This window comes from Sceloporus occidentalis, unplaced genomic scaffold (assembly GCF_023333645.1).
Source record: "Sceloporus occidentalis isolate IW3139 unplaced genomic scaffold, rSceOcc1.0.p SCAF_2, whole genome shotgun sequence".
Lineage (NCBI taxonomy): Eukaryota > Metazoa > Chordata > Lepidosauria > Squamata > Phrynosomatidae > Sceloporus > Sceloporus occidentalis.
In genome coordinates this window covers 183,195,719-183,305,731 of record NW_028316982.1, presented here as the reverse complement: position 1 = coordinate 183,305,731, position 110,013 = coordinate 183,195,719, and the positions used below count along the sequence as shown (strand labels likewise).

The 110,013-nt window shown below is 39.1% G+C and overlaps 1 protein-coding gene across 1 annotated transcript; it reads right to left on the bottom strand.

Annotated features, from left to right (window-relative positions):
• Positions 1–10,337: 10,337 nt before the first annotated feature.
• Positions 10,338–104,992, bottom strand: REPS2 (RALBP1 associated Eps domain containing 2). The gene is made up of 20 exons (XM_089508420.1): positions 104,747–104,992; positions 81,973–82,096; positions 79,975–80,123; positions 78,036–78,162; positions 73,073–73,170; positions 70,247–70,385; positions 67,300–67,363; positions 63,908–64,050; positions 62,634–62,725; positions 59,659–59,730; positions 56,589–56,658; positions 54,259–54,333; positions 48,921–48,963; positions 43,229–43,365; positions 31,855–31,919; positions 28,114–28,191; positions 19,336–19,419; positions 15,911–16,056; positions 12,892–12,997; positions 10,338–10,628 (listed from the first exon to the last, which is right to left on the bottom strand). The coding sequence occupies exons 1-20, from the start codon at positions 104,990–104,992 to the stop codon at positions 10,560–10,562; spliced, it is 2,127 nt and encodes a 708-aa protein (XP_089364546.1). The 3' UTR covers positions 10,338–10,559.
• Positions 104,993–110,013: the final 5,021 nt, after the last annotated feature.

Sequence of the window (110,013 nt, the reverse complement as noted above, 5' to 3'; positions counted from 1 at the left end):
TCATGATATGGTTGCTCTAGTGTCACCATGTGAAGGTACACAATAGGATAGGGCTGTTGCTGTTTTTGAAGCTAAGCACAGAAGGAAAACTATTTATGAAAGAGAACTAGGGGAGTATTGAATGGTTATTTTTCTTACTCTATTGGAGTCCTCCAAAATAGACATGCTTACTGAACATGTGTCAAAAATCTAACTCAGAAGCCAAATAGTATAGATTGGTTCAAAGCTTACATGGGCTACCATACTTCTTACAATTGTTGTTGTTGTTGTTGTTGTTGTGCTTTCAAGTTGTTTCCAATTTATGGCCATCTTAAGGCAACTCTATCATGAGGTTTCCTTGGCAAAATTTGTTCAGATGTGATTTGCCATTGCCTTTCCCCTGTGGCTGAGAGAGTGTGACTTGCCCAAGGTCACCAGTGGGTTTCATGGCCTAGTGGCATTACTCTCCATGAAACTTTAGAAGCATCTAGAAACATGCATGCTTTTCTCTCACTTATAACCATGTTACAGTTTTGTAAAAGTGAGCAGAGGATATTGGTGAGGCTGTAGAAGGTTACCAGTAAGCCACCCTGCTATTATTGCCATGCTGTAGAGAAAGAGAGCAGCACCAGATTATCACAAGGAGGTTTGTTTTGAACAATAAATGTGAGGTGGCTTGAACAATCATATATATTCAGTCCCATCTCATGCCATACATGATTAGTCAGGATTGTCATGTTTATCTGTTGATAATCCCCATTACATTTCTAGCAGCAAAAGCGTGTTTTTTGCATACCTGTCAATCAAAAGCAGACAGGAGGAATCCCAGTGAGATGGTGAGAAAGAGGCAGAGGAGACCAAATGAGGAGAATGAGCAACAGATGTGGGGTAGTCAGGTCTACCCCAGCATCAAACCATTGACTACATTTTCCTTGAACACATGCACAACTCAGAAAGTCTCAGTGCTGCTTATGGGGTCTGTACAGGTGGCTGAGATGAAAAGGAGGATCCTGACAAATAGCAGTGGAAATGACAGCAACGAAAAAAGAATGCAAATGACTGTTAGTACTGCATGATATACACATTGTGAGATGGGAGCACTATAGCCTCTACAGCACATGTGGTCTCCAAAGGCTATTTTTGTGGCTTGCATGATCCAATGCCATCCCCATCTCATGCCAAGGGGGTGGAATTAATTAAAACATGGGTTATTCTCCATCTGGATTCATCCAGGAATAGCATTTTTAATATAAAACATCACATCCTGCCCCTGCCCACAAAATCCATACTAGAAGCAGAATCTGGCACTGGCATTTCCGATACTTATACTTCCACACATAATATTTTAGGAGGAGATAGAAAGGTGCCTAAATAGACCATACAGAAGCATCATTATTTTTGGAAAACAAGATCACTTATAGCAGGGTGCCCAAGCTGTGGCCTCCTCAGCCTATAAGTATGCTCCCAATGAGTGCCTACAACCCCATCTCCCACCTCTTCCATATGGTCCACTCTTTCTCCACTGCTGCTAGCCTTTAGGAAAGAGCCATCTGTATCATAAACACTGTTATGGTGGTCATGCTGTGTACGTATGTGTGTGTTTTCTTGCTTTCCTCTTCTGGTTCTCTTTCTTCCATTCTCCCCATCACTAGCCAGGCTGGCCAGAGAATTCTGGGAGATGGAGTCCAAAAAGTGGTCCTCCTTCCCAGTTCTGCAGATCATTCCATATTTACATCAAGTGAGGAGAGAGGAAATCCATGTGTCCATGTGCCTTAGCCCCTGAGCCAACATCAGATGAAACTTCAGGGCTGAAAGGAAAGGAAGAAGATTCTAAAGCAACTAATGAAACTGCAAACTACTAAGGGACTGGGCTCCTGAGGTGAAGCAGAGATAGGACAGAAGACAACAGTCAGAATCCTGTATCACAGTTACAAATGCTTAACTTGGAGTTACACACTCATGGCTATTACGTATTCATAGTCCTTACATAGCCCCTAGTTAGGGTCTTTGTGAAAATACCCCATACCCACTTACTGGCAGCAGCTGCTGTGATTGATGTGGTCTGTTCCCCTCTTGCTCAGGAAGACGTTGATCTCCCATGCAAGGGGGAATTGACACAGGGACCCTGTTGCTGCATATCACACTAGACATCACTCACAAGAAGAGGTGAAAATGGCAACCAGCTGTTTCCCGAATGACTGAATAGACTCCCTGCTGCTTGGTAAGTGGGGATTAATCTGTGTGCATGTGCAAAATTCAGTGCCTAGCACTATATGTTGTTATACATATGTAAAGACCATACAGGATTCTGGCCAATCTGTGCATGTTTTTATCATAAAAAGTGGGTGGGCAAAGGTAGATTTATAGCACACAATAGCATCTTAGTAACAGACAGGGTGGGAGCATTGTCAAGTAACTATCTGTGGCAAACAAAAAGAAATGACCAATTGTTTAAATGATGATCGGAAAATTAGATTGCTGGCCTCTCTGTAAATCTCACAGCTGTAAGAAAAAAAAATTAAGGAGGGAAAAAGCCCGTTTTGTTTGACATTGCTGAAGGAGAGAAGGAGAGCATTGTTGGCCACTCTATCTGTGAAATATGAGTACCATGGCTTACCGTTTTGCTGCTTTCTTTGATTCTCTCTTAAGGTAGAGAATTGCATTTTCACCTGTAACCTATATGTTGTGAGATAGCCATTTTATACTTTAGTTTGATATTACAAGTATTTTCAGACTGCTTTCATCTTGTTTTAGATAAAATTACTGTATTCCACATTGTTCTTTGTCCATTTTGCATTTTGTGGAGTACTGACATAATCTATGCATGATAATCTATGGATTGTGGGCAAGGGTACCCCTGGATTTATTTCCAGGGACATTTTAGCTTTTAGATGCTGGGAGTCTGAAGCCAGCATCCAAGTCACTGTCCAGATTCTTCCAGATGGAAGAAATCAGTTAATGTGCAGCCACTGGTCTTGGGATTCTGTGCCTTGTTTAGATATCTCACAAAGCAATGTTCAGCTTTGGCTACTGAACACACAACCTGACGTCTCTTGGGGAAGACTGCCTCTCCACAACTTTTTAGTGGTTTGCCCCCAAACATTATCCCATTCATTCAAGGCCACTTTTTCCTTGAGATGGTGTTAATTACTCAGTATAGATAAGGGCCTTATTTGTCAAACCCCGTAATTATACATCCCGTTGCCTGTGACAAATTTTGTGTCAGGCTTCCTAGAAGTGACATTTTAATTCATTAGAAACACTGGATCTCTTTTCCTTTCATATCATCTTGAAATTGATTATGCACTTTGGAGATGCTACATTGGTTCCCCCCCCCCCATCCTTTTTTTTTTTCCATTGCAAAACTGTGAAAGACTCCAAGTACAGTGAAGAGAGGTACCTTTATTTCCTTTGTTACTACAGAGAAAAGCAATAGTCTTTCTGCTTGATTCTTGTGGCATTGCTCCTTTCCCTGTTAGGTTGCACAATCCTTGCAGGATCTTGGTTCCAAAACTTAAAGATGGAAATAAAATATTGCCACCTTATATATTACTGTAGTGCTATGTACTTAGTGTTGGCTGTGTCTTACAGCTAGGGATGAAAAGAATATTCAAGATTTTGAAAAAAAAGATCAAAAGGGGTTTCTTGAAAGTTGGGAAACTCTGAGAAGCACAATCCTATGGACTGACAAGAAATCTACGTAGTTCAGAACTTATTCTGTTCAAAATATGCACATGTTTTTTTACACAGAAAATAACATTTTCTGCACAGAAAATAATAAAATAGACAAAGCTGTTTCCTGCACACACACACACACACACACACACACATGTGAATTTTGTGCAGAATAAATCCTAAACTCTACGTAGTTTTCAAAACTTGCAGTTTTTAAAACACTTTTTCACAGCAGGGCAAATATTGTTAAAATTATTAATTATTTCCCCCAGAGAACAATTTATCTTATTTATTTCAAAGATTTATGTCCAGCCTTTCTCTCACAATAGGATTCAAATAAAATTAGTGAAAAATTGCATCTCTACTGTGAATATGGTTTCAATACAGAAGCTAAAAGGGGGCGAGGAGTTCACTATGTCAGCCGCCTTCAACCTAGTGATTCCAAATGTGTTGGACTACAAGCCCCATCATTCCAAATTGATAGCTATTGGTCATGCTGGTGTTGGATGCTGCTGCTTATAGTTCACATTTGGGCAGAGCAGGTAAGGGAAGGCTGCCATAGGTCAGGAAAACTGTATTTACAATTGGATAAGGTGGTCACTTACATATTGGCAGATAGGATGAAATGCATCACCAAAAAAGATGGCAAGGGGCAACACAGATGTGCACAAAATAAGATACTGGATATGCATGGTTGCAAAATTAGAAACAGTTACTTTAATTGAAATGAAAATGCAATGCATCTCATCATAGTGGGGAAGACTGGGATTGTGGCTGAGATCCTATATCATGTTAATGGAGTATGCAAAACATCTCAGCCTGCTTGAGAGCTACTGACTGTGGTTCCATCTCCTCAGCCACTGGTTGGCTTTGTGTGTGTGCATGGAATGGGGGGAGATGTTCAGGGCTCAGGCTCATCCTGGCTACTTTTGAGCACTGAGCAAAGAGGGAGCAGCCTGTGTGTAAGGTCTTTCCTTTGGTACTCAAAAGCAGTCAGAACAAGCTGATCAGTAGCCAGCGACATGGAACTGTGCCCAGCAGACCCCCTAGCTGCTGTTGCATGCTGAGGTGGGGGCCTTGTGGAAAGAGGGAAGTACACTCATCCCTCCACATTTGCGTCTTTAACTTTTGCGGATTTGATTATTCATCGATTTTATGAATAGGTTATCTCTAGGAAAATCAGGTCTTCCAGTGCAACTAGGCATTTGTGGCTCCTCCAGTGCAATTATGTCGTGTCTTTTTAGATTGTAAGCCTGAGGGCAGGGAACCGTCTAATTAAAAAGATTGTATGTACAGCGCTGTGTAAATTTACAGTGCTTTATAAATAAAGGTTAATAATAATAATAATAATAATAATAATAATAATAATATGGTCAATGTCTGGGAGATGTTGACCACAGAGTTGCACTGGAGGGCCTAGACTTCCCAGAGAGGTGTTCTCTTAGGTAAAAACAGTGTTTTTGTTACTTGTAGTTTTTCCACATTCATGGGGGATCCTGTGCCCCTAACCCTAATGAATGTGGAGGGACAAGTGTATTGAATACCTCTTTCCATAATATCCAAAATAACATAAATGCAGTTACACTTGCATATCTCGCCAGCATGATATCTGTGTGCCTGCTCATTCTATTGTGCACACGCTAACCACTGATAGGCATCTTCACAGGTCCTACTTTCCCTTACAATTTTTAATCTTTAAACTGTACTTGAACTGGGCACATCTCTTCAGACAGAAACCTTCCTGTGTAAAGTATGGCCAACCATACTATTTGGAAATTCATAATAATAAAATACACTCAGTTCAAAACTCTAGATCAGCAGATTGATAACCATCCATGGAAATAATGAGACCAGACATTGGTTAAGCAAGGGCCACCTTATTTGACCTAACCTGTTTATGATGTGTCAGCTTGGAAATGAAGCAAGAGCTAGGAGCAACTGAGGCCAGGTGTCAATCCCTTGACAACCTCCCCTGCCTTTCCTTTGGTGAAATGCTTCAGCCCTGTGGGCAATCCCAATACCTGGGTTGCTCTTCTACTGGCCATAAACCACTACTCCCCCTCCCAATTAATTAATAACAGCAGCATGAGACAAAAGACCTCATCCTGCTCCTTTCAGTTAATGAAACTGGCCTATTGATTACCCTGTGATATAATGTCATTGACTCATGTGCTCTGAAAATCCAAAAAAGCATGCAAGGAGGCAATTGGATCATAAACAGCCTCTCTCTCCATCTCCTTCACGTGCAGCATTTTGGCACCTTGGGCCAGATGCCAAGCACCCTGGTCTCTACTACCATGGAGTGTATCAAAGTTCTACCTTCTCCCGCAGTGTTGTTCACCATGTTGAGTCCAGGTATTTTATATGCATAGTATATACTTGTATATATCTAGCTCGTACCTGTGTCACATTTATGCAGTTGCAAAAACAACATATTCTTGAATGAGCATATGGTTAGAAAGCTGACATACTGCAATTGAGGAAAACAGAATTATGTTTCTGGGAGTGCTTTGTCAAAAAGTAGAGAAGCAAAAAATAATCACTTAATTTTATTCGCACAGCATCATCAAAATAACATAAGGAAAACTTCAAATATAGAATTTCTTCTCCTCTTAAGACATTAAGGGCAACCATGTTCTAACAAAATAAATTCTCTTATTTCATAGAATAGTCAAACCTACAATCTGTCTTCCCTAATTGCATTTTTATCACACAAAATATTTATTTCTACATTGGTGTGCTAAGGACTATAGATTTGGCAGTGTTGCTCCCATCCTGAGGCTATTCAGGAATGGAGGGTTTTAGTTTCCCACCCAAAATCCTACTTGTCAGAAGTAAAATCAATGCCCAATAAAACCTATTTACATACTAGATCCATGTGATTCAAACTGACTCTACAGCAGCATGACATAGAAATCATACATTTCCAGACAGAATAATGCAAATGTAGTTCACAACAAACAACCAAGAGCATCCCTTTAAAACTGTCAAAATCCTATACTGCCTGAATCATATGTACAGTTGTGAATATTGTCTTCCTGAATAGTTAAGATCAGAATGAGCAGTTGCCAGAGGTTAAGGTGTCACATTGACACCCCACCACCACCATGGGACTCTGGAGGACTGCACTTCTTTGTCATCCTTCTGCATCTCCTCCCTACAAATTGGCCTACAGAAGCCTTTCTTCAAAACAGAAGGGACCAGAGAAGAAAATCTGATTACCCCTAGGTTTGGGGGAAAAACAAACAAAGAAAAAGACCAAAGGGAAGCCTCTAAGAGCTTAAAATGTAGATGACACTAAGGATGGGGTGGGGTGCTATTGACCATTTGGGATACAATTTTTTTTTTTTTTTTTGCTCCACCAATTTGTACTCCTTTGGGAGTACAAAATAGCCTGGGGGGCCACAAGTGTCCTACTGATTGCACTTTGCTCTCTCTGGAATAAGACCATTAAGGAATGTAAAACTGCATTTTGCTATTTTTAGCTTTTTGCTGATGTGACAGGGAAACCTCCAGCCCTGGATGGAAAAGACGGGTCCAGAGCATCCTGAGCTGCGAAAGAACTTACTGTAGCCATGTGTGCCTGCCAACAACAAGAAAATTAAAAAGCACTTGTATCCCGTACTGAACATGTGAGAACAACAAAACAAGAGAGAAAAGGGAAGAGCAGACAAGCCATGTTAAAAAGTTATAGATTTATATTTTGTCACCAAAGTGGAAATCACAAAAAACACTGAGGGTGGTCAAAGGAAAAGTCACCCAGGATGTGTTTTGGAAGAAACCTTCAAGTGGTCTCTAAAAGGTTCAGAACGCTTCTGTTTACTTATAAGGCTTACCTGACTTGGCTATTTAATTTCAAATGTGCATATTTTAAATTTCAAATTAAAAAAAATCTGAAACATATTGAACACCTTGTCTTGTGTGTGTATGTGTGTGTGGTGTAGTAATCTATGTTATTTCTACATTACTTCTACCTCTGGTACAAAGTTTTCTGTCAAACAGATAATTCCTAGGAATACATCTACTTTTTTTAACTGAGGCATACCTGTACATTTTAGGAAATTAACCCAAATCATTGTTTACATTTGTGAATTGCAGGTAAGAATTTAAAATATTGATTGCTTGATTATCTTAGACAGTTTTGTATTATTATACATAATATTTCCAAATCCCTGTTTCAAATAAATGTTTTATAAATGCTAGCCAACACATTCTGTTTCTTGTCATCTTAAAATGTATTTGCATTGATGATGTTCATACTATCCAGCTATGTAAAGGTTTACAAAAAGTACAAATTAATTACAGACCTTTAATATTTACACATACAAGGAAATCCCTTCAGCCCAATTTATCAGAGTTATAAGTGCTGCATATATTTAATAATCAAAATAAAATAATGCCATATAAAATTCAGATGCAGCATGAACATTTCTATGAATTATCTTGCTTGAATTTCTAAGAATGTGTTTATTGTACACACGAATAGTGTATTCCTGGAACACTCACACTAAGATCACAGTTCTCTAACTCAGTACCATCTACACTGACTGGCAGTGCCACTCTGGGTTTGCTGAGAGGTGTATTTCTGCCTAGAGATGGTGGGGAATGAATCATGGACAGTCTGCATGTAAAGCTTTACCACTGACTCTATGGCTAACAGTCCTAAAAGAAGATTTAAGAGGTTTTTTATTGTATTGAAAATGGCAGCAAGTTTTCCTGACAACATAAACTTGTTGGTCTAGAAGAAAGTAGTAGGGTATTCTACTGTTTGTCACTATGTTTACAGGAACAGCACATAATATTTTAAATGGGACAAGTTATAAGAATGCACGAAGAATCCTGGTGAGTTAGACTAAAAGGCCACCTAATCCCATATTCTGTTTCTAACTGAAGCCAGGTCATGATTCTGGGATGCACACAAAAAGACATTAAAGTATTAGCCTTCTTCTGCTCTGCGCTCTCACCCAAATGGTAAGATGGGTTTTCTGTGACACAAACAATACTCTCTGAACATGGAGGCTCCATGTGGTTATCATGGTTAGTTATAGCTTGAAAAAATTACTTTTTTAAACTACAGTTTGCAGAATCCCTCTAGACAGCTTAATCCAAAAAACTTCTCCAGGATCTGTGGTTAGTTGCTGTTGATAGGTCTAAGGTCATGAATCTGTCTAGTCCTTTTTCAAAGTGAAAAGAGGATATCACCATATCTGGATGCAACATGTATATTATATTTTGAAAGATGATCAAGAAATATGAAAACATACATGGGGGGGGGGGGAACAAGTTATATAAATGTTATCAGTAGTAAAACTCTTTGTCCACCTGCCACTTTTCCCACAGTCACTGCAGTCACAGAATTCAAGTCAAGAGTACTACATATTTGGATGCAATCTAGACAAAAATTAGGCATGCTTATATTTATGTTCTCCAAAGTAGATTTATTGGGCTCAACAGAACTCTTTTGGAATTAAGGGTGTGACCAAAAAAGCTGTTGTCACATTAATGAAACAATGTCAATCCAAAACAAAGAGGAGGAAAAAAATCCGTGGATTTCTGCGATAGCTTGAAGACAGACCAAAGTATAACTCTCTATATAAAGCAAGTCAGTCATATTTCACCAAAGTCCATGCAGTGATTGTTGATGCGCCTGACTGATAGCATGTTCTGCTGATTATATTTTAATAAATAAGCAACTTAAAATATATAATTATCAAAAGCAACAAGTATCTAAATTTTGGGTTTAATTATTATAATCACTTGATAGCATTTAAGCATTACAACACCACTGAGTTTAGGAACAATCCACAACCCCTGGTGCAGACAAACTTTGCATTAGTACTCCTGGGGGTTGCATAGATTAACAGCTGTGGGTGAGATTGTCTTGTTGCAACTGTGGAACATTCCCTACATTTGGCGACCCCAAGATATATTTGTTTCATGGCACTACTGTAGCAGTAGCAGTAAAACAGTCATACTGGTGTCAGGACATTTACCTGTCAGTGCCCAATTGGAGCCCAGAAATTGAGCTTCTGGCCTGTACCACTTCATGGCCTGAGGGCAGTACAACTGCCGCCAAGGCTGCAGTAATGGGCTGCACCTGTTAAGATACTTTCAGACAAGAAGAGCAGACACATTGTTCTCCATTCTGTCCAACAGTAACTCAACAGAGGAGCCTGAGGACACAAGCAGGGAATCAGTATCCAGCAGTAGCAAGGGTTGAGAATATGTGACCCTCCAGATATTATTGAACTGTAACATTCCTCACTATGATCAATGATAGCTAGGGTGGCTAGGAGTCACAATCAACCCTCTGAAGAGCCACATGTTCCCTGCAGGGCAAGTACTGTGCATGCCATGCCCCAGTACAGCAACAATTATGCATTATATCCAGAGATTACCAGTAATCATAAAGAGGATGGAGAGAGGTAATGCCATATACAAAATTGTGTAGATAACTCCTTTAATTTATTCTAAAACTAACAAGACCTGGAAAACCACAAATAACTAAAAAAAAACCTGATGATCTACTATGAAATTAAATATATTTTTTTATGGAAGTATATACTTTATATCAAAATGCCACCACCCACCCAGCATACAAATAAAAAATTACGAGGATTAAAGAAAATTATGAGGATTAAAGAAAATCTTAATAGCAAGAGATGGAATTTGACTAAGGCATTTTTGGAGAAGGAAGGGGAACAGTTTTGATTTTTCTAGGCATAAGACTTTACATTCAGATTGTATACTTCTTCATCAGCAAGGTAAACTGGTGCAAGAAATGCAAAAGAAATATGGCATTCACTTTTTCCAAGTGTTGTTGCCCTAGTGAAAAATTATTATGTCAATACATTGTGCGGATAAAGTCTTGAAGTTTTGGAAATCAAATGTTCCATTGCAGAATGTCATAAAACAGTTACAGGCCGGAGCTGCTCCAACTGACTTTCCAGTGTAGTTCGTTCTTTGTGAACTTCCTAGACAATACAAATGACACAAAACAGTGAGTGTATAAGCTCTTCAAGGCATAAACATATAAAACAGCCTGTCTTAAAATAAAATCAACTTTTACAATCATTTCATGATTGATGTTTACAGGGTGCTATAAGATTATAACAAAACACAAAAACACACATATTGGTTGATAGGATGCATTATGATTGCCTTGTTGTTCCACTATTCTGCTCCCCTGAATGTAAAGCATAGGTTTCTTGGCGTCTCCAGATGATTCAGAAAATAAACATTAGAGTGTATTAATGCAGGGACAGGCAAAATGTAAATTGGAATCTTCTAGTAGAGCTTTAGGTGGCTTGCAGTAAACCTCCATGGTTTTGACAAAATAACAAAACCCCTCTATTATGGCTGGTCTTCTGCCAGAGGCTGGAGGGGGGGGGGAGGGCATTCCTCCAGAAATAAGAATTCTGCCACTCTAAAATCTATTCAACATCTTTATCAGTGACTTGGATGAAGGAATAGAAGGCATGCTTATCAAATTTGCAGATTACACCAAATTAGGAGCAGCAGTAATACTCCAGAGGACATGATCAAAATTCAAGAAGATTTGAATAGATTACAAAATTGGACCAAAGCTACCAAAATGGATTTCAACACAGAGAAATGTAAGGTACTACACTTAGGGTGGAAAAATGGAATGCATAGATAAAGGATGGGCGACACCTGGCTGAACGAGACTACGTGTCCTAGTAGACCACAAGTTGAATATAAGTCAACAGCTGATGCAGCAGCTAAAAAAGCCAAGAGAGTGTGACTTGGCTAAAGTCACCTAGTGGTGTCATGGCCGAGCCAGGAATCGAACCCTGGTCTCCTGAGAATTGCAATTTTTTAAGTAGTGATATGTTAGAATCCCTAATCTATGATAACTCAAACATATTTATAGATATTTCAATATATGCCTCATATCTGACAGTGCTTCTCGAACTATAGTTTTATGTCTAGTTCAAGCTGATAAGACCTCAGCATTGGGGGGGGGGGAGTTCATGCCACCTGAAGTTTGCCCAACTCTGCATTAAAGGGCATTTTATATATTTTGTAAACATTAGGATATATCTCTTACACTGATTCATCTTGCCCTGTTCAGAATGGTATTTTAATTGATTGGCTATAACAAACAGTAAGGGACCTACATAAAATCTTTTAGGGCAGTAGATATGAAAAACATCAAAGCATTAAATCAACCAGTTCCATCAATCGCTTGACTCGGAGGCAGCAATGACATGCAGCAGAAAATGCATAGTCACAATACCACTGTTAGCATTTCCCATTTAAAAGCTACATTGTGGATGCAGAAATCCCACATTTTCATTTGGGTGATTTAGGGGCAATTACTTTGCCAGCTTGATTGTTGTACACAGATTTTACATAACTATGTGCAATTAAGACAAAAAGAGGAAATGTCCAATGAGAATGATACTTTTCTTCACTGTTTTTCTAATGCATATTATAATGCATAAATTAAACCCCAGAGACAAAGGGACTTGTTGTGGAATTTTACTTTATTGTATTTTTTAATTGTTGCTGGCTGCCTGAAATATACATAAGCACCAGAAAGGTGAACCGGTCCCGCCCTCCTTATATCTATTTCTAGGAAAATCACAGTGGGGTATATCTCTATCACAGTTAGGTACACCTCTGTCTAGGAGAAAAGTGCCCTGCCCTATGAGGTTCACTGAAATTTACTTTAATTTTTTCTTTGATCCCAACTCACAAACTGGGCTATGTCAATCAAAGTTGTTAACTGACATTATTAATCTCACTACATGATAGGGAAGCTATGTTTTCTGTTCTGAGACAAGCCATCCCTCTACCGCTTCACACACACAACACAAGGTTGTGCCCAAACTTTCACTCACAAAATAGATGTTTTGTGGCCTTGATTCCCTTTCTCTCAAATTGCTTGGAAGACCCTGTTGTTGTTTGTTGCTATTTCCCATCAAGTCAGCTTTGACATATCCAGAAATTGACCAAAATCAACTACCTCCCCTATCTGTTACTGGGAGCCTTTTCTGGGTTCAAGATCCTTCCTATTCATGGAAGGGCACCTTGGATCCACTCAACGCTACCTGGTACTCTCATATTTCAAGAATGAAGGAAAGGAAGCTTTCTGTTCCCATTGGTACACAGTTTTAGGTTTCCTTCTGCAAAAGAGGGCAGGCAAAGGCATGCAGCATAGGTTTTAGAGAAGTTCAATATATGTTTAACTTGTTTATGCATGCTTTTTACCTTTAGCTGTTGCTGGAGTTCACTATTCAACCGAGCTAGCACAGCATTGGCTTCTTTGTTTTTCCGAATAGCAGTCTGTATAGCTTTCTTCTGTTTTGATGACTGTCTGCCAGAGAGTAAAAAACAACAACAACAACAACTATTTTCAGGCAATACAACCTTCCATGTGACTGATAAAAAGGGAGTGTGATGCTTTTATTAAAAATCAAAGCAAAGAGGGTATTGGGTGAGAGTTCAGTTGCACATTTATAAAAGGCAAGTTGCTGCAGAGAAACAAGTATTTTTAGAATATATTACTTAATAAATTGTCCACAAAATAAAAAGAAGAAATTTGTTGGCATATTTCAGACCTCCTGTGCTAGCATTTTAAAATCCATGCCTCTAAGCTTCCTAATCATGACTTTTGAAAAGGCAGCTTCCCAAGACACCAATAACTGGGCTCAAGATCAATCCATATGAAGGGTTTTCCACTGCAATTCAGGTTAACTGTTCCCCTGCTACTTCACAATCAGACTTAGGCTGCTGTCACAGTGCAGAAATAAAGCAGTTTGACACTACTTTAACTTCCATGGCTCAGTGCTATGGAATTCTGCAATTTGTAGTTTGGTGGAGCACTAGAGCTGTCGACAGGGAAGGCTAAATGTCTCACAAAACTACAAATCCCAGAATTCCATTGCATGGAGTCATGGCAGTTAAAAGGATGTCAAACTGCTTTATTTCTGCAGTGTGGCAGCAGCCTCCATCTATGATATCATAGTTTTCTGCATCAAGCAGCCATAGCTAAAGTAGCAGGGGAAGCTCATTTTGTTATGGTAACCACACAGTTGTTCTCTACTGACTACAGGGAAACTCAATTTGACAGGATTCAAGGCGCACCAACATTTGGCTTTAAGCACAAATGGGGCCACCACCTGCTCCCCACCAATATGGCTAATTTAAATTTTAAGAAGCATATTGAAAAGCAATACTTTTTTTACTGACATGCATAAATAACTGTTCTCTATGCTCTCGAGTTAGTATTTTCTCATGGAAAAGTTTTTTTAAAAAAAGAACATTTGCATCCAGAGATTTGCAACTGTTGTTTCCCATCTGAACTGGTAACAGAGATTTGCAACTGTTGCATCCAGAGATTTGCAACTGTTCTCTATGCTCTCGAGTTAGTATCTTCTCATGGAAAAGTTTAAAACAAAAAAAGAACATTTGCATCCAGAGATTTGCAACTGTTGTTTAATTTTCATCCAGTTAAAGGTTGATTATGACGAAGCAGGAGCAAAAGCATCAGCATTGCTCTGTTACATTTTTGCTTTCCCTGCTTCTTTGGAAAATACAGATCAGCCTCATATGGCAAGTTAAATGTCTAACAGACAATCCTTTTGACTGTGTCAATTTTGCTGTTCTCCAGCTTTAAAAAATGAATGAGCTCGCAATTTTCAACTTTAAAAAGAGTGAGGGAAAATGGGGAAAATACAGACTAGATAAGCAGAATTATTTCTAAGGGAGGCCTTTCATAGTTCTCTGTGAGGTGTTAGCAGCCTTAAATGACAATGTGATCCAAGACAGATACATTATGTTAAAAACTGCAAAGAGTTCCTGTGAAAAAGTGCTGTTAGCTTTTCTCTTTGAAGCAGAGTTGACAATTTGATCTTTAGAACTGAATCCCATGTTTCTCTTGAAAAATTCTTCCCCTATTCTTTATTGCCCTTCCCCTACCTCTCTAAACCCTCTAGCTAAAAAACAAAACAAAAATATGTTAGGTAATCCACAATAAATTTTGGATGCTTTCTCTCATTAAAACAGTTCTCTTCTTCACTCAGGTATTTCCGACAAACTGTGTGGCCCAGTTTGAGAACAATATTTTCAGCCTCCTGATTCAAAACATTTTAATTAACAGTTATCCAGTGTTCATATTTTGATGTTATTTTGGCTCTTTTGAAATGTTCAATTTGTTTTGTGCATACCACTTCATTATTTGTTTTTCCAGATATGGTAAGCAGTACATCAACTGATTAACCTTTTTTAAAAAAAAGGATTACAGGTTGAATCTCCCTTCTCCAAAATGCTTGGGACCAAGGATTTTTTGGAGTTTGGAATTTTTGGGGATTTTGGAATACCTGTATTTATATATACATGCACAATATGATATCTTACAGATGGGACCAAGTATAAATACAAAATTCATTTATATTTCACATTTACCTTATACACATACCCTGAAGGCAATTTTATACAATACTTTAAAATAATTTCGTGTACACTGAACAATCAGAAAACAAAGGTGTCACTATCTCAGCCTCCCATGAAACAAGTTTTGGCTTTTGGAATAGTTTGGATTTTGGAATTCCAGATAAGAGAGACTTGACCTGTTTTTGTTATATTGTCTAAAAATAAATCTATTTGGAAAGATGAAATTAGACTCCCAAATGCTGTTATTTGCAAAACCCTAAAATACCCCCAGGGAAACTTTTAACCTTCCACATTGTTTCCCAGAAAAGGCATACCTCAGAAGGTTGTGACTTATCCCACCCCCTTTTAGGCTTCTACATAGATAGGAGGATTTTTTAATCCCCCCGACTCCTTTCTGGGTGTAACAAAAGGGCCAGGAAGTTATTTTTGATTGTACTCATACTAAAGCACTTTTAATAGTCCAGAAAAAAATTAAGTTCAATGTCATGCCATACATAAAGAGCTTCCACCCACCTCTCCACCATGAATTAACTACAAATAATAAACTATCCCTCCACGTAATGCAGAAAACAGTATTTCAGCAGTCTAGCTATATTTCCACTAAGTCAGTGGGGTTCACATGTTCTAAAATTCAAAAAAAGAATGAGTTGCACAAGTCATCCCTGCATCTTGTGCTTGTTCATTGCCTACACAAAATTATTTCTGAACTTTAGATATGTTAAAGGAAGCACAACACACTCTCTGTTTTAGAATGTCTGAAGCCTCTCTATGTTGGCACAAAGCCCAAACCATTCCCAGTTTCTCATGATGGAACTTAAGGCAGCCTTTTTTTTACCTTGGAATTGAATGGTGGGACTTGATGGCAGGCAAGGAAGAGGGTACACCTTTCGTGGGAGAAACTTCCTGATTCTCCAGCATCTGGCTTTCAGGCCGAAATTTCCTGCGAATCGGTTTTGATGGTGGTTGAGTGAGCAAAACTTCCTGTGATGGAAAAAGAAAGCTTAAAATTACTTTTCATTATCATTCAGGAAATCAACAACAAAATATGCTATGTACTATTCATATTTACAAACTTTTGCTGAGTCTAAAGCAGGGCTGGCAAAGCATGGCTTTTGGGTCATATGGTGCCCTGGAGTGAGGGTCTATCTTGTGGCCTCTGAAGTCTCTTGGAAATCCTCCAAGCCCCCATTCATCCAGTTGTTGTTGTTTTTTTTAAAAAAAAGCAACCAAAAACCCAACACAAACACTCCAACTTCTACATAAATGTATTTGTATTTTCTTCCTCACTTCCCAAACCTGGGAACTGGCAATATTTTAATTAATTTCCAGAAATCTAACATTGTATAACTTCCAGTCAGGTTGCAAGTGTCTATGCAGCCCACATGGAGGAGGGGAATGGCCCCTGCTTTCTCCACATTGGCCCTCCCATTTTTTTCTTAAAATAAACAGACTATTTTCATTCCTTAGAGACCAAAGGCATCATTCTTTAGGGGAATCCAAGGAAAATCTCCAGAACTGGAATCCACAAATGAGACTTAAAGTTGTAGAATAGGATACACAAGGTCTTGCTGTTGTTATATACTTTCAATCAACCCTGGTCTTATCAGGGTGTTTTCTTATGGCAACTCTAGCCTAAAGTTTTCTTGGCAAGATTTCTTTAGCATCAGTTTGACACTGCCTTCCTTGAGGCTGAGAGAGGGGTACTTGCTCAAGGTTGAACAAAGATTTGAACCATGGTCTCCCAGAGTTTTAGTCCAGTACTCAAATCTCTACATCATGCTGGTTCAAAATATTTCATGAAATAAATATAATCCATTTATTTCAATAAGCCTTAAAATTAGCATCGCAAAGACCTTCTGTAACAAAGCTTGTTTGGATTCAGATAATATCTAAAACACTAGTTTAAAAAATAGATTACAAGTAGCACTAAGAAATTTGTTCAGAGAAACAAACATACAGAGAAAATAGAAAGAATGGGTTTCCCATCTGAACTGGTAACAGAATGCATTTCAACAGAAACACACACTCATCAGTTTTTTAGAACTCGTTTTGTGGGCTGGATGATTTGAACCATGTTCCAGAAGAGTCTATAATTAAGGCTTGCAGCCTTTGTATCGGTAACTTTAATAGACTTAGACTTGGAAGAGAAACAATGCACCATCTAGTATAACAGAGTGTACTCTAGGCCATCCAGCTGATTTGGTTTTTGATGGTCATTCTGCAGTTGTTGCCAATTTGCAGTCCAGATGTCTTGTTCTGTGACAGAAAAACCAGATTTTTCCAGCACTGCCTGCACTTTGGTGTATCTTGTAAAAACAAGATTCTTTTCTGGGATAACTCATCTACTGCAGTTGTCACATGGAAAGTGTTTACAGTACTGTCTCAGGTACCTGCAGGATATTGCTTCTAATGTACATAGTCACATTAAACAACAATTCTCCCTCCTCCTCCTCACACATTCCTAATACTACTGTGTGAACTCAGAACTACTTAATCCTTGATAAGCTTTCTTTCCAAAATAGTCCAATAAGAATAGGAACTATTTAAGAAGGCACTAATGTGAAGAAGAAAGTAAAGTTTTGTTCCTCCCACTCCACCTTTCGTCCATGATGGCAAAAACTTGAGAATAGTTTGGTATTGTACAGTTGCCAGCTTTACTGGGCTATGTGACTACCGTTGCCATTTTAGATTGATCATTTAGATTAGCCTGAAGAAGAAGAGCCCTCCCTCCGGTCCATCTGCCTTGGTCCAGGCCTCAGAGGGAGAGAAGAATGCTGGACCTGATTCCCTCCCCCCTCACCATTCCCTTCTCCTTTTGTGTCGTGTCTTTTAGATTGTAAGCCTGTGGGCAGGGAACTGTCTGTTATCCCCTCTATTGTAAACCGCTCGGATTCCCAGTGATTGGGCGGTATATAAATAAAACCTATTATTATTATTATTATTATTATTATTATTATTATGGACTGTCTGAGATGATAGTGTTATACTACTAATATTCTGTCTTCATTGTGAATGTGAATCTTATGAAAATTGTTTAAAAAAACATTTAAAATATAAATGATTACTAAAACATGAAATGCTGTTACTTGATATTTGTGGTGAAAACCATAAAGGACAGTGCAAAAGTTATCTGCCAGAGATGAGGCAAGTCTCATCTTGTATTGCCCCAATTTACAACACTTCAAATGTACATTTCTGCAGAAATAAATACATGAAAGTCTTCCCCACAAGGCATAGTTCTCCTAGGAGATTATCGTACGGAGGCTTACTGTCGCAAAAACGTGGCTAAATCATCCGAAAACCACAATGGTGTGAACGCTAGTCATGCTGTTTTCCCATGATTAAATCATCAGGAAGGTGTCGCGCTCCTTTCCTGTCATCAAAGCATTCATGCAGCAGCCATTTCTCCAATAACGTTCCCGTGATTGGAGAAATGGCTGCTGCGCAAAATGACAGGAGAGGAGCGGGATGCCTCCCTGATCATGGGAAACAAGTGCGACTGCTTATTACACTTTCACAGTTTTAGGATGATTTAGCCACATTTTAGCCATCTAAGTCTCCATGTGATAATCTCCCTAGTGTTATGTGCAAGGTGTGGTAAGCGAGTGAGGGTGTTTACAGTATTTGGTGTGGTTTTGAGAGTTAAGAAAGATGACTGGATTGGTTTTCTTTATTCTTGGGGGAATAGAAATGGGGAAGCAGTTGCAGAGTTGGTACTGCTGGGAGGAAAGGGTTTCCTTTCCCTGCTTAGAATGGGAAGAATGAGAGGAAGAAAGACACTTGAATCTTGGAGTTTTGATGCGGCTGAAAGGGGTTTCCTCAGCTTGTTGGTGGAGAAAGCAACGAGAGTATATTTTTTCACCAGGGCTGCATCTACACTGCAGAAATCTGCAATGCTCTGAATAGGAACTGTCATCTAATGGTAGGCCAGCTGATCCCAGCCAAGCCCCATGGAATCACCGGACTTCTGGTCCCTCTGGAGAGCATCTGCATTTTTGTCTCACCTAGAAAAAGTAAGCTTTGATGTTTTATACTTTGAATCTTTTAAAAATTTACAGTAGGTTGAGTAAAATCACTAACTGTAGCTACTTCAGCTCTGTTTTAACACATATACATGGTCCCCAGTAGTTCCCTATGGCACTGGCTTCCTCTATTTACATCAGACTCAATTACCCTGTGACTCTTTGAACCCTAACCTGACATGAAACTGCCTGTATACAATTATACGACTTTTATGGATATGATATGAGTAACTCTTACCTTTTTTATTGGACTACTTTCTTCTGCCTGTGAGGAGGTTCTGCTCAGAGACAAATGTACTTCAGTCTCAGGCTCTTGTTCCATCTGTAACAATATGCAAGTTACTGTTAACACACAAATTACTAGCAGTCCACCCATCTATAGCTAGTTTTAAATATTACCATCACATTCTACTGTGCCAAAAAACAGCAGGGTTGATTTTCAAAGGCTAAAATACAGGTTTATTTCCTGCTCCAGTAAGATTTTTGATTTTTGCTTTTAGATAATTTTTATTAAAACCAAAAATCTTACTGGAGCAGGAAATAAACCTGTTTTTCAGCCTTTGAAAATCAAGCTTCAGATATCTGAACACAAAATAAGAAAAGAAAAACAAACAGAAAAGGCAAGATATAAACAGAAATATGAAAAGATAAAAAAGTTACTTTCAATCTTCTTTTTAGCGGTTATCAGTCAATTTTTTTTTTATTACGATCCAGAGACCCAGTAAAATCAAATTCACAACATATAAAATAAATTAAAAGCACAGGGAACAACTAGATTTTTGGTAGTTATACATACATGTATCTACCGACTGCAGTAAAAAAAATTGTTGTTGTTGTTTTCTAATTACATTTTTATTGAGTTTTTACAATAAAATACATAAAGTCTGTAGAATAATGACAACAACAACAACAACAACAATTAACTACAAGGGCCAATGGTATGTATCTGATGAATAGTTATTCTGCAGCAAAATCAAAAAATTACTTCTCAGGAAGAGCCAGAGAGTCTGGCTTGTGAAGGTGTAGAGTGTCCATCCAAAGATCCATCTGTGAAGTAGGAGATTTTTGAATGGATTTTTCCCCAGTCCAAATGAATGAGTGTGATTCACTCAAATGGGAAAAACATCAGGCCTATACTTGTCGTCACTATTACTGTATAGTGAGAACAAAACCTGATCTCTAACCCTGATAATAGTGACCCATTTGCAGTACACAGTTATAGCACTATGATTCCACTTTAACCGCTATGGCAACATCCTATGGAATTCTGGCACCAGGGGCCCCTTCACACTTCATTATAGCACTATGATTCCACTTTAACTAACATGGCAACTGCCTGTGGGGGTCTGTCAGCAGCAAAGTAATAGAGTGCTTCAGCTAAGGATTGTAAGTGTCCCCCTTTAAACTGAAAATCCCAAGATTCCCTAGTATAGAACCATGATATTGGTACCATGTTATATGTTATTCTCATGTTATGGTATCATAGCTTTGTGTAGCATGAAATGGCCCCTGGTTACTTAATTCCCAATAGCAAGGTTTTAAACTGCCCATGTCATGACTCCACACATTAAACAGCTCTTCCCCCCCACCCACAGTGACCACACCATCATGGTGACAGGCATTGTATGATGAAGACAGTCCAAACACAGTGCTGTTTCACAACCTCCAGCCATTTTGAGCATGTAAACCTATACTTGTACAGACAATAGGGTTTGTGCAACAGTAGTACTAAGTGAAAACAAATATTGAGTTGGAAGTTGCTATAGCAATTCTAAATACACTATTATGTAAGATCACATCTGTTTTTTCCCTTAATCTTAACAAAAGAAAAAAACTTTCCTCACTTCCAGTAACAATAGTTTGAATTTTTGACATGTGGTCTCCATTGGCTATATGGAAGACAGCTCCAATAACCCTGATGATGTTTTAGAGTTGCAACACTAACATATGGCAAATATTACAGTGTGTGTGTGTGTGTGTGTGTGTGTGTGTGTGTATTCATTATATCAAGAAGAGGGTTGGACTAGATGACTAGACACTTCCAACTAGAAGACTGTAAGACAGGAGGAAACTTACAAGAAAACAACAATGGTAAATTGCTTATATTAAAGCAAGTATACTGCCAGATATTCATTACATTGTGTGAAAAGGAAGATGTCATTGTATAAAAAGCAAATTAAAATATATAGAAAATGTATAAAAATGAAAATACAAAGAACTAGCAAATCTGTAGGAAGCCTTCTCTTTCTCCCATCTAAACAATATAGAGCAATAGTTAATGAAGACTGACTATACTTAGAAAAGCTTATGAGTGTACATAAGCACTGCAATATAGTCTTGTATGTATATTTCAAATATTAATGATGTATACTTCTACTTCTGTGAGAGTAAAGGTCTTGGTTAATTATACTGCATGTTGCTAGATTATCATATATCCAACTGTAAACCAGTGGAGGTAACAGAAGTCAGGTTGCTGGCACACAATGAGAGAACTATATACAATAACTGATTGTTCCACATTGAAAAAAAGTTGGAGAAGGGGAGAAGTCTTCCAGGGATGATGATCACTAAGATAAACAATAAAGCTAGATCTGTCATATGATGTCATAAATAATTTCATAATGTCTATAGGGGTGGTGGGGAGGAATATAATGACTAAGCTGTTCTCCTACATATCCTTTTTGGCTGTTTACAAACATATTGACATGCTACTGCTGTAATCTTCCTGTGCTCCCAAAACTGAAGCATCTGCCAAACAAGTAGAAGATATCTTTTCCCTGGGACGTTTCAACAGCAAGAGCAGGAAATCAGCCATGGAGTCTGGAGTGTTTGTGAAAAGTGCACTGAATGTTGAAGTCCTCCAAGTGTATGTGGACTATGACAACCAGACAAAGGGGGAAATTTCTTTGGACCCTTTAATAAAACACCTGATGTGAAAGAACAACATGGAATTTAACCATTCGGCACCCAACACACATCAGGCACCTTGGTGGTACCTATTTGTCATGCAGCTCTGTATGTGTAAAAAAGTTGTTCATTAACTGTTGAATAGCACATGCAGAATGCATATTATGGATGAGGAGCAGTACAGATACAACCTAAGATATTTATACTTAGTTGTATGTTAGATCTGCAAGCTTCTTCAGCCCAACAGTGAAGAATTTAGCTGATTAACAGAGGAACTACTGATGACGGTCCCAGTGCATGCCATGTGGAGGTATACTGTTTGGCTCAAAACCAAGGTCAAAAGAGTTGTTGGAAAGAGAGGGAGGGAGGGAGGGGAGGGAGAGATTGCGAGGTGAAAGAGGGAGAAAGACTGACAGAGGATATGGATCTCAGTGAAACGGGAAGTGAGGGGAATTGGATAAATGGCTCTAAAAAGTGAGATTCCCCAGAGTTGTGTTTGTTTCTGACTTCAGATTCTGGCCAAGTTTAACAAGCTAACACATTACAGCTGCACATCTTGCACTCTTCCTCCTCCTTCTCCTATCTGTCCATCTTGTTTGCTCTCAGCTAGTTCTTCACCTCAGTGGGATTTCTAAAAAGTTCTCGGCACTTACGTAATGCCGTTTCCTGAAAGCAACACAGTGGGATATGTAATTTAAAAAGGATGTCGGCAAGTGTCACTGCACACGCCTTACATAAAAATGAATAAGCTGCTGAATGGAGGATTATAACTTTGCTTCTTAGTTGAAAGTATTATTTGAGTCATTATTATACAACCATTATTTGAGTGATTGCACAATGTAAATAGCATGTGTGACATTAGTATATTCCATCTATTTTTTAAAAAAACAAACCAGCAGAACTGTTATCCAGCTCATTTCTCAAAAAATACTCAACTTCTGAGCTTAACCAAAATTCTACGTTTTCTTCCCCCCTCCCCAGTCCTATAATTTATGTGAAATCTCAATTGGGCCATGGGATTTGAAGATGCCTTTATCAGTTGGTTTCATCCTTGCTGGCACTGCATACAATAACTCTCCTAAAGCCAGTGCCCTCTGTCTAGATGGGTTGGACTACAACTCCCAGAATCTCACTCTTAGTATATTCTGTCAGCTGGTACAAAACTTAAGGGACACACTGGGAGTGGGGACTATTATTCTGCATTGAACGATAACACTTCTGACACAGGAGCATTCCTAATTGTTTCCTGGTTTGTATATTTTTCTTCTTCTTTTGAGTTACTACATTGCTGCTTTCAGAGAATCCTATGATGGGAAGGTGTCAAGAGAAGACTGATGCTGAGTCTGATGGCAGGATATCCTCCATACATTAAACCACATCCATGAGAAAGACTGGAGGTCTCTCATTCATAGGGTCACCATAAGTTGAAGTCAACTTGATAGCAATTAACAACAACAACAAATGAGAAACATTTATGCCCATACCCAAACTCTTACAGATTAATTCTCCTGATCCTGATTACAAAGTGTCCCCTTCTAGAAATGTCTGCTTAAATCTGAAGGAACAGCTAGGGAAAAAAGCAGTTGTTTAGAGTATGACAAGAAGTCTTGGCTAGGCAGCAGACTGTTCAGCCTTCTGGCAGTGTTTTTGTGAGGAAATGTTCTCCACTGTGGATTGCACAGCTCAAAATCTACATTGGTCTTAACTGCACTAATAACTCTTACACAATATATATTAATATTATTTTTAAATATGAAAACAGATCAGAAATGGACATAAGGAACACAGACTTACTGATTGTCATATCCTTAAAGTGCCACCTAGTGGTAACTGTCACAAAATTTATAATTAGAATGAAACATGTATATAATATGCAAAGGTATTTGTCTGGCTAAAACTACCTGTTCTAAAGGTATGAAGATAACATGCATAAATTTAGCCAATTTTAGAGGACAGTGAGCCCTTGGTATCATCTGCTGGGGTTTGATCCCAGGACCTCCAGTGGATATCAAATTCTGCGGATGCTCAATTCCCACTGTATACAGTGGCATAGTAAAATGGTGCCCTTTATATAAAATGGCAAAATCAAGATTTGCTTTTTGGAATTTATATCTTTTTGAAATATTTTAAAGCTGTGCATGGTTGAATCTGTGGCTAAAGAATAAGTGGATAAGGAGGGCCAACTGTATATGTGTGACAAGGAACTGACCTGGATGAGTTATAGTTACTCTGACCCCTTATTGTCACCAATTCATCTGCCTTTGCCACTAAATGGCAGATGAAACTAGAATAAGTAGATACATCTGTGTTGTGTTAGAGTGAAAAAAATGGGCTTACTGCAAAATAGATGTTCATGTGCAAAGGAACTTACATTTTGAGAAAGATAATCTTATACATATGTACTCAGAAGTAAGCCCCACTGAAGTCAATGAGGCTTGCACCCCAGTAAGTGTTTACAGGTTTGCAGGCAAATATTTTTTAATTTTCCACTGCCACTGATCATTCATGCATTCACCAAATCTATATACACAGTCTAATCACCATGAAAACCCATAGCTTCCTAGTGTATATCCAGCTTAAATCACTACTTCTATGTCCACTCAGAAGCTGCAAGAAAACCACAATGAACTCAGATATAGCAAGACATGTGGGACATACAACCCTAAAGAAGGATTCAGGCAAATTGCCAAAAAAACATCATGTGATAATCTTATCACACATATATGCTTTGTTTCCATAGATTTAATTCTCAAAATATCTGCTTATATATTTTTCCTATATAAGTATTATAAGTACCATAGTGCATGGTGCAAATGTATGATGTTGTCATTAAAATGTTTTGAAAGGGGCAGGTGAAAAAGAGGTGGAAAGAGCCATTAAAAACATCTGACAAGTGTGTGTGTTTTTTTGTCACCCACTACATTCAGAAGGGTTTCCTTCACAATGTTGCTGATTCTGATGCTTCAGATCTATTTTTCTTGCAAGACATTTCCCCTAAACAAGTTAAACCTTGTTGTGAGCTGAGTATCCGGCATAGTGAACCATCAATTTCTTTTTATAGAGTGTTATACAAGCTGTAAGTGATAGCTCCAAATGAAAACCTACAGGGATGCAAATGCAACAAGCTGCCAAGATCTTGCTGGGCTGACTGCTTTTGCAGCACTCTGCAATCCTCATATTTCGATAAGCTTTTTCTCTTTTGCTTTCTAAAGTACCGTCTGAGAATCAGTGATAAGGTTTTGGAGGAAAGCACTAACACACACACACACACACACACACACACACATATATATATATATATGGTAAGAGTGCTTAGTGCTTTTAGAAGTAATGAATAGCCCCTTGATAGAAATTCTACCAATCTGTTTTCATACTCTACTTTCACAAAACCAGATTAAAGTAGAAGAGAAGGAACACATGTTACTTCTTCTACATCTATATTAATGGGATCCACACTTTCTGAAGTATTATATTTTTAAAAATTAAAGGTACTTTTGCCAGAATTCCTTAGGAAAAAAAATATTTATCTAGCTCAGTACTAAACAGAATCACTACTATGCCTCAATCCATTGTATTGTGCTATTATGCATTTATTTTATGGAACAAATAAAAGGTCAATATAGCCATCTGAACCATAAAATTCATGTAAACTGTACTTGAGTAATTAACCTGGTTGTATAACTAAGAGTATGCACCAATTTCTCACATTTTATTATTATTTAAGACTTATCTCAAATAGTTACATGATCTTAAGGAAAAATTACTTGTTGGGGTACAGTTCCCAGAATCCTCCAGTTAAAAATTCACCATTTTATGTCATAGTCAAATCCCTGTTCTCCTACAGGTATCAGTTCAAATCAAACATTTGTTTCTGTCTCACACCAAAGCCCAATGGCTGCTTTCTCTGTTTCTGAAAAGTCCTGGCCATTGGAAGCACTTAGAGGGGGGGGGGGGGGGAGTCAGAGAGTGGATGAGTGGGACAAGCAGTTCCCAACCAAACATCACACCAAAAAGAAGGAGCTTGTTCTGCAAGCACAAATATTAATTTAATTAAAGATTCAGAGTGTAAGAAGAAATGCTTGTATCAGTAGACATTTAAAGTGCTTTTGCTTATTCACTGGGGCACTAAGGAAAGGTAGAGGATTGGGCAGAGAAGGCATCCAATAAGAGTGTAAAGTGGGTGGTAAGGCTGACAGAAAAACAAGAAAGGCTATTGGGTGATAGGGTTGGGCATTCTGGGAAGAAAAACGTACATGGGAAGAAACACTCATTTGTATCAACTTGAATTCACCTAGGGGAATGTGCGGCTATCATTATAATTTCAGAGTTTTCCTAGTTATTGGTGAAATCTGGGCAAAATACCGGATCTGGATAATTTTGTTGGTGTGGATTCTGTCACCATTTCTCTCATGAAAGGCCAATTCCTTCTGGGGTACAGCCTATGATCTTCTACAGTAGGAAAATCCTGAGGACTCTAAGAATCCCCAGTCCACAAAGGCATAGGCCATTAGGTTTTAAAGTGTCCTGAAATTCTCTGTTAATTTTTCTGTAACAGAATAACATAGGCACAGTACAGACTGCCAAGAAATTGTGGCCTGCCGGTGCCCATTTTTACTCCGGAGGGACAGCGCAGCCCCCAAACCGCATGCTGTCACTCCAAAGTAAAAAGAACCCAGTATTTCTGGGTTCTTTTTGTAGTGCCAGAGTGACATCATGAGTGCGCCAGTGGCGCACTTGTGATGTAAGCAATGTGCGGCGACGTGCAGACCCCATGCATTGCTTATGTCAAAATGGCAGCGCCCGTATGGACTTGATGCCACCATTATTGCGCCACCGCACCGTACTAGGGTTAGGGACCGTGCGGTTGGTGCATGGTCCCTAACTAAAATTGGTGTGAGCACAGCACTTCATGCCCGTTTGAAAACAGCTCACAGAAGTATAAGTGGTCTAATATCCATGAAATTTATTGATGGTAGATGCAACAGCTGTTTTTCTAAGTAGGAATATTAGGCGACTATGGAGAATTATTTCTCAATGCCTTTCAAATGTCCAGGCAAAACTAAAAGCCTCACAATAAATGTGTTGCTTAACTAATTGTGCATATAAATATTGTATACTAGAGACATGTGACCAGTAACATCTACAAGGAAAGACTCTGTCTTCTTCCTCAGTCTGTCCAGAGAACCAATAACAATAAAAATCCACACTGATGTGTGATGCTAGAATATAATCACCCATTGTGGGCCACATCCCTTAGTGATGCTACTGTCTTTTACCCTTGCTAGCGGGGGGACAATGAGCTTCTATCTCTTATGTTTATTTATGGCTTCACATGGATCAGGCAGGCAGGTAGGTAAGGACTCAGGAGAGAGTGATCTTTTTGTTAGAAGCAAGTTCTGTTCTAGCAAATTTGACATACTTCAAATTGTTCTCATAGGCGCGTTACAGATGCGCCGAAGGGGCGTGCTAGGGTTAGGAAGGGGTGTATTAGGGTTGAGAAGGGGCGTCCCTTCCTGACGCCCCTCAACCCTAGTAAGGACTGAGTCCGTACAAAATGGTGGCGCCCATCCACACGGGGGCTGCCAGTTTGACGTCGCGGACGCATAGCGTCCGGACATCGCACGGCGGAAGTGACGCCACGAGTGCACAACTAGTGCCCCATGGTGCCACTTCCGGGGCACAGAAAGAAGTGCCATTTCGGCACTTCTTTCTTGCTGCGTCCGGGAACTGCACGGTTTGGCTGCCGCGGTTCCCAGACGCAGCAACCGGCGGCGGTGGCAGACCGCCGCTTTTAGGCGGTCTGTAATGGGCCTTAGTTTTTGTATATCCAAACAACTTTGAACAGTAATTCCATGCATACTTCTATGGAAGCAAACCCTTGTGAAATCAATGATACTTCCCTTCACAGTAAACATGTTGCTAAGATTGGGCTGCTAGACTGCTTAATTTCAGAGCTGGGTTTGTTTGTTTGTTTACTGATTCAGGGTAGCATTTCTGGCTTCATATAAAATAGCTTACTGACAGTCAATGGCTAGTCAAACAAACTGTGTGTCTGAGCAAGAAAAAACAAATATACCTCAGACCTCCAATTTACAATTTGAAGTTGTACCTGTTCTTGAAGTCTGAAGTCTACGTAGCTTGAATTGAGCTGACCATTTGATTCAGTATTTGTGATAGGGTGAGAAGCCTGTAGAATAAAAGTAGATTCCATCTTTGTAGATAGTTTTATCAGAAGGCATCATCATAAAGATGGGGGAGGGATCTGTCAAGTTAAGAGTGAACTGCAATTTTAATTTGCAGAAAATAACGATTGGTTTTCTTCTCTGCGAAGCAGTAAGTTTTTCAAATATAAAAGGAATTCAGGAAGAAATGGAATGATAAATAATTGTGGCAATGTAGTATACAGGATGAAAATCTTTAGACTAAAAAGAACAAGAGAGTCAGTCTGTAGAGGAGGAAAGGTAAAATAAGAATTGCACAGCTGTACAATGCAGAAGATGTGTAAAAAGAAGTCTGTGAAGGAGACAAGTGACCTTAGGACAGTGTGTGATTGGATTTTAGTTCTCGAAATGAGTTAAACAAAACAAGGAAGTGTTAGGTATAGATAGAGGAGAAAGTGTTAGTTGTGATATAGTAAGTGGCAAACTCTTACAGGGAACATTTATTGAATGTATGACCCAGTATGGAACTAACATGACCAGCACTGACTTTCAGGGTGGTCTTAAAACATCCACACAGATCAGATTCTGTAACAATTTGTCTTATTTTTAAAAACAGTTTGTATAAGCAAGCACTTTAGCTGGAAAGTTACAATTAGAACTGCTGACACAATGAATGGTAGCCTATTTATTTATTTAACAAATTGTGTTTCTTAGTCTCCTTTCAAGATCATAGACCTTCTAAGGCAGTTACAATATAAAATGCTGATAGCTTGATATTAAATCAAAATGAACCTTTAAATCAAATAATTTTAAAATAAAAGAGTTTGCCATAAAACTTTTACAAATACTGTAAAGCTTTTATGAATAAAGGCCAAAGAGAACAAGTATGTATGTATGTATGTGTGTGCGCGTGCGTGTGTATGTGTGTGTATACACACACACACACATATACACATAAACATACATACATACCACAAATGAAACTCTGTGAGCTCTCAAGGGTTAATTACATAGGACTGTGGGTTCTACTGAGCAAACCTCCACTCCCCATTCCCATACCAACAAAACATTCTGACCTTAGAGCTGGACCAGTAAGTAGGGCCTCCAAAATTACTTTATACTTACGCAGGTAAGTGTGCATAGTCAATCTTCCTAATAAGCACTGTTACATTCTCTTTGTCCATCTGATTCTAAAGGCTCTTTGTCTATGTTTTTTTAATGTACAATGTGAGAAGACTGAGATTTCACAGCTCTATTGAGTCTGACTCCAGGTCCCACATTCCTTGCTGTTCACCATTTGTTGTCTACTTGTCCCTTCTATCTCTTCTTCACACACATTATTGTAACTTTGGCAATTAGACTGAGTTACAGATGTTGCACTTTATTTGAGCAGTTTCCCTTTTTGCAAATAACGATTGAACTTGTTCTTAATGGGGTGGCAATGTTTTCTAACAATAACACTGTAACATCAGCCAGCTGATTTGAACCAGAAATGAGTTAATGCTACAAGCCTAAACACAATGACAAATCAGTAAATACCAATGAGCAGAGGGAGAATAACTTTTGAGTGAATATGTATAGGACTGCATAATATGAAAACAACAACAGCAACAACAAACAGCATATGGGTTGTCAGAGTAGACCTGCACAGTCAGAATTTGTAGGTGCTGTATTCCTTTAAGTTGACTCTGACTTATGGAATTCATGTCTTTGGCCGGTTACACACCGGCAGTTGGGACGTCCGCAGTTGGGACGCCCCTGGGTCTAATACGGACTGTGTCCATACAATATGGCGCCAGCCCTTCTACATGGCCGGAGCCATATTGACGTATCGGATGCTGAGCGTCCGAACGTCGCGTGGCGCTAATGACGTCAAGAATGCGCCCTTGGCGCTTCGCGACATCATCAGTGCACCGCGGAAAGAAGCTCCATTTTGGAGCTTCTTTTTTGCTCCGCGCGGGAGCCGCGCGGTGTGAGTGCTACAGCTCCCGCATGGAGCAGGCGGCGGCGGCGGCAAACCGCCGCAAAGCGGCGGTCTGTAGCCTGCCATAGTTTTCTTGGCAAAATTTATTCAAAGGAGATTTGTCCTTGCCTCACCTTAAGCTAACAGAGCATAACTTGCCCAAGGGCACCCAGTCCTAGTCCAGTGCTCAAACCGTTACACCACACTGGCTCTTAAGAGTCAGAACAGATCCACCAAAATAAAAAAGGATTTAGTTCCATTTATTTCACTGGGTTAGTTGTATATAGTCAGCCCTCCATATCCATGGATTCCTTACCCACAGATTCAACCATCCACAGCTTTAAAATGTTAAAAAAAGATATAAATCCCAAAAATCAAACACTGATTTTACCACTTTATAAAAGGGACACCATTTTACTATGGCATTGTATTTAATGGGACTTGAGCTCTGGTGGTGCAGTGGTTAAATGCCAGTACTGCAGCCAGAAGGTTGTGAGTTCAATTTCAGACTGGGCTCCAAGGTCCACTCAATCTTCCATCTTTTTGTAGGTCAGTAAAATGAGTACCCAGCTTGTTGGGGGCAATTGGCCGACACATTGTAAACCACTTGGGGGTGCTAGTTCACTGATAAGTGGTATATAAGTGTACTTTCTATTGCTATATTGAGTATCTACAGATTTTGGTATCCACCCAGGCTCCTCGAAGAAAACCCTACCAAGGGCCCACTATATATGACTAAGTCTGGATGTAACTTAATATTTATGATTTTTTTGTTGTTGTTGTTAAAAAGACCAAAGCTTTGAGTAATCTAAAATTGCCCTCAGCCACATAGTTCAGTTTCTAATACACAAGGATTGAATGTTGATCTGATTAGACCATTATTACTTTGTATCATGGCTTGCTACAAAGTGAAAACTGTGTGAAATTTAGTTTCATTGGTATGTCAAATATGTCTGTGCACAGAAACATAATTTTACAATTATAAAATTATAAAATGTATAATTTCAGTAAGGTGATAACAGTAATTGTAAATATTAGAAATAAAAAAGCTGAGTTTGCAAAAATGATGGCTGAGAATTGTTTATGCAATGATATCAGTTAATACGCCAAGATATTGATACAACAGTATGCTTCAACAGGTAAATTTAAAAACAAAACTATTCTGCATAACAAGAAGGGGATATCTAAAGATAAATATACTGGTAGTAACTTCAGAAAGCTGTGATGAAATATGAAGCAGAACTCTAAATGCTTTTGACACTTCAAGCTGCATCAGCAAAGTTGTAATATTAAGAAAAAAGAGCAAAATACTCAAGTGTGTGTGTACGAGGGATGCACTTTCAAAAAAAATATTCTGCTTACTCCAGTTATATGGCAAACTGAAGCACAGATTCTGCTTAAGAGAAAGTATCTTATGTCATCTTCATCAACCTCACCACCATTTAAGCAGCTTGCTAACATAGCAGAATTATTCATTTTACTTTAAATTATCTATTATTTGGACCTCTTGATTCTCCCTTTGTATTGAAATGCTGTTAATTTTCAAGTATTCATCCGGTGAAACTTTTGGTCTTCTTAACTACACTTTAAAGGAACTCTTTAGTTAACATTCCCTCTGATATGAATACACTGTTGGGTCAGGAAAAACAGCTTATCTGGAAACTCTCCCAATGCCTTCAGTTTCTAAAAGAGACATAAAGATCTTATGCTGAAGTTCTATACATACCTGTGATACAAAAGGTCTAGGGGGTAGAGCAGGTGGTGGTGGTGGTAGCCAGCCTGCCCTAAGTGCTGAAACAAAAGGATAAACAGGAAGAGAGAAAAAATAGATGAGAATCTATCACAATCATTTATTTTGGGGATGGAGAATTGTGGGTTTCCAGCAAGTCTAGCCAGCATAATCAACATCATGGAAGTTGTAGCCCAAAAATATATTGAGTACAACAACTGCCTGCTCTCACTCTATGCCCTTCTTAGAATAGTACATAATGTTCAGTAAAAGTGTAACAAACACAGGTAAGGCAGGTTCACTTCAACAAATTGCAATGAAAGGCAGGAATGCTGTACTAGGAGCCAAGCAACCCTTGAGCTTTCTGTTCTTTGTCACCAACACTCTTGTCTTTTTTAAAAAAAAAAACGAAGCAATAATCTAATGTGGACTTTAAAAGAGCATTCAAAACAAAATGGGATGATGTGAAAAAGTACAGTTGTACAGAAAACATCTGTGAGTGGAATTAGATGTACTGGCAACTGGAGGAGCTAGTTGCAGCTTTTAAATATTTTTGGCAGGAGTTACAGAAAGAAGAGACCAAATAACAGTCAGTTTAGGGCTTTATGGTAACGTAATAGAAATCAGTTTTCTTTTCTGAGCCAGCACTCTGGGATGCTAACACCCATGATGGGACCATCTATTATACTTCCCAATCTGGCTTCAGTTAAATCCATAAACCTTTAGAGGCCAAAACAGCAAGAAGATGAGGCTTTGTGAAGCAATTATAATGGCACATAGATTATATGTACATATGAAGCATGACTGAGGAATCTCTTGATAGTTAACCTCATAGCAGCCCCTTATAACTACAGATCCTTTTCAGAAAACACAATAAAATATAATATTTAGCAACCCCCTTTGTATTGTTATTTGACTGTTTAAATTCAAGCACTGAAGTCACGCCATGAGAATGCTAAAGAGATAAATGTGTTCTAGGCCACAAATCTTATTGCACATTCATTTATTAGAGCGTATGAGGTCTTTAAAAACAAACTTACCATGTTTTTGTTTTTAAACTTTTCAGGGTAGAGATATTTACAAAACATTTAGGAATAACAGTGATTTATGCATTTAAAAAAATTATGGGTAAAATATTGAATACTGTCCAGGAGTATGTGAAAGAAAGAAAGAAAGAAAGAAAGAAAGAAAGAGGCAGAACAAAGTACACTGACAGTTGTTTTGTAAATGGCCAATACCAATTTGCCAAGCACAATTCTGAGCCAAAACTGTGAATTTTTGATTAAAAAGGTTAAATCACAGTTGTCAAAAAATAAGAAAAAGTTTAAATTATTGTACTAACATAATACCATATTTAGTTATTTTTCTAAAATAGGAGTGGGAAACAAATGGGCCTCCCTATGTTGGACTGCATTACCTATCAGGCTTAGCTAGCATGGCCAATATTTAGAGGTGACTGAAGCTTCAGACTGACAGTATCAAGAGGGCCACTCATTCTCTGTTCTTGATCTCACCTCCTCACATGGTATATCCAAGACAAACCAAGTTTTTTAGTACAAAAAATGTGTTTTTATCCCTTGCCTTCTATTTCAGCTTACTGAAAGTGATGGCTCAAAGCATTTTCTCTGCTTTAGACTTCAAGGCTATACAGACCAGCATAAAGAGCCAGTGTCAGGGTGGAGCAGTGGCATGGCGACTGCATGTTGCCCATCCTGACTCCACCCTCAAGCCGCTGTCACGCCACCTGCCTGACCATGCTGTTTCTGTGGCATAGTGTTTAGACATGCTGCACCGAAGAATGGGGAAAAGCCGCTGGCTTTCTGCTGCTTCTTTTGGAGCTGGCAAATCACTGAATTGGGCCTGTAGTGTGCGGTTGCTGCAGCCCCAATCTGGTGCACAAAGGGGCGGCATGACACCGCCCTTTTAGGGGCCATCTGTTTAGGCCCTTAGAGACTAAATGTATTTCAAATTTTATTGTAGAAATAATTTTATTGTAGATAATTTTATTGTCCCCAGCTTGTTGAGGGCAATGAGCGTACACACTCTAAACTGCTTAGAGAATGCTGAATTCACTATGAAGCAGTATAGAAATGTAAATGCTATTGCTATGTTCTGTTGTGCTTCTCACAGTATAGGTCTATCAAATATAGATGGCCAAAGAAGACTTGAAGCCATTAGGGCAATCAGCAATTGCTTTTATAAAGGGACTATCATGTGTATATATACATGGTGCAAGTCAAGACGTTTGTGTGTTTGTGTGTGTGTATATATACAGAAAGGTTTTAATCTGTTGTGCCTCAGTGTAGTCCTGACTGTATCCCCCATTTCTGATTTTCCAATAACTTCCAATGCAAATGTTAGGGATGCAGAGACTGAGTTCCAGATTGCCAACTCTTCAGTAAGAATCCAGTCGAGATCAGACTGTAACACACACACACCCTCCAGATGCTACTTAGTTTGCAAAATCTGACATTTCTAGTTGTATGAATAGTGGCATGCCTATATAACCCACAGTTATACAAAGCCAAGAGTCTTCGTTAATCTCTGGTATTATGGGTGTGTTTACAAGGTGTACACAGACACAAAGATGACACAGAACCTGAAGCAGTTTTCACTGCAGGAATATGCTGTAAACTCCTCCTCCTCCTCCCCCCTCAACTATACGACACAGCTGTAATAAAGATTGTTTAACTGTTTCTTAGATGTTAGTTTCATGCATGCCATTTAAAGCATTTCCGGTCCCTGGTTGGTAAGCATACATGAAAGAGAAATACAGTTTTAAATATGATTTATCAGATTTCTAAATTAAAATAATAATAATAATAATAATAATAATAATAATAATAATAATAAATAAAATTTATTTATATCCTGCCTCTCTACAAAATGCAATCAGGGCGGCTAAATTTCTAAATTAACTGAAGCTATGGAGGGAAGTGGATTTACTACTGCCCTTGAACATCCTGCATTTTTGTATTGACTGAAGTCTATTTTCAGACCTCCTTTAAGTAATTTCTTACAAGTGAGTTATACAGTACACATTTTTAAATATAAAAAAAATCAAAAATAGCCATGATGGTTCATGGGAGAAAAAATCCAAACTCAAACTCTGTAGTTAAGATAGGCAAGGGCATACCAGAGGTGATGTTGCTCTATACAGTACATCAAAAAAAGTGAAGTGTCAAGGGGTGAAATCTAATTAGTGTTGGTTTGTGGATAGATAGTTTATGTCAGAATAAGGACAATTTCTTTGCCCCACTCCATGAAACATGTCATCATCTTTAGACAAAAATGCTTAAGGTTAGCTTGAAATGGAGCACGAAATCTTGGCGCCATCCATAGCAGAAAGTATTACAGTACAGATTGAGTATCCTTTAACTGAAATGCTCAGGAACAAAAGTGTTTCAGAGTTGGGATTTTTTTTTCCAGATTTTGGAATACACAAATAGCATAGTACATAGTCCAGCCACATGTCTTTTTGCCACCAGCTGCCCACTTCTGCTTTTGAAGCAGCAGTTGCTCTCCTGCTCTTTTGTTTCTCTCCAGCCTTGTGTATTCTTCATTCACTACTTGTGTTGTGTATGAGATGGAAAGCTGGAGGGAGACTGAGGATCTGAGAGATGAATGAGCAGGAGTGCCACAGCTGCTACCTCAAAGGCTGAAGCAGGGGGCTGGCAGCAAAATTTTCAGGTTTTGGAGGTTTTCACGTTTCCAGGTTAGGGTGGTTCAGCCTGTAATAGCTTGCTCCAATTACTTGCAGGTAGACTGCATGTTCTGTCCACAATAAATACGTATATTTTCTAGATACTCAAATGAATGTATTACTAGGACTGTTCATGAAACTGACCACTGAAAAGGCAACCCTGGACTTAATCTGAAGTGATGCTCAGGATTAGTGAGCAATGTGTGGTCTTCAGCTGTCTGAAAACAGTGACTGCAGTGCTACAAAATGTACTGTATTTAAGTGGAAAACAGCTAATGAAGTCCAACCTAGGATTTTATCATATGGGGAAAATTGGGGATTTAAACAACAATTATCCCATGAAAATCATGCAATTGCGATTAACTTTTTCACAAGACATTGCAATTAAAGTGCCATTATCCCGGGAATAAACAGGCAATAAAACAGCAACAAATCATTCATGGCCAAATCCTGTGAATAATTTGTTGCTGTTTATTGTCTGTTTATTCCTGGGATAATGGCTCTTTAATCGCGATGTGTGTGAAAATGTTAATCACAATTGCATAGTTTTCACAGGATAATCACTGTTTAACCCACTCATCCACCCTGATTTTTCCCATATGATAAAATCCCTAACTGCATCTGCAAGTAAAGAAAGGTACTACCAAGTGTAAGTGGTATCAAAACGTTTATACAAAGAAGCTCTCAGGGAAATAAATTATTTTACTGAGAAAATGGAAATGTTGCCATAAAAAGCAGAACAAAAAGGAACACAAACTTACACACACACACACACACACTCTCTCTCTCTAACAACATGCAAGTAGACAAAATGGATTCAACAATTGTGAAAATGGCCACTAATCTTTTAGATAAAGGTGCTGCCCTGATCAGAGGTGTAGAAATATAGAGATAGATCCCAGTACAAGAATTTAATTTTTTATAAAGGCTACACCAATATTTTCTTGCAAGTTTTATATCAGAGGTAGGATTTATACTTGAAATTCCACTGCCCCCTCCCAAGCACTAGCCCCCAGAAAAATCTAACCAAGAAAACATTTCAATGATTCAACCCCACACTCCATAATATGCAGGATGTTATATGCTGTTGGGACAGGGGGTTCCATTCCCCAAAAATGCCATATACCCCATGGCCTGAAGGGAACGGGAAGTGATGCACTGTTACTTCTTGTTGCTTAAAATGGCTGCTGCAACAACTTGTTGCAATTGCCTGGAGGAGGTGAAAATGGGGCAATGTGGCCCTCAGCATGGCTTCTGAGTGTGCTTACTGATTTATATCCTGAACAATAACTCTTCATTTTTGTGGTCAGTTTGACCCCGCTCTCCCTGCCGCCAAAGAAGGCTGATTAATACTAAAAAAGACAAATGAGCTGGGACTTCATCCAAGTTCTGATTTCATATGTAGTTATTTTGTAGCACTGCCAACATTACAGAATGTACTACTACAGAACATTCCCTCTTTAAAACTGCTTTGTTCTTAACAGGCTACACAAATAAATAAATAAATGCTACAACATGTGCAGCTGTGGAGGAAAAAAAACCTGTTGTATCTAAGCATTCAGCACTCTGGGCAAGCAAAATGCTCAAGAGCAGGCATATTTGACCCAGTTTCCTGCTTTCTTAATCCTAAAATTCTAAACTTAAGCTATTCATGAAATATTCATAAAATCCTGCTGTTTCAGAATATCTTTGACCTGTTTGAAAGCAGTCACGCTTATGTGAGCACTATTCCCAGGCACACTCCAAAGCTCTTCCTACAAAGTATCAGCAGAAACAGCTTCCAAAGGGGGACACTGTTATATTTGTGTGTGCATCTATATATAAAGTACTATATAGAAGAGACAAAGGTAGGCAGTGCAGAACTGTGGTGGATTTGTCATTGTACTATGCTAAAGACACCAGTGGGCTGAGTGTGTACATTTTGGAGCTTAAACAACTGCAAAATATTCATTGCAGAAGTTATGACTTTGGGATTTTATAGTAATGCAAAAATGCAAAATATATAGAAACCTTTATTGTTGGGGTTTTTAAGGAGCAAAGTACTGGAAATACTGTTCCTTTCTGCTTATCTTGGCCCATTGACATGTAAATGACAGGCACAAATGTAAAGTTATGTGCTTTAAAGTGTGTGAGATGCTACAGCAACTAAGCATTTCTGTTTCTAAGGAAAGGAAAGGAATATGTGCGACATTGCTGTGGAAGCTGGTGGGCATTTTCTGGAAGTATAATAAATCTCTGGAAATGGATGATACATTTGTATGTATCTTTACCCATCTGTATTCTAATGCATATACCTAAATGCTTATACTTAAAATTTGAGATAATTATACAGTATATTCCTTCAGTCCAAAGGGTGTTATGCAAAACCACTAAAATAGAAAGAGCAAAGGAGATGAAATGCCTTAAGCTGCTTTTAGGAAGCAGCAACTAAATACTAACACCAGACTGAAGCCCATCTTTCTCTTTCATCTTACATAAAACATTGGCACATAGTAACTAACATTTGCATTTTAGTATTCCACAAAAATGCACAGCATGCCAATAAATCCATTATTTTATCTTTTCTCATTTTAGTGTGACTATGGACATATTAATATTTGCCTAAATAGTTTTTGTCTACTGTCCCCTAGAACATCAAATGCTGGGATCAAAAGCTTATATTATAAGAAACAGCAGTGTCAGCACAGAAACAATGTTTTAAATATTAAATTAAGGATTAAAACAACTACTGTATTAACATTTATGAACAATTAGGTTACAATAATGCATTGCGGATATGTTTCTATTGATAAATACTACCCAGGAAAAAGTATTTTACTTCTTTCTCATCTATACTTTTCCATAACTAAGTTCTAGTATTCTATTAATTTCTGGTTTAGTTTCCTGCTTTAGAATCTGAAATCATTCTTCAGATACTTGACTTTGTGGTGGTATTTAAGGGTAACAAGAGATAGCAGTACATGTGCATTTATTTAGGACTTGTACAAGTCTTGCTGAGGGGGGCTGTTACATTTTATCAGCAGCCTTCTCCCATAAAGCAAACTAGACAAACCAGCACATTCAGCCCTCCTATTTACATTTTCCAGGTGGGACCTATGTCTCACTCTCCTCTGCTATTATAGAAGGCTAATGGAAAACCCCAGGTGCATATTCAATTCCTATTTCATGTGTATTCATATGCTTGATGAATATTATCTCTGTATTTAAAAAAGGATTCCTGCATTGGTAGATGGTGAAAACCGCAGCTGAATGACTAGATTTTGTTCACTCTTTTCATACTCAACTGTTAATTTATGTGATATCAACATAACTCCAAATTTATACTTAGCAGTAGATATATTTCACTTTGGCATTCTCTTTTTATTCTCCATGGTTAAAATCATGCAGTCTTCCAGAAGACCCATTCTGTATCATCCCAGATGAGCTACAAGTACTCACCTTTATTTGTCTTTTTAGCAGTTTATGGAAGTCACAGAAATTTTCTCCAACACTACATCTCAAATGACCTGATTTTCTTCCTATTAGCTTTCTTCACTTTCCAGCTATTGCAATCATGTAAAGAAACAGGAAACACAATGGCATGGACAATCCTAACTTTATTATTCAATGATGTGTCTTAACACTTCAGCATCCTGTCTAGTTCTTTCATAGCTTCCCTTTCAAGTCCTAGCCTTCTTCAGATTTCTTTACAGCAGTCTCCATTTTGATCAATGGCTGAGCTAAAGTATGGAATATCTTCAACTATTGCAGTGTCTTTGTTTTCTATTTTAAATTTATGGTGGTGCAGTGGTTAAATGCCTACTGCAGCCACTCACAAACCATAAGGTTGTCAGTTCAATATCAACCAGGGCCTCTGGGTCGACTCAGCCTGGCATCCTCCCGTAGGTCGCTAAAATGAGTACCCAGCTTGTTGGGGGCAATTAGCTTACACTTAGTAAACCGCTTAGTACATTGGTAAGCGGTACAGAAATGTACTTGCTATGCTAATTGTGGTAATGATTTTTTCTTTCTTTCCACTTCCTTTACTTTCTTCAGCAATCATGCTAAGTATTTGCTTTTTTCTGCTAATAGTATGGTGCCATCTGCATGTCTTAAATTGCACATATGATACTTCAGTGTACAAATTAAATGCACAGAGTGATAAAATGCAGCCTTGCCTGATGCCCTTACCAACTGGAAACCATTTTATTTCTCTGTATTCTGTCTTAAGAATAGCCACTCTTCCTGAGTACAGGGTATGCATCAGGGCAATCAAATGTTGTGGTACAATTTTATTAAGAATGATCCATAGTTTTTGTCATCTATGCAGTCAAAGCCTCTGCTATAATCTATAAAGAATCACCGGCTGATTTTCTTTCGAAATTCTTGGTGTACTCCATTATCCCATTATCCAATGTATGTTTGCAATATGATGCCTAGTGCCTCTTCCTTTCCTGAACCCAGCAGGATCATCTGGGTTTGTTTTGTTTGTTTGTTTGTTTTGTTCCATATCTGGTAAAAGTCTTTGTTGTATTTTGAACATCAATTTGCTTGCAGGGAAATTAATTCAATGGCCCTCTGGTTATAAAATCTCTTGTGTCCTCTTTCTTGGGGATTGGTATGTATATTGAGAGTTTTTCATATTTGTTGACAGATTATTATTAGGACTAGAATAGGTATTGTCTCTGTTGTTTGAAACAGCTCTATTGCTATGCCATCTGTTCCTGGTGATTTATTTCTCCCAGGATTATATCCTGTATCTTAATTTAAACAAATATTTTTACGTATACTGTGAATTATTTTTGCTGCTTTTATCCAGCCATCTAAAATTTGAAAGACTAGTCTGGGCTGCTACTTTTCTTAATTTAATATACTGATCAATCAGTCTATTAAAACACAGCATGAGTAAAAGGGACTTAGCACAGGAATACTGCATGAGGCAAATTGCTGGCATGCACCAGCTTTTCATTTCAAGAAATTAAACAGCTGTTTGCACAGTTTGCAAAAGAAGAAGAAGACTGGTCAGGTGGAAAGAGTGCTGAAACTAGAAAACATTCCCTTTTGGTATGCAAAGGAGAAGAGCACAGAAAGGAACATGGGCAAATTTGTTCATCAGTGCTTTTTTTGGTTCACTGCATACCAGTGAACCAGTGCAGCACTCTCTACTATACAGATGTACAGAAGATAGATGGACAATCTCATACCATGGCAGGCTCTTTTTTTCTCTTGGAAACCCTAAAGTACTCCAGATTATAGCCACTGTGGTACAGTGGACAGATGATTGACTTTGTTGATGTGTGAAAATGTTTAAACAGACAGTTTGAGAATAAGGTTTTACTTTATTACCATTCACAGGTAATAATCTGTGAAGTGAAAAATTATTTTGAATACTTAGATGGAGGATAGGATGTGGAAGATAGCTCCTGGAATTGCAATCATAAATCAAATTATTATTTTTTCTTAATTGTACCTGAGGAAACCAAATTCATAGAGACTTGCTGACACACTGAACTCAGTTCAGATATCCTGAACAGGGAATCTTCATCACAAGTACCTCTTCTTCCAAAAGATATTGCCCTTATTTCTCCATTTGATGGTCTAAGACAGTGGTTCCCAACCTTCCTAATGCCTCGACCCTTTAATACAGTTCCTCATGTTGTGGTGACCCAAACCCATGAAATTATTTTCATTGCTACTTCATAACTGTAATTAAATAGGTGTTTTCCAATGGCCTTAGGCGACCCCCATGAAAGGGTCATTCGATCCCCAAAGGGGTCCCGACCCACAGGTTGGGAACCACTGGTCTAAGATAACCACAGTTCATGACATCTAGTTTAAGCAAACCATAGTTGCCATTAACCAATCTAATTCCAAACCAAAGACTGAAACTGTTTTGAAATATGCTCTTGTTTGGAGGCAAACAATGGTCAGTGGTGATAATGGTTTGCCAAAATCAGACATAACAACAAACTTCAATTATCTCAAAGGAGGAAACAGAGGAAGAAGGAGATGATGATAAAAGGAACCTAGTCTTCTTTTCATCATCTTCCTAAATATACTTCAGAAGTTTAAACAGTAAGCTCTTTACCAATGAGATTGGAAAAGCAAAACTATTTCTGTCTTTAAAAAAGGACAAACCTCTGATGGAGATATGGGTTACTCTGAGATTTTTACAAGGGAAAAAAAATCAAAGATTTAACAGAAATAACAACACTCCTCTCATTTGACAGAGATATCACCAATTGCAATATACATTTACAGCAGGGCTGGGAAAATGTAGTCCATGTCTACACATGATTCTCTCATTTGGGGGGGGGGGGGCTTCCAGACCCCAGAATCACCAATATGGTTTTTGCTCCCACACCACATTTTCAGCCTCCCCAGGAGTGTTTTAACCTCAAGTTTTTTATACAAAGGAATTGATCCAGATTACATGTGAATTTGGAGGGGGGGAGGGGTCATTTTCTAGCAAATAAAATGTTATGGTAGAGGTAGTGCAGTCCTCCAAGGTTGATAGGAGACAATGCAGGCCCTTTCCCTATGCCTAGCTAGTGCCCACCCCCAATCTAGGGATGTAAATCCTCTCTTAGTTCATTTTCCTGTGGAAGGATGAATAATTATTGTAGCCTTTTCTGCACAGCATGAGAAAGTTCTCTCTCTCTCTCTCTCATTCTTTTTTGGCACAGTATTCTTTCTGTATTCAAAATTGTCAAAATGATATTTTCTGTGCAGAAAACACACACACATACACCATTTTCCACCTCTCCCTTCCAAATGCCTACACAAAAAACACTGCTTCTTGCACAGTAAGGAAAAAGTGCTGTTGCATGAAACCCCTCCCCAGAACACTTCAGGACATTTGAATAGCGGAGAAAACACAATCAAGGAGAAATCCCAAGTGAACTCAATAAAGTTCCAAAGTGAAAATGATTGTGACTGAGAGAATTCTGAAAGGTCATGTATATGCAAATAACAAATGATCAAAGTTTTTTTGCCTTTCAGCCTTGTAGGTTATCAAGTCACAGGTTACTATTTCTAATTACTGTCTGGGACTCCAGGCCTGTGGATACAGATATGGCCCATGAGTGTCTGGGTTTTCCCTGGCTCAGACTCAGTGCCATTCTACCTTGATGGCCAGTTTTGCCTTTAGTGAGATGTAGGAGGCTGGTTAAGCAGAACAGTCTCGTTGGACAGAATCTCAGAAACCTGACCTTAAAGGTTCTTACCACTCTCTGACAGTCCAGAAACTGATAATTTGACAAGCCTATCTGTTCAAGCAATGGAAGCCTGATTTGAATGTTAAGTAATTCCTTTTGGGATGCACACAGAGGGATACATAATTCCACAATACACTAATATACATAAAAAACTAACACATACATGACTTGATTTTTAGTTTCCTCATGACTCCACTGAAAAGCAATGAGAACCTGAATCAATAGTGGGTTTTATGGAAGACCTGGAATGACTTCCTTTATTATTCATATTCTCATCTGATGCTGCAGGCATTAACAGATGAAGATGCATGTGAACCAGTTCTTAGTACCTGAACAAACAGCTGGGAAGATATACAGCATACAGATACTTTTGTTCTTTTTAAGCTGAAGAATAAACTCATTATTGAACTGAAGTTTAAACTGATCATTAAAATCCTGGAGAAGTATAATTTAAAGGATTATGCAACTTTACCTTGAGTGTTTTGCTGGAAGATTTTATTTAGATCTAAGGAGGATGCTCTGGAATGTGATTTCTGTGGCCTTGGTGGGGGAGTTGGTGGTTCTCCCCCTTTTTTCACTGCATCCTCAATAGATGTGCTAGAGTAAGACCTTGGAGAAAAGAAGACAATATTAAAAAGAGAAATGTTAGTGGTGCTTTTATGCATACTGCAAAGACTGTAGTAAACAAGCACCAGAGGAATTTAACAGGGCAATAGCTTGGCTCATTTGGAAACAACACATCCCCAGGTTGTCTGCTTACAGTCTATGATTGTTGTTGTTGTGTGTCTTCAAATCACTTCCAACTTATGGCAACCGTAAGGTGAACCTACCATTGGATTTTCTGGGGCTGAGAGTATATGACTTGCTCAAAGTTACCCAGTGGGCTTCCACAGCCAAGCAGGGAATCAAACCCTGATTTTCAGAGGTATAGTCCAGTGCTCAAACCATTTCACCATGCTTGCTCTCATTTGTATGATACATCCCTCAAAGTCTATTTTCTACTGGCAGTTTGCCAATTTAATCTCTATCCTTGCCCCTCTTCCAATGCATGTCTTGCTCGGATTCAGATGTTACAGCTTTAGTGAAAAATTCACAATTACTGACTATTTCTGTACACCACACAATTATAGCACTTTGATACTACTTTAATTACCATGGTTATGACTTGTAGAATTCTATGATATGTAGTTTCATGAGCTATTTAGAATTTGTCCTGAGAGCTATAGTCCCTTCACCAAAGCACAAATCCCAGTATTCAGTAGGATGTGGCCCAAATGGGTCTCCAAACTTTATTAACTTTCCATTTGAGGCTTGTGAATTGAGGTCTCTCAAGGGCATAGTGTTGTAGTGGATATTAGAGAAATTAAGGTAAAGTATGGTGCTGTACAAGAGTCATTGTAGCACAGTGGTTTGATCACTGAACAACAATTCTGGAGAACAGGGTTCAAATCTCTGTTCAGCCATGGAAACCCACTGGGAGAAGGGGACACATCACACTTCCTAGGCCTCAAAGGAAGGCAAAGACAAATACTCTCTGAACAAATCTTGCCAAGAAACCCCCGGGGTAGGGTCACCATAAGTTGGAAAAGACTTGAAGGCACACAACAATGGTGCTGTATGTTATATTTTGAATGAAGGAACTGGTAGAGCCACCTCTGAGTATTCCTTGCCTAAGAAAATTCTATGAAAGTTATGGGGTCATCATTAAGTTCACAGGCAACTTGAAGGCACATACATATTCAACACACACAAACACAATATGTATGTGATGTGTACTAAATGTAATAAGCTAAGTGATTTGTTGGGAGGGGCATGAGTATGTGGCATGTTGGAAATGACTGGTGATTAGCAGAATGATTGAAAATGTTTAAAAGGTTAAGTAGATGTCAGCCAGTGAGTAAAACATATGAATATCCAAATTAATCAATTAGGATGTAGATGTGTTAAATAAGTAATCTTTAACTATATGTTGAACCTCTTTTTAAGAAATTACTTTTTGTATTCTACATTTGAGAATGCTACAGTCATGTTATTGGCATGATTGAATTCATTCACACAGGGTTAGGGTTCACATACGTCTTGGAAAACCAAGAATATCCCAGATTGGAGGGTCTAAAAAAATGTCCCAGCTAGCTGGGCATGTTTGAAGCAGATCCCAGATTCCTCCTTTGTTCCAGGCTGCATTTTGTCAGAGACCTCAGTCTCCACTCTTTGCACTGAAACTCCCCTCCTCTCCTTTTATTCTTTTCTGCAGGTGATGATAGCCCTATTAACACTAGAAGCCTACTCTTGGTAGCGATTATATCATCATCATCATCATCATCATCATCATCATCATCATCATCATCACCCCCATCATCATACCGCCCTTTCCACAAGACTGGGACTTAGAGTGGCTTATAGAGCGGCAACAGTAACAGTACTGGCTCAGAGGGGAAAAGGGAGCCCATGGGTCATGGCTTTAAATTCTGAATGGGCAGTAAGGCTGACTGTCTCTCTCTTTTGTCTTCTCTCCCTCTTTCCTGTTGGACTCCCCTTCTGCCTCAGAGAGAGAGAGAACTTGTTAAAACATAAGTAAAGGCCCATTTCATTTTGAGTTGAGCTCAGCTGAGACAGAATGATTAAGAGGACAAGGGAGGAAGGCGGGGAAAAGTAGCAGAAGAAAAAAGGGGTGAAAGTACAAAATATTCACTTCTCTACACAGTATAGGTAAATATATCATGTTGTCTCCTATTCAGATGGCTTAATTTAAGGGATGGTGGTTTGGATTTTGGATGAGAAATAACAGCTATAGATGGGGAGCGGGACTGGCAAGCCTTAAGGAGAGGGGGATAGAGTCAAAAATGGGGGAGATGCTTCAGGATCTGGTCTGTCACCTGGGTTTTCACACTGCCTGCTTCCCTCCAGATTGAACAAATGAATAAATACACCACAGTCCTAAACAGAACTACTCAGAAGCAAAATTCATTGGGTTTATTATGACTAGCCTCAGAGAATGGTAATGGCACCCCTCCCACTGAAAAAAAACATGCCACAAATTAAATGTTGATCTATACAGCACTTTAAATGTCGATCTATACTGTTTCTGTCAGATGAGTCCTAACTTTTAAAATAGTACAAAGCTTAAACATAGTGGAAGACAAAATGTAACCACTAATGTGCTTAATTTGCCTAAGTAGAATGTAAATTTGAGTGGTTTGTATAAATAGAATATTTTCATAATATGTAAATTAGGTGTCCAAATTTTAATATGGCAACCCTATAGGGTCTGTGGTGGCATCAGTGGTTCAAAGATGGTGGTGCCTACTGGTGGGATTATACAAATGAAGTCTCTCACACAGAGACCATGGACATCTAGAAAGTCCTTGCATTTGGTGCTATAGCAGTGGCAATAGCAATTCAAGGATATTTGTGCCCAGTGGTGGAATTATACAAATAAAATCTCACACAGGAACCATGGCGGGTTACAAACCGCCACTTGGGACGTCTGCAGGACGTCCCATTTTAAAAAAGGGGCTTCTCTTCTAGACGCCCCTGGCTCTAATACGGACTCTGTCTGTACAATATGGTGCCGGCCGTTCCCCACGGCCGGCGCCATCTTTACGTATCGGACGCTGTGCGTCCGAACGTGTCGCGGCATCTGTGACGTCGCAAATGCGCCCCTGGCGCCTCGTGACATCACAGAGGCGCTGCTTAAAGAAGCTCCATTTTGGAGCTTCTTTTTCGGTCCGTGCGGGAGCCGCGCGGTGTGGCTGCTGCAGCTCCTGCACAGAGCAAACGGCGGCGGCGGCAGACCACCTCAAAGCGGTGGTTTATAACCTGCCCATGAGAGCATACTGAAGGTCCCAGCATTTGGTGCCATAGCTGTGGGACAGTTGGAGGCCCTTACATTTGGTATCAGAGGTAAGAAAGGTAAATGAGCTTTACAAGGATGCCCCAAACAGCTTTTCCAGAAACATGGCTAGCTGAAATAGGATGAAGGAAATCCTTGATGAAAGCCCAGAACACCATGTCTTTAAATGTGATGTGTCAACTGGTCTTAGCACCTACTAGAATACTGTTGACTCATGTTTCTATTTTTAGTAAGAATTAAATGTTGATAATAAAATATATATCACTAGAAATGGTTCACAAGACTTGCCTAAATATTAATCCCAGAGTATGATTCTTCACCTAGTTAATTCTATTTATATCGTTGTTGCACACCTAAATACCTTTTCATATTATCTATATCTTTTCTCTCCAGTTGTCTCCTTGAAGCAAGCATGTTCTCTATTACACATTTTCTAATGGTTCTTCCCATTCACTTGGTTTGTACCACTTAGATCGTTCTCAAAACCTATGCAGCCGGTTTCCATCTAAGGTGCTATTTGGCAGATAGAAGCACTAGATGTTGCTTGGGATTCTCCTTGAGATTCTCAGTTTGTCCTGAATGGACAGCTGGCGAGTAATCTATAACAGGTGAGCTTCCATGATATTTATTATGCTTTTTTTGAAACAAAACAGTGCTAGATCTTATCTGTGATTCTTGGGGGCTATTCAGACTACATTTTACCCTGGATCAGGAACCGAATTATGCATGTGAAGTTCATATTCATCCCGAATCTCCCACAAGTGAATCTAAGGATTTCACAACTGTTTTGGGGCAAATTCCCCTTAGCGCGGGTCATATGGAATCAGGGCAAAAGCTGTATCTTTTGGGGGAAAATCAGGTTCGGTGAATATGCACTTGTCCCCGATCATGACTGGGGCAAGTTCAGGGGAGGGATTTAGGTCAGAGGGAGGGCAGAGGGCAGAAGTGGAGAAAGGGTGGCAAGAGTGATGGAGGAGGAGGAGGATGAAGGAGCCAGGGGGGGAGAAGGGGGCCACAAAGGGTAATGGGGCAGGGGCAGGAGGAGAAGGAAGGAGCCAAAGGGTGCCAAGAGAATCGGTGACGGAGGAGGAGGAGGAGGAGGAGGAGGAGGAAGGAGCCGGGGGAAAGAAGGGGGCCATTGAGGACAATCTCGGAGGAGGAGGAGAAGGAAGGAGCAGGACGAAAGGTCAATTCAGGGGAGGGAATTAGGTCAGAGGGAGGGCACAGAATGGAACAAGCTTCCCTCTCGCACCAGGCAGCTTTCTCTCTTTTTTTTAAATTATTTTTTACAGACTATGCGCATGTTTTTTGCTACAGGTAGATAGATATATAGAAAGAATGTGGCTGCCTGCCTGTTCACTTTCTCTTTCATTTCCTTGCTTCCAGTAGCAAGGCACTTTGCAGTAGGCTTTTTATTATTATTATTATTTTGAAAAACAAATATCAAAGAAGACAAACATATGTACATTTACAAAAACATTAAAAACATGTTTACAAAAACATACATACATAGAGTAGACTATGAGTAAAAAAAGGAGGCTTTTCTTTCTATGTGAATGCTACAATGCGAATGTTACAAACGTTTCTCTTTCCAATTTGGCAAATTGATACAGAATGCTTTTACTACTGTCTGTAAGGAATTCAGGGGTAGCTGAGGGAAAGCAAAGGATGCAGAGATGGCATTCCGAGGTGAGGAATTAATTAATTAATTAATTATTACATGTGTATGAGGCACTCTGGGGTGGCAAGGAGGGAGGATGCAGGATGCAGGGATGGCATTAGATTGCATTTTGGGGTTGAAAATGGGGCCAAGAGAAGATCCATAACCTGCAGTGACCCAAATACCCACAACACACACACAGGTGGTTTTTAAATTTGACAAAATCTGTGCATACTGGCGCCTGGTTTTTTTTAAAAAAAAAAAAGGGAGGGGGGAAGCACACTTCCGATTGCCCAATGGGTGCAGGAAACATCACCTATGACAAAAACGAAACTAAGTTTGATTGACAGCAAAGGCGCCTTCATTTTAAACCGATTTCTCCAAGAGCATTCAGGGTTAAAATACCCTGATTGAGGTGGTGGGCACTTGCTTCTGGAGGGATTCGGGGGGGGGGGGAATCTTCCCAGTTCCTTCCAGCGCAAAAAGGTCAGTATGAATGGGGCCTTGGGCAAGCAATTTTTGTATCTAAATGTATAAAGTGAAAAGATAAAACCTCACTGCTTCCAAATAATTTGTTCAAAGAATATTGTGAGGATAGTAGCAAGCAAGAGCAGTGAACACTGCTAAGAAATGAGAAACTCACTTCCTTACCTAGACCGTGGTCTTGCTTTGATTGTGTTTGATTCCTGAGCAACTGCAACACAAAGATCATTTATTAAGATTTATTTCCCCTGGAAAACAAACCTCTTATCATTACCACTGATCCACCAAGATAAATTACAGTAAATATGCCATGTTATGTAGAAGACAGAGTGAGCTCATTTTCTGCTGCTCCAGAGACTAGAAAGATTTTCATACCAGCACTTACCATGGGATAAGCACTGGTAAAAAGCTGGTAAAATGTCAGGGAAGCACATGTGCATGAAAGCCTGATGTGCTTCCCAAACAGCAGGGAATCGTCCCCTCGCCTCCAGTGTCCCTCAATCATTCGAGAAGCAGCAATTTCCTATGAATGCCAAGTTTCCATTCATAGGAAATTGCTGCTCCCCAAATGACTCAGGGATGCTGGAAGTGAGGGGACAATTCCCTGCCATTTGGGAAACGTGTCAGGCTTTCATACACCTGCGCTTCCCTGACATTTTACCGGCTTTTTACCAGCACTTACCTCACTGGTATGAAAATCTTCTAGAACACAAATCAATGGATTCAAACTATAAGAAAATATTCCTAAATATCAGGAAGAATCTTTTTACTGTGAGAACAGTATGAGAATGGAATGGACTGCCTTGGCATGTGGTAGATTCTCCTTCTACGGAGGTCTTTAAACAGAGGTTGAACTGACATCTCTCAGGCATGCTTTACCAGTATATTCTTACATGGCATTGAGTTGAGCTAGATGGTCTTTGTGACCCCTTCCAATCTAAGATTTTAAAGGTGCTATATGCCATTAGTTAACAGCACTAATACATACGTATATTGAAGGCTCACCAAGTGTATTTCACATTTTTAAAAAAAAAAATCTTTCATGTTCAGGAATAAACAACCTTTTATTTTATACTGCTTTTTTTTAAGCAGTGCAAATTGCTAAGTGACCAAACCAACATGTCTTGCTGCTAAAGAAACAATGGGCATGAGATCTCAAAAACTTTCCAAGCTCACTCACAGAACAGCTGCCATTTCTAACACATGAGTAGGCCAAGCCAATGTACAAAAAAGGATCACAATGAGAACATTATTCTATTTATTAATTTAGGTTTAAATCCAATACTTAATCTGAATTAGAGAAGACTAATTTACATAGGTGTTGACATACTGTGTTTCCATTGATTCAGTTGAGTCTACTCTAATTGAGACTACACTCGTCCCCCGGGTTACGAAATTAATTCGTTCCGGCGCCATTTTCGTAACCCGGAAGTCTTTCGTTAGCCGAATCCCCATAGGCGCTAATGGGGAAAAGCCGCGTTTTGGTGCGAAATAGCGCCGAAAAGCACCAAAACTTTTTTCGCAAGCCGGGGAAACCTTCGTAACCCGGAAATAATTAATTAATGATTTTTTTTTCGTAACCCGAAAAATTCGTAACACGGCGCGTTCGTATCCCGGGGGACGAGTGTAATATCTAGATTTAGGACTCACTAAGGAATTTACTATATTGGGATTTAGGAATTACCAAATTACATTTGGAAAGTCAAAATGAAAAGACCAATATGGAGTAAAAAGAGGCCCGAAATAAAAAGAATCCCCCCCCCCAAAAAAAATCTGCTGCTATATCAAGCAATAAACAGCTGCTAATTATACTACTGGATATACTCATGTATAAGTCTAGAAATTTTAGTCAAAAAAATTGACCCAAAAATCCTGAGTCAATGTAAGTACTATATTTTAACTCTTGTTTTAAGAAAGGAACCATCTTCTGGTGAAAGACAAGAGTGTAATCTGTCTTGGAAGTACTTTAGTGTGAACTAAACATAATGCTTGCTGGAATTTTTAAGTTCTTTAGCATTGTTTTCCTTTGCTTCATCCTTTAGAACAGGGGTAAGCAACCTTTTTGAGTCGGGGGCCGGGTTGCTGTCCCTCAGACAACTGGGGGGCCGAAGCCGGAGGGTGGAGCTTCCACCCTCCAGGGGCGAAGCCGCACATGGGGGTGGAGCTTCCACCCTCTGGGGCGGAGCCACATGCCAGGGCGGAGCTTCCACTATCCAGGGGCGGAGCCACATGTCAGGGGCGGAGTTTCCACCCTCCAGGGGCGGAGCCGCATAATATTTGCAAGAAACTACTAGGGCCGGCAATGCCATAACACAGGAAAAACGCATGCACACTGTCTCAACCCACAAAAGAGCAAGCAAGTCCATGTGGGGGGATTTTACAAAGAGAATACCAAAGGATAACAACAACAATAATAAGAGCAATATTTGCAAGAATGGAAGCGACTAGGCAAGGCCACAAAACAGCAAAAAATGCATGCCACTGTCTCAACCCACAAAAGAGCAAGCAAGTCCATGTGGAGGGATTTTGCAAAAAGAATACCAAAGGATAACAACAACAATAATAAGAGCAATATTTGCAAGAATGGAAGCGACTAGGCAAGGCCACAAAACAGCAAAAAATGCATGCCACTGTCTCAACCCACTTTCTTTCTCTCCCTTCCTCCCTCCCTATTTATGCTGTAAGCCGCCCTGATCGAAGGAAGGGCGGCATATAAATAAAATTTTTATTTATTTATTTATTATTTATATCACTCCCACCTTCTCACCTTTTCTCTCTCTCTCTTCTCCTCTCCCTCTCACCTTTTCTCTCTCTCTTCTCCCCTCCCTCCCACCCTCTCCCTCCCACCCACCCTTTCTCTCTCTCTCTCTCCTCCTCCTCCCCTCCCTCCCTCTTCTCTCCCTCCCACTCTCTCTCTCTCCTCCTCCCCTCCCTCCCTCTCTCTTCTCTCCCTCCTCCTCCCCTCCCTCCCTCTCTCTTCTCTCCCTCCCACTCTCTCTCTCTCCTCCTCCCCTCCCTCCCTCTCTCTTCTCTCCCTCCCACTCTCTCTCTCTCTCCTCCTCCCCTCCCTCCCTCTCTCTCTCTCTGCCTCCTCCTCCTTCCCCCTCCGCCCCTCCATTTATATATTTATATATTTCAGGGCTTCGGCTGCCGCATCGGGCCTCACAGAGGCCCGGTGCAGCTCCTGGAGCCCCGATTCAGGGCTCCAGAGGCCGCATCGGGCCTCCCAATGGGCGCCGCCATTTTGCCCTTCAAAATGGCGGCGAAGTCTCGCACGGCTTTTATGGTCGCGCGAGACTTTGCCGCCATTTTGAAAGGCAAAATGGCGGCCGAAATCGGCGGCGATTTCGGCGGCAGGAGGGAGCGGGGGCTGGCAGAAAGGCGCCCGCGGGCCGCATCCGGCCCACGGGCCGGAGGTTGCCAACCCCTGCTTTAGAACCTTTGTTACATGCCCCTAGTTTTAACCTTGTCATATCAAAATCCATAATTTTGGCCCCAAAATGTAACTTATAGTCGACTTATAGTCAAGTATATACAGTAAATTGTGAAGGTGTACATATCCTTTAGTCTAATGAAAATATCAAAAATGTGATTTACACTGGTGTAAGTAAACCTAATGCTGGTGTGTGTGTGTGTGTGTGTGTGTGTGTGTGTATGTGTATCACTAATAGGATTTCAGATGAAATCTGCTATAACAATGCAATGTACCTATATTCAAAGTTAATCATCTATTGATTATCCAAGTGCTTCACCATTTTGAAAATGAAATGTTAGCACAGGAGAGACTGGATTTCTTCCTGATACACTAGCAATTTTGACATAGCACTGTTATTTTTAGATATTGGAATATTCAAGCATGCAAGCTTCCACTTGCCATCTTAAATGGTGCATTTATATGTGTGTGTGTATCTCAGCAATAATAAGGCAACACAGTACAGATGAAAGTGGTAATCAGTAAAGCTTAGTAGGTAAAGGAGAGATTACTGAGTTGTTCATCAATGCAGATCATGTGGTACTAACTCTTCAGAGGACTTTTTGCACAAGGAGGACAGGATGTTATTCATTCATTAACGGCAATCCTCTTATGTGGGAAAGAGAACTTCAGCCGCAGCAACTCAGTGACCTAATTTTGTTAGGTCTCATTTTGGATTATTACATTTTGGAAAGATTCTTTTTTTAAAAAAAAGTTCTATATGAAATAATTTATAATAATTTATTTTAGTGTTTGTAGTTTCCATGCGAGTCTTTCTTAGTTTTGTTAGGGTTAAGAGTTAAAGAATTTTTTTTCCTGCTTCAGCTATCTCTACTTTTCCCCCTAACAAAACTAAGAAAGACTCGCATGGAATCTTACCAACTAACCAGTTTATCATGGCACAAATTTTCAGGAACTAGAGTCCACTTCATCACTGGACCATAGTCTATAAAGGTTTACTTCACAATAAATACATTAGTCTTTAAGGTATCACAAGGCTCTTGTTTTTTCTTTTGCAACAACTGTCATGCCTTGTTCCCAGGACCTAGGTTCAGATTCTGGCACAGACAATGAAACAGAACAACAGGGGGATGTACCTTCTGGAAAATATGATACAGACAGGAAAACCAAAGGACTGAGGGGCATGCCACTGATCAAGAAAGGCAGTGACACTCCCAGCAGTCACAATACACAGACATGGGCTCATACCACCAACCGTAATGAAACGCAGACAAGAGAAGGAGGGTTTGAGACACTCAGTGTTTACATAAGGAAACACTCATTAATCAGGCAACAGCTGAGAGAAGCTTCCAGGCCATAAATAATCCAACAATGTCCTCAGGATGTTGCTGGCAACAGACCTTTCGGAGGAAACAACATTCTCCTCTCTTTATTACTGGCTTGAGTTTCTGAAAAACTTTAGACCTTGCATCATAAATTGACCATGATACCAGTCACTCCCTTGGACTGAAGTCTTGGCTTTCTTGCTATATCCTACTGACTTGGACTGCCTGACTCTGTAACTAGCTGGTAAGCCTCTGTACCTAACCGGATCGGCTAGCAATATAGCAATAGCAAGTGCATTTTTATACTGCTTATCAGTGCACTTAAGCACTCCCTAAGCAGTTTACAATGTGTAAGTCAATTGCCCTCAACAAGCTGGATACTCATTTTAGTGACCTACAGAAGAATGCAAGGCTAAGTCAACCCTAGAGCCCTGGGATTGAATTCACAACCTTGTTGTTGCAGTATCAGCATTAAACCACTGCACCACTTGGACTCCTTTCTCATCTCTAATGGACTTTGCTTAGTACTTTGCCCTGGGTGGCCTACAGATCAGAACAACAGCTATCCATCTGGGATTTTCTTCTAATTGATATATCACATTTCAGTATATATGGATGAGCTACTGAAGAGTGTCAAAATTAACATATTTTACTCCAAAATTAACATATTTTACTCCAAAGCAAATATCAGTAAGAAGTAGTCTTAGAGAATCTAAATTGGGTTGTATATAGGAATGTTTTGTCATACCTGTTTTGAAAGCCAAATGTTGAGATACTTTAAACTCCTTTGGTACCGCTTGGGCAGAAGCACTAATTTTCAGACCTTAATAAAAACAAGTTGTGGAACACCATTTTATATTACTTATTCAGTTTAACACAAAAGTCTATAAAAGACTTATGAAATACTACTTTTAATTCCCATTAACACTCTATGAGCTCTTATAAATTTATGCTTTACAAGAAAAATGTACTGTTTTCTTGACACTAGTGAAAGGAATAATTTGTCCCAAGAGTTCTGCTTCACTCAAAAACTAGACTTTCCTGTACTTCTCTTTAAAATGTGTTACTCCCACAGAGACTTCTGCTTGTCATTATGCTGTTGACAGAAGAACGAGAAGGCAGACATACCCAGGGAGGACAGGACAGACTTCCCCACAAAAGAGTGTAGTTCTGTATGTATGGAGGGAGAAGGACAAATCTTTATTCCCTTTCTCCCACCATCAAATTTGACACAATATGAATATCTGCATGTGTCTTCCCATGAACTGGAAGTGTGGTTCCTTCACACGTATCTGAAGATAAGAGTCAGGGAAGGATAAGGTTACAGCTTCTAAACCAGAAATATTAAATTTTAAAAGTGTGCGTGTGTGTGTGCGCGCTAGAGCACCTATTTTTGTATTCTGTAGTTGGCCTAATTACCCTACAGGCACCAGATCCTGTCTGATCGTGGAAGCTAAGCAAGGTCACCCCTGGTTACTACTTGGATGAGAGGCCATCAACAAATATCAGGTGCTGTAGGTTAAATTTCAGAGGAACAAACTGGCAAAACCACCTTTGAGCCTATTAATGGAGTCACCATGCGTCAACAGGTAACCTGAAGGTACATATACACACATACAATTACTAGGTAAGTATGAACAGCAGTATCTGAAAATATACAGAAGAAAGGGTAGAGAAAGATTTCTACATGGAACCTTCTCTTCCTTATACAGTTCTTGACAGACTGAGAGCACAGACTCATAGATGTTTCCCCACAGATTCAGCACCTTTGCCAATATGAAGTTATTATAAGAGTATTTTTATACTGGCCTTCAGAAAAGCTTCTCATGATAGTTCATATAAGAACAAAAGAACAACTGAAATAGAAATAATACAAGTCTAAGGTGCATTACAGACGGCCCAGAAGGGGCCGTCTTGCGCCGCTGCCGGTTGCAGCGTCCAGGAACCACAGCAGCCAAACGGCGCGGTTCCCGGATGCTGCCAAGAAGGAGTGCGAAAATCACGCTCCTTCTTGCTCCCCGGAAGAGACGCCACGAGGCACTAGTCGCGCACTTGCGGCGTCATTTCTGGGGCGCGACGTGCGGACGCAGAGCATCCGTTATGTCAAGATGGCGGTGGCCGTGTGGAATGGCCGCCGTCATTTGTTACGGACAGAGTCCGTAACAGGAGTAGGGGCGTCTAGAAGAGACGCCCCCTTTTTAAACTGGGACGTCCTGACGACGTCCCAAATGTCAGTATGTAACCCGCCTCAATAACTGTAATATGTGACTTAGATTATTGATGTGTTCTAGTTGTGATGTGTTCTAGTTGTGCAGGAGGCATGAATGGAAGTTCTATAAAACAAGGCAACACTTACTGAATCTCTCAGTACATTTAGGCTCCAGATTCTTATCCTTCAACTATGTGAAGGGGTGAACTACATACCATAAGGTAAACAGAGTGTTGTAAACCACATTATTCTTTGCAACACTAGGTTTTATTAAGACATTTATAACTCAAGCTTTCAAATTTATATATGCAATTAATGCAGTGAATGTGTTTGCAGGAAAGAACAAGTACCTATTCTGCCATGTTAGCAGCCTGGCCATTAGGCTCTGAACTTGGAAGAAGCTGGGCTGGGGGGAGTAACTAGTGTAGGATACTTACAGAGGAAAAGAGCAAGCATCATTCTCCAGCTCTAGCTCTACAATCCTTCTACATCAGTTAATCAGAAGTTCCACATATAGGTCACATGCAATTTACTAGAATAATGTAGCTCCACCCTGTCTAGATGTTTGTGTTAACATAAGAGGAAATGTTGCACTTGTAATGTCTTTTTCTGTTAACAGTTTTATTGAAAGATCTGTTTGAACTATTTAACTTATACATCTAGTGAATATGTGTGATTCACATCAATTTCTTTTCTTCCCCAACCTCTATCGTTTGAGAACCTCCATCATTTTTTCTCCTACTCAAGAGTGATGCTACTGGATAACTGACTTAGATGGTATTGATTTTCCTTAGCTAATAGGAATTGTATAAAATATCTATTACCACCTGAAACCTAATTAATTAAGAGAGAGCAGTTTTCTATTGTACCTTGTTTGTCATCCTTAATTGTGTCCTGTGTCAAGGGAGCTTTATCAGGCATCTCTTCAAGTGCTGTTTCCTTGCAGAGAAAAAAGTAGTAGTTGTGAAATTTAGAAACAAAGGGAGGGAGATGGAGACAAAGACATAACATACAAGCCAAGCAGCTCAAGCAAGCTAACTAAATCAGTTTTCTGGAAAGACCTTTAGAGGAGAATGCCATCAGGGAAGAATTAGAGTTTCCACTTAAACCAGGTCTCATAAGGAAGGTGATGGACCAAATTAGGAAAGCAACAAAGCTTTCGAATTACTCTGCAGTGTAACATGACATGTGATCTTAAACATGGCGGCTGAAAAAGATTCAGTGGGGCTCATTCTCTAATAAGCATGTTCAGGATAGCAGTATTAATTCTCATCAACTTTACTCCTCGCTGTATGAGTGATGTAATATAGTGTAGAAATTATTATTATTATTATTATTATTATTATTATTATTATTATTATGCTTTATTTATATAGGGCTGTAGATATGCACTTGAAAGAAATTGAAAGAATGTTTGGAAATACTCAAAAAAATAGTTGGGGGAAAATATTTTGCACACTGGGAAACTCTGACAAGGGGCTAGTGTACACATTTAAAATACCCCTTATTCCAGTTGATCAGAATGTGATCTGGCCACACAGGATTTGCAGGTGTTCAGGATTTTTGTAGGGGCCCCTCTGAAAAACTCCTTAAACTTGCTGGGAAAAGACTTTACACTTTTTACCAGAGTATCAGTTGAAATCCACAGAGATGTTCATTATCTCACTTGTGGCTATATATCTGCTTTGCATGTGTTTGGACGTCTGCAGATTTTTGGCACAGGGAGGGTGAATAGATGCAAATAGATGCAATTTGTGCAGGAAAGTGAATATAATTAACTGTCGATGCCTATGTATGAAAATATGCACCAATTTACATAGTACACCTACATGTAGACTAGCCCAAGGAGACTCCTGGGGTGACAAGAATCGTCACAGCTTGGGACTTAAACTGCACAAAATTTGTATACGTTATTCCCCCAAATACAATAGCATTTTTGGCACACAGAAAAAAACTGTTTGCCGTGAAAAAAATAACAAATGCTAATTTTGCACAAAGTCCTGAACAGCTAACAGTATTCAAAAACTACATAGCTTGAAAAGATTTTCTCATAGAAGAATGAAAATTGCTAAAATTACTCATTTTTCCTTCAAGAACAAAATCAGTCATAGTATAGTGTCACTTTTGGCAAGATGGTCATTGACAGTACAAAATATTGTCACTTCTGGCAGTATTACTTACTGAAGAATTAAACCCTATGCAAATTTCCCAAAAGTCATTCATGTGGAGACACTGCAGACTATTATGATCATCTCACATGTCTCTCAATTTCCAGGTCCATATGAATCAGTTCTGCGTTCAGTGTTCTACAACAATCGTTTAGATAGAGTAACTTGTATACTCTCTTCCAAGAGAGGCCAGACTGACACCTTCCTTACTATCTTTCTTCAGAAAGGTGAAAACTTTTTTTTTATTCTGATGGGCCTTTGGGAATCATTTTTTAAGGCAAATAAGCCTTGTATAATCTACAGGACTTTTAATCGCTGGATAGCATTTATTTATTATTCTGCCTTTCTGCCAGCATGGGATCCAAGATGGCTTACAACCTTCTAAAACCAGTTGGCCTTTCATACCCACAGATTCTTTATCCATGGCTTCAAAATATATCTATTTAAAATGTGTAAATTCCGAAAAGCAAATTTTGATTTTGCCATTTTATATAAGGGAAAAATTTTTTGTACATAATGGGACTTGAGTATCCGCGGATTTTGTTATCAACAAGCAGACCTGGAATCAAACCCCAGTGGATACCAAGGGTACAACTAAAAAGCTTTCAATAAAAAGGTTAATGCACAATTACATTAAATTTATATTTAAATAACATTAGTTAAAAATGCAGGTTAAGAGCAGTTTTTTAAAATACATACAAAACATAATAGAACAGAAATAACAGCACCATCACCCTGCACCATTACAAACCTTGTCTGCCACATCATTTTAAAAGCCAAAAGCCTTCAGCTGCTAGCAGGAAGACAGTGGTGGGTGGTATCCAACCAGACCACCTGTGTGAGCAAGTTGCACAGTCTGTTTTCAACTGATTTTATTTTTTGATGGTTTAATGGCTTTTAGTGTTATTTTGTATGCTGTACATTTTTAACTAAGGCGCGTTACAGACCACCCAGAAGGGGCAGTCTCATGCCGCTGCCGGTTGCTCTGTGCGGCTCCCTCGCAGAGCAAAAAGAACCCCCAAAATGGTGCTTATTTCCATGGCGCGGATATGACGGCACGAGGTGCCAACGGCGCACTCGCAGTGTCATATGCGCTGCGGGACGTGCGGACAAAGTGCATCTGCTACGTAAAGATGGCGGCCCCCGTGTGGAACGGGCGCCGCCATTTTGTACGGACTCGGTCCGTATTAGGGTTAGGGGCGTCCGGAAGTGACGCCACGTTCTAACCCTAATATGGACCCAGTCCGTACTTTATGCCCATTTGTAACGGGCCTAAGTTTGTCTTAATTGTTGTAAGCCACTTGAGTTGCAAATGGGGAGAAAGGCAAAATAAGAATAGTAACAGATGTACTTCTACTAGTAGACGTCATTATTTTAGTATGAATTTTCTCCACTGCTTAAATGTTTTCATACACATAATTGCTTTTTAATTTTTGAAAAGTGTGAATATTTAACTCTGTTTTCACTCTTGCTAGCCTCCGTGAGTGCCAAACTGGGCAAGGGAGGTGGTGATGATGATGATGATGATGATGATGATGATGATATGTTGCTGGTCAGTTGCTTAACCTTTTTTCTGGATATTGTTCCAGTAATGTGTTTACAAAGGAATGGAACAATGAAACTAACTGCCTTATTTTTACTATGCCTCATAATATTAATTTTGTAATAAACACAGAGACAAACAATTTCAACAAAAACACCAAAGAATGTACAAGTAAAGTTTCACAGATTGGATAATGCAATTTTTTTTTTAAAAAAAGTGGTCACTAACTGGTTCAAGAGATGTTGTTTCAAAATGAATCAATGGTTCTGAATTGTTTGGATCCTCACTGACAGTTTCAAGCTGAATGTTAAAAAAAACAGAGCAGGGGGAGAGGGAGGGAAGAGACAGAAAGAGAGAGAAAGTGACAGACAGAGAGAGAGAGAAGGAAAAATATTAATACATATAGATCAATAGCTTTGGTGAGAAAAACGGCAGTATTTATTTACACTCACAGTTCAAAAGCTGGAGTCTATTCCATATTTAGATATCCAAGAATTTATCTGAATATAAGTTAGTCAGTTTTGACTAAAGGTTTTATCACTGAAACAAGATATACCAAAACTCAGATTTTATGTATTCAAGGGTAGAATGACAAAGCATTTCTTTTAAAAAGAGAAAAATTAAAGCCTTGTCAGGCTATAGGTTGTTTTAAGAATGCAAACCTGTTGTTATTAACTGCCATCTAGTCAACTTTGTCATATGGAAATCCTATGAATGAGAGACCTCAAGATCACCAGCCCGGCTCAGGTCTTGCAGACTCAGGGCCATGGCTTCCTTGATTGAACCAATTCATCCAGAATGGGGTGGGGGGGGGGGTCTTTTTTTCCCTATCGTCTTCTACCTTACTAAGAATTATAGTATTTTCTAGTGAATTGTGTTTTCTCATGCCACATCCAAAGTACACTAGTCTCAGTTTAGCCATCTTGTCTTCTAGGGACAGTTCAGGTTTAATTTGCTCTAGGACCCATTTATTTGTCTTTTTAACAGTCCATGGTATCCATAAAATTCTTCTCTAGCACCACATTTCAAATGATTTTCTTCCTATCAGCTTTCTTCACTGGGCTGCCTTGGGCAATCTTAATTTTAGTATTCAGTGATATATCTTGGCAAGTCAGGATCTTGTTTAGTTCCTTCATAGCTGCCTTTCCATGTCCTAGTCTTCTTCTGATTTCTTGACTGTAGTCTCCATTCTAATTAATGACTGAGCCAAGGTATAGAAAATCTTGAACTGTTTCAATATCTTCATTATTATGTAAATTATCTGTAGTCATTATATTCTATGTGCTTAATGTTCAACTGTAAACTTCCAATTACATTTGTTTTCTTTCACTTTTGTTGTCTTCGGCTGTATTCCAGTAGTTCGCTGAGTGTCTTCCAACACAGGAGTGCCATCTTCTGGGGTTATCTCTTGCTTTATATTTGGATTGTCTCATAGAATCAGAGTTGGCTATTAAGATTAGTTTGGCATGACTTGTTTTGGAGAAACCCATGTTGACTTTTTGCGATTATGGCATTCCTTTCTAAACACCTACAGACTCTATTTAATTATCAGCTCTAGAATCTTTCCTTGTATTGATGTCAGGCTAACTGAGCAGTAATTGTTTGGATCCTCTTTTTTCCATTTTTGAAGATGGGGGCAATATTTGCCCTCTTCCGGTCTGCTGGGACTCTCCTGTTCTCCAGGAACATTCAAAGATTATTGCCAATGGCTCTTAGGTTACTTCTGCCAGTTCTTTTAATGCTCTTGTATGCAGTTCATCTGGTCCTGGATATTTTAATTTAGATTAACCAGGTAGTACAAGACTTTACTTATTCTGTGTATTTTTCCTACTTCTTTTATGTGAAGACTGAGGCAAAGAAGATGTTTAGTAGTTCTGCCTTTTCTCTGCCCCGTTAGCATTAAGCCATCTACTCCATGCAATGGCCTTAACATTTCCTTCTTCTCCCCTTTGCTATGGACATAACCAAAAAAGCCCTTTTTATTGTTCATAACTTCTCCAGCAAACCTGAACTCATTCTGTGCTTTAGCTTTTACCTGTACACATGCTACATATTTGTTTGAATTTCTCTTTGGTGGTTTCCCCCTTTTTCTATTTCTTATACATGCCCCATTTAAAATGTAGCTCAGCTGATTTTTTAGTCATCCATCCTGGTTTCTTGAGACACCTCCCATTTTTCCTCCTCATTGGAACTGCTTGAAATTGTGCCTTCAATATTTCCCTTCTGAGAAACTCCCATCTGTCCTGAACTCCATTCTCTTTTAGTATTCCTGACCATGGGATCACACCCAGTATTTCAGCTTTCCTAAAGTCTAGAATACATGTTTGAGTATGGTTGGCTTCCCCTTTTCACTGTATAAAACAAACTCCTGGAGAACATGATCACTCACACGTAAGGATTCTGCCAGTTGCATCCCATTAACCAGATTATCCCTGTTCTTTATCATAGGGTTTGTGTGGTAAAAGACATTCAAAAGCGGTTTACTGTGCCTCCTTCTGCACAGTGTTAGCTATGGTGCCACTGCTGTTGCTTCTGAGAGATTCTCCATCAGTGTTGTCCTGCACTGCTAGGGCTGCCCAGTACTGTTTGGCACATTTAATCTGCCTCCTCAACAAAAGTTTGTCTGACAAGGGAGACCCTACCAGTAGCACTGCTGCCACTGGCAGTCTTTTGCCTCACAGGAACATGTGGAAAGGCAGTGCCATTGGTGGGACACAAGCCTGGCCCATTAACAAATCTAAATCTCCATCTCCCCATAAAGCTTCCAGAGCTGCATCAACAACATTCTCCAAATTTTCAGGTATGGCTCTGAAACATACCCTATCATCACACACTATCAACTCAAATCTACTGGACTAATACCACTTTTTTGTGTTCTCCTACCAGACAGAGCTTGCTTGCAGGAACAGAGCAACTCCACTAGAGAAGATAATACTAACTTGTACATTCTGTCAGAAGACACCCTTAAGAAACTAGGTTTGGTGTTCCTTCCTTTGTGTATACTCTTTTCTGCTTGTGAAGGATTGACTACTTCTACCTCACTATTAAATTAGACTTAACTAGGATAGAAAGACCTGCTTGCACTTGCAAAATTAAGCCATGACTGATGTATTTTGATCAATACAGTGAAGATAAGAGTAAATAAAGTATTAATTTATGTCTGTAATCTAAAGACATGAGGGCTGGGTTTTGTTTTGTTTTACCTCAGTCCTACTGAAATCCCTTGTTTGTTGACTTATTGACAAAGATTCTGAATAAGAATTCAACACATGATCACTTTTAGACTTGAGGGATGCTAGAAGGAAAAAAAGTAGAGAAAGACATCAGTGTTTGTATTCATCACGGATATCCAGAATAAATAATACAGTCTCAACCTCACATCTGAGTTCCACAAAAGCATTGATCCCTCACAAAGTGTTTTGATTTTTTATATTTTTCAGATGAAAAAATATTCTAAAATTGGCTCAAAAGACCTCCAAAATTTCCCCCCAAATGCCAACTGCCACCCACCCCAAATTGCATAAACAGACATTAAAAAGCCCAAAAAACCCAAGAGGTGCAAACTAGATCACTTCCAGGTTGCATTATCAGCTGAAAATGTGGTAGTACAACCTATTGGGGTGGGGTGGGGGTAAAAATTGGCTCCCAGTCCTGCCTACTTCCCCTCCATGAGATCAGCAATGTTTCTTGCCTTAATATGTGTTGTGATGAAACTACTTTGTAGTTGTGTGTGTATTTGTGCGTGTGTTTGTGTTCATATATCTCAGATTCTAGGACTGGGACTGTATACATGCTACTTTGTGGTCACCTCACATATGCATTTCAGTAGTTCTTTAAAATAACAATAGAAAACATAAGCTACATCACAAAGGTGGAGACTGTATAGAGAGTCAGAGAGTGCACCTACACTGTAGAAATAATGGTTTGACATCATTTTAGTTGCTGTAGCTCCATCCCATGAGTTTGTACTTTTACAAGATCTTTTGCCTTCTCTGTCAAAGAAAGCTGGTGCCTCACAAAACTACAAATCCCAGGAATCTGAAGAATGGAGCCATGGCAGTTACAGTGGTGTCAAACTGCATTATTTCTACAGTGTAGATGCACCCTAAGCAGTTAGTTCTAATTTGGGAGCGCTGAACACACTATATAATCCTTTGTTATTATGTTTCTCTGGTGTCCTTGGAGGGAGAAGAACCTGCTCCATATGTGATAAAAATGGGGAAAATTGTCTTGAATCTCTGCCAAAGCAGATAATATACTTTAAGTCCATTTTATTTTTCAGTCAACGAAACTGTTATAGCTTTTGTGCTTCTGTTTTTCTGCTAAGCTAGTTGTAGCAATCATGTCATTTAGACACAACTAAAACCCCTATAATTTCAGAGCTCCTTTCTCAGAACTTCAGCAAAAAATAGACTTTGCTTAAAAGGCTGCTTTAATCAACTGAAGCAGTTCTTCAGCACAAAAATGAAAGCTTCACCTGGTTGAAGATAGTCAGGGAGCAGAGTCTCTGGCAAGGTGTCTGGCAAAAGATAGCCATTCTTCCGTGCAACAATGAGGTGAAAGGCAGCACAGAACTCTGCTAATGTCAATGCACCATCACGGTCTACATCACTAATTTCCCTGCAAATAATATAGTTGTTAATGACCTTTCTCAGACTATTGTTGAAGCAAAATGCATTGTTTACATACATTACATCTAACTAGTGGGAAAGCTATTTTCCAGGAGTGGATTTTTTTTTATTTCATGAATACAGTACTTTTAAAAATATGATAACAAAGGCTTTACAACATTATTTTGTTCACTGCCTTACCTATGTTATAATGTAAAAGCCTGCAACTATTTGTTAATAACCATGATGATCAAAATTTGTGTAAAGTTCTCCCCTATCCTCTTCCCACTTAAGCAAATGCATAAAATATCTGTCAGCTAAGACAACTATGAGACCTGATAAAGTAAAGCAAACCATAAAAGCGTACCTTCTGTATATACCTCTGTGTTTGTGTATGTGTGTGTGCTGTAGCTCCAAGACTGTAAAACCTAAACACTTGAAACTTGACATTGGATACTAAAGGAAGCCTATTCCACACACTCTTACAATATTTAGAGAAAGAATGAAAATTCCTACTGCCTGATATGCAGAAAAGGAGACTAGAAGTCTCAATGAGCAAGGGGGTGGGTGGAATTGAAGAAGACAAAAATCAACAAGAAAGAAACAAAGTGGCCATATAGTGCAATTGGTTGGTTTTACTTGAAATTTAGCCATGCCATTTTGTGTCATTTACAGCGTTATTTAGCTTCCATTTCCAGCTTTGGTTTAAAATGAAAGTAAGGCTTTGTAGTGCATGCAAAAAATGCAGTTGTTGTTCTTCTCAATTGTCTCAGAAGAACCAAACCTGCTACAATTCACAAGTTTTACCTATACAACACCTGTGTCCCCCATCACCATGTAAGAGGACAGAGAGTTCCTGAGAAATTCAATGTTCTCTGCCTAAGAAAGGGGCAGTCGGCCTCACACAGGACAAAGACAGCTGGATCTCAATGGAAGTTACTTTGCTGCTACTAACAGATCTGAAATTTTATTACCTGTCTTTTATTGCCCTTTGTCCCCAGTCCCCACAAGGTCAAGAAGGAGAGTGATCTCTGCCTGCACTGAGATCCCAGTCTAGACCATCTTAATTGACAAGAGAAGTAACATCTGACACAAAACGTATGCCTGTGACTCTCGCATCATCACTCTTCTCCTGGATGATTTTTAACATCTTTGCCTGATGAAGAAGCCAGTAAAACTCTGAAAGCTTGCATCATGCTTTTGTGTCTTTTAGATAGTCCAATAAAGGTATCACTGTTTTGTGGATTTTGGGTTTTGTTGCATTTTGCTGCTTGAGCAACATGGCTACCCCAAATATGAAACTGGTACTGTCTTTCATAGTGTTTGGCTAATCAATGAAGCCACAGCTGTGATCATTATCATATTTGGGGACCTAAGACATTTAAACTGCAGAAAGACCCATTTGCTCTTTGCTGACATATCTATTTAAAAGGTTAACATGACAGCCCCTTAGTGGTAAATGGGCTCTTAATGTTACCTTTTGCTACCTGTTTTCTTTTCCTTGGTCAATTGTTTTGTTGTTGTTTTTCAAAAAATATTTTAAAATTAATTTTATAAAATTGTTTTGTTTTTTAATTTCTTAAATACATTTTTGCCTGCATCTGGAAGTGGGAAGAGGGAAAATATAGTGTGTGTGAGAGAGGAGGGGGGAGTGTAGAGGAAAACAGACAGACAAAAGAGTGGGGTGGAATATGGAGTTAGTCTGGAAGTCTCCCTTTCAGGGATTTAAATAACTAGAATATGGCAATGTAAGAAAGAAGGAAAGCAACTCCTAGAGCATGGTAAGGGAAAATTACAAGAGGAGATGGCTGAACTAGCTTTAGGGTCGGGACAGAAAGACCAGCAAGAAGGAAAAAGAATTCTTAAAGGCAGTGAAAAAAGAGAAAACATAGGGGGGAAAAACATAAAGCATAAAGGGCAGGGAGAAGACACTGCGGTTTTGGTTTCTAACTCATGACAAGCTGGTACAAGGTGAATGAGTACTGAATGAGCTGAATGAAGTAGAAGAAGAAAAAGACCAGTAAGAGAAAAAAAGGAGCAGGAAAGAGAAGGGGGAAAGTACTGGGGTGTGATAAGAGGTTTTGAACTTTTTGGAAACTAAGGCCTGTTACAGACAGCCAAAATAAAGCTGCTTCAAATCACAGTGGAGGTATTGTGTTTCAATGATGCATGCGTCCTAAGAGTCCAGAAGTCGCACCAGAGCCACATTCCAGCCCTAAGGACTGGAGCGTGGCTTTGGTGTGGCTTCTGGACTCTTAGGACGCATGCATCATTGAAACACCATACCTCCACTGTGACTCGAAGCAGCTTTATTTTGGCTGTCTGTAACAGGCCTGAGTAAGTTTCTTAGTGCCAAATACAATTTGCTATACTACACACTTTACTTGATCCTAGCCAAAAGGCTGAGAAGCAAGAACCCTGGAAAACTAAGCTAAGCAGGATCAGCCCTAGTTAGTACTTGCATAGGAAACTGCCAACAAATACCAGATGCAGTAGGCTATATTTCAGAGGAGGGAACTGGCAAAACAACCTCTGACTATTTCTTCCCTAAGAAAACCCTATGAAATTCATGGGGTTGCTATAAGTCAACAGATGACTTGAAGGTACATACACACATAAGGTGCTCCTAGACTCTTCATTCTTTTAAAAGGTTTTAATGTTGGTTCTGATATAATTGGGTAATGATTCGCCTTAGAAGTTCCGACATAATAGGATTCAAATAAAAGTTAGCTCACACAGGGCCATCTGCAGTGTTAGCGGAATATTTTCTTTTAAAACATCAGGGTCAGGTCTCATTAGTAAAGTATTGATGAATTATGCAGCTGAACTTATTTAAGAAGTTGAGTACTAATTAGGTCTCATTTGATAAGCACAGTTAGTACTGAAGCTTGTGATGTTATTGTAACCATTCCAAATGTATGTTTATCTGAATCCACTTCACAAAAGTATCTGTTGGATTGTTGTGCTAATTATGTACATTCTTTACAATATTCTCCAGAACACTTCCAGTATATGCTGCTATTCAAATCTCTCTAGTCCTGCTGAGAAGGGACAGTATCTCTACAAAGATAACAAGCACAAAAGAAAGATCAACATACACCCTGCTGTGCTTGGACCTCAAAGTGTTTTTGATGAGGGCAATTACTGTGATTTCTTTAGAGAGAGTTTTTGAAAAGTATGAAGAACTTTTCAGCCACAGTAATACATCTATGCATACCCCACCCCCCCCACACACACACACACAATTCTGAATACTTACCATATGTGTGAAAGCTCAGGGATAGGTAGCTTAGATTTTGTGAAGAAGTTCTTAGCCACAGAACCTGCCAACAATGATGACTGATCAAACATTGAAATAATAAACAAGTTCTATTATTTTGAACAATGAGCAAACAAATTAAGCAAATGTTAACAAATTTGTTAAATTTATATTAGATTGTCTGGAGCAATGCTCCTGACTCTCCATGGGTTGAAAAATAAATGAAAAGGAAGAAAGAAACTCTGATCATTTCTTTTGAAAATATTGTCCAGACTGCTTATTATTTCCTCTGGATTGGACCTTTTGGTTGGAAATATTCTGTTCCAATATTTGGTTACTATGTGAACTGATTCGGAGCTGAAGTTCATGTCAATGGAGTTGTAGCTGCCTAAATATCTTGAAGGCATCAAATCCTATCAGATATTGGGATGTATCCACACTGCAGAATTAAAGCAGTTTGACATCACTTTAATGGCCATAACTCTTTCCTAAAAATATTCTAGGGTTTGTAGTTTGTGAGACAGCAGAGCTCTCTGACAGACCAGACTGAATACCTCACCAAACTACAAATCCCACAATTCTTTAGGATAAAGTCATGACAGCTAGAGATGGGTTAAACTGCTTTAATTCTTTGGTAAGCAACACCATAATTTCAGGTATATGTGGAATAGGACACAGACTTAAAACATCAACAAAACATGTTAGAAACATGTCTTCACTTAATATTGTTATCTTCAGTGACCTATAGTCTCAAAACAGCCTTATTACCTTTACCAAAAAATATGTCTCAGGGAGACCACATTTCAATCAGGGCTGTTACCTAAATGGCATTCAAGCATGAAGATGCTTGCAATTCTTTACCAAGACCGGCCTAATTGCTTGTTCTGGAAGCATGCAAGCCCTGCACCTTTTGTTTCCAGTTTTGTTGTACTCTTTGCATGCAATCCTCAAAAAGTGAGATTTCACTTCATCTGCTACCATATATTTACATTTTACATTTTTTGCCCATTTTGGTAGGATCCTGACAATTAGGAACATATTTGCATGGCTAGAAATCATATTAAGAGTTTTGCAGACATTAGTGGAACAATTTAGTCCAGGGGTGACCAAAGGCATGCAGCTCCAAGGGCAGTGTCTGTGGCCTCAAGGGTCAAAACAATTCACTCCAAAATGCCCAAAATGATATCTTAGGGGGCATTTTTGTATATTTGGAGCCCCCTGGAGTCAAAACAAAATTTTGCAAAGTTTTACAAAACTTTTTTTTTTGGCCTCAAAGTGTCCCACAGTGTCCTCTAAGGGGGTCAAAGAAGCCCCCAAAAATATGCCCCCCAAAGAGAGTTTGGGGACAAAATTGTGTTTTTCTTACAAGAGCAAATACAGCTCTCCTTGAGGGTTAATTGGCCCTCTAGTCTTACACATCCACCCCTAAAGGTGAAGGAATACATTAAGGACATGGATAAAACTGGAGCAAAATGCTTATTCCTTTATACGGCAAAGGCCTAAATGTTGTAGACAGTAGATAGGTCTGGAAGACTGAAGACCACTCTGGCCTGGCAGAGATATCACATTCACTAGGGAACAAGTCCTCCCCTTTTGTGCTTCACATCTAGACTATTTTCTGATTTGCCATGGCATCTAAGCTGGAAAACTATAGTTTGAGCACTCCCTCTAAGACAAAATTAAAAAACATCTTGGTTCAGATATCATAACAAACTTGTTTAACAAACTAGGAAATAAACTATAAAGTGAGACTAAGGCTTTACAACTATAAAGAATGTGGGAAGTAAAGATCAATTGAGTTCATTGCTTCTTGAAGTGAAAATGTGACTTCTGAACTGCCCTCTTATCCTCTTTGACAGAAACTACATGAGAGCCACCATTGTCTGCTCTTCCTTGGAACAACATCTTGCTGCTTGTTGCCAAGAAAAACAAGAAAAATGTCTACAGTAATGAAGAGGCAACATCTGAGATGACCTTGAGATGTCTGGCCACTTAATTACTGTTTTCCTCTAATGAGGCAATCTTTTAAAGGAAATGCAAGTTTACTGCAGTACATAAATGGCCAATTGAGTGTTTTTCATTCCATAAGTATATTTATCAGGCAGAATTAATACACAAGTAATCATTTAGGGTGAAACCTAATCTTGTACAAGTGGAGGCACAGTTCTGTGATGAAAGAGTTTTATTTTCCCAATACAATTCCCCCACTCAATCTGCTACAGCAGTCTAGAAAAAATATTGAGTGCTTACATACAGCTGTGGGGGTGGCAGGTAACTGCCTCCATCTCCATTCCACTAGAAGGCAGGTGTGAAAAGAATATTCATAATTATTTCTCTCATGTTGAAAAATGGGTTTCCCAACAGCTAGCAAACACTGTCAGGAAGAATAACAGATGTGTGTGCGTGCAAAAGCATGTGTTCTTCTCTGTAGAGTAATTCTTCTGCAATGCTTTGGGACATGTGAAAACAGGGAGAATGCTTCAGATAAATATTTATTTCTACCTCAACTGAAAGAAAACTACTGTCATTTGTCCTCACGGGGACAAAATATTCAAGGATTTACATGTCTATTAGATTCCACTCCAAGAAATTTTAATTCATTTAAAACAGAAAAGCATGCTACATGTAAACATAAAATGTTTGGTTAATATAATACGTATCCTAGACTTTGTATGAAAAGTCTAGGATACATCATTCACATTGAACTCAGTGGGATGCAAGGCATTTAAACTTTATCTGGAGCATGTCCAATATGTTTTATTTAAAACATAAATCAACATAGTTGCCACTTGTGTGTGTGCGTGGTTTTTTTTAATGTGTCACATATTAATGTACATCCCAACATGCACATAATCTAAAGGCAAGAGGCCTACATGTTGCCAATATGAATTTTAAACCTCCAAGCTTTTCAGTCTAGCCTCCCTCACTGCGAATATCATAAAATTACCTGAAATGAAAGAGTTCAGATCAGGTTGTAGGGACTTGAACTGGTTGATGTAATATTCTCGTTGTTCCTCAGTTATCCTCCAGGGGTCATCTGGGTAATTACTACTCCTGTCCTGTGGTTCTCTCTCTACTGAAAGAGACTTCAAACGGAAGGGCAAAGTATCATTTGGAAAGGTACAGAAAAGGCTGGATTACTGAAGTTTCAAAGCATTCGTCTTACTCTGTTCTGACTCTGTAGTTCTTTTTTTAAAAGAAATGGATAGGGAGAGACTGAAGTTAATAATAGTACTGTTGGACTTGCAATAAATGGCTTTATTCACAGAACTACAGAAGTTCTACATACATGAAACTAAATACACGTGAAGCCAAGTATTTGGTGGGGGGGGGGGAATGTGTGCCACAGATATTTAACCAATTTCAAAAAAAGTGTTTTAGAAATCTCACCTTTACCAGTATAGTTCTGAGCATGACGAACCTCCAGAAAATGAAATGACTCTATTTTGTAATCTAATGTAATAGAATTTACTGTTATTGGTTTTCCTGTGGGTTTTTCAGGCTATGGGGCCAAGTTCAGAGAAGATGCCAGCCACAGGTGCTAGTGAAATGTCAAGAATAAACTCTTCCAGAACATGGTCACATAGCCCCAAAAAACAACAAAAAATTATGGATGACAGCCGTAAAAGCCTTCAACTTCACATTACAGTGTGCCTGCATCATACGCGGGTGCTGAAAGCCACACAACATAAAGGAAATGGTGCATGTGTCTGTGGTGCACACCATGGCATGCACAAGCCCCATTATTTTGCATGCAGCTTGAACATACACGGAACTTGCCTTACGCATGGGGGTCCGGAACAGACACTGTACTCTATTTTATAGGAAACAAAATGCTGTTCAGATTGTGTCTCCAGTTTATTGTGTTTTACTCTTTAAAGGCAGGAAATGCAAATACTGACACACTGTGCGAACTGGCCATGGAGGAAGAGATGCAGGCCCAGCTCCATCGGGCCTGGGCTAGATTAAGAAGAGCCCTCCCTCCAGTCCATCTGCCATGGTCTAGGCCTCAGAGGGAGAGAAGAACTGCTGGACCTGATCCCCTTCCCCACCACCATTCCCTTCTCCTTTTGTCTCGTGTCTTTTTAGATTGTAAGCCTGAGGGCAGGGAAACATCTAATTAAAAATAATAATAATTGTAAGCTGCTCTGAGAGGGTGGGGTAAAAATGCTGTGGTGGTGGTGGTGGTGGTGGAGAAGAAGAAGAAGAAGAAGAAGAAGAAGAAGAAGAAGAAGAAGTAGTAGTAGTAGTAGTAGTTAATGAACTCACAACTGAATATTTTGGGGAACAAACTCTTAAATTCAAACTCTCAAAATTTAAAATTCTTTCAATGACATAAACAAACAAACAAACACAAGAATTGCAGGACCTTAAAATGAAAATGGAAGTCATTAAGTTACTGGCCTGGCTTGAATGTCACAATGAGTACGCATTCTTCCAGAACGCCACTCACATTGCGCTGGAGCACAATGCCCAATCACTGCTACTGGCAGCAGGAATTGCTAAACAAACCATGAACCATTGGATGATGGCTTAAGACTACAGAATCTGGGAGGTTCAGGTCTCAAGAGTAAGTGCAATACATCATTTGACTGGTGGAGCTCATTGTCAAGAAGATAGGTCAAGATACACAGTAAAAGTATACACACATATTTCATTGATTAAGGTAACCCAGGCAGCCCCTGCAACACAATCTGCTAACAGATTTCACATTAAACTCCAATTCCATCAGTCAATAAAAGGACAGAAAATTCAGTTTATGCAACTTCTCATATTGTACAGGTTGAGACTCCTTTATCTGAATGCCTGGGAACAGAGGTGTTTTGTATCTTGGATTTAATTTTATATTTATTTATTTTGGAATATCTGTACTGGCACATACATACATAATGAGATATGTTGGAGATGGGATCCAAGTCTAAACACACAATACATTTATGTTTCACATACACTTTATACACATAGCCTGAAGGTAATTTTATACAGTATTTTAAATAATATTTGTGTGTGAAATAAAGTTTGTGTTTACTGAATCATCAGAAAGCAAAGTGTCTTTATCTCAGCCATCCATGAAAAAAGTTTTGCTTTTTGGAATACTGAGATTTTAGAATTCTGAATAAGGAAGACTCAACCTATACTTTGATTAGCAGAAAAGAAGAATGGAGGAAGAAGGGATCTAGGAGACCTTTGAGACACGACTGTGCAGCCCCCCCCCCTTATGCTCAAACAGTTCAACTATCTGCCTTCTTATATCTTACTGGTACATGTTGTTTTTCAAATTGCTTTCTAGTACATTCAAACCCCCCACAAAAAACAAAAGCAAGATAGCCAAGAAGGCTGATATTCCTCTGAACAACCTCCTTGAATTCCACGGTGGGATTCCTCAACTTTGTCCCCCTAGCTCCCAAATATATTCTAGTTCTCAAGGTATTATCTTCCCATGGAAGAAAATCACACATAGAAGCTAGTCATTAAATCCAAAGGTTAACTGTATAGTTTATCTTCTCCTGGTAAATACATCTGTTTTCTGTCTCTATTAAAGATGAAATTAATAATTATTTTGGCAATATAAGAGTCTTTCAATCATGTCTACATCTCTTATAGACCTACAGGAAGTTCACTAGTACTAAGATGAACTATTAATCCATTTAGTCCAGAACTATTGACAGCTGAATAGCTGTGGTTCTCCTGGTTTCAGCCTCTTCTATCTATACAGGCAAGAGATTGAAGATCAGATGAGTTACAGTAGGTATCAGGGAATACAGTTTTTTACCCGAACGAGAGAGGAATGTGTCGGTAGTGATTTTGATCCATAGCTTCCTGATGTTGGTCCATCTTGCTGGTGAGTAAGAATTCTGGCTTCATAGGAACCTATGCAAGATTACAAAGAAATAAATACAAACATTTGCTAAGGTAGTGCAAAATCCAGGTAATGTCATAGATAAACAGAAACATATTAAACAAAAAAGAAAAAATAGTCAAGTTCTTTCCTTCATCAAATACCATTTTCTCTCCAGAGGCAGATTGATTGACTGACTAATTCCTTGTCATGCTAAAAATTGATTCTACAAGATGACCAAATATCTATCTCCTACGGAACAAGTTAATTTTTGAATATGTATCACTAAAGACTATAAGGTGATAAACCCCATTTTTTTCTTTAAGGGCCTGAACAGATAGGACAAAATAAAGCTGCTTCAGGTCACTTTGGAGGTATGCTGTTTAAATGATGCATTTAAACTAAGGACTGGAGCACAGATTTGGCACAGCTTCTGGTCTCTTACGATATGTGTGTCATTTAAATAGCATACCTCCAAAGTGACCCAAAGCAGCTTTATTTTGGCCTATATGTTCGGGCCCTAAGTGTCCTACCACAGAGAAAAAAGCTGGTGCTTATTTTAAGAGATAGGCTAACATCAAGGGCCACCGAAGTATAAATTCTAATTATTAAAATTCAGCATTTGAGACTAGCATTTATCCATAGATCAGAACCAATCCACTGATATTATAAATGTATTGATTTTTTAAAAAAACTTAAATCAGACAGTACGTACCTTCCTCTCACTCCCACCTTCACTAATAAGACAAAATGTAACTTTGAGAACATTTTCCAGGGAACAATATTGAGTAAAACAGATTTCCCCCCTCCCTACATTGTCCTCTCTCCACCACGTCTCTGTCTCCTCCGATGTCCTCACTGGAGTTTTCCATTTTGTGGTAAACAGCAGGCAGCAAAGATCAGAAACAAAGGAGGAAGTGGAAGTCTTATGGTGAGCTGACTTGCATTACAGTGTAATGTGTGGGATGAAAAGTCCTGTGCGCATGTGAGAGACAGAGGAAGTATATGAAAAGATGATGAGAGGTAACAGGATTGATGTGACAGTGTGGTTGTGGTGATCAAAGATGATGAGATTATTAAATAAGAGAAAGACTGATAGGAAGAGGTGTAGAGGAAGACAAAGAGACATGCGGAGAAGAAGGAAAAGACAGACAGAATGTACAGCAATGAGCTTGGAAAATAAGAGGTGTCAGCAACACAGAGAGCTTCTAAGTGGAAGACAGGAGGTATGTGGAGGAAATAGGACACCAAAAATGAGCAGTGATGGCAGCAAGGACATTATTGACTATATAGAAGAAGAAGACCACTTTAATAGGTGAGACAAGAAGATAGAGACAGACCTGCCAGGAAGAAATGGGGGAGGTGGTTCAAAGGTAGCTTGAGCCAAAAGTAACAGGATTCTTGAAACTATAACATTTTAGCAAGCATGTTTTTGCCACAAGTGGGAAATGCTATTTCAATTTTTTAAACTTTTACAGATACTCACAAAATAGTTCTTATTTTATTCCTAATGAGATTTTTAATTTTTAATTAAATTTAAATTTAATTTTAATCTCATGAGACAGACACTGCTGAAATTGGAAACTTTTGTACAAATAATGAAATTATATTTAAAAATCTGACTGTGCAGAAGTCAAGGCCACATCCAAGGTCACTGCATATTGTCCAATTCCCATTCAGATTTTTCTCCAAAATAAATGATCAACCCTTCTCTTCACAGCTGCAACCCGCTGCTGAAAATCAACCCTTATGCATGGCTATTAATATTAACATTACTATCATGATACAATGGACAGTGGTTGCTTATTTGTATTATGACAACTTGTCTCAAAACACAGTCTTCAGGGCAAGCTTGGTTAATGGGTAGGTCGGGTTAATAGCCCTAGAACTGGGTCATGGAAGCAGGTTCAAAGCAGAATTGGTCCATTTTACAGTACTGTCTACACTAACTCAGAGTGACCCTCCATTCCAGGAATCTTCCACGGAGATGTCAGAAATTGAATCTGGGAACTTCTACTTGCACAGAAAGTAGAGATTGGGTCTCTACTCTTCAGTTGTAGTCCAACGCTCAAAACATTGCATCGTGCTGGCTATATATTCTTATCTATTTCTAGTCAAACTAGATTTGTAGGTTTCTGTAGCACTTCAATTGGCCAGCATGCCCTGGAGAATTACAGTAAAAGTGTCAACAGCTGCCACATGTGATGAGTAACACATCTTCTAAGCTTTTAATTTTTTCCAGCAACTTTTATTTATTTATGTAAAGTCTAACAGCACACCAGAGGATTCAAAGATCTTCAAGGGCAATGTACAGCAGAGGGGGAAAATTAAGCACAAATATTCACATTTTTAAATACAACCATAATGTTAGGCCATAATACACACACAACCACACACTCACACACAAAAAACAGCAACTAAGAGAAATAAAAGTTGTTTTATCCAAGTCTAAACAGTTATATGTGTGCTACACAGTACAGGAAGCATGTGTTTCCAGTATTATTATGAAGCATTCTTCCTTTTTATTTTTAGATTTATAATAGGGCCATCATAAAATGAAATTATTTTTAGGTGCTGCAGTGACCTTTTAAGAGAACTCTAAGAAGTCTGCCTGCCCTAGAACTGTCCATTCTGACACGCATTAGTCCTCCAAGGTCTCTGGTACAATATTTCTTAGCCCTGCCATCTATAATCCATTAAACTGGAGATTTAGGCCAATATTCAACAAGACTATTCCACTAGCACAATTAAGACTTGTGAATTTTAAAATATTTTTTAAAAACCAACCAACCAACAAAATTTACATTTTTATAAAAGTAGTTTACCTCAAGTTAGTTCATTATAAATTCACCAAACTGGCTTTTTGTCACATTTAAACATTTCATGCTAATGGTGCAGCTGCACAGTAGAAATAAAGCAGCTTGTACACCACTTAAACTGCCCCATCCTACAGAATCCTGGGATTTGAAGTTTTGTGATGCACCAGTACTCTTTGGCAGAAAAGACTAAAGACCTTGTAAAACTACAAATCCCAAGATTCCATAGGATTGAGCAACAGCACTTAAAGTGGTGTCAAACTGCATTATTTCCACAGTGGTGATGCACCCTAAGTTACAAAATTTATGCTTCAAATTAAATTGATCAAATTTATCCCATCAGTATTAAATTTGGCCAAGCAATATGTCTTCAGATATATTCCGAGGGAGCCGGAGGAGGGGGATAATTACAAGAGATGCAGTTGCATTACAGTATGTTTTTTAATGGAAACACTATAAATCCGAGTGACTTTTTGGAGCCTGAAATTATTTTAAGAATTTATGTGTTCTACTGGCATGGGCCTTCCACCTGTTCAGTGCAAGAGTAGTTATGTAGTTTTTAGCTGAACGTTTATCAAAATATCTTGCTTTATTCAGAAGAAAATGTGAGCACATTCTGTGCACAAAATGAAAGCGGGGGTGGGAGGAGGGCTAGGGAGACTTGTGTTAACAATGCTGCTACGAGATAATCTTCGGAAGATGACCAGGGTTAAAAAAAATTACACTAAACTATGTACACAGAGCGTAAGCTGTGACTACAAGTATAATTTTGAAAAGTTGCATTTGCAACTCCCAGAATCCACAGCAAACATGGCCAATGGCCACACCAGTTGAGAGATTTGGGAAACTCAAAATGTACGTCCTTTAAATTCTCAAAGCAAGACAGGAGATTTGATGATGGGATTAGATGACACAAGCACTAAAGCAGGAACCATACTTCAGTACTACCATAACTTCCACTCCCATATTCTAGGAGGTGAGTCATAATTTAGGAAATCCTTAGTAATTTCCTTGAACAAGAGAGTTGTTGTTGTCTTTAAAACCACATGATTTGTTTGTCTATCAAGTTTTAATTCCATGGTCAGTGTCTAAAACAGGAAGTTACCTTCCTGTGGTTGGTGTTCTGTTTTACACTGCTGTAGTTATTGGATGCTTTTTAAATGCAACAATGAAAATAAAAACAAAATTCTAGCTATATGTACAACTTTTTATTTTAATAAATTCTAATTAAGTACAGGTAGTCTCTCCCTGATCCAGAATTCAGAAATCCGAAATACTCCCGAAACCAAAACTTTTTCATGGGTGGCTGAGATAGTGACAGCTTTGCTTCCTGATGGTTCAGTGTACACAAACTTTATTTCATGCACAAAATTATTAAAAATATTGGATAACATTACCTTCAGGCTATGTGTATAAGGTGTATATGAAACATAAATAAATTGTTGTTCTCTGAAGATGCTAGCCACAGATGCTGGTGAAACATCAAGAATAAACTCTTCTAGAACATGGCCACATAGCCCAAAAAACCCACAAAAAACTATAAATTTTTGTTTAGACTTGGATCCCATCTCTAAGGTATCTCATTATGAACATGCAAATACATGCAAATAAGGTATTCTAAAATCCAAAATATTTCTGGTTCCAAGTATTTTGAAAAAGGGAATCCTAATCTGTATATGTTCTGCATCACACCCCTTGGCAAGAAAAAGAGGGGAGAAATCTCATGCTACCCAAAAGAAGCTGTTTAGCCCCTTTGGCATAAGTTCATTTAAACAGATGGACTGTGACATAGGTTAATAAATGGTCGCTAGTGTGGATAAAGATTTTTTTTAAAAAAACATGTGATTATAATAGCATGGTGCAAAATAATCATTATGGGAATTTGAGTGCAAAACTTAATGTGCTAGAGCTACTAGCACATTAAGTAATTTAAAGTAATTCTCAGGAAAAAGAAAGCCAAGATCATATTAGAAGAAAGCACAACATCTGAGGCATTTCCTTTAAAAGAGGATGCAGTTAGCCAGAGAATAGCCTGATTCCTTAATTGTGATTAGATTACTGTAAAACAGAATTACTCCTACCTCCATGCTGCTGCTCAAGTCCACTTCTCAATATACCATAGCCATAACTCAAGGGAATCCTTTGGTAGCTGGATGGAGAAGCAGGGGGTGAGCCAATGGGAGACATAGGGGGAGATTTTGCTTCTTGCTTGAAGATAAAAGAAACAAAGAATGCAACAGGGCTACAGATTCTAGTGGGTCCAGAGTCATTGTGATTTAAATTGAATTAGAAAAAATAATTTCAAAACAAATTTGTCCGTGTAAACTTTCTGATCATTATGATACTGAATTTTGCTCAACATTCAGTGTTCCATAACAATATTTGACACGGATAAAGGATTTCAACATCTGATATTTGGCTTACAACTGTATGACAGTATCTGACTGTATTTGAAAATGGACACAAAACAACATTTAGTATGTAACGATATTTGCTAACTGCTGGCATGTTTTAGTTGCCAAACAGGAGACAATGAAAGCCAGGGAAGGGCAAAGTGAAGCCTGAGGCCACATGTTGCTCATCTGTCTTTAAGGTCCTCACATATACACACACACCATTCCCTGGAGTGCCTTTTTTCTAGACCTTTTTTTTTTTGGGTGGGGGGGGGGGGGAGGCATGGATGCTTTTTCTGAAATCCTTCTGGAGTTGCAAGGTAACTTTTAAACAGGTCTTAGCCCAAGCCCCTGGTCCCCAGTACTGTTTAACATTTCTAAAAATTACCAATTTTTCAGAAAGCTAGTAGACTTTTTGCCACATCCAGTTTGGTTCTCTCACCCCCTTACTTTGCATTTTGGCAGCCTCTGCAGCCTGCAGGGGATCCCAGATACCAAAACATGTCCGCTCAGGGTCAAAACATTCAAATCTCAAACTGTAAACTTAATTGTTTAGATTTTATACACTTGTTTCAGCTCTGCTTGCCATTACTTTTCATTTTTATACAGTCCTCATTCCTATTTTAAGCAAGCCCATGGGTGATTACTGAGGGCAGGGAGTGTGTGGATAATGCTCAATATGGCAAATTGTTCACACAACCACCTCTCCACAGGAAATGATCTGTTCAAATTCACACCAGCACAAACTATGACATAAATCCACTGTCACACTAGCACTTGATTGCTGATATTGTTGTTCTTTGTCTTCAAGTCATATCTGACTTTTGGCAACGCTAAGGTGAACCTATCAAAGGGTTTTCTTAACATGTTTCTTCAGGTGGGCTTTGCCATTGCCATCCTCTAAGGCTGAGAGAGACTGTGATTTGCCCCAGTGGGTTTTCATGGCCAAGCGGGGATTCGAACCCTGGTCTCCAATCATAGTCAAACGTTCAAACCACTATGCCACACTGACTCTTCAGAATTTCTTCCTCTCCTCTCTCCACATGACCCCCTGCAATCCTCCATACTGCCACAAAACTTGTGCCCAGCTCTCCAGAGTAAATTATTGGGGCTAAAGAAAGGGGACTGCAGGGTGATTTATGTCCTCTGACAGAAGCAGTTCCATCAAGGAACCACCCTACTGGATGCTAGGAAAAGAAAGGATTGCATTTTTGTGGATAGAACTGATCAAAGCATGAGAGGAACTGCTTTCCCAAAACAGCTGGTGCATTCCAAGTGGCTTCCACACAGCTGATTAAAGAGATATTTGGAAATGGAAGTGAAGTGTGTCTTTCAAGCTGCCCAATGTTGACACTTCCTAGCATAAATGGTTTTCCATTTTAACAGCTGCAACAGTTATGTGATCTGTTCCAACGAAGTTTACAAGGGGATGCTCATCAACTGTAAAGCTTGAAATGTATTCTAAATGCATTTCAAAAGTGACTAAACACTGAATTTTATAAAATAAATTTTAAAAATACACTGACCCAGAAATTATTAATCTATTTATTTGTTCCAATTTCAAAGAGGAAGATAAAAATCAGATTTATTGTACAATAAAATTACTGTATTGCAAAGGGGCTTTTACCTGCTTGTCTCCTTCATCCAACCTTCTGAAGCAGTTTTTTTCAACTGTTGCATGTGAAATCTGAAATTTAGTTCCAAGGACTTCTGTTGGATGACTGTACCTTGTTTCACTATCAGTTTTCAGTGCCATAAATCGAGGCAAAGGCAGCTCTTAAATATGAAAAATGTCAACAGAAAATTTGGTGAAACAAAACATTAAAACATGTTTCCCATACCACCACCCAAAAACTAATTTTAAGTCCTCATTAATGTTAAAAGAAATATTAGATAATAGAATTGTTGTCTATAAGCATCCTCATATATATGGTTGCTTCTACGTACACACACACACCAAACACAATCTTTTGCCCCAATCACTGTCAACTGACTCATCAAAGTATATCAATATTTTTAATATTTCCTTACTCCAAAATAAATTTTTTCATGATTTATAAAGATCAGATTTGGTGCTGACTACCAGAGTCCTGACTGAAAATATTAAGACAACAGCATCTTTGTGATTAATTTGGAGAAGGTTATAAGTCATCTTGCCAACAAAGATCCTGAGGGGTAATTTGACAATGTCAAACTTTTGAAGTCTTAAATGGTTTGAGACCACATTAAATGAAGGAAAGCTTTCACTCTTTATCAACTTTGTTTACACTACAGAATCACTAGCCAAAGTCCAGCTCCCATGACAACCTGTGAGCATAACTAAGTTGACAGATGCAAAAGGAGAGGATGTTTCATCAGTGGCCTCTTGACTGTTGAGTGCTTTACTGAATGGTTATATCTGGGGATGGAAAGAATATGCTCTATTATCCATCTCCTGATAGAAATAAAGTGCTTCCCAACAGTGGAAAACCCTACTTGGAAGAATAATAGAGCAGCTAGATTTACATGCAGTTTTCTCCCCAGATTCAAATGTCCCAAAGTGTTTTAGAGGATTTTTCTTTGCAGAATATTGTAGTAGTGGGATTTTGCATAAAAATGCACTTTTCCTGCATATATATATATATATATATATATATATATTGCATCAAAAATTCCCACACATTTTTCTATGTAGAAAAAAATTCTGAAACATTTTGGGATACTAAACAACAGAGAAGAATGCTGCACAGAAATTTTCATTTTCTGCCACAGTGGGAGAAAATTACTCTGGTAATTATTCATTCTAGTCAAGGACTTATATTCATTCCTAGGGACCCCCAGAGCTTGAAAGTTACATGTTACCTATAATAACATTGTCTGTAACAAATTATTTTAGTAACAATGGCATAATGCACTAACAATTTCTTTCATGAGATAATGTAACAATAAGTAATTTCCTTACATCCCCCCATGTAATAAGTAACATCTACCTGTTACATGGAGACAGGGAAATATTCTGGGAGCATTTTAAGGTGATTTCCCTTTGCAAAAAAATTAAGACATTTTCTTACTTTAAAAAAATATATAAAAGAAGATAAAAGTAATGAAAGCTATTATGCAAAAAGTTAATGTGCCTTGAATCCAATTTTGGGAGAAAGGCAGGAAATCCAATAAATAAATATTACAAACAATTAAAAAATCTGAGCAATGGACAAACCTAAACTTTGAATAAAGTTAACAATTCCTTTTTAAATATAATTTCCAGGCTGTGGGTACATGGCTGCCATTCTTTAAAAAGGCCATAAAGACTTGATTATTTTTTATTATGTTTTCCTATGCAGATTTCTAGTGAGCTATTAAATTTTTAAGATGGTCTCTTCCGTATTAATTTATTGGGTGTTAGAATTTCTTAAATCCCAATATATTTGTTACAATTTTTAATTTTGGTTTTATTGTTTTTGAACTTTTTGTTATCTGCATTGTAAATAATATTCTATATTGTATTGTACAGTTATTTATACTGTTTTGCTGGAAGCCTCCTCCAGAGTTTTCACCTTTATAGTTTTACCCTTATGGCTTATAAATATTTTATAATATAAATACAGTAAGTCCCCAGAAATTAAAACAGCTCCATCTAGTGAATTACCATTCTGAATGCTCTCTATCCGTACTGGGAGACCAGACTGTGCAGCAGCTATTAGCTTCAGAGCAGTATAAAACTGAGCACGACCAAAATAACCAACACGTTTTGCACCACAAAGTTCTGTAATCTAAAAGGGGGAAAAAAGAGTATATATCCCACATCATTAAAATTCTTAGTGCTTTCAATAAAAAAAGAGGTAAAATGTTGAAACAGTGAAGATGTACATTACTACATAAAAACAGCAATTTTAGGAATGTTAGGTGAACTGTTGGTTCAGACATCTGGTCTACATTCTGTACCCTCCCCCTCAAAAAAGTCGCTGCATTGGACACAGAAAACATATTCCCATATTCTCCCATTTGCCTTTCAAACACTTATCCCCTCTCCTTGTACAGATTCAGCTACACCTAATATATCTTAACACACGAGTAATTCTACTGCTCATCTTTAATGGGAACAGCCATCGTTGTAAGGCAAATCTGAATAGGTACCAAGTGGAGCATGTGGAAAAGTTAAAACAAAATAAAATAAAAGCAGATGTTGGGTTATCTAACACACACACAATATATATATATAGTGAGGAAGAAAAAAAATCCAGGAGCAAAAGAAGAACAATGTTGATGGACTACATCCAAGAGTTTCCATCCTCCAGTAGAAGGAGTCATGCTGCTAATTGGAGAACTCATTCTGACAGAGGCAGGGAACATTTGGAAACAGCTCTACAAAGAACTTACTGTGAAGATAGATAAGGAGAGTAGCTCCTCCTCAGCCCTTTGTGCAGGAATGAGGAACCTTTTGGTCCTGCAGATGTTTTGGACTATTGCTCTCATAATCCCTTACCACTAGCCATTCTAGGTGGGACTAAAGGAAGATTAAAGTCCAAAACATCTGGAAAGCAAATGGTGTCTCCCACACCCCATAAATGATCTGGCCACATTCCCCATTGTATAATTTTCTGAACTGTTATGGAGAACCCTTGATTTTAAAGTTTGGTGTTGTTCTCTGTGACTACTTCAATGCAGCAACACAGACCAATTTTTCACAACAGTTATGCCCATTCTCACAAAGGCACCAAATTTATAGAATTTGCAAACTAATACATCTCCATTTTGTTAGATATTGGGAACATGTGATATGTGCAGCTGACTGATCCACAATGACTTTTATCACAACTACGCCATTTTTCATGAAAGCACACATTTACACCATATGCACATACATGGAACATCACATACCTAAATGTCTGAAAATGATTGCTCCTCTTTTCTCCCAAAATGGGTGTAAATTTGATGCTTTTATGAAAAGTCATGTGACTTGCTGAAAAATAGCAATAGTTTGCTTAGTCTGTGGCATTAATATTGCCAGTCTTTTCACAATTAACAAAATTCTTCATTGACAAATAAGTTTGTTTTTTGGTAAACAATATGAAGTCCAGGAGAAGAACAAAAAAGAAGCAATTGATTTCCTCTAAGTTTGCCAATGCCAATATACACTGCTGTAAACAGCCCACAGTGCTTTCTCCTGAAACATAGGATGCCAAATCCAGGCCATCAGCCAAATTATCAACATGACATTTTCAAAGGCTCAGCTTTTTGAGCCCACAGACTGAAAACGTTTTTTTCTGCAGGGCACATCTCTGCAGACCACTAGTTTCTGCTTCAGCCACAACCTGAAAGCGTTGTTAAAATAAAAATGGAAAATTGAAATAACACTAGTTCTTTGTTTGCAGAACTGTGTTGGGGTAGGTAAGCAGAAATCAATGAAAAGTTGCTGTCAAGGGGAAACCACTTTTGTTAACAGGAAAGCCCTGGAATTTTTATCATTCTATTCATCTATCAAAATAATGTATAAACTTTCCTTCATCCATACAGACACTGGGGTGGTGTAAAATGAATAACTGCAGTCCTATAATCACAAAAATGCAGGGAAAAAACTGAGAATGAAGCCAATACAGTAAGACAAAGAATCTAATATGCCCTAGCAAGCAAAACGGCCTTCATCAGCTCCACAGGACTACAACAGTGATAAAAGTACTCCTAAATCAAGGATAGAGAGTGTATGGCCCATGGGCTTCAAGGCACTAGCCAATGCCGTGTGTGTGTGTGTGTGTGTGTGTCCATCCTCTGGAATCTTCCCTATTAGTTGCCCTAGTACAGACAAATGAATCTGCATGAACCACCAAGCGGTATCATTCTACTGTTTAATGCAACCCAGTTGCACCTTGATGTGCCCTAAATAATTTCACTGCGTTTACTATTTATTTATGTATTTATTTATAAACCTGCAATAACCATTTGGCTAGCCTTCGACAAAGGTTCTAGATGGTGATAGACAACAGAGCAAGTGCAGGCAATAGACCCTCCACAGCTGCTCAATCTTCCTTCTAAAGAAGGATGTTTCACAATCTACAGTCTGCCATTTGTTGTCACACATGAACTGAAATCTCTTGAGGAAGAAATTTCTTTTCAGATTTTCACAGGTTGGCTGTTAACATAGAGATGGTGTTTCTTTAAATTTGAGTTTCTGTTATGCAGACTGGGGTAGAGCGATAATTCAAACAAGAAGTGATACTGTCAAAACCAGTTTTCCTATATGATTTACATATCTCCAAATAGGGATGGGGAAGATATTCATTCGATTCAAATTCTTTTATGAACTTACTTAACTTACATCTCTTGAACCAAAACTCAAAGTTTTTAATATAATTTCAGCGTCTCACAGGCCCTTCTAAATTCAATATAAGAGCATTAGTCCAGTTCATTTCTGAGAACAGTATATAGTTCAGATGAATTGCTGGATATTATTTTGGTGTGATAGTGCCATACTAGGCATCAAACAACATTTCTAGTACTGATAGTAAAGGAGTAAACTTCTAGGACTGGTAGTAAAAAAGGAAAGTGCATGAGTTTCTGTTTAGCTTTGCTTGAAACCGTCCCAGAATTAAGGCCCACATAACACATAATTTGGAGGAGGAAGGCAGTAAAAGGAAGTATCACAGAACTCACACACACACAATACCAACACCACAAGATTCCCATGGATTTGGGAGTGGGGGGGTCTTCAGAGATGTGAAATCTCATACAAGCCATGAGGGGTCCTTCTTTTGCAAGACGAATTAGTCTTATACAGGCTTGCCTCATGTATCCCAGCCAGACTTGTGCTGCCCTTGCAACCAGGAGAAGTCTGCCCCATATTGTTCTAGAGAAAATATGGTAGTTCCACCATAAACAAAGGGATCTTGCTGCCAATGTTTTTATTTTGCTATTCTAATGGAGCAACATAGCTGAAAAGACTAGGCTTATTAACTTTAAAGTGTCATTTCCCCAACCCCTCTGGATTCATGAATTAGCTTACCAATCAAATTCTGTTACAGATTCACTAGACAAGATGACTAGATGAATAAAATATCTTTGCTCAATTACAGAATTCCTGTAGTTTAGGATGAGTACAAGCTTCCTGAAACTTCTACTACAGTGAATGACAATGAAAAATTATAGGGCTATCTATGTATATGTCACCGAAAAGTGGTTGCAGTTTCTTCTTGTAAATCCCATTCAGTCATATACATGGGGGTAGTGCATATTCTTTTCCTAATGTAGATCTGAAGACCTTTTTTTTTCAGGTGCAGGTTTCACAAAGAAAATCTGCAGAAAGCTCAATGGGATACCTGTGAAGAAGACATTCAGAAGTATTCTTCCAGCTCCCCTGGCTCTATTGTCATATAGTTTAAGTCTGAAGAGAATGAAATCATTGCTTTAATCTTTGCTCTAATGCCAAGATGTCATCGCTTTTTCATTAAAATAATAGGAATAGCAGTCTGGCTGTGACCCTGATGTAGTGCTACCTCTCCCCTCCCCACCATGTGGGGCCCTTACTCATAATCACTTGTCAACTTTCACCAATGCTACTTGAAACTGCTCTACATATTTTATACAGATTTATTCAGAGGATGTTTGTCATTGCCTTCTTCTGAGGCTGAGATCATGTGACTTATCCAAGGTCACCCAATGGTGAGCCCTAGTCTCCAAAATCACAGTCTAACACTCGAATCATTACACCACACTGGCTCTAGTGTTCAATTTAGCCTATACACAAATATATGTTAATACAGTACATTCTACTAAACAGATTGAATTGGTATTGCTAAAGAGAGGTGTATCCATGCTAACAGTTCACTTGGTATATAAACCTGCATCCACAACTATCTCTTCTCTCCTGTCACATTAGCCTCCCCTCTTCCATGAACACTTGCTCAGGCAGCATGGAGGATGGGTTTTTTTATATATAAGTAAGGAAACCAGAAATACTATATAAATGAGATTTCAGTAAGTGAAATAGAGCACAACATTATTCAAACAAAAATGATGACATTATCATACACTCATACACATACAAGGACATAGGGGTTTGTTTTAAAAAAACCCTCTTTCAAAGAAAGTTCCTTAGGCACAAAGGCCCTGCCCATTGCTATATTTAACAGAGAAAAGCCTGACAAACAGGTCAGGACATGATTCACAGAAATATTTCAAAGACTTGTTCCACTCCATTCTCCATAATTATAATCTTACAAAGGAAATCCTGAATACACTTTTAAAAAATGTCCACTATCCAAACATAAAGGTATATGCAAACTTAGAGATAGAAGAGCTAGACATGCTAAACTACATGTGCAATATATTTTAAATTCAACAAAGTGAGATATATGAACAATCAAAAGCTGCAAATTTAGCATTTGCCACTACAGTAAGTGTCTTTTGGCTGCTTAAAACAACTACAATAATGCATACAACTATTTCTTTCCTGGTCAGAAACAGTTTGATGGAAGGCCTTTTTCCAAAATGCTCCATAACCAAAACCAGGAAATCTAAAGGGACAGACATCCTCATACACAACAAGCAGACTTTTCTCTTACTGTAGAGAAAATGGAAATCCAAAAGTGAAGCAATTTACTTCTGAAGTTGAGTGAAAGTTTGCACACTGGATAAAATGTAAAAGTATCACAAACCAGTTTACTATGTTCACATTGTTTAAAATGAAACATGGCAGATTAAATTAGGCTATTGAAATAAAGAAAATGATAAGATACGTTATTATAATAAAATAAATAAATAATAAAAGAAATAAAGAAAATGATAGATTTGTATGTGAGCTCCTACCCTGTCACTGAAAAGGAACTCTTGGGCCTTTGCATTTGCTCAGAACTATATTTTCCAACAATGTTATGTGTGCCTTCTTGAGCCACTATTTTGCACCTGGCTGCAGCTGCTGCTGGATCTTGGGGATTCTAAAGAACACAAAGTAAATCCTGAAAATTTAAAGTCTGCTCACTCCTGCATAAATGACACACAAGCAGAACAACAACATACTCTCCACATTCCCCAATTTATCAGGGACAGTCTCAATTAATCCTATGTCATTTTTTCAGCTACTTTTTAAACAGTCTAGTTCCTCTGTGTACCCCTCACTTTTCCCCTTTGTTGAGTTAATTGAATACAAAGCTTACTTCAATTGCCACAAACTGGGCTCAAAGTGCAAGAGTACTTTGTATTAAATTAACTCAACAGAGGGGAGAGAAGGGGGCAGAATCTTGTCCTTCCCTGTAGGTTCAGGTAATGACAAACTGCTGCAGCCTCTCTTAACTTGTCTGTTGTTGTTTTATTTTCTTATTAATAATTTTTTACCATCATGACTAGACCCTGATCTTGCCTAGCCAAATGTGATCCAGTGTTCATCTAGGAAATGTTGGAGGGTATGCAGTAAGTGGCCTTCCTCTCCTGACAAAACATACAGGGTAGGTCCCTGCTGCTTGAATTCTATGTACATTTTATTCAAATATTTCCTTACCATTTAGAAATGGTAAAAATGGATTTAGGATTGCAATTTATGAAGTAAAATTGTGTTGTTTAGAAATATTCTAAGTTGAGAACTTTTGGAAAGTTGACTAGTTGGTGATATGGAAGCAAAGATTGGAAACTAAGGCCCCATACAGACAGGCCAAAATAAAGCTGCTTCAGGTCACTTTAGAAGTATGCTGTTTCAATGATGCATGCATATTAAGAGGCCAGAAGCTGCGCCAAAGCTGTGCTCTAGTCCTTAGGACTGGATCATGGCTTTGGCGTGGCTTCTGGATTCTTAGGATGCATGCATCACTTAAACAGCATACCTCCAAAGTGACCCAAAGCAGCTTTATTTTGGCCGGTCTGTATGGGGCCTAAATGAATTATTTATGTCCCCATCTCAGTTCAGAGGAGGATCTTGCAACTTTGCAATTTCAATACTTCTTCACTTCCTTGTCCTCACTGTATGGAAAGAGTGGGCTTCTGTTGTGAGTGAGCCCATTTTGGCCCCATGAACATACCAGGATTCATCTCAATTTAGTGGTGTCACAGCAGTGAGAAGAAATGCTGCATTTCCACTTTGAAATGAGATGTGCAGAGGGGACAAATCTTGTTTAAAACCAAATATTTCCTTCTTCCTTCCTGCAAGGGACATCAGAGCTTCAAAAGAGACCATGGGCCAAATGGACTTAGCCAGTGGAACAGTCTGTAGATCAGACTGCAAGACACAAAGGATGCTGAATTCCTGTGGAATCAAAGCTTCAGTCATTCTTTTAATAATAATAAGGATTTATTAACACAGAGAGCCATCCTACACCTGCCCAGGAATACACCTTTATAAGCAGGCTGTGTATGTGAACAGTAATAGAAATACAGAACTTCTGGGTAAGGTGAAAAGGTGACAATTTCACTTTTAATGATAGCTGTCACTTCATTACCATACCCACAAGTTTTGCATTTCTACTGCTATTCACACACACAGTCTGCTTAAAACGTCTGTCCCTAGGAATTTTACTCCATGCATCTGAAGAAGTACACCTAAGCCTAGGAAAGTTTATGCTACCAGCCTTGTTATTTTGCTGTTAGTTTTAAAGGTGCTACAAGTTCCCTTTTGCTTACTGATCCAAAATAACATGGCTATGTCTTGGAAATCTAGCAGTTTATTTCATATCAGGCCTTCTCTCTTCTTGATTTTAAAATCCTACTGAGACTATTTGAGGAGCAGGCCATTTTGCAGAACTCAAACATTTAGGCTGCATCTATACTGCAGGATTAAGGCAGTCTGGCACCATGTCAACTGCTTTGGCTTAGTGCTATGAAATTTTGGGATTTGTAGATTTGTGAGATATTTAGTTTTCTGTGTCAGAGAGCTCTGGTGCCACAGCAAATTCCAAATCCCAGGATTCCACAGGATGGAACTATAACATTTAAAAGTAGTGTCAAACTGCATTAATTCTGCAGTGTAGCAGTAGCCTTAATGCATAAAATTTAGAAACTATGTTTCTCCTTCACATATTGAGACAAAAAATCCAAATGAAGAATACCAGTCATCTTCATATAGGTGGGAAGTACAAGCACAAAAATGAATTTGCACCCCAGAAAGACCTTATACTGTTGCAAAACTGCACTGGGAACACTTCCAAGCCAAACTGACCTGAAAAACTTTGACACTACTCAGAGGAAATTGATTTTCTACAAAAGCTATGAAAAGGATTAGTCTCATATTTAGGCCAGTAAGAGATTTATATTCCATTTGGGCCCAAATCTATAACATGATGCATAAATGAAGACCGCAAGTATGGAGAAAACATTTTCAATAGCTTTCCAGATACAAGAAATTAAACTCTTGAGAGCCAAGTTTTATAAAATAAAACAAGGGAGATAAAGCATAACATTTTTTATATCATTTCCTGAAACATAACATGCAAAAGTGATTTTCACAGCCATGGTTTATTTTAACAGGCACAGAAAGCAGACCAGCCCTCTCTTCCCCTATGAGATTTTAAGTATCTGATTCACTTTTCAAAGAGTGGCCTAGGAACACTGATTCTTCCCAAATGAAGGAAATGTGCTGGTACTTCATTCCATTACAGAAGATGCCATTCCACTGAACAACATTTTCAACATTTTCAGCTATTGTCCTTTTAAAGTTGGCTTATGATAATAAAGTCAAGAGTATTGTTTCTGGATTGCAGCCAAAGTTGGCTTTTGGGGCATGCAGCATGTGACTACAGGAGAGAAACTGCTGGAAACAGCCATGATCTTGATTGGGAAGAAAAACAAATGTGGAAACTCTTACCAGATGTTCTATTGTTTTGTTGGATTTATGTGACATATTGCAAGTTAAAACCTGAATGGGCTAAAGCCAAAGCGCTAAAGAACAGCATTTGGTATTGGGAGTCGTACCTGCATACCAGGGACAGATTTCTGAAGTTATGCACCATATCTTTTATACACTCTTAACAGTGAAGAGAGACAGAACATTTAGACATGCCAGAGATAACTAGAATGTACCTTTATTGCTCTGAAAACACATTCATTATTTTGTCTTGGCATGAGTTCTGAAAAGAAAAAATTCTAAAAGTTGTCAGAGTAGTGTGAAAACTCCCTAACCTGCACATTTTTTTTAATGAACAAGATTTTGGAGCAATATTTTTTCCCCTCAAGTGCATGAAAACACACAAAATAACCCAATCCAGAACCCTGTTTGTTGTGTCTCCAAGTCATTATTGAGCCTATCATGAGGTTTTCTTGGCAATGTTTATTCAGAGGGGGTTGGGCTTTGCTTCTGAATGTGATTTGTCCAAGATCACCGAGTGAATTTCCATGGCCAAGCAGAGAGTTGAAGCCTGGTTTCCAAAGTTGAAATCCAATGCTCACTACTACGCCACACTGGTTAATCATCCTTTACTACTCCCAAATATCTGTTTTTCCTACAGTCTCTCTCAAAATGGTGACAGGAAGTGATGTAAGACAGACTGCATTTTGAGAGACCCATTTTGAGAGAGATTGCAGAGAAAAACAGCCACATGACCATATGAATGAGTATTGGAATGTAGTGTAGGAATCAGAGTGGAAATTTGATGAGCTCGTCAAGGGTGCCCTCATTAGGATGGAGGTTATATAGTGTTAAATTGTGTGTGGTGTGCAAGGAAGCCATTAGCAAGTCACACACTCTTAGCCCTTAGGCCTGTGATAGGGTTGCCTTAGGGTTGCCATGTCAGAAATGAGTTGAGGGCACACAACAATAAAAATATAATTTTTTGATACACAAACCTGGTTCAAAAGTCTGGTACAATAAATGTTGTGATAATTTCAAAGCAGTTCTAGTGTTATTTCAGCCCAAAAGACATCACAGCATCTCTACCCCCATTCTTTGATTAAAAAGAAGATGGTCAAAACAGGAATAGAAAGGACATGGTGGCTCAGTGATTAAGACACAGACAGTTGCAAGATCTGCAGATCAACGTCCAAGTATCGTGTGATGGAATGAGCTCCCACCGCTAATCCCAGCTTCTGCCAACCTAACACTTCGAAAGCATGTAAAAGTCCAAGTATATAAAGAGGTACCACTTCAGTGGTAAGGTAACAGCATTCCATGCAGTCATGCTGGCCAGATGACCATGGAGTTGTCTTTGACATTGATGGCTCTTCGGCTTAGTAATGATGGGCACTGCCCCCTACAGTCAGATGCAACTTGAAAATCATGTCAAAGGGGAAACCTTTACCTTTAAAGACAGGGCTAGCTAGGTTCACTAGTCCAATCTTACAAGCAAGCTATCATACATTTGGCATCACTTTTTCTCCACCAATGAAAACTGTATGAAGAATCTCAATCTGACAAAATAATCTTAAAAATAAAAATGAAATCTGATGTTGTGGTCTACTGACTGAAGCAACACTCTGTATCCAAGCCCAGTGAAAATCCTATCAGGAAGGAAAAGTGATTAGAGAATAGTGTCCTAAGATTCCTGATAACATTTTCTTCCTCATGGAAGGAGAGGCAGCTAGTTAAGCAAGCAGGCTGAGACTTTAAACACTTTAAGTTGTCACCAAGAAATAATGCTAAACCACAGTAATAAGGAGGTAGTGATACTCCATAGCAAATGAAGAGTCAGTAAATAGTGATGAAATAATCAGTTTCACAAAATACTACAAAATCAATCCTAGTTTTTGGAATTGCAATACTTTAACAGCTCTTAAATAAATCTAATTCTTGGAAATGACTTCCTGAATCCCTCAGACAGCAGGACAAGTGTTTGAGAAACTAAAAACTTTTCACAGATATAATCATCAAAAGATAGATGCATAAGGATAGCTCACATCACAATATGCTCTCTGTATAGAGTGAAATAAATATATGGAGTTTTGTTTTTTAAATCATGACCTCAGTAATAACTGAACTTCTAACTCCTGTAATGCTACACTTAATGTTTAATTCTAAGAGAGAAAATATTTTGTTTTGTATTTACAAATCTAAGTTTTATGTCTGCTATATCAAAAATACAAGCCTGATCTTCTGACACCAACAAGAGCATGCAATGGAACTTGATTATGAAATCTGCCCATTAGCAACATCAATTGATCAGGCTAACATGATTTTGTATAAACATTTCCTGAATTATAGAAACTTGCCCATTATCAAAATGGTCTTATTTCCTAAGTCCATTAAGACACACTAGCAATTTGGACTGCACACAATTCTAATTGCTTTTGTGTTGTATGTGAACCTTAGTTATCCTTCTAACCCAGGGTAAGATCTGTGAAGCCCTCCAGATGTTGATGTACTCAGATCCTATCCTCTCTGATCACTGGCTATGCTGACAACAGGAACTGCAGTCCAGCAATATATGGAGAAAGACTATAGCAAACCCCCTCTGAACAAATCTTGCCAAGAAAACCCCATGATAGGTTCGCCTTAGGGTAAAGGTAAAGGTATTCCCCATTGACCTGGCATCTTAAATGTAACGGAAATGAATTATTTACATTTCTAGCTGGCAGATTTTTATCCCAAGCAATCTTTTTATGTGTATTATTTTATTTTTCTATGTTATATTTTATATTGATGCTGGTCTTTGACTATAATAAAGAATAATAAAATAAAAGAATTTCCCATTGACAAGGTTGTCAAGTGATATCTGACCATGGGGGAGCGGTGCTCATTTCCGTTACTAAGCATTGAAGATTTTTGTACCTGGCTAAATTACTGGGAAAATGTTGCTCAAACATCCCTCAAAGGTGGAGGAAGCATGTGTGTAGCCAGGTGCACTTCCTCAATCATCATGCAATCATCGCTCCCTATTAGCGTCCCTGAATCGTTCCAGTGGAGCAGATTTCCTATGAACGCAAAGTTTGCGTTCATAGGAAATCCGCTCCCCTTGAGATGATTCAGGGACACTAGAGGGAGCGACGACTGCATAACGATTGAGGAAGCGCGCCTGGCTTCCACACACATGTGCTTCCTCCACTTTTGAGGGACTTTTGAGCAACGTTTTCCCAGCGATTCAGCCAGATACAAAAATCTTAATTGTCAGAGACTAGTCTGTAATCGTGTGGCCAGCATGATTGCACAGAACGCTGTTTACCTTCCTAGTAGATGCAAATCTACTAGTATTTGCATGCTTTCAAACTGCTAGATTGGCAGAAGCTGGGACTAGTGATGGGAGCTCACCCCATCATGCAGTATTCAGGCCAAGAACTGCCATCCTGCCAGTCTTACAATCAACAGAGTCAGTGTCTTAACCACTTAGCCACTGCATCCCAGAGCCTTAGGGTTGCTGTAAGTCAAGAACGACTTGAAGGCACACAACAAGCAAATTTCGCAGTCTAGCTTTATCTATTTAAGCAAAGAAACACAATGAATTAAATATTTCACTGAATTGGGAACTAAATTAAACTTGCTTGGTTTAATACTGGTTGGCCACTAGGTATCAAGCCCATAAATATAAATGAGTTTTCCCTGCATTGCACTAGAATTGGTAAGTGTGTTGTGATTCTGGCAGAATTCATAGCAAGCTTTTCCAATGAAAAGAAAAATATACAGGCGTTATCCTGCAAATCATGATTTAAACCAGCGATGTCCAAACTCTGGCCTTCCAAGTTTTTGGACTTCATCTCCCAGCATTCCAGTCCACTGGCCACAGTGGCTGAGGCTTCTGGGAGATGAGGTCCAAAACACCTGGAGGACCAGAGTTTGAACATCGCTAATTTAGAGGAATGAGAATGTGCTGTTCATTCCAAATTAGCCCCACTCCTCTTTGCTCAGCTTTCCTTCTCTCCCTCTCTCTCTCTTTCTTTTGTAGCTTGACTAAACAGTTTGCTGATCAGTTCAGACATAACAGATAGCAAGCAGCAGCATGTCTCCACATCACTGCCACAGCTTCACCAGCTCCCACTCTGGAAGAGATGAGTGCTTTGCTTCATCAGTGGTTGCAAGTGGGGTAAAACTGACCTAGAAACCCAGCTGCAGAGTGTGCCCATGAGGTGAACAGGCGACTGAGAGCCTTTGACCATAGATATGAAATGTTTTCCAGCTAAGTTTGTGAACTGACTATTGAAAAGTATGGTATCTGAGACAATACAAATGTTCATCTATGGTATTGGATCAGATTTGTAAACTCTTTCCTTGATTGCTTCATTCATTCATTTATTCCTGCTTGGTGATAAAGCCATCAAGTAAAGAATTTGAACAATTGCTGCTGAAAAAAGACAATTCCAAGGCCTGCAAAATAATTCTCAAAGAAGAGTTTCTGTCTCCCTTGAAAGTGCTGGACTATACTGTGCCCTTCTACCCATTCCAGTCCTACAATTATTTAAAATATGTTATGTCTCATTCATAGGGTCACCATGAGTGAAGCTGAATTGAAGCACTTACCAACAAGAAGAAATGCTGTTTTAAAGATAACATCTCTAGTGCAACATGTAGTTCTTAGTTTGTCTGAATTCCTAGTTGGCTTTTTTTCATTTTTAAGATCATATTTTTATTTAACTAGAGTATGATATAACAAAAAAAAAAAAAATAGTAAGAAGCCAATTAAACATCTCATGTTGTGTGAAAACGTTTCTCAGTGTATGTTCAGAATGCTCCTCTTGGGCTGAACTTAGGAAAGTCACTTTTTCCAGAATTACACCCAGGATGGTCACTACATGTTATGTTTTATTGTGTGATTATTTTTATTTTTTATTAAATATATAATAAAATACACATAAACAAAACAAAGTACACATAAATATAAAACAAAAATTTACAAACAACCACACAATGACATACAAATAATCCTAACTCATATGGACACATCTATTAAATTTTACAGCTTCCCTCTGCTGTGCTTGGATTTCTCCTTTTTTCCTCCTTTCTTTTATTTTCAGTATACGTACTTCTTTTATGTTTACGCGCAAGTTATTTATAATTTGGACATTCCATAATAATTTAAACTGTATTTTCTTTCTTTATGCCATTACATATGCTCATATGCTAACAAATATTTTAAGTCTTACATCATTTTGTATTTCCTTTATATCTCTACGTAAATGTTCTCATGTCTCTCTCTCTCTCTCTCTCTCTTTCTATATATATATATATATATATATATATATTCAAAAAATTTTACCATCCTTTTTCAAATTATAATGTGAGGTTTTCCTATCACTTCTTAACCCATTAAACTCAAATGTTACTATATTCCTTTCTCCAATATTTTACAATTAGATCACAGTGTGATTATTTTAATATGCTTATTTAAAAAAATGTTTTAAATTTTAAAATATCTTTTAAAACCCAAGTAGCCAGTACAGTGGGGCCTCTCTAGGACTCTTGCAATGGGGGAGGGATTTAAAATATACTTTATTTTTGTCCTTTCCACTAAGGTCCCAACACCATTTCCCTCCCATGACCTGCTTCTGTTAGTTCTAGAAGGGAGGTTTCCATCAACTGATAGTCATCATATGCTAGGGTGGGTGTTTAACTTCCCTTCCCTTACATACACCCCACAGTGCCTATTAATGTAAACGAAACATCATAGTAATCGCTATTAAGGTAATAGCTATTACTGTGATTTTTCAAGTCATTTCTGATTTTTGGTGACCCTAAGATGTCAATTTCACAGGATTTTCTTGGGGTGCATCTACACCAGTGATCCTCAAACTTTGGTCCAGATGTTTGGGACTTCAAGTCCCAGAAGCCCCAACCACCAATAGCTGCTTCATTTATATACTGCTGCATACCACCTAAGCAGTTTCTTAGCGGATTATAACTAAACTAATTGTCCCCAACAAGCTGGGTAATCGTTTTAGCAACCTTGGAAGGATGCAAGCCTAAGGAATCTTGATCTACATGTTGGAGAATAAACCAAGCAGAGGCTATTTGAAGGGCTTTTTATGGTGCTATATACTGTCTTTAACATTTGTTTAAATGTGGTTTTAATTCTGTTGTTACTTTAATACTGTTCAGTGTCTACATTGTACGTTTTTAACTGTATGTGTTTTTATTGTAACTTTTTGTCTTTTGTGAACCACCTTGAGATTGGATGGATCACATATGATGGGAACAGCTAATGTAGTACAAGTAATTGTTCAGGAACATTTTTCATTGACATCATTGTGCACAGTTGGTAATAAGGAAAACGCTGGCAATATATCAATAATTATTTTTAAAATCTAGTACTTGTAGCAACCAACAAGCTTGAATTGCCGAGATAATTTTCACTTTTGGTTCTCTATTACATCAACATTTATTTCAGCTGTTTTATTAAGTTATTTGGGGGGAAAAACATTCATCCTTGCCAGTACAGATCAATCCGATTCTTCAGAACATTGTGTAAGTAATATCCTTTGGAAAGAACTGTGTTTGTCCTTAGGATCACAATATGATAACAGCAGGTGCACTGCCTGCTTGCCATCTCTTTAAAGTCAGGTTGCACATGTCTGGTTAGCACAAAAAAAACAACTAAAAAAACCCTGCTATTACAGCCACAGTGACCACCTGTTGAGCAGCAATTAATATATTTGGTGTCAGCATTTCAGTAAGCTAGAATGAACATAAGCCTGCTGGTATCAGGCTGACACAGATGACAGACCTGTTCCACAGCTTTATGAATTTCACAGTTCAGCTTTCTAAGAGAGGTTCACCATAAAATCTAATAAAACCAACAGCTGGCCTAAAGTAAGACCTTGCGTTCTATCACTTCAGATAAAATTCTGAGAAACACATCTGAGTAGATAGAAAAATAGTGTCCTTCTGAACGCAACTGAACTAATACAGATGAATTACTGGTTTGCGTTTGCCCTGAGCATGTAGATTGCTTGTAGCTGAAAATGCTCCAGAGTTATTATGCATTTCCAATTACATTTACAAGATATTAACTTACTGTTGAGTGAAATTAATCAAGTTCTAATGTTGTAAATGCGGTGTACGTATAAAGGTTACAACAATTAGACAGATAATGCTTCTTCCACATTGGTTTGGGTTAAGTGATCCTCCAGAGCAGTCTTCAGCTTAAGAACAATTCCACAATGTTATTTGAAGCCATTTCCAGCCTCTCTCCTACAGTTCATACCTAAGTGAACATGTGAGCCCAGGTGCAAATAGCAGTGGTGGCATCTCTTTGCTCCCTTATACACGTTCCTTTCCCAATCCCAAGAAGCTGCTCACAAGGCTCCATTGTGCAGCCTCCTGACTCATGCAAAACACCCTGTGATAGAAAGAGTGGGGCTTTGCCCAGCCAGCAAGAAGAAAGCTTGTGAACCACAGAAGACCCTTCTTCAGCCAACTGCACTTCATCTACTGCTGCTGTCAGATCTCTTGCCTCAAAATCTCTCCCTACATCGTCCCTCTTTTGCCACCTTCCCTCAGACAAATGGAGTCTTGACTCTGAAGAGAATGGCACAGAGCTAAAGACTGGGGGTGGAAGGAGAGGAAGATGCCAGGCAGCCTTCATTGGCTAAGAAGCCTTGCCCTTGCCAGTTCAGCAGAATTATGTTCAAATTGGAACTTATGTGTGAAAGGCAGAAATGGAGTTTTAAATGTGCTTCTATCAGGTTTTGAACTCAATGATGGCCATATATGAAGACAGATGTATACCAAAATTTCACCCTTCTTGAACTGTGCCTATGAACAGATGGAGTCCAAATGAAGCACTTTTTTTATTCAACCCACTATTTTCCCTCATAAATGGGTGTTTTTTGTTAACTGCCTTCAAGTCAACTTTGACCTATGACAACCCTATGAATGAAAGGCCCCCTAGTCATACTATCCTCAACTACCCTGCACTATGATTGCACTCTTTAAATACCTCTGGGATTGTCACAGACAGGGCAGGTCTGTTCTCTGCTGCCCCAGATGGCAGGACCAGGTCTAATGTAAGCTACCAGAGAGTAGATTTTGATTTAACATTATAAAAGTAAAAGTGGTTCCACAATGGAACTAATTGCCTAGAGATGTGGTAAGGTCTCCTTCTCGAGATATGTTTAAAAAAGAGGCTGTACAGCTATCTGCTGGAGATACTTTAGCTGGAGATCCTGTATTAAGCAGGTGAGTGGACTCTTTGGCCCATGAGGCCCTTTCCAGCTCTATGATTCTAAGACTATTTTTTTTTCCAGGTCAATTCCATGAGGATTCCCAATAGTTTCAACACTTTGATTCTCTGCTTGTCTAAAGTGCTGCAGTCTTCAATAGTCATCTGACACCTGTACTCTGCCTCTGGGAAAGGCAAAGGCAAAAAAGTTCCCCCGAAGAAAACATGCCAAGGAAACCCCATAACAGGGTTGCTATAAGTTTAAAATGACTTGAAGGCAAAAAATAATAGCAAATTTGTTTCTCAGCCTGGATTTCAAAATAGTTCTCTCTGCTGTGCAACAAGTGTTTTCAAAAACATTTTAACAATTTACAAATGAACCATGACATCAACTTTTTCATCTGTGCAGAGGTGGAAAAGTAAAAGAGCACTTTAAAAACACACAACTGTGGCTGACCTGGCATCAGATTTCTGAAACAGATGTGTCTATCAGACAGGCTAGCTCTAAGTAAAACTGATTTTGCAATATCCTTCATAACTCTGGGAATATACCAGCTGTTACCTGTTGGCACTTATCCACTACCAAAAATGAAGGCAGAGATTCAACCATGTTTGTATCCTCAAAGTGCAAGCACAGGAGCCAGCTGTTGGAGGCAGGAGCACTCTAAATCATTAACTAGCTTTTTATGTACACCATGCTCCCTGGCTGCAATCCTGAACTTATCTGATGATGCATAAATCCAACTGAAATCTATAGGCATTACTGATCAGTAGCTGACACCAAAAGAATAGCCTCTGTTCCATTTTCCCCTTTCAAGTATTCTTGGGGAATAGGGAAGGACAGGAGCAGGAGTGAAGAAGTTGTCTTGTCACATTCCTTTTCCTTCTTTGACAACTGTAGTTATATTTTGAGGTTAAGGACCCTTTCACACTACACAAACATAGCATTATAATTCCACTTTTCCTGCCATGACAACATCCTATGGAATCCTGGGGTTGGTAGTTTGGAGAGACACCAGGGCTTACCAAACTGAGAATACTAAACAACCCTTCATCGTGGCATTTCAAATAGAATCATACTGTTGTAACTATGAAGTGTGAAAGGGTCCCAGGTGTGTGTGGTTTCTCCACTGGAGTATATTCAAAGTTCCCAGAATTGAATGGCCCCAAAGCAGAGTACACTAACCCACAAATCAAATGCAAAACTAAGTTCTAGTTTGTAACCAGAAAGGTATGCATGGCTACTGTTTCATTCATATCCCCAAAGAGTCTCAGTCTTTAATGTAACCCAAAAAAATAATCACTGATGCCACAACTGTAACTCAGTACACACTTTATATGCCACACTGTGTGAAAAAATTAAACACTCTGAAGTGCAATAGCACTTTTTGATACCCTCCAAAATTTCACAGATGAAATGGAACAGAAGAAAGTGTTTAAAAAGGATGCAGCTGGACAACACCAGAAAAAAGTGATTAAAAACACAGAAAAACTACTATTTTAAGTAGAGAATCCCTGGAATTTAGGAATGCCTAAAGTAAAAAGAAAAGAAAGAAAATCCCAAATGAGCCTACTAGGAAGGGTAAGAATCCACCCCTCCCTTTCTCTCCAGCTGAGTTAATTAAGTACAAACTACTTTTGTACTTTGAGTTCAGTTTGGACCAATTGAAATAAGCCAACAACAAAGAATAAAAGTAGAAGCAGGGAGAAACCAGGACATTTTAAAAGCAGCTGGGATAGCAGGACGGCACAGGATTAACTGGGACAGCTGGAGGGTATGCTTTTGTTAATCCATTATTTTTTAATATACATGAACATTAGTCATGTTAGGTTCGTGAGTCAAATTTTGAGAGGGAGGCAATGCGGCTGATGACCAAAAAAAGAGAACAGCAACCATAGATCAAGAAATAATGTCTATTACAGAAAGACTATTTCTGCAGCTGGGAACAGAGAGGTTATATAGACAACAACAATAAACAGTATGTGTCTGTGCAGCTGCAGCCATTGCTATGGTTTTTATTTGTTTTTGCCTCTCTTTGTGGACTTTGGAGGAAAAAGAGGAAGTGGGATGGTGAGACAGCATAAAGCTAAAGTTGCCTTTCAGAGGAAATCTACAAACCCAGTTCCTGATGCAAAAAGTCAGTAGTTAATAATATCTAAGAAACACATAATTTTTTGTCTTTCGCCCTGAGAGAAAGGTGACCTATAAATTAAATAAATAAATAAATAAATAACTGATAAACAACATCCTGGAATGAAAAGCCTGAGAACTGATTCTTAGAATAGTTTACATCCAACTCTCTTTAAAAAGTACTAAGTGAAGAGGTGGCAGAATTTGCATAGTATTGTGGATTACAATGCCATTATTCCTCTTAAAAACCAAACCAAGAATCTGGATCCATATTATCCTGGGTGAAAGAAATCACAGATCTCAATGCATATTGATGTCAACCTATTTTTAAATAAAAACAAGTTGAAGTTAATACACATAAGCTTGGGATCTTGTGGCTTCTTTCACTGGTCCTAGGACAATATGGATCCAGATTCTTGGTTTGGTTGGTATGTGGGTGTGTATATATGTGTGTGTGTGGCTTTTACAAACTACTCTTACTGCTGCTGCTTATTATTTGGGGTTTAAAGGCCCAGTACACACGGGCGCATTGTGGCATGGTGGTGGCAATTTTAGGGTTTGAGAGCGCACAGCAACAGCACACTCCTGAATCCTAATATGTATGAACGCCGGCATCAGGTTGACCTCCAATCCATACAGGGGCTGCCATGATGCTGCTGCTGCCATACAGCAACCAGACGTTGCTGGCAGGAAGTGGCATCATGGTGGTGTCCCTTCCTGCTTCCAGTGTCGCAAAAAAGAAGCCACTCTAGGCGTCTCTTTTTTTTGCGGCATATCTGTGCTGCAGCATGGGGATGCTGCAGTAGAAACACGGGGCAAAAACGAGTGGCACGGAGCTGCCAGTTTGTACAGCTCCTATGATACATTTTTTTTCAACTAATAATTCTTTAAATCTGGATTTCATATCTTCACCATCCTGAGTCTCCTCTCAACAAACAAACAAAAAACCAGGCAGGACATAAACTCCAGTTTACGAGTGCCAATTCATTACCGTATATACTCAACTACAAGTCGAAATCGTGTATAAGTCGAGGGCAGGTTTGGGTGCCAAAATTAGAGATTTTGATATGACCCATGGATGAGTTGAGGATATCCCTTCCTCCCCCTCCACAGCATGTCTGTCCCCTCAGAGGACCTCTGGAGGACAGCCAAGTTGAGGAAGGAGAGGGAAGCAAACATTTGTCTCCCAAGCCCTTCCTGAACCCAGCAATCCCTTTGGGAGACAGCCATATTAGTCTGTAGAATCAGTATGTAGAGAGATCTTGTAGCACCTTTCAGACTCATGGAAATAAAGAAAATGGCAGCATGAGCTTTCGTAGATTTCAGTCGACTTACTCACTAAAAGCATCTGAGGAAGTAAACTGAAGTCTACCAAAGCTCATGCTGCCAATTTCTTTCTTTCAGTTAGTCTCATAGGTGCTACCAGAAGGAGTTTATCACATGAAGGAGATTGGGAGTTTATCCCATGAATATCCCAGAAAAATCATGAAATTACGTGTAATGGTTTCACACGATGTCGCACTAAACCCACCATTAAAGTGGTCACAAAGATGCATTAACTCATCTTTTTACTTTAAGGATTTCAGCGACCATGCATTCCCAATATCACTTTATTTGCGCAATTGGGTGTGATAATCGTTCGTTATGCAAATACTCGCCATTGCCGCTTCATTTACAGGATGCTTTGAATGTGCTTTAATCGCTCTTTAATGCTGAAATCAGCCTCAGTGTGATAAACCCCTTTAAAGGGCACTGTTTGGAGACCACTGGCAGCTGCCAATTTATTTCTTGCAGTGAGTCTCAAAGGTGCTACATTACAGTTGGTCCCCAAATTGTGCTCTTTAAGGGATGTTGGACTTCAGCTCCCAGAATCTCAGACTATGAGCCAACATGGCCAAGGCTTCTGGGAGCTGAAGTCCAAAACCTCTTCAATGGCACAGTTTGGGGGCCACTACAAGATCTCTTCAAGGGCACCATTTTGGGGACCACTGGTATAGATGCAGCTGCCAATTTCTTTCTTTCAGTGAGTCTCAAAAGTGCTATGCTACAGTTGTTCCCCAAACTGTGCTCTTTAAAGGATGTTGGACTTCAGCTCCTAGAATCCCTAACTATGGGCCAACGTGGCTTTTGTGTCGTGTCTTTTTAGATTGTAAGCCTGAGGGCAGGGAACCATCTAATTAAAAATAATAATAATTGTAAGCTACTCTGAGAACCTTTGTGGCTGAAGGGCAGGGGTATAAATACTCTAAATAATAAGTAATAATGGCTGAGGCTTCTGGGAGCTGAAGTCCAACACCTCTTCAATGGCACAGTTTGGGGGCCACTACAAGATCTCTTCAAGGGCACCATTTTGGGGACCACTGGTATAGATACAGCTGCCAATTTCTTTCTTTCAGTGAGTCTCAAGAGTGCTATGCTACAGTTGTTCCCCAAACTGTGCTCTTTAAAGGATGTTGGACTTCAGCTCCTAGAATCCCTAACTATGGGCCAACGTGGCTTTTGTGTCGTGTCTTTTTAGATTGTAAGCCTGAGGGCAGGGAACCATCTAATTAAAAATAATAATAATTGTAAGCTACTCTGAGAACCTTTGTGGCTGAAGGGCAGGGGTATAAATACTCTAAATAATAAGTAATAATGGCTGAGGCTTCTGGGAGCTGAAGTCCAACACCTCCTCAAGGGCACTGTTTGGGGGCTGCTGGTGCAGCCCTGGGGCCAGGATGTCCAGATCTCTTCCTCCTCCTCCTCCTCCTCCTCCTCCTCCTCCGCCTCTTTCCTGGGCCACATTCCCACATACAAATAAATTGCTTTGCGATCTGAATCGGCGGGTTGGTTCAGCAGCAGAGCGTGGTTCATGCTACATTTGCCCTGATTGCATTTTCTTGCTAGTACAGTTTATTCCTGACAACCAAGTACAGGTTATAATCATCAAATTACAAAAATAATGAAAATCTTTACAAACTTTTACAGTCAGTTAGCTCTATAACATATAAAGCAATATGTTGACAGTAAAATTACAAAAATGTTTCATGCTAAAACATATCACCATTTTCCATAATCCATTCAAATTAGTAGAATCTGTTCCTTGCTGCAAAATAAAACAAAATAACCCACTTGCAGTTAACATTGACACCAACGAATTGGTTCAAAATAGACCCGTTCCATCTGGCCAAAAGGCACATTTAAATAGATGCTGATCCGCATCTGGTTCACATGTGCACAAAATCGATTTATCCAAAAAGATGTGGGCCTCATTCCCACTTACAGATAAATCGGTGTGCGATCCGAATTGATAGACTGATTCGATGTTGGAGTGTGGCTCCCACTACATTTGCCCCAATCACATTTTCTGGCATTAAAACAACCCACTTGTGATTCGCATTTACGAGTGAATCGATTTAAAACGATTTGGTTCCAGCTGGCTGAAGGGCAAATTTGAATTGATTATGACCCGCTTGTGGTTCACACTGGCGCTGAATTGACTTGGTGAAAAAGATGTGGGTCAAATGGGTCTGGCATGTGGCCCCCCCCTCACCAAATCGATTTAAGTGGGAACCAGGGTCACCTTCAGTGAATTGATTTAAGTGGGAACCAGGGTTACTTGCGATCCAGTTTAAAAAGTAGTGGGAATGCACGTCCTAGGCTGCATCCACACTGGAGAAATCACCTGGTTTGACACCGCTTTAACTGCCCTGGCTCAAGGCTCTGGGCCCACAACAAACTCTAACTCCCAGAATGCCATAGCCTTGAGCCAGGGCAGTTAAAGCAGTGTCAAACCGGGTGATTTCTCCAGGGACCACTTTGTGGAAAACTTAGTGGACAAAATCACTTCAAATTTTTCTCTTATTACCTTCATTCCCTCTTAGTTCTGCCCAGCTAATCCCCAGTTTTTCTTTGCATATATATATATATATACACACACACACATGTATGTGTGTGTGTGTGTGTATGCAAACTAAAATTGTATATGTTTTTATGAGAGAGAAAGAGATAGAGAGAGAGCATTTGCATATATAGCTTATGCTGGGCCCTACCACAAACTCCAGCTCCCAGAATCCCTTACGCCTTGAGCCAGAAAAAGAGTTAAAGCGACGCCAAACCGGGTCATTTCTCCAGTGTGGAAACAATTCAAGCTCCTGCCCAAAAGGACTTCCCAAACCCCTTCCATTTGGGGGTTAGGAGTGTACCTTTCTAAGAGGAGCGTTGGTGAGTGTTTCGTTTTGCAGGGGAGTGGTCTGCCCTCTTCCTCCTTGGGGCTCTCTGCACATGCTCAGGCGCCCTCTGCCCCTCCTGCTCCTTACCTGGTGTAGGGTCTCGGTGGGGAGCTGCGACGCCCGGAACAACTCGGCCACTTTGCTCCCCTCGGGCGCCGCTTGGCCAGGGATGCCTCCTCCTCCTCCTCTGCAGACCAGAGCCCAGAGCTCCGCGGAGTGCTGCTGCTGCTGCTGCTGCTGCTGCTGTTCAGGGGCGGCCAGGGAAAAGGCCCCCGGGGCTGGGGCGGGAGCCCCGGGAGCAGCAGGAGTGGAGGGAGGCTGTGGGGGCTCCATTTCCAGGGGAGCCAGAGCCCGAGAGCCCCAAAGCCCCTTTTTAGGGGGGCAAAGGAGGCTGCTCTGCCTCTCCTCCTGCTCCTCTGCTGCAGTGGAGCTTCTGTGGGGAGGCAGAGCAGCAGAGCACAGCCTTCCTCCTCTCCTTCCTCTTCCCCTTCTCCTTCTCTTTCCTCCCTTTCTGCGGCAAAAGCACCCAGGAGCAGGAGCAAGCAGCTGCAAAGGAAGGGAGGGGGAGAAAGAAGAAGAAACAGCCTCACAGACTTCCCTCTTGAGTCTTCCAAGGGCCAAAAAACCACACGGCAGGGGAACAATTATTTATTTATTTATTTATTTATTTATTTATAATGTATTCTATTGATAATCCACTTTGAGACCCCTTCAGCTGCCCTGGCTCAGGGTCAGGAAAGTGGGCGTTTGTTGTTGGGGCCTCACACTCTCTGGACAGGGAAGGCTCAGTTTCTGTGGCAAAACTACAGCTCCCAGGATTTGGGGACTCTTGCTACACTGTGTTTTGGGCCTCCCCCCCCCCCCCGTGAAATCCTGCTCTACTCTTTCCTTCCTTCCTGGGAGGCCTGGGTCTTCCAAGGACCAAAAACCACACTGCAGAAATATTTATTGATTTATTTATTTATCTATTATTTGTTTGTTTGATTGATTTATAATCCACTTTGAGACCACTTTAACTGTTAGGGAATTCTATTAGGGACTGGGAATTTCTGGATGGAGAAGGCTCAATATTTGTGGCAAAACTACAGCTCCCAGGATTTCTTAAGCCTTGAGCCTGGGCGGTTCAAGGGGTCTCAAACTGGATTACTTCTGCACTGTGTTTACCTGTGAAATCCTCCTCTATGCCTTCCTTCCTTCGTGGGAAGCCTGGTTGCTCCCTTTGGGTCCCTCTGGCTGTGGAGAGGATGGGAAGCCTCCTCTTTGGTGCATCCACACTGCAGAAATGATCCGGTTTGAGACCGCTTTAACTGCCCTGCCAAGGCTAGGGGATCTTGGGAACTATAGTTCTGTGAGACATTTAGCCTTCTCTGTCAGTTCCCAGGATTCCCTAGCACTGAGCCAGGGTAGTTGAAGCAGTCTCAAACTGGATCATTTCTGCCGTGTGTTTTAGACCTCTGTCAGAGAGAAGGCTAAATGCCTCACAAAAACTACAATTCCCAGAATTCCCTAGCCATTGAGCCATGGCAGTTAAGGCGGTGCCAAACTGGATTATTTCTGCAGTGCGGATGCAGCCAAAATAAGTCTATCCTATTTAAAGCAGTTTAAAAACATTATAAACAAATGCATGAGGGGGAAAAAATACACCACACACACACACACACACACACTTTGCTTTGGGGCCACAACAAACTACAATTCCCAAAATTCCATAGCACGAAGCCATGGCAGTTAAAGTGGTGTCAAACTGGATTATTTCTGCAGTGTGGATGCAGACTTGTCGGGAGAAGGAAGGCTTAGAGGGAGTCCTGCCCCAGGTATATTCACTGTTGGAGTTAAACCTTTCCAACTCCGGCATACACTTCAACTGTGTCCATGCTGCAGAAATCCAGTCTGACACCACTTTAACTTTGCATTCACACTGTGCCAAACACATTATTTGGATTAGAACAGTGGTTCCCAACCTGTGGGTCGGGACCCCTTTGGGGGTCGAACGACCCTTTCACAGGGGTCGTCTAAGACCATTGGAAAACACATATTTGCACGTAGTAATGAAAATAATTGTATGGCTGGGGGTCACCACAACATGAGGAACTGTACTAAAGGGTCGTGGCATTAGAATGGTTGGGAACCACTGGTTTAGACTATTCTGTTTTCAAGCCTGTCCAATTTAGATGTGAATCCAAATTTCATTTTAGAAATTCAAGTCCCGTTGGGCATGAACAAATGGCTGTAATCTCCCTCCTCCCCTTGACTAAATGCAATGATTCCTTAAATCAGTGGCTCTTAATCTATCATTATTTATATATAATAATCTAGGTGTTTTACAATGGTTAAAGCAAACATTATTAAAAAATTCACAGCATACAAAAGTTTAAAGGCAATTAAATCATGATTAAATTAAAACCAGTTTGAAGCATAAACCATTAAAAAACATGCAACATGTTCACATATGCTTCCACACTACAGAAATAATCCGATTTGACAGCACTTTAAATGTCATGGCTCCATGTTCCAACCAACAACATATCCCCAGTGTGTCAGGGACTAGTAACATATTTGTGACAATTGGCTCAAATGTTTCTTTCTTTCTGGAAACCCTGATCAGCAGGTGATGGAACTATAGCAGTTGAAGTGGATCACTGTGTTATAAATGTGAAAAGGTCCAAGACTACTAATACCCTATACTCTGTGTGTGGATGTGATACTCCTTTATATTTTATTGTATTTTATTTCTAAATGAGCTGCCATTTCTTGGCAGAATCGGGAAGAATTTGCAAGTGTAGTTGTCCTTTCTTGCCAGAGGATCAAGCCTGCCAAGTTTCAGAAGAATAGATTGTGAGGGGCTTTAGTGCAAGAACAGCCTTTACTGTTTGAGGGTAAAGAATGCACTTATCCTCTTAAGTTTTTGTGAGCAGCTGTTAGGCAAATAACATAAAGAATTGACACCGCCCTAGTTAAGAAACTTGCAAATGTCCCAAAAGATGGATGGGGTGGAGAGTTCTGGATAGGAAGAGAGAGTTCAAATGGGGGTAATTATTTGCTTCTCCTTATATATTTGGGGCCCAGTTTATATTTAAAAAGGCATATATCACAGAAGTATTCCTAGCCATGTTTTTATAAGAGTAAATGCAGAAGACAAGGAGGTAAAACTGTAAAACTAAAGCTTTCAATCACAAAATTCTGTCTTGTCTCTTCCATCCCATTCGCTGGTGTTTTCCGTTTCTGCTTGTGGAAAAGATGTGTGGTATTCTACCTAATTCAGATTGTCCATAAACATATGGGAAGTGTTCAGATTGTCAGATTCTGGTTTGATGTGGACATTTCCTGAATCTGTCTGATCAGCCCAATTCAGTTCAGGATTTGGTTAAATCCTATCCTCCTCCTTGGGTATGCAACTGGTGCAATTTAAAACCCCTCAGGATCTTGTCAAGTCGCTATACACATTCAAGGTATCCCATTGAATGTTGGCTGTGGTTTGGTAGGTGTTTCCAAGTAGTGATGTAAGGCCATTGTTGGGCATTCAGTATGGTAGGTTGTGAATGATATGACTTCAGTTACCAGCAGCCCTCACCAGCACAGCCAAAACAGAGGAATACTAGGAGCTCAAGTTCAACAACATCTAGAGAATTTTGTTATCCATACTCCTACAACAGGGCAAGGTTTGGATTGGATTTAACCAAAGTTTTCCTTTTCCAACCTAAATACCCTAAGGACACTAGATGCACTCTCTTGCATCAATGGCAGACCAATTAAAAATATTCAGTACGTTATAATGTATAATTTTGTAAATCATTTTTCAATTCACTAATTTTATAATGCATGTCAGACAATAGACAAATAGTTATACTACTGAGGGAGACAAAAAAAATGTACACAATATAGTCAGGTCTCACACACCTCCTTGATCACTGGGCCCCAGTAATTTGTATGGCAGGTCCAGTAGTCAGTCAAATGTTATGCCTATTTGCTTGGAAATAAGTCCCACTGAGCAGGAACTGATTCCTAGCGTGCATATTCTATGTTAGCTACATGTCGATATCAAACAGTCCTCATTGTGCTAGTCTCTGACATAAGAAAATGATTCCATTTTCACAGCTGAAGGATTCCATTTCCATATGAATTGTTTCTCTGACTACAGATGAGTTAATAATACGCACAAAATTTTAATGCAGACATATGCCTTGCTTCCCTGCAGTCTCTGACCATCCAAGGCAGAAGGGAGTAGGAAAAGAAAGGAAAATGTGGTTGATTGGGAACAGATGGTGCCTAGCTGATTTTCAGATGAAAAAAAAAAAAAAGGGGGGGGGGAATAGGTACAAAAAAGAAACCCCAAAACAATAAAGAAGTACCTAAATTAATGTCGTTGTTATGTACCCTCAGGTCACCTCAGACCATGACAACACTATCATAATGTTTTCTTGGCAAGGTTGATTCAGTGTCAGTTTGCCATTGTCTTTCTCTGAGGCTGAGAGAGTGGGACTTGCCTAGCATCATCTAGTGGGTTTCCGTGGCTGAATGGGGAATCGGACTCCGGTCGCACAGAATCCAAATCCAATACTCTAACAACTACACCATGCTGTCTTTCAGGTTTGCCATTACCTTCTTCTAAGGCTGAGCAAGTGTTACTTGCCTAAGGGGGTTTAATGGCTGAGGGGAGATTTGAACTTGGTAACCTGGAAAAGTAGTCCAGTATTCAAACCACTGCACCACACTGCAGACACGTGTGCCTTAGGCTACATGTCTCCCAAGCCATGGCAAACTGTAATATGGCTAAAACTGTAAAAGAGTTAAATATTTACTGACATATTTCTTGGTTCAAACCTTAGAGAATAAATGTGTGTAAAAGAGAAGCATTCAATAAAAGTTTTTTTTTCCCCTAGTAGTGTTGGGAGATAATATCAGATGCAAAATAGACAACAGTTCTCTCAGATTTATTTTCTTAAAATCTGTGTCAAAGTGGACAAACTGCTGTTGCCTCCCCATGTTAATCTCGAGTTCATGTTCAACCATTCATCAGCAAATTAGTCCCTGAACAGTCTGACAAGTTAATGCATTTATTTTCTGTTGCTCCAGAGGATAGGGCCCTCACCAAATTACATGAAATTGAGTTCAAATTACAAGTACCTGTACAATGATGCAGAATAAACATGAGGAGGAACTTCCTGATAGTACACACTGTTCAGCAGAAAGATGGTGGGTACTCTTTAAAGACCTATAAGAGGCTGGATGGCTTCTTCTCTGGAATACTGGAATAGAGGATTTTCTACACTTCCAGGGGAGTGGACTAAAATTTTCCTTTCCTGTGATTTTACACCTTCCTAAATCATCAGCGTGGTGTAGTGGTTTGAATGTTG

Bases quoted from the DNA above. Each gene is read 5' to 3' on its own strand.
- REPS2 (XM_089508420.1), bottom strand. From the start codon at position 104,992: ATGGAGCCCCCACAGCCTCCCTCCACTCCTGCTGCTCCCGGGGCTCCC. The intron at 43,366-48,920 runs GTAAGGAAGTGA...CTTTTCTCCAAG, and splicing joins AAAGCAAGACCACGGTCTAG to GTCTTACTCTAGCACATCTA. The intron at 10,629-12,891 runs GTAAAAAGCATG...TGTATTGTCTAG, and splicing joins AACTCCAGCAACAGCTAAAG to GAAGTTCACAAAGAACGAAC.